Here is a 144,179-nt window from a genome sequence, read left to right as displayed (position 1 = left end):
GGATGGGGCATTTAGTGGATTCCAACAGCGTCGTATTTTACAGTATCCTGTTTGACAACCAACATGTTGGGCCGACATAGAACCATCTCAGGAACAAACTGTTTGGCTGCATTTCAGGATTTGAGACTGAAGTGCTTCTGTAAGCCGAAGTGAAACAGAGACTTGTGAAAGATCACATCTCTCAGAACCCACGATTCACGCAGCAGGATGTCGGCCCTGCTTTCATACCGTTATACAACACCGCGTATGTGTGTGTCTGCACGTGTCCGTGTGTGTAGGCATGCATTTGAGGGTTTAACGAACACACTTCAACTCCCTCGTTCGAGTTCCCTACTGTTCCACTGTCACTCACTCACACACACACACACATACACACAGACCCGCACACACAGCGGTGGGCTCTCAGTATGTGAGTGACCCAGACATTTGGCATCTTTCGCATCAGGGTGCAATCTCTTTCTTTCCTCTCATTCTCCTCATCAAACAGAGGGGAGAGAAGGACGGAGGGAGGAGAGAAGGGGGAGGCAGAAGGTCAGCGTAATGATGATCCAAAATAAAACAAAATAACAAAGACAGAGGACAAGGGGTGAGGGTAGTGGAGGAGCAATGGAGAAAGATGGGAAGGAAAAGATCGAGGGTCTGGCAGGGAGAAATGTGGAAGCAGGTGAAGAGAGTTGAGGAAAGACAGTAAGAGGAGAACTCGAAGTAAACTGAGACAAAGTGGGAGAGAGCATCTCTTCCCTTATGTCCGTCAGGACTGAAGAAACATGGAGAATTCTACTCAAGTAGCAATTTTGTTGTTTGGAATACAAACTGGGATTGATCATGCCATCCTCTACCATCTGCCATACCTCCAGGATATTTTTGTGATTCTGTCGTGAATAAATCTGTCGATAAATTATTATAATAATAACCGTAGTAATAATAATATAACGACATAACAATGCTGTTATATTTTTTAGATGTTTCTGGTGTAACAATTGAATATTTCATTAAAGGAATAGTTCAACATTTTTAGAAATATGCTTGTGTAAAAGACAATTCGTCGAATAATGTGCACACGCAACACATCCGTTGCTGATTTTGTTCTGTTTCTGTACAGGGCCTCAGCTGCATACAAAGAAAGACAGGTACAGTACTTAAAGTATTATCTTGTTAAACTTTTGGGAGCTTGAGGTGTTCACTGTGCAGAAAACACTCGAACATTTTGGGAAATGTGCCATTTTGCTTTCTTGCCAAGACTTTGACGAGAAGATTGATACCACTCTCATATCTTTCAATATGTAGCTAGACCCCAACTGGTTAGCTTAGCATAAATACGCAGCTAGGTTAACTGTATATAAAACGTGTTAATTAGTGACCTTTAGAGGCATGACTTCAATTTCGCCATCTGCCCCAAGTTCGCAGAAGCAGCACAAAATGCTAAAGAAAACAACAACAACCATGATACTATCTATCTTGGAATGACGAGGTATTAAAATATAACTATTCAGTACAGTAGCAGGTGCCACTTTAGCTCAGAATGTGGGAGGAAAGCTTCTGGAACATGTTTTATTATTTTTCAAAGACTCTGGTGAAACCTTTAAAGAGAGAACCTGTTTTGCTTCAGAAGCTATAAGAAGCTGAGGCTACATGATTCCACACAGGAACCACGGTTTAAGAGGACAACAATTTCCAGCTTTGAAGAGAGTTCTTCACAGCTTTCTGACGAGGCAGCACATTTATTTGTGCCTCTTTAGTGTGGGTGATGAAATTTGGACGTTCATTAGAGCCACTTCAAAGACGTTGCAGTCGCACAATCATTTTTTTGAATTTTCTGTCTTTATATCAGAATATGACTACGGTGCCTTGTGGCTGTAAACAGCCCACACTGAGCAAGGAATCAATGCCGAGGTGATGAAGAGGCTGAATTACTGTATATGAAGAGACAGCTGTGGCCATGATCACCTTGACTTTAGCCTTTGCTGTTTGACTGAGTCCTCTCAATAATGTGTTAAGTGTTAACAGCTGCATAGATAGATGGATAGATGGAGGGATGGACGGACGGGAAGGCTCTCTCACACACACAAACAACGGGTGGAAGTTAAATCCGAGGTGACGTGCTGACTAAACCGCTCCCTACTGTTTTCCAGCTACAGATTGTCTAGGTCAGGACATAAACACACACACATACACACACACACCTGATTCCTCCCATTGGCACACAAATACACGCGCACTGACACACACACACACACATTCACAGCTTCAGGTGACAGGGATTAATAGCCTTACTGACTGACAGAGTAACTTCAACTTCCTTTGTGTCACTGTCAGCCCCCGGCTGCATGCGTGTCTCAGTGTGTGTGTGTGTGTGTGTGTGTGAAGCCATTATTAGAAGTATAATTGTAGAGACATTTAAAGTGTTTCCCCTCAAGGGCTCTGCCGGCATCCAATAAAGTTTTCATACCGCAGGAGAGACGGAGAGCGAGTGGAGAGAGAGAGACAGAAAGGACAGAGGGTAGAAGGAGAGAAGAAAAGTGAGGTGCAGGTGAGTGCGGCAAGGCGCAGCAGTTTGCAACAAGCGTGTGATGATCTATTTACAGTCTCGTTTTTTGTTGTTGTTGTTGTTAATCCATGTAACACCACTGTGCATGGAACCAAACATGGAACTGATGAAGTTGAAGTGCAGAAAACACAGTGGCTTAACACCAAAATTACAGGTGTGAAACCTCCATCCGACCAAACAGCCGTACCTCGGTCCGACAAACAGAGGTGGTCTCGGTCCGGATCAAATTTATCCATGGTCCGGTTAATTTCAGGTGTGTTTCAGTATTTTTTGGATGATTCAGACTTACGGACCAGTTAGGGTAAGTTCTGGCAGGCCAGCATCATGTCAAAAGCTGGAGAAAACTATTACTTTCTGAGAGGATGAGAGAGAGGATAGGGCGAGAGGGCGGGAGAACCTATATACAAACCAATCAATTATAAGCATTGGCCGACGCAGCTCAGGTAGGTGATGAGGACCTGTTGCTTAGTGAGCTCACACAACTGCAATGTGAAACCAAAATGTATACAATCTGACAAAATGTGATCATTGGTTTCGGACCATGTTTGGACTTTCAGGTGTGAAAAGGCCCTTAGAGGTCAGAGATGACAGGTTGTGCAGATATTTGTAACTTTTACAACAGCTTATGGGTCATTTATTTTATTCATCAGGTGTCAGTTGGTAGATGGTATTTGGAGAGTTGAGAAAAAAGTATGTCAGTGACAGCTTTGTTTATGTATCTTTCAATGTATCTTTAAGGCAATAATCTCATCATAAACGGCTCAAATAACCTGAAATTTGATGTGCATATATAATATGAGCCGCCGTGCATCTTCACTGCTTGGAGAACACTGAGAGATGGAGACAAAAAGTGAAGGCAGCGGAAGTGAGTGAGGGTGATTACTGGTGCAGCGAATCTCTGAGGATGAAGGTTTATTTTATTAAAAACAGATGAGAACAATGCATGACAACTACTCCCCCCCCCCCCCCCCCCCCCGCCTCTCAGTCTGCCACCCACCTCTGGGATTTACATGTCATATTGTGACTGGATCGACTGTACCTGAGAAGTTTACCTAACTAAACAGCTCAAAGTACAACTTGTCCTCGATGAGAGTTTAACAGACTAACCCCTCCTGTTTGACTCGTCCTCCCCCTCTTCAAGGAGCTTGTGTTGCTATCTTTTGCAGTTGTCCGCCCGTCCGCCCGTCCATTCTTTGGAATTCCTTGAGGGAATCTCTTCAAATTTGGCACAAGCGTCTACTTGCAGTCAAGGATGAAGAGATAAGAATTTGCTGACCTCACAAAACACATGTTGGGCCACAACTGAAGAGTCCATATGCAATTTCGAAGTGATGATAATTTGGACATTGATGAATGTAAACTGCAACATGATGAGGCGGTAAGTTTAGTTCCTTTCAAAGTTGTTTAAAATAGCCCTCTTCAATCCAGAAATCCCCAATTCAGGCAAAAGCAGGCATTGTTTTCACTAGCTTGATGCGTGATGGCAACATTTAAATGTACCTCCCTTTTCTGTTACCGCGTGTTTGTCTACAATGTGTGAGCGTGCAAAAGGAACAACCCACAATGTAGATGTGTTGGGTAATGTCAAGAGCTGTGATGCTAACTTATGTTGGGGCCAAGTGCTTGGCTTCGCCATTTGCTTTGAACAAGGAAAGGACAAAGGGATCTGGGCCTGCCGATTCTGCAGGCAAGGCCCATCCTGATTTTGGGTAGGGGGCATCCAAACCCCCACCAGAAAGGATTTCACACTCACCTGTGAAATCGTCACCCAAACGCAACACTGCGATCCCATTGGCCGAGGCCCACAGACACCCCAGGACCCCCGCGGCTCAGCCCTTATTTCCACAAAACTGTTTTTCACCCCCACCTCTATGCCATTCCAGTCCGACTCACGTCGGAAAAGGAGGCACGCAACGTTGCTGTTTGAAAATAAAATCATAGGTTAAACAGTGTTATATTCGCTGGACTGTTTGTTTCGTTTTTGTTCGCATCCTAGAAGAGGAAGCGGACAATTTTCTTGCAGAAGTGGAGAAACGGATTCTTCAGAGAAAGAGGACAACTTCCATTTCTCCTCAAGTTAATTCATGCCGGTTACAAGCCGAATTGCGCAATGCCGTGAAAGCCACCTGTCAATGACAAGGTATCCACACCTAAAGCATACCCTGCTTTATGGTCTATTTTACTCTAAATGAGACCAAACGAACGCCATGTTGTATGAAGAAGACTTGAAAGTACTGGTTGAGACCATAAACTTATGTTTACAACATTTACTGAACGGAGAAGTAGACTATAGTATAGAATAGACTTTTATACAATCTGACTTATTTTTTAAATCAGAGGAGTCACCCCCTGGTGGTCAGTAGAGACAATGCAAGTTTAAGACACTTTCACATTGGCTTCACTTTTCAGGTTGCGACCTGACTGCAATGAGTAGTCCTGTTGCCGCAGCACTTCGCACTTTACCCTGTGATTCAAATCATGATACGGAGCACCGGTCTGAGTAACAGAGTAATGTTGGCATAATTTAGATCAAGGATAGGACAAACTTTGACTAACAACGTTTACCACCCAGCTGGTTTATTGCCTGTGTGTGCTTTGGAATTTAAGTGATATAATGAACAATTTTTTGAGTCGGTCCTCACAGATATTGCACGAATCAAATCACCAACAAAGGAGATTGTTATGAGTACTAAAACATCACGCTGCCTGGAGGACCCAAATATGGGAGGGTGCTATTACTCCACGAAAATAAATACAATTTGAATTTGTTCTTTTTGGTGATTACCGTTTTGACCAAATGGCACACAGTCCAAAACCATCACTCAATGCAAGTTCGCTCTCTGTGAACTACTGTATGTTTCCTCGAGAATACACATGTAAAGTGTACTCAATGTTCTCGCCAGTAGATCAAGTTTCAATCGGATTTCTTTGTTTCACTGCTGTGTCATCTCATCAAATGTAATCTGCCTCTGTGCAGTCACTCCCTCTCTAACATGTGCTGGGGGGCTGCGTCACGGGAGCACAGAGATCGGATTTCTGCTGCTGCCACGGATCACAGCCTGTCATGTCAGATTAAACAGGAGGAAAATGATGGGTGTCATTTTGTTTATTGAACAATGAAAGGCAGCACAACCCATTACAAAGAAAACACGACCCATCCAACAAAGCTAACTGTTGATAGAACAACAGCAGCAGCAAGAGGATCCCAGCAATACGATCACATTCAGGATGCAGTCAGACTTTTAATAAACCATTAAAGTTTCAACTGTTTCACAATGACCGCAGTGCATATTATAGTTACAAAAAATCTAATGTGGGAGCACCTACACCTGCCAGGTACTGTGCTCTGGCAGGATGATAACAATCACACTGAGAGGAAAAGTAACCTTGGATGCTGAATGGTCTAAGATCCATAAATGCCATATTAAAGTCTTGGGGTGTATTTAAAATGTGCCACAATATACATAAGTATGGAAGTTATTTTAACACACAACAATACTGTATTGAACAATACTGTATTGAACAATACTGTATTGAATGGTTGAAGCTGACAGTTCTTTTCATTTGTAAAATCAAACTGAAAGAACTGACCATTTGCTAAGCCCCTCCCCTGATCAACAATTCCGCTTTGCAAGGCATGGAAGGCCTCTCAAGCTTTGGATTTCTCTACATGTCAACGCTCTAGACTAGAGAGATCCATTTCCAAAACCAAAAACACAAGAGCGAAAGTGTAATAAATAGATTAAACCAAGACCTGATTACGCCCTTCAATACTCAAATATGCCAGAAATCCCCCCCCCCCCCATAAATGTATTGATACAAATATTTGTATATGACCTGCTATGCCACGACAGGGTATTTAGTATTGCAATGTAACTATTTTCTTAAAATATTGTGACAAAAACAAAAGAAGTTGAAAAAAAGTTGACCTACAGGAGAATTTAAATGTGAACGCAGTACAGAATGCCTGAGAGCCTTAGTGCACTCTGTTCTATTTCATTTGTATGTTCTGAATTGTCACTTAAAGCATAAATTGCAGTGGTGTATAAAGTACTCAAAAGCCATACTTGAGTAAAAGTAAAGATACCTTACTGGAAAACTACTCCAGCAAAAGTAAAAAGTCACCTCTTAGAATACTACTTGAGTAAAAGTCTTAAAGTATCTGATATTTATTGTACTTAAGTACAAAAGTACTTAAGTATCAAAAGCAATTTTCTGATATTAAATGTACATCATAACCTGAACATTAAATGAACATCATAACCTGTTCATTGGAAGTAAAAGTACAAGTAAATGCTGTTAATAAAAACGCAAAAGGGTCAGAATTGTGAGAATTATGAAGTTTATTCTTTTAAGTGCTGTGGCACCATGACCAAGGACATGGAGCTGTGTTGAACATAATTGGGTTGGCTGTGATCCATTCAGGAGCAACAATGTTCAACATAATATATTGTACATAAGTATACTTTTGCATCTACTATGAACTTATCATAATTCTCCGAAAAGCATGATGAAGGAGTTGTAACAGTGCGCTTATAAGTCTGCTCATTCTGACTAGAGGATGTAGAGGCCAAATGCATAATATTATGTTCAGCAAAAAATATCCACTTGATGCATCAGGTCAGTGTTTTGAGAAAGGACGCCTGCCTTGTAAACTCCTATGGGCCTGATTTGAACACAATAGACAAAGGTTTTGCTCAAGCTGAATCTGTAATTGGGCGACTGCTACCATCATAACTCCATCTGATCATCCACAACATGACTCAAATATCAAAACATGATCAATACTAAAGCAGCACCGAAAGTAACAACACAGTCATTACTTGAAACTGAAACATGTCCTGTTCATCTTCAAAATAAGTTGGTTTTCAAAATTGCGAGAATTCAGTCTCTCTCTTCTTGGGCTGAAGACTAGTCCTGCGATGCTAAATAGTCTTTCACAGGCCGCTGAGGCAGGTAGAGGTGTGTTCAGCGTCACAGACAGCTTGCACACAGCTGCGAAGGATTTCCCGAATGCTAACGCTAATGCTAATGCTGCGCTCTCTCGGCTCCCATCAATCCTATGGTGTCGTGGCTAGCTATAGCTAACGTTAGCCAACTAGTGCTGCACAACTGTCAACACTTCCTCAGCTCACTAACTCGCTAGCGATCCACTGGTGTTGGTCTTCGTCACCACCGTCGTTTGTTGCGGGAGTAGCAGGTGCTTCCATTGCTGCTTCCATCATGAAATCAGTCATCGTAGAGTGGAATTCTACTCATGTAGTCGCCCGCTAGCTATAGCATGTAGCATCCTGGGCATCACTGGGAATCAAAACACAGCGGCTTTGAGAGCACTTGTTTGCAATTGCGCATTAACGTGATTAACCAATGATTTAACTTGCTGCTAGGACCACTGATTCACCAAACCTGCTTGCTTGCAGTCTGTGTTCCACCACAGTCCCCGACGCTGCTCTCATGATTCATTTTGTTTCTAAAGATAGATTTTATTTTGTAGCGAGGAACGAAGGTTTCAGGGGAAATGTATCGGAGTAAAAGTATCAGTTTTCTTTGCAAAATGTAGTGAAGTAAAAGTAAAAGTAAACAGAAATATAAGTAGTAAAGTAAAGTACAGATACCCAAAAAAACTACTTAAGTACAGTAACGAAGTATTTCTACTTCGTTACTATACACCACTGATAAATTGGTGCATAACATGCGTCCCCATGATGAAACGAAACCCAAACACTGAGTTCATCTACTCTTTAGTAACTCAGTGTTATTTCCAATTAACTGACTAGGTTAGAAAAAAATGGCATTCGCCACATTCACTGTGTAACTGGGAATTAAAAGCTAGACATGAGCGGCATGTGATGTGCGTTAGGGAAACGTTTGCGTCTTTCCGTCTTCACTGACGGCTACCTCAATTTGTCCGCCTCTGTACTCACAGCAGCTGTCTGTCGGCAGCAGCTATGAAATGTTGTGGTCTGTGTTTTGGTTCTTCTCTTTATGTTTTTTAGTCATTCACATTGAGCGTTTCCTGTTTTATTTTGATACTCTCCGCCTCCGTTGCAGAGAACTTCACTTCCTGCCTTGTGTGATTGTTTGGCCTTGATTGTTTCACCTGTCCCTCGTTATCTTCTTTCCTTGTGTATTTCGTCTCTGTGCTTCTCCTTGTGCCAGTTTGGCATTGTTCTTCCTGCCTTGTGTTTACAGTTTCAGTTTCCTAATGTTTGTTGTGCTCACCCGCCTTCTCTTGGACTCTCAAGTTGTCAGACATTTTCAACAATAAGTCATTGAACTTTTCCTGCTACCTCCTCATCAAACATTGTCTTTTTGTAATGTTAAAATAAAAAACATACAGTTTGAGTATTAAGCTTTGCAGCTACACAAAACAAGTCCGAGGGAGACATTAAAAAGTCAGTCAGTGTTTTCAATCAACACATGGAGCTAACATTAGCTCTATTAGCTAGCTGGCTAGCTGCTGTTGTCATTACAGCCGGCAAAATTGGCTGTCGCCGGCTAGAAATGAGAAGCCTGCTTTTGTCTGCAACTGTCTGATAATGACAGTTGTACTGAGTTGGACTGTTTTAAAAAATATTCGTGAGCAGTCATTCCAGGAGCAGCAATTATTTTCTTTATTGGGTGGCGTCACATGTGTCTGAATATATTGTGTTTTTTTTGGGATTGCTTCTGGAGAATGAATATATCTGAATATAAATCTTACTTAGGGAAAATAAATCTCCTTTTCTCCCCTCTTTCATCCTCCTTCAAGTCCCATTCTTTGTAGCCTGTGTGTATCGCTGAATCCTTCTCTCTCTGGTTACCGGGTAATAAATTGGTTGACACCAGACATTTAGGCCGGCGATGGAAATATCACATCCAAGTATCACGTTGACCCTCAGCAGCCCTCTCCATCACCCGCTAGACAATGTCCTCCTTTGTTCTTCACACAAAGAGGACAAGACACGGAATAGGAGGGAGAAGGACAAAAAGGGAGGAGGAAAGAAACATCTAAGAGCGATTCAAAAGAAAGGAAGAGGATACAGGTGGAGACGGAGAGGGAGACAGATGAAGGCAACAGAATCGGACGTCAAAAAGAACAGGTGTTTGATTCTTGTAATTTCCTCCCTCACACTCTCTGAGGGCTCTGTAGCATCATTAAAAGCTAATTTGTTCTTTACCCAAACTCCTCCCCCTCTGCATTGATTAGATGTCTCATTGATGCTCCGGTGATTAAGACCGTGATTTTCATTCGTTGGCATATTGACCTAACCAATCAACGCACTTGTCATGATGAGCAAACTTCACTTTTAAGCGTTCGTGTTGTGTCGCCACAATGCAAGGCGTTGTTTCGTTTTTTTTACCCTAATTCCTGCAGAGTTGGTCCGCTGAGGAAGAGAAAAGGCAATTAGGCTTCATGGAGTAGAGGTTTCTGTTGCTTCTTGTGTTTCTGTGCTTTTGTCCATCAAAAGAAAAGGAAGTTGACATTAGATAATGATTATGTTTCATTAATTACTTTTAAATGACACCTCTCAAAAACTGCTCCTAAGTATCACAAGCGAGGAAACAGGTTCTACAGATTTCAAACTATAAAAAAACGAATGCACTGCTTGAGTAAGTATATGTACAGTTACATTACTATACTACTACTACTGTACTGTCAACTGCATCAGTGAACATCTGTGGTGTCATGCTGCATTCCTCAAAGCAAAATGGGAAATTTTGCGCCTAATTACAGGCTAAACTACACCGTCTGGGACCAAGGAACAACAATAACCGACCACGGCCAATCATCGCTAAGTTTGAACACTACAAACAAAAAGATCAGGTCAGACAACAAGGCAGGCAGCTCAAAGGAACGGATTACGGACTCAACGATCAATATCCAAAAGAAATCATGCAACGACGCAAAGTTTTGTTTCCATCCATCCTTCCATTAGATAGTAACGGTTGGGATGGGGCAGCCCATACACCACCTATCCCTTTCTGCACAGGTGCCATCGCGTATTTGGGAATACATATTTCCCCGAGGCTGTCAGAGCTGTTCACACTCAACTTCACTCCATTACTTAAAACAATAAATGACGACCTCCTCCGCTGGATGAATCTACCATTATCACTCATGGGCAGAATAGCTACAGTTAAAATGACAATACTTCCTAAAATAAATTACCTTTTCACAATGATACCATCTCAACCCACCCACTCCTGGTTCAAGTCGCTTGACTCAATCGTTACTCAATTCTACTGGAAAAATAAAACACCAAGAATTAAACTGGCCACTCTACAAAAACCAAAAACACAAGGACTTGAAGCTCCACATTTTTTTCACTACTCTCTAGCAAATAAACTTCAGTACATTCTTAAATGGATCCAACCCAACCAATCAGACAACACATGGTTAGATATAGAACAGACAGTTTGTAAGGACATTCAGATTTCTGACTTACCATTTTTAAGCCAATCTATCAAACGCCATCCTTGTTTCAATGTACTAACACGAGCAGAAACTCTGACAGCCTGGTGGAAATTCCACAAAATCACTAACATCACTTTTGCACCTTCACATTTTACTCCCATATGGAACAATCCTGATTTTCTAAGTCACAAGACACCTCTAAATCTCCACACATGGTCCGCTAAAGGCATCACTCATCTGAAACACATCTTCAATAATCACACCATGGTTTCATTCCCTCACTTGGTTCAGAAGTACGGCATCAGGAGCAATCCATTTTTGGAATATCTGCAACTCAAATCATCTGTTCAATCCAAACTTAACATTAAGGCCACTAACCTAGAATTACCCCCCTCAACCTCATAATTAATTAATATCCCCTCTTCAAAAAAGTTAATCTCAAAAATATGAAGAGGAATATTTATCAAATATTTTTTTAAGAGTAATATCACAGTCTGACAAAACATCATCCATACCATCAAGAAAATGGGAATCAGACCTATCCATCACTCCTGATGCTGATTTCTGGAACCAAATCTGCAATAACATCTACTTCATGACTAAAAATGCCAATTTACAACTAATACAGTATAAAATACTTCACAGAATTCATTACACCGGGAAAAAAATGTTTCAAATGGGATTCATGTCAGATATCTGTCCACATTGCACTCAAAACAGCCCGGATAGCTATGTTCACGCCACCTGGCACTGCACACCAGTTAATCACTTTTGGGAAGAAATAACTGAGTCACTGTCTGTCTTCCTGGGCTGCCTCGTCCCTTTATCCCCTTCACTGTGCTTACTAGGAGGCATCTCAACAATACATCTGAGTAAAACAAACCGCAAATTACTCCTTGTGGCCCTAACTATCGTCAAGAAAACTATCCTCATGAACTGGAAATCAAGGAATAATACACCGCACACTGGAGGAACTTAATGATAGAATATATTTCAATGGAAAATATAACCTCATCCATCATATACAATACAACAGAACACCATTCCACCTGGTCATCCCTCACTATGTTTCTGCAAACGTGACACCACCCATTCTATTAATATTGAAATATGTATAGTATATATACCGGTATATATATATATTTTTTTTGTGTATTTTTTATTATTGTTGATTTCTGTTTTGTTTTTCTTGCCGGACAACCAATTGAAGCCCACGTACATGCATACATGAACATACTTACTTACCCGTTTTTCATTTTCTTCATTTTCTTTTTCGTTTGTTGTGTTTTTTTTATTTTTATTTTTTATTATTATTATTATTTTTATATGTATTTTTTCCCTCAATCTCAAAAGGCTCAAGGACATTCTCACACACACACACGCACACATACACACACACTGACTATATGATATTTGCTGGCTTTTATCCCATTGTTCTTGTCATCCTCTTGTTGTTATGTCTATGTATTGTCTTAATATTGTCTCATGTCTTTCAATAAAAAAAATTATGAAGATAATGCATTCATTGTTGCTTTCATCTAGAATTACTCTCATCTAAAAAGTCGTTCTAAATGTGAGCTGGCACCTATTTTAACCCTGTACCTCTCCAAAGGTCTCTTCATGTTTCCTTATGGTGGTATTGCTGCTGTGATCATAAGACAGCAGAAGATAGGTGTTGGTGCTTTGTGAAGACAGAATTATTCGTTCATCAGTGAAAAACTTCAGATAACCACATTGCCAGAGTGAATACACTGGATGTCATTTATTTAATCACTGATTGACTGATGGGTTATCTAAAGGGGAAAAAAAGTGTATTGTGATGTAACAGATTGCAATCGTGATTTCATAGAACGGTGCCGAGGAACACTTTTTTTCTCGTTGTCAAGCGAGCAGGCTTTTTTCCGCATTGCTTTGTGTTCCTGCATTTGATATGTTTTGATTCCTTGACAGTTGGTTTGAATCCGATGACAGCGCGGGGCCTGCGATGCTCTGTGTGTGTCTTCTGTAATTGGTAACACTTCATTTTCCTGTTTGAGAGGCAGAAAACCAGAGCAGCAATCTGTCTGTGAACAGGCAAACAGTCAAACCATCAAGGCAAGGTTGTTTTGTTTTTTGAAAGAGCAGAAAGGAGGAATATTGCTACTGATAGATCAAACCTAAAGTCAATGAAGGCAGCGCGAGACAGGAATTCGCTCTCTCTATTACTCTCTCGCACATACACACAAGTACATGGACAAATTAAAGGACTGGAGAATCAGACAGGCAGGTATGCCGATGGGATGAAGGAGACTTTAGACTTCATAAAGGAAGGCGAGCAAATTGACCTCCTGAATGAGGGAACCGTTTCATTACATGTCCCCCGGGTGTGCAGGGTAATAAGGTTAAAGCTGGGGGCACACACAGGATTAGAAGACACAAAGGCAGGATGGGAGTGAAGATAGAGATGAAGACATTGCAGGACTGTAATGACTGTGTTGCTTAAAACACATCCCACACTGCCTCTAGTTTGAATTCAACTCACAAAGAACAGCTGAAATTGAAAAGAATGATGTATTTGTAATTCAATGCAAAGGTTTGCATATTTTTTAGTTGACACAGACGCTGTGTGGGCGGTTTAACGCCATATTGATTTTTTACATCCTAACCATGCCTACTAATATCTGATTGGTCAACTTTTTCTGAGATTTGAGCAATGATTGACTGGAACCAGGCTATAATCACACTAACCTCCGACTGTATTGATGTGCACTTCTATCTACAATGATGGATCCATGCCCTGAGTGTCTCTGTGAGCTCTCAAGTGTAACTATGGGAATATAAAGCCTCATTGAGCTGAATCTGTCATGTGGGGGGCAAAAGTGCAACAGGGGATGGACCCAAATGCAGAGAGACACGGGGAGGAGAAGGACGAATAACAGTGATTTAAATAAAGAAATATCCAAAACAAACAAAACTTACAGAGCAGCGGAGTCCAAAAATTAGTGACTAAAAAATCCAAGAGGCAAAACAACATGAAACAGGAACAGGTAAATTGGACATATGCACAAGCGAGATTAGCAGGATCATAGCAGACAAACCAACGCAGAAACAACGTTGACGACCTATATATACTTGTCATGTTCTCTACTTGAAAACTATTTTGTCCATTGAACAGATCAATAACGACATGTTTGTCACGAGTCAGCATGGTCTCTCCAGGATGCCAGTATCGCTGAGCCAGCAGGCGCTGAGCTTAGCTACGCCTGGCCCCGTACAATTGTCAAACAAATCTACTGACCAGTACCGAAGCTCATTGTTGAACACGTTATCTCTGGGGTTTCATTTGTACAAAAACCAAAGTGACAAGTTGTGTCTTTTATTCCATTTTCTTTTTGTAATTCCTTTATTAGACAGATGACAGAGCAGATGCATACTAGAAATGGATAGAGCTATTCCTATTTCTTTTTTTAAAGTTAAAACCAATATTAAATGATCCCTGTTTTATTCGTACGACAAAGTTGCACTTAAATGATTGACGATGGAAAGCAGAAGTCAGAACTTGTGTTTATTCTCAAAGAAAACACTCCAGTACTGTGTCCCGCTCCAGTATTCTGACCTCCACAATGACGAGATTGGAAACTTTTCATCTGGTCGTTTTGGTTTGTTACGGAGAGATTCATCGTCGAGATCAGCCCAAAATGCACGCCCATCGCTGCAGAGCTTTTTGCACTGATCTGATGGCTCGACTCTATCCAGGGTGCGGTGGTGAAAGAGAATTTTGAATGTGTTTTCTTTGTCAAAGCAAAGGTTACATGAAAAAAAATAAAAATAAAAAAGAGTGAGAGCTTTTTAGTTGGCCGAGGTCATCAGTCAGTCCTGAATCTTTTATAGCACAGCTGAATGACCTATTGCTCTCTCCCCACCACCATCTCACGCACACACTTCCTGAAGAGGGTCCGTCAGACACAGGAAACCAGAAGCGCACACACTTGCCCACACACACACACACTGACTGGAGATGGGCAGTCAATATAAATGGGAGTACACATACAGTAGCCTGCTGTTACCCGCACTCACATGCAGTCCCGGGTTGGATGGGCAATGAGAGTTCACCACACACACACACACACACATAGCATGCGCCCAGAGTGATAGTGCCGGTTTAAAGGGCAGAGGGGCAGAGTTGAGAGGTGACCAGTGTCCAGGTGTGCCTCTCCAATTATCTGCCGCTGCCGACTCTCAAAAGTACGCGCACATACACGCACACACACAGACGCAAGCACACGCAGAAACACACCCTCCCATCTCCAATTCCCCTCTCATCTCTCCCCACCACACAATTAAAGCACCTCCCCGCTCCAGCACCTGGTCTCCCACTGTAGGGAGGCAGGTACAGGAGGAGAGAGATCAATTTGATATCCTGTTTGTATTGCCCCTCTCTCTCTCTTGTCTGCATCTCAGGCTGTCTTTTATTTCGTCTTTATTTGAAGTGAGATGGCAACCATGTGAGAGGCGACCCGCGTTGTCGTATTTGGCATGCCAGGGACTGCTATTTGACTTTGAAAATATGAAATCCGTGAGGAACAGGGGGATACGGCTATGGAGGAGGAGGAGGAGGATGGGGAGGAGCGGAAAGAAAAGAAAAATTGAGAAGGAGGGGTGTGAACACACTGATGGGTTCGTGTGAAGAGGAGAAAGAGTACAGGTGGTGGAAACAATGTGGCGGCGGCAGGAGAGAGAGAGAGAGAGCGAGAGAGAGAGAGAGAGAGAGAGAGAGAGAGCGAGAGAGAGAGCGAGAGAGAGAGAGCAAGAGAGAGAGAGGTGGAGGTGAACGGGAAAAAACTAAAGTGAAACAAACAGAGAAAGTAATGGCGGGAGCTGAACGTCAGAACATTGTGGGGGATGAAAAGAAATGTGGGAACGGGAGCAGATCAAAGCGCAGAAGGGCGAGGCGTGAAATGGTGAGATGAAACAGGAAGCGGAGAAAAGACGGAGTAACAAAACAGGCGAGGCAGCATTTGGGCGGAGGCAGCAAGGAGAGAGGCCGCTTTCCATTCACGGGGTCAGAGGTTAAGATAGCACGCGCGCTTCCTGAGGCCTACTACAAAGCAGGATTTGGGGTTAGCAAGGTTACTTCAGGTTTAACCCTGTGATTTCAGTCCTACGACGGTGGTTCACTTCTTATCGAGGTAAATGGCCGAGGTAAATTGTGCTGCAGACCTAACCTGCTATAACAGATTAAATAGTTCGTTACCTTTTCTAGTTTCAAGTCCTCTTCAATACAGCATGATGTTCATTTAGCAAATTTTGATCCCGTTTAGAGTAAATAATACCTTGTGATTAACAGGTCGCTACCACGGCGTTGTCTGGTCTGGGAGTTGTCCATATTTGAGTCTTACAACTTTAACCCTTCCACAGTGTGTTTTCAGTTCATAAAAGTTCATTGTAAAAAATTTTGCCGCGGACGCTTCAAAAACACCACTTGGCAAAGCTAGTCGGGCAAAACGGGGTGCGTATTCAATGAAGCGACATCAAGCTCTTGCTGTTTCTCTATTGAATGAGGATGAGGGGGAAATGATATAGTTCATCGTATTGACTGTCACTCATATCCATGTCCGTTCCAACCACATCTACTGGCATATAAACAGGAAGTCAGTAGTAAAGCCCGCCTCTTGCTTGATTTGATTGGCTGCCTCGGTCAATTGTGACATTGACGAGCGGTGAGACCCTGTGCCTGGTGCAGAAAATTTGACAATGTTTTAACTTATATGCGCGTCTAGAAACCGACTGAGAGAGGAGCGCACGCCAGGCGTACCACAGGAAAACAACGGTTTATGCGGGTGACGCGTCTTGGTGTGATTGGCCACTTATTCAGCTCCAACCAATCATGTTGGGTTGGACACTTCTGGTTGCAAAAAAAACAAGATGGCGACGGTCAAAATGCATAAACTGAGGCTTTGAAACAGCAGTCCACAAACCAATGGGTGACGACATGGTGACTACGTCCACTTGTTATATACTGAATCCCTTCCAAAGGCAGCATTGTGTGAATGATTGGAACCTTGTATGGCAGCCTCTGCCTTTAGTGTGTGAGTGTGTATGAATGGGTTAATGTTGACATATAGTGTAAGGCGCTCTGAGTGGTTGGAAGACTTGAAAGGCGTTCTTCTTTAAGAGACAGAGAGAGGAGAAGGTGGACTATGGCACACAGTATTTCTGTAAGTCTTTAGCGAGTATAGCGAGTTGATGACAATTAATAATTTCAATGTTACGTTATGAATGAAGCTTCGAACTCTTGAGTAGGCTGCAGCCCTACAGTAAGGGACACAACACTATTTTGAATTTGACAAATGCGGGATTTGGATCTACCGGCTTTTTAAAATGATTTTTTTGTTAAAACAATTTTGACCACTTATTTTCCCATTATTTCAAATGCAGGCTATTATATGGCTATTTCAAACATGTTCGGAAATCTGGTATATTTAAGACTACACCGGCGCACAACTTTTTGGTTATGACTGTCCTGCACGCTTTAACCACAAGGTGGAGCAGCTGACTGAGCAGTTGCAACAAGACAATCTGTAAAAGTCTGTCGTAAATTCCCATTTTACCAATTGCTTAAATTAGCTGTTAATTATATTCTGGCCCGCCATCTAATGGTGAAGGGAAAAAATACTGTCCCGAGGCCTTTCAGACTCCTGCATTAGATGGTTAACAAACATACGTGCTAGCACATTAACATACAAAATGTTAAGCTCCACAACCCTCTCTCTGTTCCTCATATATGCACAGATGGTAGCTGTGGGCATGGCCATTCGTGTAGGTGTCTCTAATGTAGGTGTGATTACAGTGTAAATCAGCCCTCTGATGTGGAGCGGTCCTTGTCACTTTAATTTATAAATAACAGACCTTCATCTTGGTGTCATGAGTGTGTGCATATATTTGTTTTTATTTGTCTGCCATCTGCAGTGTTGCTGAGCATGTACCATGTGTGTGTGTGTGTGTGCGTGCGTGCGTGCGCGTGTGTGTGTGTGTGTGTGTGGCCCCCCGGATGTGCGTAACATCATTAACGATGGAAACGTCCTCTCAGGTAAGTGAAGTGGTCCATCTCTGTCAGCTTAGCTTCTCACCTGCACCCTCCCCCACCACAAGCTGCTACACGCACACACACACACACAAACACACAGGAAAAATGATGGGCACACAGACGAACACACGCAAAGACCCGCTCATACATAAACACAGAGACCCTCAAATGAGAAAGCGGGATTAATTAAATGAGACTATGTGACTGGACAGATGCTGTACTGCCTGGATCTGAAGTTGGCATTGCTCACGTTGGCTGCAGACGTCTAACTGCCCTTCAGTTGCAGATAGCACATTACACACAGTCGTTTCTTGTTCCCAGTGCTAAAGGATGTTGTGGTTTTTTATTTTCTTCTATATTTTCACAGGCATCTGTTGAAAATTAAATTTTCGGCTTTTTCTCCCCTGCAGTTTTTTTTTGTTGTAGCTACAACTATACTGTACATATCATTTTGAAGTGGTGGTAAACTTGATATTAATGCTCCCAAATTTTGATATTGCTCTGCTTAATTGTTGTACCAGCATTTAATCCTTGGCCGTGTCATTGTTTATGAGGTCTATTGTTCATATGTATGTCCCTATTGACAATAGTTGTGGTATTTAGATATATTGATAAATCAAAATATTGATATCATGTTAACTTATTTTAGTCACAATATTCGTGTAGTAAAAATCTGATATTGTATCAGCGCCAAGTGTGATGTGCATTATCTTTATAATATTCATAAGTAAACATTTACCCGCTACCAGTTGTTAAATTAAACTGGTGACGACCGATGATAGGGGCGTCCACCAGTCCGGGGCTCGATGTCCGAACGGCGAACACACCGTTCCCTCCGAAGAGGGACAGCTCGTCGCAGCCTTTGGAGGGCGAGAGAACCGCAACTCCGACCGGTGGTCACAAGGCTACAGCGACAAGCTCTAATATGTCTTGATCGTAGACACATCCTTGTTTATGCTACCATGGTAGCTAACCTGGGTAGCGAGAAGATGAAAAAGTGATATCCAGTGTGAAGCACTGCCTCTGGCGGTCAGTAAGGATGAAATAGAACTGAAGGATGACTTCGTAAGCTCGATAAACATTTTTTTTAAAGCGTCTTGGATCTACTGGAAAATGCGTCGCCACAAAGCAACCAGGCTGTTTTTCTGAGCTTATGAAAAGTTGACTTTTTAGAGCTACGTGGTTCTCGCAAAGCATCGTAAACAATAATATAATGTTGAAGGTTAAACTACCCAACAGTATAATGTAACACAAACATGAATGCTTTGCCATAACCACAATCTTTCTATCCTTAACCGTACCATAGTTGCTTTGCAAGATATTGGAGAAAGCTTGAAGCAAAGATTCTGGGGTTTCTTAGAATCTTCCAGTATAGACTTTTTTTTTTGTTTCTACAATTAAGGTTGTTTGTCGCAACACAGGACATAAAGAGATGTCAGTAAAGCAGTAAAGATGTATTCCTTCATGGATCGAACACATCCTATTAAAGGTAGAACTACATGGAAATCTGCCTGTGAATTACACTTGCAGACAAAGCAATGAATTGCCCAAAAATGTTTCATTGTGTTGTGAAGGTTGAGCAAGGCTGAGACACGATTTGTCGATCTGAATGCACCCTGAACATTCTGGTTATATTGCACAAGTGTGAAACAGATGCTTTGTAACTAAATTAAATCTCCACACAATTCTTTCACCAAAGAAACTTAAATACATATTTGTCTTATAAGAACTTTTTATCATTCATTAATCTGAAATGGACTATTTTGAAATGTCAGAAACATTAATCAGCTCTTTGTAATAGATATCACCTGGTATGTGTTTGAACGTCCTGCAGCAGACACATAATTTAAGGAGTTATATGTCATAAATTCCTAATGCGTAAGGAGAAACCAGACAGTCACAACACACACACACAGCACAGAGCTCTGTAGATCTTTACTTAATGAGCTTCATGCAGCTCCCCCCTACTGCGCTGAATAGGGACAGGAAAGATGGACGCATTAGAGAGGAGATGAGGGAGGAGGAGAGCAAAAGAGGGAGAGAGGGAGGGAGAGGTGGAGACGGGGAAAAGGTGTGGATGAGGAGAATGGAAGGAGAAGGGAGGGGGTAACGTGATGTCTGAAGTGTCTGGATGAGTTGTCACCGAATTTGTTGGTCTTTATTTTGTGTTATTGTGAGTGGTAACAATATCTTTTTCTCCTCTGTGGAATTTGAACGTCTCAGTGAAGGGATCTGAAAGGAAAGTACGTCATGTATTCGAGTTTCTGTCATTTGTGGGGGAAAAAATGCAATTTCACATCTGGCTCCACAGATGTAGATTGAGTCAAATCCAGGTGTGGATGCAGCATTGATTGAATCCTGATTCGTTTCTGATTTTAAACAAATTTGAAGTGTCGTAGTCACGACTATATGTATACCTATGCAGCCACAGTACAACGTTTTTGAGCTTCGGATCTGATGAGTTGGTTAATCATGGCCGGCCTTTCTCGACTGGAGCTCTGTTTTAATGTCTATACGTCTGGTGACACTTTTACCTGTAACACATTGTAACTCACGTTTATGTGAGTGAGCCCCAAAGAGTTTGTCCCGATCCTCTTTAAGTCACCAAGTGTTAAGCTCTGACACTTTGTTTTCCAGTTAACTAGAGCTAAAAGTCTTTCCATCAATTACCAAACCTGCCACTGTGACAGCACTACTGCGTCTTTGCAACACTTTATTTTTCAACTCTGTATTAAAAAATGACACGCCTTGTGTTGCAGTTTGTTTCCATTAACATGTGTTGTAACATAGTACTCCCGCTCCTCTCAGCTCAAGTCTGTTGGCATTGATTGATATAAAATATCACATATGTATTGCACGAACAGTGTGCCAAATGATATGTGTGAAATGATTAGACCTAAAGAATGTTGTATAGAGCCAACATGGATATATATATATATATATATATATATATATATATATATATATGGATGTATATAAACCAGGGGACTTTGCAAAAAAAAACCTTTAACCAAAACAATATTCATTTGTAACATCAACGTGGAGGAAAACCAAAGGTTCTCAAGTTGTACTGGAACAACTTATATATTTTATTTTCTTGAGGCAACTTAATTATATTTTACTGCTGCAAGAAAACAATCTTCCTTTTAATGATAATTATTGCATTATCACAAGAAAACAACATCTTCGAAAATGTACTTGTGAGCTCAAGATAATCGTTAAAATAATGTCTTATTTATTATTGTTATTATTATTATAGAGGCCAAACGGATTCAGTGTTAGATAAATAAACAAACATGAGAATAAAATACAGACAAAGTTTATGATGTGACAATGAAACTGTGAAATAATCCAATTAAACTCGCCTTAATGTTATGAAATTTGATTGGCTGTCAGCCAATCACGTTACTTGACCTATCTTGTTTTCTTGATCTTGATTGACAGAAAAAGACTGTGATTCAAGGAGGTGCTATTTTGAAATAAAACCTGCTGGTATTACTATTACTATCACTTTTTATTGCCGTTTATCAATTCTGCAACAAAGAGAAAACAGGGTGAATGAATTAAATTAATGTTAAAATGTTTTTAATTACAATTCCATGCTTACAATATACGTTTTGTCTGTATGTATTAACATCATTATTTATTCCATAATGTCTTAATTATCTAATATTGGAAAAACTTTGGTCTAAACAAGTTGGAATATTTTTAAAACTATGATAATTAAGAGAAGATTATTGTTGTGGAATATCAGTTCTATAATAAGGGAAGGGGTGTCCGAATGACAATTAATCTTTGATGACGCTTCAGTGCAAAAATGACTCCATCTGCAAGCTGGTGTCATGCAGTCTTGATTTGAACATTCTTGTTGCTGGGGTTTCTTATCCTGCAGACTCGAGTCCGTAGCAGCTGTGTGACGCTTTCTGCCTCTTTCCATTTAACTTCCTTCTCCTGAGCGCTGCAGCACGTTGGCGCACCGTGGCAGCCTTGACATGCTCAAACACACACGTGGTTAGTTTGTGTCACTACCTTTAGTCTCACTTCTACACACACACACGCGCGCGCACACACACACACACACACACACACACACATTTTATGACCCCCCTGTCCCATGTTCTCTCTGCCTGTCCTGGCTCCAGCTCCAATTACCTGGTGGCTACGGCGGCAGGGCCCTAAATGGGTTGTAGCACCGAACAAGCATGTCTGCAATGGATCGCCCAGTGGGAGGGAAGGAAGAGGAGGAGGAGAGAAAAGAGAATGCAGCGCTAGAGAGGAAATGAAGAGTAAAACAACAAAGGGGGATGAAAAAAACTGGAAGGTCAGACCGAGAAAGACGAGAGAAGGTACAGGAGAGAAATGCAAGACAGGAGAAGAGAAGGAAGTCCTTGAGAAGATGCAGAAGCAGGGCGGAGGAGGAGGCGGAGGAGAAATGTGCCTCCTGCCGCTGGCCTGCAGAGGAGAAGAGAAGAGGAGAAGAGACAAGGAGACGAGGAGGGGTACAAGACGAAGGGAAATTCGTCTCAGTTTTGTTTATTCAATGTTTGATACATGAATGCAGGTTTGTAATGGTGTAAATACATGTTAACATATTGATGGTGGTGGATGTGTTGGATTCTCGTTCTCTCAGCTTTCCAACATCTATGTATCATTCCTTATTTTTCCTCCCATCCCACAGTTCCACATTATTAATCTCTTTGAATTTTCCGTCATGTCGCTGCCATTCTGTATGTTTTCCTCGTTGTCTTTTTGCTCTAATGCCTCTTTTCGTGTCTCTTTCCTCTCGTCTCTTTTCAGCGTGTGAGGAGGTAAAGGATGAAGGGAGGAGGAGGAGGAGACAGAGGAGAAGGAAAGCTAGCACAATAAAGGCCAGGAGTGGGTGAGAGTGAAAAGGAGCTGTCATTTCCTTCCCAGCTTAACAAAATGATCTTACTGGGCCCTAATGCAAGAAACTATTTGTGTGATTTGAGGTAAAAGCAAATTTGCTTTATTGGGCTATTTTTGTAACCAAATAACAGAAATGCAACATCAAAGGAACATTATTCTGAAAATAACATTCTTTAATATAAGTGAAGCAAAACATGAAGTCAAAATGGCTTCTGTCATTTAAACTATGTTTTCTAAATGCCTGCTCGTGAATTGGCCGTGGTAAGGCAGCCGTCCTGCCTTTACAGCGTTCGGCATCAAGAACTTCATTAGCTTTAACATCACAAAACACAAGCATTTGTTCTTGTAACAGGAAGTTAGTTTAAAGGTAAATGAGTCTTATTTGTTATTGTTCCACAAAACAAAATTACGCCAATGTGGCAACACTTTACTTTAGTATTCATACTGTCACGGGAGTTCACAGATAGGACCCAAAAGCAAGACCACAGGAGACAGAAGTGAATGTTCAACAGGTTTTATTTATAGACAGGTGGGTGCAGGTGTGGAGCCCGTGGTCCGACACCCGAGTGGCAGATCGACGGTGTGAGTCCCGTGGCTCGACACCGGAGGCCTGGCAGCTTGACGGCGATTGTAGTCCGTTTAACCCCAGGCGGGTAGAGCGACAGATCGACGGTGTGAGTCCCGTGGCTCGACACTGGAGGGCTGGTGAGTTGACGGCGTGAAGTCCTGTGGCTCGATACTGGAGTCGACAGAGTGTAATCCGTAGACCACAACGAGAGCAGAGCGGCGGAGCGCATCCACAAACACAAGGAGGGCAGAGCGGCGGAGTGTAATCCACAGACACAAGGAGGGCAGAGCGGCGGAGTGTAATCCACAGACACAAGGAGGGCAGAGGATGCCACGGGGTTTCAGCCGGTTAAAGACGGTACGACCTGACACTCCCAGACTGCAGGGCCAGAGCTTATATAGTGGCAGGATACTCATTAAGGGGCCCTGAGTCTGGTGTGTCAGGCTGCAGGAGGTGATCAGCTTGAGTGTCCTCAGCCGTGCACGATTAAGGGTGCGGCCCTGGGAGGTGTCTGAAGGCAGAGGACACACAGAGCACATGGTACACCACAACAGACAGGGGAATGACAGGACACATGAGGAGAGGAGATCAGGGGACACACACACCGGGTCAGACAGGGATCCTGGATCCTGACACATACGCTGAACACTGAATACATATTCTCTATAATGCACAGACTTAAGGATATTTTTTAAACTGTTAATTAATATATTAACAATTATTGAATGATTGATAACACTGAATACTGTAAGTCATATCATAAAATATGATTATTCCCAACTAATACAGTTTATAACCACTCACTACTGTTTAAATGTGTCCAAACCAGGCGTGTTGAGCAGTCTAGTTCAGTTTAAAATTCCCAAAACTCAAGGTCCACTGACTGGATCTTTGTGGGCTTTCAGTCAGATGTCAAGGCTTTCATCAGCGGACGGAATATTCTCAGTCATAATGAAAGGTGAAAAAATAATTGCATCGATAGATGAATATATATGATTCAATAATTTCATGACCAAATTCAACAAATGAATATATGCTTCATATTCCACTTCAATGTCAAATAAAAAGATGTTATGTGATTATTATATTGTCAATCATTCATTATCTTTTTCAGATGCTTCAAAAATTGTGCTTTCATTCCTGACGAATAGTAAATATCCTTATAACTATATTACAGTGTGTTATAAACAATATATGAATGGATATTTTCTGCCTATAAACAGACACATGTTGCAGTTGAAACTCTCTGAGTTTGTGTGCTTTCACATTTCAACTGAGGCTAAGTTTCTTTTCTTTCCCAAAAGCACTATCTGTCAGGATCCAGGATTCCCCTGTCTGTTGTGGTGTGCCATGTGCTCTGTTTGTCCTCTGCCTTCAGACACCTCCCAGGGCCGCACCCTTAATCGTGCACGGCTGAGGACACTCAAGCTGATCACCTCCTGCAGCCTGACACACCAGACTCAGGGCCCCTTAATGAGTAGCCTGCCACTATATAAACTCTGGTCCTGCAGTCTGGGAGTGTCAGGTCGTACCGTCTTCTCCCGCTGAAACCCCGTGGCTCCTCTGCCCGCCTTGTGTCTGTGGATTACACTCCGCTCCTCTGCCCTCCTTGTGTCTGTGGATTACACTCCGCCGCTCTGCCCTCCTTGTGTTTGTGGATACGCTCCGCCGGTCTGCTCTCCTTGTGGTCTACGGATTACACTCTGTCGACTCCAGTATCGAGCCACGGGACTTCACGCCGTCAACTCACCAGCCCTCCAGTGTCGAGCCACGGGCCTCACGCTGTCGATCTGCCACTCGGGTGTCGGACCACGGGCTCCACACCTGCACCCACCTGTCTATCAATAAAAGCTGATTAACATTCACTTCTGTCTCCTGTGGTCTTGCTTTTGGGTCCTATCTGTGAACTCCCGTGACAGAACGACCTGACCAGAATGGACCCAGCAACCACAGGAGCAGCTACGCTGGCCGGATATAGCACGCAGCTGGAGGCACACCAGCAGAGGCTCATGGAGATGCGTCAAGCCCTGCAATCCATGGAAGCTGAGGTCTCTGAGGGGGACCCAGCAACCACAGGAGCAGCTGCGCTGTACAGCACTACCAGGCTGCTGGAGGAGACGAGACGTTCCCTGGCGAAGATGAGACGTTTCGCTGCTGAGGTTTCTCGGGTTGGCTGGTGCGGGCAGGAACTAGCCCGGACAGTCAAGTCTCCACCAGTTCCAGCACCCGCACTATTCCCGCCTGTCCTCGCTCCGCCGGTCTGGGAATCCCCCGTGCCGGCTCCGAGTCCCTATGATGGAACACTGGGGAAGTGTCAAGGCTTCCTGGTGCTATGCCAACGGGTGTTTGACCGACAGCCCCTGACTTTCGCCTCAGACAGGTCCAAGGTGTCTTACGTGGTCTGCTTACTGCGGGGAAGGGCTTTGGACTGGGCCATGTACACAGTGAGCAGCGACCAGCCTAATACTGTGGGGTATGTGGACTTTGTGACTGCTCTGATGAGAGTTTTTGACCCTCTGGGGAACTCTGAGTATAGGGTCAAGCACCTTCTCAGCCGGAGACGGAGCCATGCAAGGGTAGCGGAACACTCGGTGGCCCGGTCGACTCCGGCTCCCCGTAGTCAGACTGCATTGCAGCCAGCTCCTGTTCCTGTCACCTCTTCACCACAGCCAGCTCCGGTTCCTACCGCCTCTGCGGCACAGCTTGCGCCAGTCCCGGCCGCCGCCGTCTCCGTACCGCAGCGACCTCCAGTCCCGGCCGCCGCCGTCGCAGTGCAGCAGCGACCCCCAGTTCCCGCCGCTGCCGTCCCGGAGCAGCAGCAACCTCCAGGTCCCGCCGCTGCCGTCTTGGAGCAGCAGCGACCTCCAGTCCCGGCCGCCGCCGTCGCAGTGCAGCAGCGACCTCCAGTCCCGGCCGCCGCCGTCGCAGTGCAGCAGCGACCTCCAGTTCCCGCCGCTGTCATCCCGGAGCAGCAGCAACCTCCAGTTCCCGCCGCTGTCATCCCAGAGCAGCAGCGACCTCCAGTCCCGGCCGTCGCAGTCGCAGTGCAGCAGCGACCTCCAGTTCCCGCCGCCACCGTCCCGGAGCAGCAGCAACCGCCAGGTCCCGCCGCTGCCGTCCCGGAGCAGCAGCGACCTCCAGTTTCCGCCGCTGCCGTCCCGGAGCAGCAGCAACCTCCCGGTCCCGCCGCTGCCGTCGCAGTGCAGCAGCGACCTCCAGTTCCCGCCGCTGTCATCCCGGAGCAGCAGCAACCTCCAGTTCCCGCCGCTGCCGTCCCGGAGCAGCAGCGACCTCCAGTTCCCGCCGCTGCCGTCCCGGAGCAGCAGCGACCTCCAGTTCCCGCCGCTGTCATCCCGGAGCAGCAGCGACCTCCAGGTCCTGCCGCTGCCGTCCCGGAGCAGCAGCGACCTCCAGTCCCAGCTGTGGTCTCGGAGCCGCAGCTATCCCCGGACCTCGCGGCCGCGGAGCCAGAGCCGCTCGCTGGTCCTGCCGCCGCAGCTCCAGTTCCTGCCGCCGCAGCTCCAGTTCCTGCCGCCGCAGCTCCAGTTCCTGCCGCCGCAGGGCCAGCGCCAGTTCCTGCCACCGCAGCTCCAGTTCCTGCCGCCGCAGGGCCAGCTCCAGTTCCTGCCGGCGCAGGGCCAGCTCCAGTTCCTGCCGCAGGGCCAGCTCCAGTTCCTGCCGCCGCAGCTCCAGTTCCTGCCGCCGCAGCTCCAGTTCCTGCCGCCGCAGGGCCAGCTCCAGTTCCTGCCGCCGCAGCGCCAGTTCCTGCCGCCGCAGCTCCAGTTCCTGCCGCCGCAGCTCCAGTTCCTGCCGCCGCAGGGCCAGCTCCAGCTCCAGTTCCTGCCGCGGCCGCCTCTACGCCAGTTCCTGCCGCCGCAGCGCCAGCTCCAGTTGCTGCCGCCTCTACGCCGCAGCCCGCTCCAGTTCCTGCCGCCGCAGCGCCAGCTCTAGTTCCTGCCGCTGCCACCTCTACGCCGCAGCCCGCTTCAGTTCCTGCCGCCTCAGCGCCGCAGCCCGCTCCAGTTCCTGCCGCCTCAGCGCCGCAGTCCGCTCCAGTTCCTGTCGCCGCCTCCGTGCCGCAGCCTCTCCCACACCCGGCCGCCGTCCCAGAGGCGCAACGACCTCCAGTTGCCGTCTCTGAGCGGCAGCGACCTCCAGTGCCCGCTGCCGTCGCGGAGCAGCAGAGACCTCCAGTACCTGCCACTGCGGCACCAGCATCCTATTCTCCAGAGCCCTTCCGCCCGCCCGCCCGCCCGCCCGCCGGAGCACCCGTGGCCGGAGCCCTTCTGCCCTCCCGGCCGTCCGCCGGAGCACCCGTGTCCGGAGCCCTTCTGCCCTCCCGGCCGGCCGCCGGAGCGCCGGGGGCCGACGCTCTTCGGCGGCCCCGTGGCGGGTCAGATCCTGTCACCCCTCCTCCGGACCCCCGCCGCCCACCCTAGTCGGCCTTATAGCTGTGGGGACATCCCTCCTCCGGACCCCCTCCACCCGCCCTGTGTTGGGTCTTGTGTTACGTCTGGAATCCGTGCCTTAAGGGGGGGGTACTGTCAGGATCCAGGATTCCCCTGTCTGTTGTGGTGTGCCATGTGCTCTGTTTGTCCTCTGCCTTCAGACACCTCCCAGGGCCGCACCCTTAATCGTGCACGGCTGAGGACACTCAAGCTGATCACCTCCTGCAGCCTGACACACCAGACTCAGGGCCCCTTAATGAGTAGCCTGCCACTATATAAACTCTGGTCCTGCAGTCTGGGAGTGTCAGGTCGTACCGTCTTCTCCCGCTGAAACCCCGTGGCTCCTCTGCCCGCCTTGTGTCTGTGGATTACACTCCGCTCCTCTGCCCTCCTTGTGTCTGTGGATTACACTCCGCCGCTCTGCCCTCCTTGTGTTTGTGGATACGCTCCGCCGGTCTGCTCTCCTTGTGGTCTACGGATTACACTCTGTCGACTCCAGTATCGAGCCACGGGACTTCACGCCGTCAACTCACCAGCCCTCCAGTGTCGAGCCACAGGCCTCACGCTGTCGATCTGCCACTCGGGTGTCGGACCACGGGCTCCACACCTGCACCCACCTGTCTATCAATAAAAGCTGATTAACATTCACTTCTGTCTCCTGTGGTCTTGCTTTTGGGTCCTATCTGTGAACTCCCGTGACACTATCCCTCCATACAAATCAGTCCACTGGTGCGTAAAACACCATCTGAACAATAAACCGAGCCATACTAAGCGGTTATCAAGCATTCACAGGTTGAAACATCCAGGAGCTCATTATTCACAGTTAAGTGAAACATGAGCTGATGTAGCATCCGGTGTCTCTGAGAGTACTTTGTGTTTCACACTGACAATCAACATTTTACATTTTACTACCTGCCATGTCTTATAAACTGAGGCTTGTTAAATGGTGTGGTGATTTGTCTTCTGTTTCTTTGTTTTCATCCTTCAAACTGTGGTTGTATTTTAACTTTAATTTGAAATCCTTCACATGGGCCATTAAGCTGTGTGTGTGTGTGTGTGTGTGTGTGTGTGTGTGTGTGTGTGTGTGTGTGTGTGTGTGTGTCTGCACACAAAACAATGGTGTTAGAAATATTAGACCTGTGGTGATATTAAAGACAACACAACAGTGAGGACCGGCTGAATATTATGTTGGTGAAGGTCAGCGTGTAATAAATGAATACAAAATAGAATATGTTTGTGAATGTGCATCCACGGTCTCTCTCTCTCTCTCTCTCTGTAGTAAACACATAAGGCAGTATAATGCAACATAGATTCTACATTAAGTGACATTAAAGAGGGCATTATGTGTCATTATTACCACAGCTTTCAACTGATTTTAAAGATGTACAGAAGCTGACAGGTTTAATGGTGGAGAGGAATCAGGAACACCTGAGTCTCTGAAAAGTGTCAAACGCCGTACTGACCGTAATTATGGAATTTCCTTTGTTTCTTAAAGCTACAGTGACTTGGCGGCAAATGTCCGACGTGTAAACAAACGGGCGCTTCATGTCATCATTAGAGGTACGACGGCCCTAATTTCACACTCTTTAGATCATGCAAACATGTATTTACTAAATAACAATTCAGTAAATTCATATCTATGTGGTTATTTGTGACATTTTGTGTTACAAAGTCAAGAAAGCAATGTTTAAAGTCAAGCAGGATGTTGCTTCGCACATAAAAGAATGATTCCAGTCACTTCCACACAGCGAGGATCGGTGCTCTGTATCAGTTGAAACCCAAAGTCCAGGTATCTGTATCGGCTACATTATGTATCACCAGTGGTGGAGGAGGTATTCAAATCTGGTAATTAGGGAACAATAATGATACCACAATGTAAATATACTTAATCATAAGTAAAAGGCATTCATTTAAAAAAGACATTTAATTACACAAGTAGAATTATTTTAAAATATACTCATAGTATCTTGAATAAAAGCACTCGCAATGCCCCTTTTTAATAATATTATACATGTTTTTGGATTGCTTTTAGTATTAAGGAAGTCAGTCCTCGAGAGGTTATCAAATTACTTAATTAAAATTTTAAAAATTGAATTAACCACAGAAAATGTAGTTATATTGTTGGATTAGACTGACTAACCTGCGTAATCTAATTGTATTCACTTTTGAATATGATCAGGCAGGTTTGATCCCTTTACTGTGAACAAATGCACATGCAGCAAGATGTGAATCTGGCTTTTAAGGACACTGAGGTCATGTCTTTGGTATTTGGTCCTGGGATTTATTGGGGGATTTATTGGGGGAGTGTTTTAAGAGTTGATATATTTAGTTTTGACAAATTTAAGGCCAATAAATTACTAATTGTCAAAGTTTTGTAGCTGGTAGTGTTGCGATCGCTTTGAGACAGCATTCAGATCTTTATCCTGGTACAGCCCTGAACTTCAGTCATATAATCTAATTCATTTTCTTCTTCAAAGCTGCTACAATCCATATTTTACTATTCAAGCGAGTTTATTATTCAAGCAAGTGATAGCTTGCAAACAGCAGCTTGTTTCTGCTGCCCCCATGTGGCCAATCAAAACAAAACATCTCAATCAAGATGTTCAGCTTCAGACCCTTTTTTCTCTGCGGTGAAGATCTACCTTATTAAAAGTGAAAAGGAGCAATCAAGTTTAATTCGTTTTTTTCTCACTCATGCCAGAAAAAAAGATCTCCTTGTTTCACCTTCCATCAGTTTACAGTCCACGCTGCCTTCTTACAAATCAGCCAAGAGCAGCATGAACATGAAGTCACATGACTTTTGTCTCATTCCTTGGTCAGTTTCGGTGGCCTCTCATCCTGCGCCGTCAGCGGGGCCCGGAGGTTTTGCACTGGTTGGCCTCATTCATCCTCCTCTCCGTCACCCAATTGATGCTTTTGACTCAGAAGTCTGCCTGTAAATGTTCCCTCTTTCTTCGCTCTGTTGTTTCACCCAGTGTGTGTTTTACCACGTCTCCATATTTTCAGCATGAATCTCTTGTGTTCTTCTTTAGCACGTGTGGGCGGGTGTCTGTCTGTGTGTCTGTGTGTGTGTGTGTGTGCGTGTGTGTGTGTGTGTGTGTGTGTGTGTGTGAGTGAGTGTGTGTGTGTGTGTGTGTGTGTGTGTGTGTGTGTGTGTGTGTGTGTGTGTGTGTGTGTGTGAATGGGTAAGTGACTGTTCGGGTGTGTGTCCAACACCAGTCCCACATTCTGCATCACCATTCATCTCAATTTAACAGTGCTCACTGCGTGACTCGCTGCTGTGCATGTGTGCGTGCGCGCGTGTGTGTGTGTGTGCGCGCGCGCGCGCGGCTATCAGAGCCTGTAGATGTATAAATCATTGGTCGAGATTACGGCTGTTTTATTATTCATGATGCAGGCCTTTTATTGCCAGCGATATTTATCTCTTCGCTATCTCCCATGACCTGCAAGAGAAAGAGGGAGGAGGAGAAAGAGAAAGAGGGAGGAGGAGAAAGAGAAAGAGGGAGGAGGAGAAAGAGAAAGAGGGAGACAGAGGGAGAAAGAGAAAGAGGGAGGAGGAGAAAGAGAAAGAGGGAGAAAGAGGGAGGTGGAGAAAGAGAAAGAGGGAGAAAGAGGGAGGAGGAGAAAGAGAAAGAGGGAGAAGGAGAAAGAGAAAGAGGGAGAAAGAGAAAGAGGGAGAAAGAGAAAGAGGGAGAAAGAGAAAGAGGGAGGAGGAGAAAGAGAGAGGGAGAAAGAGGGAGGAGGAGAAAGAGAAAGAGGGAGGAGGAGAAAGAGAGAGGGAGAAAGAGGGAGGAGGAGAAAGAGAAAGAGGGAGGAGGAGAAAGAGAAAGAGGGAGAAAGAGAAAGAGGGAGGAGGAGAAAGAGAGAGGGAGAAAGAGGGAGGAGGAGAAAGAGAAAGAAGGAGAAAGAGAAAGAGGGAGAAAGAGGGAGGAGGAGAAAGAGAAAGAGGGAGGAGGAGAAAGAGAAAGAGGGAGAAGGAGAAAGAGAAAGAGGGAGGAGGAGAAAGAGAAAGAGGGAGGAGGAGAAAGAGAAAGAGGGAGGGGGAGAAAGAGAAAGAGGGAGGAGGAGGGGAAGTCAGGGTGTTCGGAGGGGGTGGGAGGCTTTAGCTGAGCTGTACATAAATAAATTTGTTAAGTGGGCGGGTGTGGTTGAGTATTTGTGTGAGAGAGCGTGTGTGTGTGTGTGTGTGTGTGTGTGTGTCTTTGTTGTTGTGAGTGTTACCTTCAAATCTCCCACCATGAGGCCGAGAAACCAAACGCAGCAGTCCTGCATGACACATTTTGCTTTTCCCTCGCTTTCCTTCCTCTTCACAGACGCAGTATTCTTTTTGTTTTCTGGATGAATTCATTATGAGTGCATGTGTATTTCCAATGTTGTAAGTGAAAGTGCAGCGTATAATCTGCCTTTGCTGTGATAGAATCACTCATTCCTGCATAATCATTGTATAATATAATGTTATAATCTGTTTCCCGCCTTTCTTTCTTCATTCAGATGCTGTAGAGCAGGGATTCCCAAAGTGGGGTGCGCGAGCTGCCTCTAGGGGGTGCACGAGAGGAAAAGTGTAATGGCGGTCTGATGGTGTAATAATATTAAATATAAAAAAAAAATGTAATTTTAATTTAAAAACTGTCAGGTGGGACATCTGAAGCTATCAGTCGTAAAAGAGGAGAGGGACAGAGAGAGAGAGAGAGAGAGAGGAATCGGAGGCGAGGGGAACGGAGAGGTGCAGCACAGACAAATCGGGAGCACATCGGCCCATCGCGGAGTCAAGGTGAAAAAAGAGGAAACGAGAGTGAGCATCAGACTGGGAAAAAAAGAGGAAATATGATGAAAAGTATGTGTGTCTGGGCTTCACTTGGATTGGCAACGCAGATTCCCCAAAGCCACAGTGCGTGGTGTGCAGTGAGGTTCTGGCTAACAGTCTGAAGCTCTTATTTACGTCGCGACCTGAACACCAAGCATGCCAGTGCAAGTCAAAAGCCCCTTACATTGTTTATATCGAAATTGGAGGAGTTACAAAACAGCCAAAAACAACTGGAGTCTCATTCATGTGTTGGGTCTATAAATGACGCACTACGGGCTTCATATCTGGTTAGAGAATAGCGAGAAAGGGGCTACCGCACACAATCGCCGAAGACGTGAGCTTGCCAGCTGCCAGAGAGATGGTGGAATGTATGATTGGGGAGAAAGAAGCAAAAAAGTTGGACATGATCCCGGTGTCCAACAACACTGTGTCGCGCCGCATCGATGCTTTGTCCGAAGACATCCTGGCTGCATTAGTCTGTCATTAATTGTAAATGAAATGTGATAATCTGCCTCTGAGCCTGTGCGTGTGTGCTCGCATCCGTATTGCTCTTTAAAAGTGACGCCTTGTGTCACTGAAAGTTATTGAAACTTTGTTGCAGTGTTTCAGGGCGTTTTCACACCTTCAGTTCGTTTGCTTTGTTGCAGTTGCTCCTTTGTTCGGTTTGTGTTCACACTGCAACATTTAACAGCGGACTAAATCTTGTAAACAAATGCCACGCGCGAGCAAACTGTTCTCTCATTGGTCCGATTCTTATGCGGCTATGAAGGCTTAAAAGGCTCTGTTGCTTCTTTTTTTTCTTTTTTTTTTATTAAGGGGGGGGGGGGGGGGTGCGCGAACCCGGTCGGGATGTAGAAGGGGGTGCGCGGCCTAAAAAGTTTGGGAACCGCTGCTGTAGATGATGGATCAAGGTTTTACTACCGACCCATTTTCCAGCCCCACGAGTGAGGCCTGAACTGTGGGTAGTTGCTCATTTGTTTGCTCCGTCTATTCAAACCGCTTTGGTCCAGTTTCAGTCTCTGAGAGATGGTGGTGGGACGGTTTCCCTTTTTTTTTTTTTTCTTGTGAGCGGATTTGACCTGAGCTCCAGAGTCAACCAGACATGGCTGAACAACCCGAGTGCGAAACAAGAATCTAAGTATAAGATGATTCTGCAACACGCTGGATTGAGTTCAATGACGTAATAATTCTCGTTGTTGATGCTATCATTAAGGAAAGATCATGTGAATGGCAAATAAACATGTGTTATGTTTAGGCAACTAAAGAATCCTAACTAAGGTCCAGGTGAGTTTTTAATGTCTGCATGCATTCAAAACACAAAAGTGTTAGCAAGGTATGTGAATCAAAACTCACCTGAAAGAAAACATGAATGATTTTAGTCTCATCTAAAATATTGGGTAGTGTGAGGAATTTCAGTTTCAAAGCATTCCTAGTATGTTTAATAGCACCCCTAGTGGTGGATATCTGTCAATATTTACTTATAGAGGTCTTAAACCATAAAGCATAGTCATTGAGTGGATTGAAAGGTGTTGAACCATGAATGTATTAAGTGTTAGGTGAGTGAGGGAATTCCAGGTCACAACCATGCAAGGAAGTGAGTAGAGTCTGTGCCAGCGGGGGATGGACGAGCGCTGGCTGAAGAGGAGTGATTGACCAGGCCAATGGGTCAAAGGTCAGGAGGAGCATATCAGATTTCAGCCAATCACTGAGCTGATCGATGGAGTGAAGAATGTGAAACATGAGACTTTTACTGACTTTCCTGGGGACAATAAAAGAGTCTTTTTCTGAGGACATGTTCAGACTCTCTGCGGGCCATCGGCCAGACACCAGTCTGCCGGGTGGCCCGGATTGGGCCTCTATTTCATGAAATATTATGTTATTAATAGTGGGATTCAGTTTGTAACTGTTTTTGCGTTTGTGGGATAATAAATCCATTTGATTTGAACTTGAACCAGCTGATTTTTGGCACTGCTTTGTTGACGGAAGACGGAGCAGAGCGGTGTGGCGGCCTTCCATCGTCTGCGAGAGTCTGGACCCTAAGAGTAGTGGTGCTCTTCAGCCTCTTGTTGCCGAAATGAGTATTACAACAACAAACACAAATTGCACCAAATCAAACCTTCTTTTTTTCACCTGTTTCGCGGATAATCATTTTTTTTAAATTACATATAAGATTGTCCTGATAAAATCTTTTTTCACATATTCAAGGCGAGAAAACTATTTCAGATCAGACTTCAAAAATGGATCACAAGAATTTGACTTTCCTCACTTGACCTCACAGGGCTTCCGTAGAAAAAAACACCTACTTCCTGAATCATGGTGGAGGGAGCAGCAGCAGCAAATAGCATTGGCATGAGCGTATCAGCTGAGTAATTGTAAGTCAGGTTACAAAAAGAAATTTAAAAAAATCCCAGCATTCGTTATGACTAATCATAGCAGGAACTGGTGTTATTAATAACATCAACAGTGGCGCTCAGTAACTCATGTACAGGGATGTGTCCCAAACCAGCCCCCTTGTTGACTCACTCTCTGCTAGTTGTGTAGCCGAATGTACGCTCAGTACGGTAGTTTCCTCAACAGTTAGCAGTAGGTTAAGATTTGTGACACTCACTATCCATCAGCGTTTTGCTTGAACACCAATATGGCTATAGAGTCACACAACGGCCATTTTCACATCCTTAAAATGCAGCACATTACATTGTTGGATATTTATCAGAAAATAGTCTAAATGTGAGTTTTGAGAGCTCAATATAGTGGACATATTTACGACTAGTCAAGGTAATGCACGTTACAGTAAATAGGGAGAGATTTCAAATGATCTACATGCTAAGAAAAGACGCTCCAAGGCTTCCTTTGTTACGTCCTTTGGCTTAAAGGCTGGATCATAATGCCGTCCCACAATTCCTTGCTGCAGCAACATTAAAAGCGATGCACCAATTGACTGCCTACAACATCTGCTGTTGCTTTTCAATTGTACATTGTGGATGAATTGAGAACATCTTTCTTAGGTGGTGTGATTCTGTTTTGGACAGGAATCCTTACTCCAATCGCGCAAGATTGAGTTTGTCACTGCACTCATTTTCTATGTATTATAAATAAATATGGGGCGACCGTGGCTCACTGGGTTAAGAGGTCGTCTGGGAACCGGAAGGTCAACGGTTCAATCCCCGACTGCGACGTATCACATGTTGAAGTGTACCTGAGCAATACACTGAACCCCCGGGTGCCTGTCATTGGCAGCCCACTGCTCCCTATGTACAGGGATCGGTCAAATGCAGAGACAAATTTCCCCCTTAAAGGGATAAAGATAGTATAAATTCTTCTTCTTCTATTCTAAAGTTTTTTTTAAATCAGACGTTGCATAGTGCAAGTGCAGTCAGATCCTCTGACTTTCTTTTAAAGTCCTTATGAGTTCTCTTTCTCATCTTTCCTTGACTTCATGACATGTTCCATCTAGGACAAAGACGAGTGGTGAGGAAAAGTCATGAGGACGTGACTTTTTGGACTATTCTCCAGCAGCCCAGGACTCTAACACTGAGGCAGCTAAATGGAATTCCGCCATCATTTCGTTTTTTATTATCAACACTTGTGCTTTTCCTGCTGTGATATGTCAAAAGGTCTGCCTTGGGCCTGTAGCTGTGCTGATGACTGGACGTTATTTGTTCGCTGATGGCCAGCCATTTTGTGAGTCATGAATGAAACAAAGGATGCCGATCAGCTCATGCAAGCTCACCTTCGGTGCTCTGCTTGTGCTCCTTTCCATTCCATTTCCAAACAGTGCAGTGGCGTTTTCTATTGGACGTACAAGCACACAGGAGTTAAACAAAGGGGAAGTGTGAAACTTCAATACAAGTAAAAATAGAAGACAGAGAAAATATTCGTATGCAAAATGTAATGCGACCACTATGCCTCATTGCGTGTTTGTGTATGCAGCTTTTTCTGCCAAAGTCTACGACGCAAACACAGCCAGAAGATATCATGTTACCACATCAATCATCAATGAGCTTTTCAATATGCGCTTGAAGCTCCTTATTAAATGTCAGCAAAGCGATGGACAGTTTCCACCACTGGAGAAGTGGCTGCAGCCAAAACAAACTGCTGGAAGCAGGCTGCTTGTGAAACACTTGGAAGTGTTTTGCTCTGCAGGTTTAAATCATACACAAATAAATAATGTTTGTTTTCTCCCGGGCTCTCTTTAATGTTCTTCTCTTGGGCTACATTTACTTTCTGATGGATTTTTAAGCCAGAATTCAAGTAATTAATGAATTAATAACGATCTAAGACCCACTTCTGACTTAACAGGTGCCCTCCTTTGGATATTCAAGCTATCACTGGAAAAATCAGCTTGCGTGGATTCTGCTGGGTTTTGAGGCCATTTGAACGAAGTGGTCCCCAAGATACTGTAGTCTGTCCCCGTCCCTGAGTATCTCTCTCTCTCTCGCTCTCCACCTCTATCACACACACACACACACACACACACACACACACACACACACACACACACACACGCAGTCATGTGGAACTAAAGAGGAGCATGTGTCGCAGGTCAGCCTGAGTTTCACCTCACAGGTGGCAGTCACAGCTGTTCTCGCACACACACAAACACAGTAACTGCATTATGGAGCCCCCTGGTGAAGCACTGATGCAATGGGAGGGTGTTCACTCGGTTTAGACTCCTTCATATTTCCACTGACAACAACAATTTGACATGTATTATGTTGGTAAATGTTTGCTGTGTTGTCCTGTATGCTAAAATTTTGAATCATGATGAGTTAATACACTTTTCCGCCATTCTTTTGTCTGCCTGTCCACAAAATGTAACTGACAAGTGTAATGTCTTCTTCACAGAGCCACTGGCAGAAACAACAACTCTGTGTAGACTGACAGCACCACCCATCACAGGAGAACTGCCAAAAACTACAGTGAAACTAAGCAGCGCGGTACCACGGTGGATATTGCTGTTACCTCCGTCTCGGTTTTTCTCCCTCTCTCACCACATAATACATCACAATGAACTTTAATAACGACAATATTCCTTTGCTGGTGCGTCTGGACCTCAAATAATGAAAAATATTGATTTGAAACATCTTTAAGTCGATATTACTCTCTGTCATCGGGGAGCACGGCTAGAAGAGGGCTCCGCATCGAGTTGCATTCTGAAGGTTGCAGCACCATCTAGTGGCTGCTGACGATGCAGACAGCTTCAGCCACAATTCACCGTCACCTGGTTGCTGTTGCTTTCAGGGCCTGAGCAGCAGTGATGCATATTTCTTTAGCTTCCTGTAGAGAAAGTGTAACCCAGAGATGGGGAATTATTCCAATCTGCCAGTGCAGTAATATGCTGACGCATACATACTGGCAGTAATCGAACTCTGCATATTACTCACGTGGCGGGGCTAAAAGAAGCATACGGAATTTTAATCTAAACATTATCTGCTTCATTGAATGATACTTTTTCATGACAGCCCCCGAGGATGTGAAATTAGCTTTCAAAGAAAGATTATTAGACGACCACTGTCACAGAATGATTGAACCAGGGACAGACAGCTATCTTGGCAATGTATTGATACAAATAGTTTCATCTAATTTCATTATTATTTTCTATACATTTCGCAAGGGATGGAAATTAACCGAAGGTCTTAAAGCTTGACTTTATCATAAAATACTTGCATTGGACGTACATGTGCAGTGCCTGCCACACTCTATGCTGCTTATTGTTACCCTTGGCGTTGTTTCACGAGTGTGAGGATCTTCTCAAAAAGTGCAGACTAGATTTCAAGCCAGCAGGGTCAAATGTTCCCATGGCCCCAAACGTTTCAAGAGCGATGGTAAGGGCGGAACAAGGTGGGTGAGACTTTCTGAGTGGCGGCCTACTGTAAGTGTAGGTGCAGTGGAGATGATGAACTCTGACTGTACTTCGTGGAGGATGTGGTTTTTCAAAGCAACATATTGTTTTTGTTTCAGCCCTTTGTGATATTGTGTACCTGACTGAATAAAACACGTGGGATGGCACTCACCAGCCTGGCAACTGCATGGTTTCACTCGCCCTCCTACCTTTTCTTTAAAGTCAGGGTAAGTAACTTGAGAGTTCAGTACACTCATGGATGATGTCACCACTTTTGTTTTTGCTTCGAACCTGCCGGCCGGCCTTCTGCGTAGAGATGCTCTCCCCGAGTCGGCGTGGGTTGTTCTCCAGCTTCCTACAGTCCAAAGACATGCAGGTTGGATTCATTGTTGACTCTAAATTGCTTGTCGGTGTGAGCGTGAATGGTTTCCATGTGTAAATGGTTTCCTTGTGTCCAGTCCTGTGATAAGGTACCTTGTCACGTTCACGTTCCCATTAAGGCCAGTACAACCAGTACTTGAAGCAAATACAAGGACATTTAATTTTGTGTTGATTTTGGCGTCCCTTGTGGACAAAATCGGTAGTGTTTCCACAAGCATCAACACCACAAAATAAACTTTTAACAAATGCACATACCTTTTCTGATATTTTAATTTGGTAATGCATGTTTGCAAATAATTGAATTAGAAATATATGTGACTGTACGTTTCACAACACATCAACACATACGTAATGGTGGAAAAGTAACTATGTAGGCTACATTTACTCAAGTACTGTACTTATTTGAGTATTCTACTTGACTACAGTATCTCCATTTTCTGCTACTTTATACTTTTACTCAACTACAATCTAGAGGAAAATATTATATCCGTTTTACACAACTGCATTTTTATAATTGTAGTTACTTTCCACATTCCGATTAATGTACACTTTAATACATCAACAATCATAATCCAATGGTATAATATAGGTCTACATTATTCTGAAATGGGCAATTCTGCTAAATGAGTACTTTTACTTTGGTAACTCTTTTGGTATTTGATGCTATTATTGTGTACTTTTACTTACGTCAAATAAAAAAATGCATGACTTCTCTGCACTTTACAGAAAAAATCGGAGTACTTTCACAACTGCAGATAAGGATCTTAGCCGTGCCGCGAGGAGCACAATTGTCGTGTTTTGATGACGCAATCACTGGGACTTTCCGGATACGTCATTCGGGGCTTCCGAGTTAATAAGCTAGCTCTACCTCTGTGTTCATGTCGTTAGACACCGTAAACGTCGCCTCGTTGCTCTGGACTACACACCAAAATATACCATGAAAACACCAAAGGCTCCCAACAGCGCCGAGAGGTTTGAATATTGAAGCGTCGGTGTCGGGAGCGACGGTCAGACTGAGAGGCGGAATGTCAACAACGCGGCCTCTACTCGGAATGAGACGAGTCACCGATCTAACGTGCGCCGAGCAGCCGGCCAGCAGGCTCCCTGCGTCAGCCGGGAGGCTGCAGCTAGAGGGCCCCACTGTGGACGAGTTTACGGTGCTAGAGGAGAAAGAAGATGAGCTGAAGTGTGCCAAGCCTCGAGTGGAGCAGGTTTTTAAAGTAACATTCACCATTATCGGTCTGTTGGACCACACGGGACAGCCGCACGGCAGCAAAACATCACGGCAGATATGGCTGCAGCTCCGAGGGATCAGAGACGACGTGTCTAAGGCAAAGGTGAGGTCCTCCTAAACCGATCGATAAGAGCCCACTGCGACACGGAGTTATTGTTGTTTGTTTGTATTTTATCTAACGATAAGACCAAATAACCACCAGACTGGCAGTACCGCTCAATGTCTGCCTGTTTGTGGCTCATGAACAGGTGTATCAGTGTTCCTTGATTGGCACCTCTCGGCTCTTTAGCCACACATCTCACCAGAATGTTAACTGTTATAACGCCAGAGCTGGGAGATGATGCCGTGTTCAGACTAGGTATGGCGAAGATATCTTCTGTTTTGTTTGGGTTTTGCTGGTCTATACAGGCTGTTGTTGTAGCCCGAGATACAGTTAATCAATGACTACCTTTTTAGACACCACATCCGCAGTACAAACTGTGTTTCCTTGACATAATATCAACCACCCCTTGTTTAGATCAGATATTCACTGACAGCGACAGTAGTCATAACGCTCCCAATGTAAAACCTCACTTTTAACATTGTGGTGTCAGGTCGAAGATGTCATGACATTTTATTTTGTTATCGTCACTGGCCATCAGTTAACAAAGAAGCAATGATGTCATGAGTCACACCCTTGGACATAAATACGTCATTTCAGTTTCAAAATGTTTCTGTTTACGTGTTGCATTTGTTTGTTGTTGTTTGCCTTAAGACTTCTTGCGGTTTGTTACATGCACAGTTTGTTAGCCATTTTGGGGAGATTACAACATATTGTATGATTTTCTTTCTCAGTTGGAATTTCTTTTATTGTGAGCATGTTGATATCAAGGACAGTGTATTGTGCTTGTATCAGTTATACAACCCTAATTTGTAAATGCATACTTTCCACCAAAAAGGTGAACCAAACAACAACAGTCAATTTTAGAAAGGCAGCTGGACCTGCACCGCATTTAGAGATTATACACTACACTTGCATATGCAAAACAGCTGTCGGCATCTGTGGCATTTATTTATCCCTGAGTGACTTCCCATACATCTGTCACACTTCTGCATCTTGTGTCATGGGTCCCCCCCCCCCCCCCAGAACCAGCTGTTCCAAGCTCTGCCAGTCAACCGAGAGTGTGCTGTGGAAATGGTAACTTTGCTGTCAGTCTGTTCAAGTCATGATAAGAATGACACAGGAGTCATAAATGGTTTCCTGCCCAACCATACTAAAGTGGTGCTTCCTCTAGTTGGGAAATCACTGCCATTATTCCCATGACAACCGTTTCTTGTAATGTAGTTTCACCAGTTTGCATCACTTGACCCGTGGGAAAAAAACGCTGCGTGTGATTGAAAAATAGTTCAGTTTTGTTACTTTCTCTTTTAATAATTTGCCACAGTTTGAAGCTGCTTCTCACACACACTGGCGATAAAAAGCTATCTGCTTGAATTTTAGAATGCGCAATACAGTTTGTGACTGGCTGTATTCAGTTTAATTGTAAATTGATCAATGGCTGGCAGCCAAGTGTTTGCTTTTTATTCTTGAATATGTCATGAATTGCTTTATAGTGTTTGTTTTTTTGTTGTTGCTTTGACTAAACAGAGGGAGTTTCTGTACAATTAGTCACTTTGGTTTAACGGTTTGAATTTGAACTTGAATGTTGATTCCTTGAATGTTGATTCCTTGAGGCAAATCTCCAAATACAGCTAACATACAGCCACTCTGTTTCGCCTCCATAGCTGTAAAATGTCTGAACAGAACAGAACTCTCTCTAACTGTCAATAGACAAATGTTAACCTTTTTTTTCCATTCCTTTAGCACTCTGCTTGTAACGGGCAGACGCCTGTCTGTGTGCTGCTGTTTAATACAATTAATGGTGAAAGTTGTACATAAAGCTATAAGGCAAAATAGCATGGCATACATACAGTAATACATGCTGCAGTACTCTTAAACATCTTAAAAAGTACACTGACTTTAACACTGACTTTTGCCTCCAAAAATGTCAACTAAACTAAAAACCATATTTCTATTAATAGTTTTATTTCAGCTACAATATCGCAGCCCATTTGGTGGTTATTGCAGAGGGCCGCACCTCCTCAGAATCCAGACTCATTTCATTGGTTATTCGATTTCAAAAGCCACACTCAAATATTTGTGAGCTGCTCCTCTTTCAAGTCTGACGTCCTTTCTTTCTGCGTCATCGTTGAGTCATTTTACATTCATTCTCAGTAATTTTACACGTTATTGCTAAAGACATGTGACACAGTATCTGTTAGGAAGTAACCGCACCCACCTGCGGATGATTCATCCGTACATTTCCCACAGCCAGGAGATTCCCTGAATCAATGACAGGTGTTAAGTTTCAGCGTGTGTCAGCTCCACTGCTCTACAGCGAGTTGCGTGGGCGTTTGTGTGTGCTCATGAACTGAGAGAGAGCACGTACAAGCAATTTTTCCACTAATCCTGTAAAATAAATGGATATATTTCATTTTGCCTAACGTGCTTTCTTCAGAATTTTGCTGAAATCCCAGATAGATTTTTAGAAGGATGTGTCACTAAAATTCTTGTATCGTAGGAGCCCTGTTTGGCTTCTGTTTGTTCCTTTTATCAGCGAGCGTGTGTGTTTTTTTCAGAGTTTGTTTGTGGAGTTGCAAAAAACAACACAGTCCTATATAATCACAGCATTTTCCTCTCCTTGTCATGCAGGAATATGTTCGAGGACTCTGTGACCCAGAGCTACAGAAAGAAGAGAGGTACCCGGTGGACATGCACTGTATTTTTGCTGGGGCCCGGGGCCTCTTCCTGGAAAGGCTCATACGCGACACAAGTGCCGAAGTCGTGGTGCCTGAGCCGGGCCGCCTGCGGTTGTTGGGCCGGGCTGAACCCGTAGTGATGGCCCAGAGCAGAGTTCAGCAATTCGTAGCACTATTCCAGGTAGGGGTTTCTAATGATCTGTGGTTTTACTATACAGTCGTTCAGTCCAGTTGTGGGACGGACATTTCTTTTAAGTGCACAGAGGACTGTTAATGTACCGTCAATCTAGTGGTGCAGAAGGCTTCACAGCAACTTTCCTAGTCCCATTGAAAATCTGTGTTTGTGCTGTATCCAGGAAAAGCGAAGTCTGCCGAGTGACACAGAGCCCACAGTGAAGCGAGCGTTCAAGTCCTTTGTGGAGGAAAGGGATGACAAGTACACTATGGAGCTTCTTCTGCTGCCCAGTGCCCTCAAGGAAGAGTTACTGGGACTGGCTCATAGCCCCACTACCACAAACACATCCTCCCTGGTTAGTGTATACCTTTTTTTTTCTAATAGGATTTATTACAGTACAGCAATAACCACTGTGTCTAGCTGAAATGCACTAGAGTGTCTTTGGATAACTGTAGAAACTTTAGAAAACAGTGGCTGATTTCCAAATTGCGTACTTTTAAAAAAACTTATCGTACCGTACACACTTCAGCTGCCTTGACAAAGTACGTACTGCTGCTTTTGCTCGTATGTCCGCTTTCATACTGCAAGATGAGACCTCATGTAGTAGAATATGCCAGTATTTTTGTCATTTGACATCCTATGTTTTGGGACAAACTAATAGTGTGGTAGTGGGTATTGGAACATGTACAGTAAAATTCATCGACTGTAATGTTAAACCCTTTGGCACTGTGTGACGTTCTGCCACAGCTCAGTCAAAAATCTACAAATTGTGGGTTGTTGGAGTGTAATTGTAACTTTGCAGCTAAGGTGCAAGGATTCCGTTGGTTTCATTTCACTCAAATACATCAAATCAAGACAATAGCGACGTGCATATCTCACCCCGACTGAAGGGAATTTACTTCCTGCTCTTGCCGGAGAGGTCACCAGTTTATTTGCCGATACAAAGTCTGCATCATCAGTTTGACGTCTGTGTGTGAAAATGTTTGTCAAGTGCCTCGAGGAGTCGAATTTCGTCAATATTCAGATATGGCAATGAAATGAAAAGTGTGTTCGCGTGTAAGTTAGATAATCAACATGTCAAAGTAAATATCCACAGCAAGGTATTGAAAGAACTCCTGGTTGGATGTGCAATAAATGCTAAAAACCCCAAACAAGTGAGAATTTGATTAGTTAAAAGAAGCTAGAACTGCCGATTTGACATCCACCACCACGGCCACAACTCGCGCAAGCCCGTCTTTACCTCCAGCACCTGTTTACTCCTCCAGCGTCTGCAGGGCTGTCATCTCGGGGGAAACCCTGTTGCTGTTCCAAACGGTGGTATGATCAGCTCAACTGGATCAAGTACAGTAAGGAAAAAGATGCAATCTTTTGCAAGGCCTGTAGGCGTTTTCCAGAGTCTCCAACTGAGTTGAGATTTGCAACTCTCGCAACAGACACGCTTCATTGTCGGTTGGGATGCATTTGTAGGTGTAGCTCACTGTCTTAGGTTAACTAAAATCTGGATCTGACCATAAGAAGCTGGTGCTGCTTGGTTGGAGTTTGGAAGCACTGAATGAAATGCTCAGCATAGTCTGCGCACCGATGCTCTCCTGCGGCACATTCAAACCAAAATAATATTTTTTCACAGCAGTGGAAGTGACCTGTGAAACTGACAAAAACACGAGGAAAGTCCTCAGGCATCAAGATCAACATCGCCTTACAACAGACGTGGAATAGTATTCTGAACGGTGCATCTCGGAGGCTGCTCTGTCAAACCCTGTGTTCATGATCTGGTAGTAATAGTGATTTAAAAAAAAAGAAATCTTTGCGTTCAACGAAGTAGATTTGGGATTGCAGGATGATTATGGAAAATGTTGATTTTCAAAAGTGAAACACAAAGATCTCGTGCAGTTTTACAGGCCTGCCCAAATGTTTCTATGCGTCCGCGCTGGCGACAACCGTGGCCGGAGGAGTTATGTGTTCGGGTTGTCCGTCCATCCTGTTATTGCGAACGAGATATCTCAGCAACACCTTGAGCGAATTTCTTTAAATTTGGCAAAAACATTCACGAGGTCTCAAGGTTGAACTGATTAGAATTTGGTGGTCAAAGGTCACAAAACACATCTTCAGCCATAACTCAAGACTTGATATTGTATTATGTCAATTTCACACAAATGTCTACTCGGATAAAATGATTTTGGACGGACATGAGTGGAGGAGAGGCGGTAATTCTAGTGTTTGTCCTTTGCTTCAGAATACCTTTTTACATGAATCAAAGTAAGGCAGGTTGTTACTGTTACTGTTCCTGTTCTACAGGACGTGCATCTCCAAAAACTCAACATGTCTGAGACCAAACAAAGCTTGAGACGTGTTTCTTTGAAAGCTTGACATTGTTCTATCCATGTTTTAACCTAAACTCACTTGTCCAATGAGAACGTTGAGTATTCCTGCTGGTGAGGGTTAGGACGAGCGAGTGTTTGAGGGGAACTTTGTTCTGTCCTTCTTAACCACGGTGATGCGATGCTGTGTTCCCTCTCCCAGATTCAGCTCAACCAGACGCTGCATCCCAGCATGGCCGAGGTCGACCAGGACCGCTCGCAGAGTAGCACTCCCGTGACGGAGCTCTCCAACCGCATACTCGGCACCAGCTTTGAGGAGAAAGGGAGCGGCGCAGCATCTGTCGGAGGAGGAGGAGGTGGTAAAGCAGCAGGAGCGATGGGCTCGGGTCCCGAGGCCATTCTGCTCAACGGCACGCGGCCCTCGCACAAGCGGCGCTCCTCTGAGAGCGAGAATCGCGACACAAAGAGACAATACTCCCTGGAGCGGAGGGACGAGTCGCCGGAGAGGGCGAGAGAGAGGGAGCGACAGAGAGACAGGGAGGGCCGGGGGGGCGGTAGCAGATCCAAAACGCCCTCGGCGTCGTCCTCCCTCTCCTCCTCCTCTTCCTCCTCCTCAGGAAAAGCAAACACAGTAGCCGGTGCGCTCATGTTGGACTCAAGTGAAGGAGTCTCAGATGACGGGGAGGCAGTCAGCCCAGAAACCAACCTCCGATGCTTGGTCAATTTCTTCAGGTAAAGGTCGTAATAGTTTGAGATGTTTGCAAAAACCTATTCAGGGAATTCCTTGTTAACCGGATATGTAGTTGGCGTCAAGTATAACATGGGGATTTTGTATTTACATTCTTTATTTGTGGTTTTGTGTCGGCCTATACGGGGTTCTAGATAACGGTGTGTTTAAAGGAAAGGTTTTCATATTTTAAGTCTGTATTAAAACCGTGCTCATAATCCCATATGTGCATGGAAAGACGGAACTTTTGCTGTTCCTCCTGTCCATACTGGTCATGAAGACATACCTTCGTAATGGAATGGGATTTCAATGTAAGAGGTGGGGCTCAAAACCCCACAGTCCAATTTCTGTGCCGAGTTAGTAAATCAACTGTATTTCCCTGCTGAGCAGCAGTGGTAGGATAGTGACAAAACAAGGCTGTAGCTTTGGAAAGTTCTTTCATATTTCAAATTTTTCAGGGATTTTTTTTCCTGTGGGATTAACTCGGGATTGGAGTCAACTTCCCTATTCATCACGTGACCGGGATAAGACCGGGAAACAAAAATGTCAATAGGAGTGGGCGGGACGGGAATCACAACTACACTAGGTCAGTTTTTATATCTAAAGATGCAGTTCTAATATGAATAAGAACGGGATGAGACGGGGCAGGAGTATCTTCTGTTGGAGTGGGACGGGACCTTTACTGTAGAACTGTGAGGAAGCGTTAGGAAGGCAGCCAGTATGGGCAAGAACAGCTACCATATAACTCTTTCAGTGTGCATATGGGCATGTATGAGTATTACAAATATTAAACCCGTCCTCAACACCTCTCTTCCTGTAAATTAAACAACGTTGAAACTCTTTTTCTTCAGAACCATGGGTTACCAGCAGGAAGTGGTGGAGCGCATCGTCAAGGAGACGGGACAGACGGAAGATACCTTCCTCGTTCTGGAGAAGATCGTTGAGGAAACCAAACGTTGTGAAGAGGGTTCAAACGGAGGGGAAAAAGAAAGACGCTTTAACTCCGTGTGCCCTCCAGACGCTCCCTCCTCATCCTCAGCCTCCTCCTCCTCCTCTCTGGTCTCTCGATTCCGAGAGAAGGAGCGCGAGCTGAGCAGAGCGTTGGTGGACCAGGGCCGGTCTAAAGTAAACATTAAGCCCAACCAGCACGGAGGCAGAAGCAGCGGTCTGGGGCATCGGAGGCAGTGCAGCAGCAGCGAGACCAGCACTCAGCAGGTAACGCCCTTTAAAAAACTGAAAAGAATGTTGCTTCTCAGTTCAACCCCCCCCCCCCCCCCCCATCTGATAAACCACCCAAATTCAAGCGACACCCTTGGACCATGGGGCGAGGGAAAGACCAAATCTCAATTTTTATGTCCCTGACTAGGTGTAAAGGTTTTTTTGCTTCTTTTCATGATACATTTCAGCAAATATAACGTTCTTCACCTCAGTACCTGCTCTCAGCTGTGAAATCCACATTTAATCCACCAGCCCACATCACATTTCCAGCTCTCGTATCTAAACTCCCACAGATTTTTGAAACGCAATGGGCCACATTATAATGCACTCTGTTTCGCTCCCAAATGAACAACAAGCAAACCCTATCCAATCTCATTTCAGGCCATCACCATCAAGAGGAGCTCTAGTGCTCAAGGAGGCGCAGGAAACTACGAGGTTATTACCATCGACGACGACGACGACGACGTGCTCATGAACAGCAGAACAGCGGATAGTCGGACATCCCGGATGATGACAGTGCCACACCTGGACACCCAGTCCGGATCCAGAACAGACTACTTAGCGCGGGGAGGGGGCAGTGCCTCGCACAGGGACTACCTGTCGAGGGGCGGGACTCAGACGTTGGGGGGAGCAGTGAAAGTTGAGACTGTGACGGCGCTGCGCAGCACGCCTCAGTGGTTCACGGGCACCACCACCTCCTTAACACCGACCCCCATTGTAGGTATTACCTTCAAGTCCACTCATGAATGCGTTTGGCTTTTTCGTTACTTCTCTTGGCTGTTTGATCTTCACTGTGCAGAACGATGTGCAGAGTTTCTCTCCTTCAAATGTCTATTTGAGATCAAGATGAGTTCTACAAGAACAACTTGTTTAGAAGCCAATCACGACCCAATCATTTAGTTTCATTTAAATTGAGTGTGATGCGAAAAGTTACAACGCAAACTCACTCAACATTAACCGCACAATTCTAGTATACGGTTAGGGTTAGCTTACATTCCTCATTTCTGGTTGTAGACTAGATGTTTAAAGAACCAGTTTTACTTCTGGATGAAACTGATAAACCATGAAACAAAATAAGACAATAATATTTAATTGTCTTATACAAAGAGGGACAAAAAAACCAGTATGAATCAATGTGTTTTGTCTAACCTGTCTGAATACAGATTTTTATTCCATTGAAATGTGTTTGACCAACCTTGATGCCTCCTTGTCTTTCTGTTATTTTACAAGTCATTTCTTCTGTTTTCCTGCTCAGTCGGCTCAGTCCATCCCCCGGCCCTCGGCCTCTCCCTATCAGACCATCGGCCACATGGGGTTCCACGGGGTCGGAGCCAGGACCCCTCCTGCGAACGACCCCCCCGCGCCCCCGGTGACCGGTTTCGCTCGTTTCAATCAGTCGCTGCGGACTCCCTACGCTCTGAAGTTGCCGAATGAGCCGGGACGTCCGGAGCTCAGGCACATCATCATAGACGGCAGCAACGTGGCTATGGCGTGAGTCTGCACCACACACACAAGCAAATATGAAGCCAGAAACACACTGCGCTGGCATACAGCAGGCTCTGCGCGTGCATTGATACATGAGAAGGACATTTTAAAGGGATGTATTAAATAACAGTGTGTCGTGGAAGCTGCATACCGATTAGAAACCTTCGTGTGTGTGCGTGGGTGCGCAGTGCGTGCGTGCGTGCGTGCGTGCGCAGTGCGTGCGCAGTGCACATAATATTAGTCCAGCTCACAGCATATTGGTGTCACTTCTGGTACGTTAAGACTTTTCTGTCTTGAAGCCCGACATTCTTAAAGTAAAGTAAAAAATACAAGAACATTTAGAACCAGATCTGAAGTAGAATGTTGACGTGAGAAAAATAATAATGTCATGATGTTCATCTTTATTTATGTTACTATTATCTCCGTCGGCTCACTTTTACTGTTTTAGCCGGTGTGTTTGGCTGACGGCTATCGGAACTACCAGTATACGCACATTGTGTGATGAGTCTTATACGACTTTGAGGCGATTGCTTGTTTTAGTTGTTTGACTTTGTGTGTTTCACGATGCACGAGAGGCCTTTTGTGTCGAGGCGGGAGGTTAGCCAATTGTGGGTCGTGTTCATTCAGTCACAAAATACAGCAGCGGTCGTTGCAGACACACCTGGCGGAGATCCTCACTCTACTGAGTGCACATTTCGAGTTGCATTTGTTTATGATGTTCTCGTATATATTTGCACTTCATTACTGTGTGACGTGGATATGAAATAGTTTTAAAATGTTGGGCCAGCTGTTCAAAAAGCACCATCAGAACCTGCATAACAACTTAGATGACAGTTGTAATGCCACACCTGTAGTATGTGCACCACGTTTTTTCCTTTTACACATGAAGCCATCACCCTTCCCATCAACATCGTCATCAGTTAAGGCTACACACCCACGCTCTCAGTCATACTCTGAATCTAAATGAGCCACCTGTTCGGGTGCGTAGGCCGCAGCTACAACCCTTATTGAGTGGGTGCACCAAAACTTAGCCCACGGATTCACACAATGTTGTTACTCATCACCTTTTTGTGTGTGTGTGTGTGTGTGTGTGAACCCGGCAGAGCGAAAGCAGTATCAATATGATTTGATAAGTGTGTGTGGTGGTGGGGGGAGTACTACGGGGTATTTTTGGGAAGAAAGGCTTTTTCTAGTAAAACTCTGTCTGTATTATCCAGAAATTATGCAACAACGGAAGGATTGTTTGTATCACTCTCTGCTGATCATCACAGTCTGTTAACGCCGGGTGACTTCGTCTTGACTTCGTCTTGACTTCGTCTTGACTTCGTCTTGACTTCGTCTTGACTTCGTCTTGACTTCGTCTTGACTTCGTCTTGACTTCGTCTTGACTTCGTCTTGACTTCGTCTTGACTTCGTCTTGACTTCGTCTTGACTTCGTCTTGACTTCGTCTTGACTTCGTCTTGACTTCGTCTTGACTTCGTCTTGACTTCGTCTTGACTTCGTCTTGACTTCGTCTTGACTTCGTCTTGACTTCGTCTTGACTTCGTCTTGACTTCTCTGTTTTGCGACCGCTTCTTTTTGGGCTCAGTTCTGTCTCTCCCACTCTCCCTCCCTCCTCCCTGCAGTCCTCCTGCCTCCTCTCCAGAGGACTGAACATAGCCTGAACAGAAACCTTTGACTTCACATCTGTCATAAGGGATGAGATGATACCATTGTTGTTTTTATGAGGTCATGCAAAGACGGAGGCACGGTTATACGTCTGGTAGCCTGTTAAACCGCAGCACCCAAGACTAGAAAATATTGGAAATGTTTTCACGGATCACATGAAACCAGTTGTTTGTCGTGTTCCGTTTTCTTCCCGTTTTGTTTATTTTTATTGGAAGCAAAAGGCCACAACTGCTTCAAAATGATGTCCCGGCTTCCACGGTGATTTTACTGTCTGCATTATCTCTTCCTGCTCTGGTGTCCTTCATCAATGGAACTTCCCGTGTGTGTGTGTGTGTGTGTGTGTGTGTGTGTGTGTGTGTGTGTGTGTGTGTGTGTGTGTGTGTGTGTGTGTGTGTGTGTGTGTGTGTGTGTGTGTGTGTGTGTGTGTGTGTGTGTGTGTGTGTGTGTGTGTGTGTGTGTGTGTGTGCGTGCGTGCGTGCGTGCGCGCAATGCGATGTCACACAAAATAAGTTTGTAATCTGTTCCGTGCACTGCGACAGTGAGTGGAAAGTACATCTTTGTTTTTGTTTGTGCGACGGTGGCGGACCAACGTCACTTTGCTGGAGACCTGCTAAATATGTTGTGTGTCACAGGCAGCCACACAGACCGTTGGCTGTGCGTCTCTGCTTCACCACAGCTCACGTGAGGCCAGATTGATGATCAAGTTAGTAACCCAGAGCAAAGGGAAGTTACCATAGTGACAGAAATGCACATGACAAAAACAGGGTGAACAGAAGCTCCATTCATAAGGCTCAGTTTGACCTATCGGAACAGTGTTGTAATCATTTCTCTCAGAACGTCAGTTTGCCAAATGCTCCTCCAGCACTACTTTGACTTTTTGGACTCGGGACTTCTTACATCTAGCTGGCCGTTCGGTCTTGAGTCAGATTTAATGCACAGTCAAAAAGAATTCTGTTGCCATGTAGATTTCCCCAATAGCTTGAATGATTATCACTGTCAGAAAGATGGAAGGGTTTTGAGGCAGTCTGTCCTTTAACACACACACACACACCTGAGACCATCAGATAAAGAATAATGTGTGTGTGTATATGTGTGTACGGTTTATATCTATATCTCTTTAAAAACATTTGAAAACAAATCTTTGCAGAGGACGTCACCAATGTTTTGAAGCTGTGGCTTGCCGCAGCCAGCTTCCTGCTCTCAGGGAGTTTCTTATCGCTGTTGGTGTTTGTTGGTTGTGATGTTTTGCGGTTTTCTGTCCTAACGACCCATTTGTTGTATTACAACTGTCTGACGTGAGCGTACAGACCCAAACACACACACACTGCATCTCACACCATCAGCTGACCCAGATTGTTGACGTGCAGTGTGCGTGTGTGTGGCTGCTTATTTGTATTGAGTACAACTAAAACAACTGCCATTATTCCTGTTTGCAGGGGAGACTATTGAAAACCAGTTTGACAGTCAGTGCTGACCTGCTAATATGTTAAATATTCTTCATTTCTTTTACTTGGTCGCATCAATAAGACCTGATATTTGCAGCACTTCCTTACTTTCTTCGTGTTTTTCTTCTTTTATTCAGATTCAACGATGCCCGTAGGTTTTACACATAACTGCAGGCGCTTGAACAATACTTCAGCGGTGACTCGGCTGAGCCACGCTTGGACTTTTTTGTCGCTTTGTCGCTCGTAGTGTGAACGCATCATTAGAACATCATTGACTTGTGAGGATGTAGTATGTAGAGATGGACACTTACAATTCTGGCACCTCAACTCGTACTCTCTGCCAATACGCCAGTGCTCCCTTTTCCCTTTTCGCCCGCATTTCATTTTAATTGAAATGTTATTTTTATAGTGATATAAGGCCAGAGATGTTTGTGGCACCACAAACTGAGGTGGTGGCTCACGGCATCCACATGTTCCTTCATCTCACCGTGTCCCTCTCCTCTTCCTCGGCACCTCTCCAGGCACGGCCTTCACCGCTTCTTCTCCTGTCGAGGAATAGCGCTGGCTGTGGAGACCTTCTGGAGGCTGGGTCACCGGGAGATCACCGTCTTCGTCCCCCAGTGGCGTCAGAAAAGAGACCGATTCACAACAGGTACACATGTCCGTACAGCGCTGTCCTGAAGAAGCAGAAGAGTGATGTGCTTCTCATTGTTTGGGGCTCTAATGAAACCGTGATTAGCAGGTTTAAGTGCCGACTTTGAGCTTTAAGCTGTGTTTAAAAAGTGGTATAGACTTCTTTTTTTTTTTTATACACTTGTGTTCAGTTACACATTCTTTTACATGTTACCGTATCCTGTTAAATGTGGAAATGTAATATCATTTCATACATATTCATTTCAGACCTTGTGAAAGAAACTAGACAATTTTAGACACTTGAAGGTGCCCTTTGCTGTGGGTTAAACCCTTCTAAACAAATTGTCTGTGTTTTCTTCCTTTCCCATTTTTATTATCATGTAATATGAATAGAATTATTGTTATCTTATTACAGAGCAGCATTTTCTAAACCAGCTAGAAGACCTGCGACTGCTCTCCTTCACTCCCTCCAGAGAGGTGTGTGGCCAGAGGATATGCTCACATGACGACAGGTACACACACACACCTACACACACACTTTTCTTAAACCTTTGATGAAATCCAACTTCTTAGAGGAGAGAGTCCACCAATCTTGAGTTCTTTACATCCAGACAGCGACATGTAGACACAGCAGACTCTGGCATTGAACCGCTCCGTTATCTTTCTGTTCCCTTATGAACGTATCTCTTCCTAAGCAGTGAAATGAAGCATTTTAACACCGAGTCCCTTACTCTCACCTCACCCGTCACCAACTACAGTCACACTGTATTTGCATGATAGAGATGAGTAAGCTTATTAACTAGCGGACAGATTCAACAGTCCAAAAGTGGTGTAATATGAGTCAAAATTCTGCAATAACTGCTCTGTAATTGAACCCTGATTGTGAGTTTTGAAAGCCAGATCTCTCAGGACCTTAAAATTGATCAGCACATAGTAGGGGTGTAACGGTTCACAAAATCCACGGTTGGGTTTGGTACAATACAGTGGAGCCACGGTTCGGTACGTTTCGGTACAGTAGAAAACTATAAATGCCAGAGAAATGTACTTTATTTTAAAATATATTTATTCATTACAACTAACATCATGAAGTCATTCTTTGACTTTGAACAATGATGGAACTATACCTGAGTGACCCATCTTCTGGGGTGTCTTCTTAGCAACACATAAGCATAAAAAACAAACTGCTCCTTAATGTTATGTAGTATTGTTACTTACATCTTGTATTGTTACTTACATCTTGCTTACATCTTGTATTGTTACTTACATCTTGCAAAAGAGATTTTTAATCTCAATGGGACTACCTGGTTAAATAAAGGTTTTTAAAAATATATATATATATTTTTATATTTTTATTTTTTTTCAAACGTATTCTGTTCGTCGTGCGTACCGAACCGTGAGCCTCGTACCGAACGGTTCAATAAGAGTACGCATACCGTTACACCCCTAGCAAATATATACATGTTCTCCCAGATATAATGGGTCATTTGTGTTCAGGGTTTGTAAAGATTAACGTAAAAGTCATCCTGACTCAGCAATCCTCCACCGGTGGATTCACCTCTTGTGTGAGCCGTGAACGAGCGTCTGACCTTTGAGCGAAGGGAAAATCCAGAGTGTCTAATCTACACACTCACACACACACACTCTCTCTGTGTTAGGTTCCTGCTCCACCTCGCAGACAAAACAGACGGGATCATCGTAACCAATGACAACCTGAGGGACTTTGTCGACACCTCGGACACCTGGCGCAAGATCATTCAAGAGAGGTGATTGTGTGCTACGTATACACAGCAGCTCCGTCAGTCATTCGCCTCTCCGGGGTACTGGAAAGTCCAGCGAGGCAGACCGCCAGCTGGCTTACAAATGTTAAGGGCGTCGGTTACTATTTACTGGCAGTTTATTTACATTTACTACCATTCCTGTTGCTCTTAAAGGAAGAGCAAACAGAACCCAAAGAGCACATTGACGATGACGTGGGGAACAAGACTTAGAAGGGTTGTTGGACTGATATGTAGACCTAATGCATAGATAGGTTTTTGTTTGAGTCATATGAAATACAAAACATTTAATGAACTGTAATTTTCTGTAATTTCATTTTGATTTAACATTTTAAAAAACATGAGAAATGGATATTATTAGGACAACTGGTTTAAAACGCTCTACAGGTTTAACCTGTGTCCCCCATTCGACGTGATGCTGCCGTCACTGGTTAATTCCTGGTCAGACTAGTCTGACCAGCTCAGGCGGATTAGTTAGACCTGTGCTTGTGAAGCCACGTTGGATAATGTGAAATATGTCCAATAGACTTGGAATTATTCTTCTGTTTCGATAAATTTTTGACCATCAGAAAACTTGCAAGCAGTTTGTGTTATTTCTTGTAAACGTCCACATTAAAAACGGCTCCGAGTTTGCACTAAGGATGAAGATGAAGCAAAGGCTTTCCTTCTGTGCCCTTACCCTCTAAGGCCAACATTTGTATTCGTTTAGACATTAGTCGACAATAGAATCACATTTGTGTAACGGTCATATTTCATTCCTGTTCACTGATAGGTTGCTTCAGTTTACTTTTGTGGAGGACCACTTCATGATCCCTGATGACCCTCTGGGGAAAAACGGACCTCATCTCAACATCTTCCTGCGTAGAGACAACAGGTGTGTTTCAGCTGCAGGTGTTCGTTGGGTTAGAGCCGAGAGGGAACCTGTGACATCGATCCTTTTTATGTTTGTCACGTCATGTAAATACTTTCACTCGTGATACGATGAGCTAATGAATGTTGAATTATTGTTGTGGCAGTGTTTTCTCACCGCTCTCTCGATTCCTCCCTGTCAGGAGGGCTCCAGTCATCCCTCCCCCTCTGAGACCCCCGGACTTCCGGCCGTCCTCCCAGCAGCAGCAGCCGCTTTACGTCCAGGCCCTCCACTCCGCTCCTCGGCCCCCCGCCTCCGCTCCTCGGCTCCCCGCCTCCACGCCGCGGCCCCCTACCTCCCTGACGCCCCACCCCCCCACTGTGCACTGGCCCCACTCCGGTCCCCCCGAATGGCACCTGCCCCGCCACTCCCATTCCCTCTCGCCTTCACCCCCTCCCCAGCGGTCGCCGGGGGAGACGTCGGAGCTGAAGAGGAAGCTGTACGACATCTTCCCCGACCAGAAGCAGCGGATCGACCGCATCCTCAGCGACAACCCGTACATGAGAGACCTGAACGCTCTGTCTGGGCTGCTGCTGGGATAAATATCTGGCTCACGGACAATCGGCAAACACACGCAGTACATATGAACACGTATGCAAGAATACGCACGTGTCGGCATAAAAATAATTTATTTCACCATTTCTTCTAGCCTGGAGGTGATGTGAAGTTTTTGATTTTAATATTATTTTCCGCAATGACCGATTGGCGAAATGTCTTTTTCCGACTGATACTTTTCTCGCCCTGCTCTTTGCTCTCGATTACGGTGAACAACGCCGGCGTCTACAGAGCCAGAATGTTAACACATTGCATCCGATGGTCCTAAATCATTGCATATCCTTGACAGACAGTCCGGAGGTTCCTTGAATGTGGGACCACTGCTGGGAGAAAATGTTTTGGACCAACAGCGGTGAACTGGTCACACTGGTGCCAGTGGCTCCAGCGCCGTACTTGACGGGTTTCCTCTCCTTGTTTACCATCAAACTCCAACACGTCTCTGAATACACACACGCTGAGCTTTTTATGGACATAGACAGGTTTTGCTTATTCTTATGTTTTCAACATATTAGTTCTACACTTGTTATGTTCTTTAACCAAGTTGTTTAACTCGATGTCAGTGAGCAGTTTCAGCATTCGATCAGTGACAGTACTACTTTTTTTTTGGGCAGTGTACTTCTAGGAAGCAAGATGAGATCACTGGCTTTAGCATCATAAAATCACTATTAGTGACAGTTAATGTTGGACAGAAATCCCCAAAAGTCATGTTTGGATATTAGACACAACTTGCCACATTAAAGAAACACCTCTAGGCATGTGTACGGCCAGTATTTTTAAGCTATATAGATGGGCAGTTATGACCGTGTCTAGTCCTCTCATTATCTCTGATTTAGTTCACTATATGTATCTTACATGATGTATAACTACAGGCTGAATTACTCTCACTTAGCAATCCATTTCTCATATTACAGCAGCACTGCCCGTCTCTATCCCTTTGAAACATCCTGGCCTTCGCTCCTCAAATGATTTCCTGACTGAATCCGACATCACCAATTCTTTACCAAATGTCAAAACAATAACAACTAACTTGTAAAAAAAAAAGAGCATCATTCTTCTTTAGTCACACATCTTGAGTTTGATAATTTAATATAATTGAGGATGCTTTACCGTAGAATTTCATTGTTTGGCAGAAATGTGGCTGAATAATCAGACGTGTTTGAGTTTCATCACTATGACATAACCCCCCATCATGTCCTCCATCACCGGAGACGTGTTCCAACTGATCTCTGAAAAGCTGCGGAAGAACTCTGGTGCTGAAACTGAATTTTCTACTCTGGTTAGAGATGTGGCTGACTGTGTCCCCTGCATCAGTTGTTCGAGTTCGATACACTTTAAACTTGTGTTTTCAGGAGGATGCGGCCACTAGTTCTACATCGGCGTTCTCCGTTTGTAAGTCCACCACACTACAGGAGTTTGGATTTATCCTTTATTGATTGAGTTAAAGAATCCACTTTAATTTGAAATCACACACCGTACGTTTGCTCGGCAGAAGAAAAATCTTGCAAAGACTGCCGATATTTTCATCTTCCATTTGTAATTAGTGTTTAATAGCTCAATTGAATGCACTGAAGGTAAGTGATGGTGTAGTGACTAAAGCAAGGTTCCATCGATGAATCGTCGGAGGTCTTGTGTTTTTTTTACCCAGAGAATGCGGGCTGCAGCTTGCATATTTGATGTGCATCTGAGTTTTGTAATATACACACATTTTATCTCCTTGTAAGAGAAAAAGAATCTGCACAACAGTTTTACAAGGTGTCTAAAAGTAAGTTTTGTTTGTACTTGCTATGTTGTACGGATTACTGAAGGATTTTCTGTTTTTGTTGTATCATAATTCTTTTGTGTATCTTGATTTTTGTTTTTTGTAAATAGAAGCATTTTTGGCTACGGTGCACATCTGGTTTTATGTATGTGGAAATAAATAAGGCAGTCCCCATAAAACATTTTTTTGGGAGTGTAGTTTTGTGTTTGTTCATATGTCCACTCATCTACCATGTTTCAAATGTGTGTTCCTTCAATTAATTTTTCAGAGGCAACAATACTGTGATGACAAAAAGTTAAGAATCACACATTCAAAAGAAAGTTTGCGTCATTTTGGGTAAGGCGCTCATGTGCTTTCTTTGAAAGAGTTTTATTAAAAGACTGATATCACTCTTCTGGACAGGAAACGGTCTTGCACATAACCACCAGTGAAGGTGTTCGTACAATAACCCTTTAGAGGTGCTGGTATTATGATTTTAATACCTGTGACCAGAGTCAGGACGGAGGTTTCCCCGCTCCTAGTCTTTATGCTAAGCTATGCTAACTGGCTGCTAGTGGTAGCTCCATATTCATCGTACGGACATGAGTGGTATTGATCTTCCCGTGTAGCAAGAAAGTGAATATAGGTGCATTTCCCAAAATGTTGAACTGTTGCTTCATATTTTTAAATCGTAGTTACAAGTAAATTACATTATGTATATATTATTGAAATACATTGAGCAACATTATTTTTGTACAAATTGGCAGTTTTGAGTTGTTTCCTGAACTCTGATCTATTTTCCTGTTTTTCTAAATATTTTTAGTCGTTGCCTAGTTGGGATTCCATATTCTGTACCAAAGTTATTGACAATCCATGACGATAGTTATTGAGATATGTCAGTCTGGATCGGCTGACGTGACCATCCCGAGAGCCAAGTCGATACAACAAAACATAGTGCAGCTGGCAGATTTTGATGGAAACTTCTAAATCCTTGATCCTTGCAAGCAGTTTCCAGGTCAGGCTGGCCCACAGTGAGCACTCCAAGTTAAAGTTATTTTTTGCCATTAAAAAGTACAATTAAAATGCGATGACATGCATCTGCCCTCACGCTCTCAGCCCTTAAAAACGACATGTAAATTAACTCTTTTGGGCATTTTCCTGAGGGAAGGAATGAGAGGAGTCCCCCATGCTGTTAATACATGATCTCATGTCTTCATTGAGACATCCAAAAACTGTCCACATTTAGGGTCGTCTCAATCAAAATGAATAACTACCCAAAAGAACCGAACATTGATCGGTTTCACTGTCACGAGATGGAGAGCTCTATTTTCGAGAGACAGCGAGATCCTTCTTGTGGCACTGGCACCTCAGCGTCACTCTGTGTCACTCAGCGTCACTCTGCGTCACTCAGCGTCAGTCTGCGTCAGTCAGCGTCAGTCTGTGGCAGTCAGCGTCACTTATTTTCAACAAGACAGCACCCCGTCGTCATTGGGCAGTTGTGTGTGTGAGACGATACACATGTTGAACATCTTTTTTTTCTTTTGGAAAAATGCATTAGAAAAATAAAAAGAAGCGGAAGTTCTCCGCCCTGCTTTCATCAGATTCTGGCTTTATAATGTTTTAAAGGTGCTCACTTTGCCGTCATCTTCTTTGCATGTCTTTGCGCAGTGGTTAGGCCTCCCAGTGAGCATTTTTCAGAGCATTTTTCCAAGAGGTTAAAAGAGTATGCTCGACATTGAAAAGACGTTCAGAATTGGTTCTAAAGTGAACGTTTTTTCGCCGACTATTTGTAGACGTTGAAAAGACGTTCATGCTTAGACCAGATTTAAACGTGATTTGCAATACTATAATTTTTGGTCCTCCACATTGTGCTAATACTAATATATCATGATTTAGAGGCTTACTAAGAAACCACATCCACATTTATCAGTTGAAAGCCAGTATTGGACATCACGTTGATAGCTGGTCTAAACGTGAGCGTTGAATCAACGTCTACAAATAGTCGGCTAAAAACCTTTCACTTTTCACCGTGTTTTAACCGTGTGTTCAACCTCACCGTGTTTTAACCGTGTATTCAACCTCACCGTGTTTTAACCGTTCAACGCCAAAATGCTTACAGTGCTTCTGGGTATATAACACATCAACAGTTTCCAATTACAGGACAAAAGACCAAGTGACACAGCAACAGTTCATTTGTATTTATTAAAGCACAATATCAATATAACAATGTTCTTTATATAAAAACATAATCTCCTTTTCCTTCTTTAAATGTCGTTTTCAAAGCCACACAGGAGCCTGTTTCAGGAGATCTGCCATATTTTCAAGCTGGACATCTGTAAATAAAACAAGTGTTAGAAAAACATATTGACTTAGACCAGTTTTGAACGTCTCTACACCGGAGACCATAGACGTGTCTTCAACGGAACAATGCTGACCTGGATATTACACAATATTGTTTATATATTGCCATAACCCAAACAACAATGTTTTGACCATGATCTATTAACGTTAGTACAGTACATTAACTAACACACATGTCTGCTGTTTACTGTTTAGGTTTACTGTTCGTAACATGCGTTCTGACGCACTTTCACAAGCTTTGCCACAGTGCACTAAAGATACAGACTTTCTCGCTTTATTGCTCTTGCAAAAGGTTTGAAAACACACTCATGTTCATGGCACAGTGTTGCCAGAGTATGAATAAAAAACAATTAACATTATTTGACATTGGTTAACTCTGCATTTGACTTTCTCTCTCACCTCCTCACACAGCTGCTTCAGCATTCAGATGGCTGTCGAGCTGTGGTCATGTGCTTCCACAGCGCAACAGGTCGGAGTCACTTCTGCAGAGTGTTCACTAGGGGGCAGTGTGCACTGAGGTATGGCCGCCGCAGATGCGCTTTCTCTCAGCTCACGTGCAGAGTAGTGCATGATGAAAGAGGACAGACTGCAGAGCCTCCGCGGAGGAAACGGATCAGCATGCCATCGCATCCCAGCAGAGACATGTTCTCCACTGTAAAAAGAAGAAATAAACGCATGGATGGATATTTTCAAACTCTAACTCAAAATGTCTTTCATTTGAGAGTATGTAACATACAACAGTATGTTATTGTTTGGATGGTAAAGGGACACAAGCATCCTGGGTCTGCCACTAAAGAGTTGATCTTAGATCGAGTAGGGTTTTAATTCTCACTCACGTTTGATGGTGATATGGTTTGTGGTGTTTTTATTTGAAATGTGGTTCACAGGTAGAGTACTCGGTGCTGCAGCAGGTGGTTGGCTTCCTGGTACACGCAGCGGTACAACCCACACTGACTGTTGTGGCCTCTTTATAAAGCCCCTGTGTCTCAATACAACTATTAACACCTTTATTTTCTTCTACAAGATACAAATGATTAAAACAGAGTTTTAAAAAAGCCTTAAACTTCAGATCAGATAAAAAAAACCTTTTATTTCAGTTGTGGATGAATTCAAATGTATTCTGCCTCCTCACCAGCGATAGCTGAGGCCAGAGGCATTGTGTTTTTGGGTTGTCTGTCGGTCCAGGTCCATTCTCATGAACAGGGAAACCTGGACGGAATCTATTTGGCCCGAAAGTCCATCTGGACTCGTGGATTAACTGATTTGATTTTGGTCATCAAAGGTCACTGTGACGTCAACAAAAACCCAACACCATAACTCAAGAATTCATACGCTTATTATGACAATTTCACACTAACGCCTGTTAACATGATGAGGTAATGACGTGTTGGACGGACATGCATGTAAACTGCATTGTTGGTGGAGGACATACTACCGCGAGGTGGTTTTATAGTTTTGTTTTTTCCTATTTTGCTTGTGATGATGAGATCCATGATTGTCCACAGGCGTGATTGATGAAGACAGCAGACATGCACTCGAAGTTGGCTTAAGAAAAAACATTTTATATTGCTGTTTGCACTCCATATAAATTATTGATTCAATTGAATTTGAAGTGTTTTGTTTATATCGATTGAAGTATTCAGTTATGCTGGCTGACAGTCCCATACAGTTAAATCTGTGGCTTGGTTTATTGTAAGGAAGGACAGATGTTAGTAATTATGAGGACTGTGGCTTAAATTTCATCTCCAAATCTACAGGCTGCCATCTTTTTGAGCTCTTTTAGCTTCAATTTGAGTTACGACATGGCACATCTCTGTGAGCAATGTTTATAGTGTGGAATTCTATTGAAACAAACTGTTTGCAATAACTGTTTCAGTTGTGGGGGGCTAAGAATAGAGGATGGCTGTTCTTTACAATGCCAAAGCCCCCTCAATAACTGGTTTTAAAGTGTTGCATTCTCTTGTGTGGTTTGTTTTAATGAGAGTTGTGTTTTTGTAGGCAATCGGGATAATCCCTTTAGTCTGGTTTTTTATCATTTTAAACACGGCCTTTAAAACCATTTTTGTCTTTAATCTTTGTCCCAAGCCCGAACAAATGTCCTGATTAGGGCCCTCGTCACCTGTTAAAAAAATACATAATGAATATTATTTTACCAGCCGCAGGAGATGAGACCCAAGCTGTGAAACATTAAATACAATGGATGCTAATATGCTCTCTAGATTCGTGGTGACAGTTTGGCGCCACCAAACCCCAATGATTTACATTTGCATTTCTGTTATTAGACAAACTGGGCCTTCCCTCACTCTCCTGCTCGGTTTGTTAGAGGCAGGACAAAACTTCACCTTTTCGCATTGAGTCGATCAGGAAACGCTCAGCTCCACCCAACTTGAACCTGAGCAGCGGCCTAATGAAAGGCCTTTGACCAACTAGCATCCCCCTCCATTCCACCTCTTATCCAACACATTGCAAAAACACTTTGCTTTAATATGAAATATTTAGCTGGTCAAATTGTGGTAGTATTTTTTACTAGACTGGTTTTATTTAGTTTTTTTAACCTTTTCTAGTCATTTTTAAAACACTTTTAAACACGCATTCAATATCCTTACCAAATAAAAACAGGAATCTGAGGGTTAAAGGTTGTGTTCATGTTTACACAAGGGCTGCCAAAAGGAACTCAATCCTGCTGGACTGAAACCTATCGCTGTACTTCCTGGGAGGATTTTAAAGGGAAGGCTGCAGGTGTTAAGGAGCGCACGCCTTCCAGCCACTTTGCCTCCGTGCAAATGTGTGCGTTCCGTGTTTGAGGCAGATCAGATTCAGACACGTGGACTGAGGTTCAATTATTGTGCCTTTGTTTTTCTTCACCCAGAATAATTCGTTTTTTAAGAACCTCGTTTGAGATCCACATTTTCATACTGTTGCTTATTTTATGAGTTAATTCCTTATCCCTCAGAGCCAAAAGCAACTCTCATGTAGTAACGCAGACCAGGAGCAGCATTACAGAAGCAACATGTGCCTCTTGCAAACGCAAATGCAGGTGGCTTGTGACGCAACGTGTGAACCCAGAGATTATTCCTCGTTTGCAGTAAGAGAAAATAATAAAAATACAGATTATAATCATGCAGGTCTGCCTCAGCCAAAAAATCTGCCCTGGGGGAATCCCCTGGAGGCCAGGTATTCTATTTTGGGACAGATTGGTGGTACTTCTTGTAAGAGGCCTTTGCATGCAGTGTATACCTTTACTGTACAACTTTGAAAGTAACACTGTTTGACTCAGGATTGCAGAAAGAGAAGAACAAGTTTTTTTGTCTCCCTATGAATTTTTAGCATTAAACCCTTAGACTACACCACTCTTAAACAAGTGCTTTTGTATTGAATCGTCTTAGGTTCTATATGACATCCCTAAAGAGTTGGTTCATTCTAAAAAATATTTTAGAAAATATTTTTTTAAATATAAATAATCATAGAATAATAACAATATTTTGTCATTTAAAATGTTTTTAATAGTCCAAATCACTTGAAACCCTTCAAAGGGCAACAGTGGTAAAGGCAGCACTCACACACACACACACACACACACACACTCAGATCCAGGTAAAATTGATGTGGCCTGGGTTTATGCTAAATGTTTTATCTAAATTGGGTTTTGTAATGTCATGACATCTTTTTCTCTGTCAGACACATACAGCAAAAATAGGAGTCTTTGAGGCTTGTGGTCGCAGGATGTGATCGTGCCTCCTTCCACCACTTCTAAGCAGAAAATGGGGAAATACTGGTGCCTATTACAGAGTTGTGGCTTTTGCACACTTAATGAGGCCACTCAAGTCTGTGCCACTGTTTCCCTGTTTCTCTGAGTCAGACCCTCAATTGCCTTTCTTGTTGCTCCGCGGTCCTGTGTGTGTCATACACAGGCCCGTAGTTATGCTTATAAAGACACAGACCATGCTGTCTGTGCTGCACTTGTGCTTTCATCACTGCCCCACAGACCATCATTTAATAGCCAGATTTCATAATCACATAATTACATTAGTCCACCGTAAAGTTACTTGGTGCCCATGAGGACTTTAGACCACACGGCGGGCTGGTCGGAGGAAAACATGACTTAATGTATTGTGGGGCAGAGTTTCTTCAGCCAAAGAAATAACTTCTTCTGTGTGTCACAACTCTCGTGTCCTCATTTTGGGAACCCTCATGCAACATGTCATGTGACACATTTTGGACTTCCGCACATGCCAGACCAGACTCAAGACTGTCACAGAGGAAGGAATGGTTGGACATTTTGGAAAATATGCTTATGCGGAGAGTTAGATGACAACATTGGCATGTCTGTGTGATAAAAAAAATGAAGCTGCGGCTAGTTAGCTTAGCTTAGCTTAGAATAAAGACAGGGAGGAACAGCTAGCTAAGCTTTGACCAAAGGTGATAAAATCAGCCGATCAGCACCTCTTACTAATTGTAATATCATATCTTCGCTATGCTTTTTTGATGCCTTTTTAAAGATCCACCCAGCGGGTTCCCCCTTCTTACCCTCTTTTGACATGCTAGGCTAACTAGCTGCTAGCGGTGTCTTCATAATATTGAGTTTATGAGAGTGTCCTTTTGACAGTTTCACAATACGAGCTGCCACAACAAGCATAATGACGAATAAATATGATAATGTTAGATAAAACATCATATTTTCAGACAAACATATTCCGGGAAAGACGCTCTTGCACCGTGGCACATCAGCAGCATCCAAACAGTAATGCTTCGAAAGCCACACACATTCCCCATCCAATCCGCTGCCAGCCTTAAACTCCGACTCGCAGACAGCATACTTGAGCTGGAGCTTAAAGGACAGGGGTTCAAAGCCAGTCCTGTCAAGGGTTTTAAACAAGAATCTCAGCAGCACACAAGTCCTCAGTGAGAATCCTGAGAAACCCACAGCTGGGAATTTGCATCGGTTTCGGGTAAAGCACTGCCAAACAACTTTATGTCTGGAATTTGGTGATGAATATTTCTGCCTGCTCCTTCTTCCTCTCGCTCATCTCTCCTTTCTGTTCACATATCTTTCTGCTCCACCCTCTGCCTCTGCTCTTCTCACCCTCTCCCTTGCCTCCATCAGGTCCGTCTCCTCACTTCCTTCCTCCCTTTCTCTCAGACTCTCTTCTAGGCCTCCTCTCTCCTCTTCAAACGATCTCCCTTCCCTTCCACATTTTCCCTTTCCTCAAACATCTCTCATTGTCTTCTTCTTATCATTTGGATATGAAAAATAAATAATACAACCTGTATGTTGTTATTTCCGACCATGAATTCAAATTCCAGCAGCATACCATCGCAGCTTAACATTCTCTTGGGTTTAGATCACCCCGCTTCCTCTCCCATCCTTCCCCCAGCCCCTCTCCCACTCCTTGCTGCTCTCTCTGCAGTTTCATTCCTTCTTCGTTTGCTTCATCATCTCATCATTGAAAGAAAGTGGGCTCACTTCATCCACAACTGGACAACTCTCATTCAATGATGCTGACTTTGAAAATGAGACAAATCCTCCCTTTTATAAAGATTAACTTTCTAAGCATTAATTACATTTTTATGATGAATATTTGTTTCAATAGTTGCCTTCTATTTATCTGTCTTCTTTCATTTTTTTCATACCAAGTGCATTGTTTATTATACAGTAAAGCACACTGTGAATTTGGAAAAGTGTCCTGTCATTATTAGAGCAGAGCAGAAGTAATGTAATTTGTAATATGTTGAGGATGCGTGTATGCTGTATTTTTGATATGTGGGGTTGAATTCCATATTTTAAAGGGGAAATATACAGTGGATAACTAAGACTAAGAATATACAGCCATGCAGCTCTTTAACGGTGCTTTGAGATGAATGGCAATAGCACTAAATAGAAAGTTAGGGGGGGGGGGGGCATGGCTGTCCGTACAAAATCCCATGGCAAATGGTCAAATATCACAAATACCACAAATGTCAACCTCTAATAAGTGGTACTAGATAAAAAGTCAAGGGATCACCAAAGGCACTGGGACTAATCCCCTGTGCACCATGAATATATCCAACAAATTGTATAGTCATCCATCCGACAGTTGTCAAGGCATTTCATTAAAAACCATAATGTCATGGTGGCGTTAGAGGAAAAGTCAAGGGATTACCAAAAGCATTAGGCTTCATCCTCTGGAGACCATGAATGTCAGTGCAGAATGTCATGGCAATCCATTTTACAGTTTTTGAGATAGTTCAGTCTGGACAAAAATGGTGGGCCGACCGACATTGCCATCCCTAAAGCCCAGCACGAGCGTGCGTGGCTGGTAAGCAAATATAGCATATTCATGAAGTGGTGTATGCTGGGAAAAAAAAGTATTATTCAACCTATAACTCTTGCAAAATGTGTTTTGTATTATCCATATGTTGGAAAGAATGCACCATTTCCATCCAGAAGAAGTGGCTGTACTCTACAGTGGTCTACTTTGCACTGTTCAGAGAAAGAAGTGGTGTACTCACTACGTGCAGAGGAAAAATGTCTCCCTCTCTGTATGATTACAGTAAGAAGCACAGTCCCTAAGCCATTGTTGATGATCGGATGATTGGTTTAACCCATATTTACAAAAGTCGGTTATTTCTCTCACTTTTCTTGCTGTCTGAGTCCCTCTCGCAATGCGCTCAGGCTGCTGCTAGCCTGCTGGGACAATGCTCTTACATAACCAATCCCCTTCTGTAATCCAGCCTGTGTAGCCCCGCCCACCCCCTCCCCACTCTCTTCCAATCTCTCTGATGGTGGTGGACTGGGACTCCTTTATGTCCAGATTACTATGGAGGAAACAACATGCCCTCTTAATCTAATCTCACCCAGCTACATGTTTAAGTATCAAGACTGAATCTCATGGCTTCCTTCTCAAGTGCTGAGCTACTGGACGTGCTTCAGGTTGTCACCTGGGTGGAATTATTTATGAATTAATCGATTATAATTTATAAGTGAAGATGATCAAAACAATATCAAAGTAGGAAGCTGGGTTTGTGGCACATATGTGTGCTTGTATTTATTTTAAAATTGTTCATTTGAAATTTGGACCAATATGTACAATGTGCGATTTGTACAGAGCGCGCTCCCGCGACAAACTTCAACAACTGTGCGCGCTCTGGAGCGGCTGGTACTTAAAGCCTGGCGTCTCGTCTCTGCTACAGGAGCGCACAGTGTGAATGTGTACACCGAACTCACCAATGAAACACGATTAGGAGGGATCCCGCGTCTTTCACTCATTTAATTGCAGTGAACTGAAGGATATTTCGTCCGAGGTAAGCGGGTGTGCCGTAGCGAGCGAGACGTCGGATTTTGGAGTGGAGTGTGTGTTGGTGGGAAAACAACAGCCCTGCCGTAGCAGACGTTAGCTTCTTCATTAGCGCGGTGCTAATGCTGGCTGGTAGCTAGCTGTGCTTGGGGGAAAAAGCTGGCTAGCCGTTTCGGTAACTCCGCTTGTTTGTTGTCGTGACGCCTTAAAACGCACACCTTTCTGCGGGTTGCAGTCGATTGGCAAGCCTGCTGAGCAAACTGGGTTGCCAGCGTCCTCTGAACGGTGCACGAAAAACGTGACGGTATCGGTCTCTTGGCTTGTTCGCACACTTGCTAAGCTAGCAAGTCACCGATTCAGCTAGCTAGTAAGCTGTGGGCCACTGCTTTACGGTACAAGGCCTTGTGTGTCTGTAACAGTCAACGCTAGCTAGGCTATGCTGTTGTATGCCTTACCAGACAAGGCCATTTAGCTTTCTAAGCAGGTTAGTTCAGGTCAACAGAAACCCACCGTGGCATTGCTTGGCGTAGCCACGTTACTGGCATAACCTGGTTTTGTGACTGCTGTCGAGGAGGTGATGAATAATGTTGACTCAAAGTACCGACTGCGGCTGCTGTCAGAGATCCACCGGGACTGTGTGTGTGTTTGACCTGTCTCAAAGGAGAGGCCGAGTGAATGTCAGCTTTTGGTTGTTGTTGTTCTGATCTACTTTATTACACGCTCATCTCCGAGCAACAGATGAGCAGGTGGCATTAATATCTGCTAACATGGACACCTGTAGATGTGTTGACTATGTTGTCAGCATCAGAACTAACGGTATCTCAGTATTACCTCATGTTTCAGTCAAGTAAGAGAGCCCCGCTAATGATCACTTTTGTTTGTTGTTCTTAAGTTCTCTGCTCAGGGTGAGGTGGGATGGATCCATGCTGGAAATAACGAGAGATCTCCTAATTTAAAGAATTCACAAGAGAGATGAGGTCTAGTTGTCCAGGACAACAAACAGCAGTCTGTAAACTTTTAGATGTGATGTAAGTGACATTATTGTCCTCATCAATGCAACAGCTTCAGATACATAAATGAGGCTACATTTATGTACAGGTTTGTTTGACAGGTTTCACTTTTGGCCTAATAATCTGATGCATTATACAGATATGTAGCTCATGTTCACTGTTGTGAGTGCACCCTGTGGTGATTGCAGATGATTTAATGTTTAAGTCATGTTTTGAGGGCCAGGCAGATGCAGTATGTGGTCTTCACTGACCAAGATAGACTACTCAGCAAGTGCAGCCACATAAGAGTCTTTCTGCGTCTCATCAATGGAAATGACATGAATCGAGCATATTTCACAAACCCATAGAAGCGGTGCATCGTCTACAACAAAGCAGTTTGTCGGAGAACAACTTCAGAGTTAAGACTACTGCAGAGGTAAACTCTGCTGATTTATTTCCCGGGTAAGAGCCTGTGTCATTCTGAGTCACTATTGTCAAACTGTAGATGAAGAACCTTGCTGTCATCCCTATATTGCTGGCACCTTTGCAACTATCAACGGCACACAAATTGTGATTTTATTAATTGACTTACAGCACAGACATCTTATTGAAATGGGTGGGAAAAATTCAGGCATCTATTTTGAATGGACATAAAAAGTCCACTGTCCATCATTTTAAGGTTTGATTTAAAAACAACTCATAAATCTTACCTTTTCATGGCTAATCTTAGACAAACATTCTTTTCAGTCAAAATAATAAGAATTATTGGAATCAGTCCTTGATTGTGTGCGTGAGACACATGTTGTTTTGAGATGAGGTCTGATGAGCTAAAATAAGCAGAAATCACATGTGCAATTCTGAGGAAAAATAAAATAGGCTTGTTGTTTTTTGCTGAGTGTGCGCTGCTCTGTACAGTGTTGGTTGTCTGTAATGCAGCAGCAGAGATGAACCTGCTTTGACCTCAGGGTTCTCTGTAGCTTTCAGAGAGGCTTAGTCGTTTTGTAATGTAGCCACCGGGTCTGTTTTCATATGTGGGTGTATGTTGACAGATGCCAAGATGACAGGGATTTATGTTACGAATAGAAAAGACTCTCATGAAATCATCAAGCTTGGTGAAATACAAAAAAGATAATGGCTTGACGGTTCATATTTTGTTTAGCCCAGACAGATGAAAGATATAGCTCAGTGGTAGTGGCACGTTGTCAGTAACTGGTTGTAACTGTTTGATGCATACAGCAGTACGTGTTCGGGACAGCAGGGGAAACAAAGATTGAAGGGAATGTAAACAGTGACTCCTGGGCCATGTCTTCTGACCAAATAATTCATACAAGGGCTGCAACCAGCAGTTATGAGGCAAAGCACAACTCTTTTGAGCAGACGTACCCACTCAAATACGAAATTAAGTCACAGATAACAAACGTTCTAAGAGCCCAATATGATCAGAATCCTAACGCGACAATTCACTTCCCAACAATGATGTTATCAGAGGAACAGAGCTGAAACAAGTGGTTTAATAGCCACAAATAAAGTCCCTGCACACAAATTTCACTTATTAGAAGATGAGAACAATATAATATTGTGGCCTTTTTTGATTGACATCACTTCAAACTGGAATGAACTGAATTTAAAGCTGCAGGGCAATTCAGTGAAATACTTTATTTTAAGATGCACATTTTCAAAAGCTTTCTGTTTATATAATGTATTCTGTAATCCAGGCCTAATATATTCTTGAAACGAGAGGACATGTATTTATTATTACATTATTTATAATTCATCCAGTTCAATTTGAAATATGACAATAAATATTGTTGAGATATTCAATTTAACTATTTTGTTGGTTGTTGACTACATACAGACGTTGGCTACATCAATATACACGGGACTAAATCATAACGCCAGTTAGAGATTATTGTGCTGTTGCGGACCTTTGCATGAGGACATTCTCTCTCACTGCACCTCGTTAAACAGCTCTGTAGAATATCAGAAACTAGCAAGTCATTTCTGTGCAATTTTCTAAATTCCAATTCCTTTCGAATTGCTTGTTATTACTGACCAACAGTCCCATATTCATATTGACTATCGTATATGACAAAGAAAAGCTGCAAATCCTCACATTTGAGACGTTTAAACGTGGCATTTAACCATAAATCAATTATCAAAATAGTTGGCAAAAAATTGATTCAGCTGTTATTAAATCTCTCAAACATTTGTGAATGATAAGCGAAAAATGATAAACAGACACATGTAGCAACATATGCTAATATATATGTCTTCATTAGATCTCCTCTGTCTGTTTAGAGCCTGGCTATATGGCTATCCCAATATAGGTCATGTTTATTATTATCATATATGCAAAGGCAGTATTCAGTCATTTACTCGCACGTCAATTTGGACCAATTCTCACATGCTTTTGTTGGTACGTGGCCTTTCTGTGAACTATTACAGGTTAGGAACTTTGTGTTTTTGATTTCTCCTCTGCGTTAAATTTAAGTTGCATTGTGAGTTTTGAGGATGATGTGTTTGAGTTTCTCCTCTGCCCTAATATCTCAGCTCTGCGTGGCTTCTCCATGGTAACCAGCTGCACCGTTACTCTGTTAGGGGGCGACCGTGGCTCACTGGGTTAAGAGGGTCGTCTGGGAACCGGAAGGTCAACGGTTCGATCCCCGACTGGGACGTGTCGAAGTGTACCTGAGCAATACACTGAACCCCCGGCTCCCCGGGCGCTGATCACTGGCAGCCCACTGCTCCCTATGTACAGGGATGGGTCAAATGCAGAGATACATTTCGTGTATGTGTAAAAATATATATGACAATAAAAATGGTTTCTTCTTCTTCTTCTGTTGTTTCTCCTGCTCTGGAGAAGATGTGACGGCCAAAGCAGAGTATGCTTCTTCAGTTAAGTCACCCGAGTGGTATATCCGTGTATATTCTGGGCCAGGGCTGAGATAAGAGTACAGTTAGTAGAGAAGTTGTCATTCGACCGGTTCACAAAGTCTGCCCTCAGCAAGCAGGTCTGTTCTTCTGAAGAGGCCTACGAACCGCCAAGAACTAATCTAGAGTTGATCCTTTGCTCCATGAAGAGAAAAACCTGTACCTGGCTCTAAGGACTTGTTCTCGTCTCCGCTTAATGTTAAAGCACTTCATACACAAACATCAAGACCTGAACCAAAATTAATTGTAACTGTACCGAAGACTAAACAAACCTGAATCTAGAAGACGTGAGTAACAATTGGCGCTTCCTGATGCACTGCCTTCTGTTTGTGTGTGAGTGGTTTCCTCCATTACCTCATCTGAGCCCGACAGAACGGGAGTACCTCTCCTTAAAAGTGAATTGACTCCTGAATTGACTCCTGTTGAAAACTTCCATCTGCTCTCTCACACACACACAGTGTAGTCTCACCTTTCTCTGTTGGACCAGTAACATTGACAGTTTAGTAGCGTCAGAGAATGTGGCTCCCGGGAGTCGGGTTGTGGCCGCTAGTTGTTGGGCACTTGTGTCTGCCGGAGATTTCCAGCTCTGTCTCTGAACCTGGGAAAAAAACAGTATTTTTGCTCTTTTGTGCTGATCCTACATCCAAATGTTATGTCCTATAGACGTCGGGTTAACACACACGTGTGTGTGTGTCCCCCCCCCCGCAGGAGTCATTCTGTATTAGGAAAATATGACTTGAGACTGGAAACTAGAATTAGCTGCAGGATGAGCTCAGCGATGGTGAACTGATTGAGACAACGAAAGCTCATCAAGGGTGATGATCAGATCTTCCGGAGCATTGTTAAATGGCACGTGTTTGCCATGTGACATTTCTTTGAAATGCAAATGAAAAAGCCTTAATGCAATCAAAAGAATGCACTTCTGAACGGGTAACAGAAGAGAAGGTATTTCTGCCAGATGAATACATGCCGCGCAGCGGCAGCAGTCACTTCATATGGAAATGTCGGCTCGTGTTGCACTCTGTTCCAGCGCGTTTTACAACATCTCGATCTCGCATGTCATGTTGTGTCTCTTGCTCCCTTAATTTCGGTTCCATAGTGCCATATTTGCATGACAAAAGTTTGTTGAAGATGTAAATAATGTGTGTCTCTCTTCCCCTTTGTGAACCGCTGGCTGTAGGTGATGAAGTGTAAAGGTCTCTGGTGATGAACTGCTGCTCGGCTCCAGATGGCTCATTGTTGCGTCCGCTGCCCCTTCTAATAACACACTCTTGGTGTGTGTGTGTGTGTGTGTGTGTGTGTGTGTGTGTGTGTGTGTGTGTGTGTGTGTGTGGGGGGGGGGGGTTCTCTTTGTGCCCGTATTTTTGTCTGCTGCTGGATGTCTGACTGCATTATGTTTTGTATTGTCTGGTGATAATGTGAACAGATGCAGCGTAACGACGGTGAGGAGAATACAGCCGAGGGGGTGCAGCAGTGTGCCTCCTGTCTTTGGTTTAAGGGATCGTTAGGATTCATGCTGGGCCATGGCTGCAGCCTAAATGTTGTGATAAATTGCTGCTATTACCCGTCTTACCTGTGAGGGTCGCAGCGATCTTCTGGTTTCTCTGTAAGAGCGTCAGTATTTGGTTTTTTTTCTGACGTCGCAGGAAAGGGGTTTGTTATTTGCAAGAATAGTTACAAATCTGTACACGCAACAACAATCCCTCTCAATCATCACTTCTGACCCACTAGGTGTGTGTCTGTATCCGTCTTCTCTTCTTATTTTGCTGTGTTCGGGACTCTTCTGCGTGTCAGCGAAGAGCATTGGAGCAAAGGAGGGGTGAACATTTTGTCCACCTTGAATGATTCTATAAATTAAAAGGTAACATTTTAATCATCGCGATAAATGTTGATTGAAGAAATAGGTTAACATTGTTTCGATCTCTAAATTGTGGCTTTTGGATAATTTTTGCTAATGCCCGAACTCTCTGATAACAAACACACACTACACTCCCACGGTTTTAGAATTCAGCGCTGAGAATTGTGATTGAATGTGATAATTGCACCTATCCGTCCGAGGGGAAGTCAATAGAAGGGCAGAATGAAAAGAAGAGAAAGTGAGGTGTGGTGTCAGTGAGGGCAGCTGCTGGTGCAGCCTCCAGCCAGACTAGGCTGAAATATGACACTCGCCCAACCTCGGAGCCGGGCGGAGGGAGGAATGAGAGACTGTCCACCGTGGAGAAAGAAGAAGAGAAAATCTGCTGGTTCAGGGCAGAGCATGCACACAGGAAAGTGAGGGGCAGACAGAGGAAAAGGAAGAGGCACTGACATGACAGATGAAATGTGGCGGGGCAAAGAAGGAGTACGACTGGAGTCGTGGTCTGTGTGAAGGATATAGGTTGTCGAGAAGAAAGGGGTTGTGTGTTTGGTTGGAGCTGCCAAGAGAGAAAGGGGAAGGCTGCGAGTGAGCATGCTCTGATTGGACTAAACGTTGGATGCTGGCTTAGCTTCTCTCGCCATCTTTGCACAGAAACACACCCAGCAGCAGTGACACCTACCGCACTCCAGGGGACAGAAAGAACATGGCTTGAATAAAAGAAAAAAGTCAGAGGGAGAGTTACTTTGTGTGGGACTTTCCCTCCTTTATCGTCTCTCGCGAGCTACAGCCCTCTCTTCCACCAGAGAGAGAGCAGGGCTTTGTTTTCCAAATCCAGCAACTCTTTTACACCGTACAAGTTTTTCATAGAAACCAGCCCCCTTCTTTTGCCGTGGGAATTGTGCTCCAGTGCTTTAAACAGTGACTTTTGGAAGAGGATGTACTGTTCTGAAGCTGCATTGGCGCAGCGCCAAACGGACACCGACGATCCGGCACCGGGAAAACCAATGCTGGAACTTTTGTAAAAAGGATCGTTGTCCGGTGTCGGAGACGATCTACAGTGACTTGGCTGAACCCCGTCTGATGTTGTCTTTAGTTCCTAGTGGCTGATTGGGAGGGGCCAGGGAGTGGCAGGTTGAACACACACTGGCCTGCTCGGTGTTCCTTCTTATTGTGCCATTCAGATCGGCAGGTCGGACATGGACACTGGTGCTGTGGTGTCCTCCCATTCCCATTATTTTTTTTTCAGGGTATCAAGCATCTCGGCTTATCCTTGTCCGGACACGGCCCTCGTTCTTTTATAGCCGCCTTCTCTGGACCCTCATGAGCTTATGCTTCCTAAATGGGGGAGCGGGGGGGGGGGGAGAAATGTGAGCCTCTGTTTTGTGGTGTGCTCTGGGCTGCGGCAACAGTGCGGTTTCCATGGAAAAGGCCAGAGAAATATGGCGACGAGGGGCTGCGTGAGCGCTCTACCTCTATGTCTCTGGTCCAAGTGAAACCCAAGCCAGCCAGCGTAGCACTGCAAGCTCCACCCTGGAATTCCTGGTTCAGACTCTTCTCATGTGTCGCCACAAGGAGCGTGCACGGGACTAAAGGTGAACAGGCTTTTACAAGGACAATGCACATGAGCGCACTTACTTCTGGGCAAAAATATTGACCCCTTTTCTCCTCGAGGCGTTGTGTACAGCTGTCCTTGTAGCTTCTGCTAAGGTGGTTTTGTAAAATGCCTTTAAAGTGCCGCGCTCAGTCCAGCTGTAGCTCTGTGTCCGGGTGATACATTGATACTTTGTGTAAAACAAGAGTGTGCGTGTGCTGTGACAGAATACATGTTGAATAGCTTGTCTGGGTACAGAAGAAGCTTTAAGCACGCGTGTGTGAATTGTATGAGTGTATGAACACTGTACTTTGTGTGTGAGAGAGCGAGAGACTGAGGAAAGAGGGGGCTGTGAGTTGAGAACAAAGAATGTCATGTTTGTGTTGAAGCCCGGCTTGTTTTGTGCTCGTGCTCCGTTCATCTGTCTGCGGTCTCTTTCTCCTGTCTTCTTTACTGCAGCCGTCTCTTCCATCTGTTTGCTACCCTTACTTCTTTGCTACTTGTTTCTTTATTTTCAGTTCTTTTCTCACTTTTCTTGGCTTCGCTGTAGAATTGGAATCTCAGGATTCTGAACATTTGCCTCTTGTCAAAAAAGTCCTGTGTTTGTAGTGCTGAAGGTGTTTGTATGTGCGGTGTTTTCCGAGCGTGTGAATGTGTTTTTTGTCTTATGTCCAGTTGGCGCTTGCTGCAGGTTTACACTTTAAAGCATTTTGAATTTGTGCTTTGTTTAGATGGACCATAAACTCTCCATGGAGATCTGTCTCTGCTGTGAAAACCACCGATACTTTGCACATCACAAATCACATCTTCTGAGAGATTTGTAGAAAATGGGTTTAGGCTTGTGACAATAACTACTTTTGTTGGTCAACATATTGCCCCAGAAATAATTGTGATAAACGATATTATTGTCATTGGAAAAAAACTGTTAGCGCTGCGCCCTGTTGTTATAATGGAGGGAAACCCTGCTCTTTATTCTGCCGTCATGTTGACATTCTTCTTTAAACAAACATGCACGTTAACACGACGGACGCGAAGTTGATAATGCGATGATCCCGGCGAGCTTAAATTGGATCCTTGTTGGTGCTCGATAAACACAAATGTAAATGCATCAAAACCGATGTCACTTTCCCTCCATGACGGATGCTTCTAAGGCGTGCCGTTCTACATTACAACGACAACAGTGGCTACGTTTGTGTGCACTCGATGATCCAATTCTCCAATTACAATGTGAATGTGTGCGTTTCCGCATGTGGCGTGTGCTTGTAAACCCAGTTTTTTACTCTCTGGAGTCTTTCATCCTGTTGGAAGTGGACGTAAAGAGATCCTTTCCTAATGTGCTTTCAATGTAAGCCGAGGGGTCAAAATCGCAAGAATTAATTCAAAAGTTTATCTGAAGCTCCTCTAAATGATGTAAATCAAGTGCATGTCTTTCAAAGTTAGACATTTATGTGTGTGTTACAGTGTTTCTTCGTTGAGCTGAAGTGGAGAGATAGTAACCAAAGAAATAGTACATTTTGTACGACAAGGATTGTAACGGTGGGAGATATTAATCTGACTCTATTCACTTTAGATATAAGCGTTTGGATACATTATTTCACAGAAAGAGGACTACTTATAGACGTCGTAAATGACAAGATTAGTGGAAGATTCTGACGAGCCGCTCGGCTGCAACAATAACTATTGCACTAGCAGGTCGAATCCATCATTCAGCACCACATGCAGTGTTTGGGGGCAAAACACAGCAGCTGGGTCTCCAGTTCACCGGCCTGGGAGAGTTGGCCGCTACGGTGCTGCGTGCATTGCCGGCGTGGACACATGCAGCCACTGTCCCCAGTTAGTCTCCACTGCAACCGTTCGTTTAGCAGAGAGGTTCTCAGCTGTGCGCCTGCCGTTCTGTTTGTATTGGCTTCAGTGTAGATATGGCTCATGCAAAGGTGTTTCCCCTTGAAAAACATTCCCTTTTCTTTATAGAGCGGCTTTGAACCACAGGGAAGTTTTTGTAGCATTGAGAGTGTTGATGCGAGATGGAAGAGGAGAGAAGCTGTGCCGTCCCACTGCAACATCTTTGGCATGTTTGTCACTTGTGGCGCAGAAAGCAGTGAAGAGTCTGCGTTGGGAGATTGATTGAGCGAGCAAAGAAAGTTGCTGAAATGGAAAGTCTCTGCATATCTTTCCATATTGATGCTTTCTCATGATGTAAAATAAGTGTGCTAACAAAGTGTGTAATGGGCTCCACTTACTTTTATCGCTGGCTCAGTCGCGTCGCCGTTTTTCCAGCAACAAACTGAGTTCTGAACACGTGCAGGTACACGCTGTTTAGGATCTATACTTTGTCTGCTTAAAGTGTTTTAAAACTGTGTTGCGAGTGGAGAATGGAAACTGGCGGCGGTCTGTTGATGGGGTACACACTATCCACATGATTGAATCAGTTTTCATGTCCGAAACCTTGTAACAATGATCTTATACTGTGGACTGGAATATACGTATGCATTTAGAGTCTGGATATTATTGCATCATGATTGTGTTTAAGACTTCAGAAGTGATCTCCTATTCCAATACAGGTGTTTCACGGCTCTGTAACAGCTGTTGAAACAGTTGTTTTTTTTCACATAAAGTAATAACTGTTCATTTATTTGAGTGGAGAACGGCTTCTCTGCAGCCGGTATACTATGGATTCAGTGGCTGCGGAAGCGGTGACTGGCGTCTAAGACATTGCAAATCACCACTGCGTATTTGAAGTGGCTATTTGAACGACGGACATGGAATGGTCAGGACGTCATCTTCTCTGGCTAATGGTTAGCTGTGCGGTCAGAAGTTCTGAAAGTGTATCGTCCAACCGCGAACCAACTGTTCAGTCACTTCTGGAAAGTGACGCATCAGCATTACACGATCCTGACGCAGTAATTAGGAGCCACGAAATGTAACGTACGGATGTAGCTCTGTCTGCTTTATGAAATATGAATTGACGGCGCTGGGAAACCGGTGTGGAGCCAACAGACGGCACAGTGGGGTGATTTTAGAAGTCTAGCCTAATGTGCATTGCATTAGCGGAGCAGTAAGTGGCCTAAATGCCTTTTGAATGAGCTCAGTGTATGGAAGTGCACATGATGGTCTCCTCTAGCCGAGGGGAGCTACCATGAACATCAGACTGTCATCGTGTCAATCACAGCTCTTTCCTAAGTGAACTGATCCCTCTGTGGTAAACTCGCTGTTACTTCATGTTCATTCTAGGCTTACTGTTGCGCTGTTGTTTTTATTTGGTATGATTCCCAGCCAGTATTTTCTAGCTTTGTTACTCATGTTTGTTTACCCTCTTATGTTTCTTCTTCTCTCTCTTTTCAGAGGTCCCCACATTTCAAGAGAAGACGAAAGCCTTATTTGGAAATCTTATGGACGAAGGTTGGTCTTTTTCTTCTCTCCCTGTTGGTGTACAGCTGTGTTTGATGACTCAGCCTTTTCTGTTGACAAACTTCCCAGTTCCTTCTATTTGTGAGGCACCATTTACTCGTCCACCCGCCGCCCCCCTTTTTGTTGAACATGCTGTATGAACAGTCACAACATAGTTGAGGCTCAACCCTTTTCCCCTGTGCTGTTCTGTTGCTGCTTTCTGAACAAAGAGGGCAGCTTGTGTCCGCTCCACTTTCTGTCAGCATCCTTCCCCTCACCTCCTGACACGGAGCAGCGTTGTGCTCGTTGTGCTCGTTGTGCTCCCTCTGGTTAGCTGACTCCCCCCCCCCCCCCCCCCCCCTCCACCACCCTCCCCCCTCCAGACCCTCTGAGCTCATGCTTTCAGTGCCTTCTCTCACACAATGTAGTTCATTTTGTTACCACGGTCCTCTGGAGAAGTATCGTTCCGCAATGTCAACATTGTAGAAACTCCAACCCAGAACCACGTGGACTGTAAATTCAGACTGCCACTTGCTAACAACAGAAGGCTGCTGGGCCATGCGGGTCCTTACTCTTGTCTTTATCTTGGCAGTGTCTCTTCTTACCCCCCCCAATGTGCAACTGAACAAGTGCTTCTCTGTTTATCCCCCCACTGGCTCTCCTTAGCTGGGCCTGCTGCTACTTGTTGTTGCTTTATATGCTGCCAACTAGCTATTGTAGCCGGTGTTAGCCAGGAAACCCGTGTGCCAGCAGTAATGTGTAACCGCCAAGAAAACCATTCAGCGTGTCTGTCTTACAGTGAGTGAAACTTGTCTTTAACGTTCTCATAGCTATTATACCACCCCAAGCTCTGCCAAATCCCAAAGTGTGTGTTTGTGTGTGGCTCAGCCAATCGGAAGCAATGTGTTCATCACATCAATCACAGCCGAGCTGGCTTTTTCAAACCTTTCTGTGCACCAGTGAAAATGAGTAACGGATGATCTCCTTTTTTTAGAATGGCGATCTTAAGTTGACATTCTAACATCATATAGTTGAATTAAAACACTCTCATGTAGGGATTGGGTGTGGCAGCTCAAACGATTCTCAACTCTGAGACTGTAGAACTGCCCCCCCCCCCCACCCTTTTCCTGGCCTCCAGTGTTCTAATTCAGTCGAGTATGTTTAGCCATACAGTTGTTCTGCTGACTGAGCTGCAGTCTGTATTCTTAGACAGCCAGTACAAAGCTACAGCATTGGCTATTCCAATCTCACATGCTAGGCGACTGTGACCGTGGCCTTGGCCGAGCTAAATGTCCGGCGCTAATTTGGTCCCACCGCTCTTAGCACTGCTGCTAGCATGGTAGCCGGCTAAGAAGTTCTATTAATAGCTGCCGAGGCATTATCTGCACCGCAGCAGATGTGTTCACGGTTACAGCTAGCTAATGCTCTCTCTCATCGGGTCCAGTTGGTCCACCTCTGCAGATGCACTTCCAGAAGTGGGACCCGCCTGCTAGCATTGCTGCACCGCTTCCAAGCTAGACGTAACGGGGGAAGCTTATGCAAGTAGTGATGACGTAGATAAAAGCATCGCTTTTGGTTTAAGGGGCGGACCCAAAGCCTTCTGGGGGGAGTCAAAAGTGTCGACATGACGTCATACATCACTGAAATGTGAAGGTTTCCCTCAATAGAGGAGCACTCTGAAGAATGACCTACTCTATGCTGCTGTGTTTGGAAAACTAAAACGGACCCTAACTGTGCTTTTTAAAGATTTTTCATGAAAAGCTAATTGCTAGTCATAGAAGTAGTAATCACTACAAAATGACTTGCAATCACCACACAGACCCTCGCATGCATGCAAAGACCACCTACGATGTTCCTCGACTCTATTTCACACTTGATTTAAAAAAAAAAATAAGGATTGCCAAATTGAGCAGCCATTACCGAAGCGTTGGCAGCATTTTGCCCGTGGGTTTTCATTTCCCAGCTGTGGAACTGTCTGTGTACATATTGCAGCGCCGCCCACTCGCGCTGTCCTCCCTCTCCTCTCCATTCTGTGTCTCCCCGTGCTGCGTCCGTCTGTGGGTTAGGGCTATAAAAAGGATGAACTCTGCCAGGTAGCAGAGTGGGTGGGGACACAGGCATGCACACAGTCATCCCACCCAAACCCTGTACTGCCCAGAAAAGACCTCACAGGTGAAACATCCCCTTATCCACCTGTCCATAGCTTCCTGCCTTTTTTATTGTCTCTACACTGCTGTGGCCACGCTTTGCTTTCCTCTCCTCAATTGTCCCCATGTTGCTGTTAGGTTTTTAGTTATTTCTGTCCTCCACGGCTGTACTAACCCTGTATGACTCTAAACTTGCCTGTCTCGGCCCCCCCCCCCTGCCCTCTTTCCTTGTTTATCATCTCCTTCATCCCTCCTTCCTCTCCAATAGCTCTCCTTCTGCCCTCTTTTCCTCAACACAAACCTATTCTCTCCTGCCCATCATTTTTGCTCTTCTCTCTCCCCCGCTCCACAGGCCACCCCATAGTTAAACACAAACCTGTTACCAAGGCAACTGCTCAGCACGATAGGAAACAGCAGCTCCACACACACACATCTGAGTTCACTTTAGTGTGTGGTGGTTCTTATGTGACCAAGAACGTCTGTGCAGCTCTGACAATAATAGACGTGTTGCACATGGAGGGCTCAGACCACGGAGAGACGGACAGAGAGCCGAAGTGTTCTCTGCTCATTCCTCATATAGTGGCATGGAAAGATTGTTTGCAGGCGCTCCAAATGAAATCCACATGCCTGCAGTTACCAGTGTCTTGACTCCCAAAGGCAACAGTAGAGTTGGTTTAAAGCCCCGTGGTTACAGATATGACGTCGCCTACAGCGGTCTCACACATAGCAAAGTGTGGTAGGTCGACAAGTCCACAGTGGGTAACCACACCGATCGCCTCTGTGAAGCAAGTCTTTGTATCATGTGACGCATTGATTCTACATTTCTACACGTACTGAATCTATGAGGAATGTAGTCGTACCGACAGAAGCCACATTTAATCACAGCTACTGGATGCTTTTATTCTGAAGTGTGTGAGTTTATTGTTGATGGCTGAGCAATGCAGTATGTGGCCAACACACGCAGTGGACTCTGCTTCCATTGCTGCAAGAGCTACTAAGCATGGTGAGTGTCATGGACAAGATGTAAAAAAAAAAAAAAAAAACACCCCGGTATGTTTGGCGTGTACCTGCATGTGATCATGTAAACTGAATAGTGCAACCTATAAATAGTGCTCCTCTACAAGGCCCAATCACTGGGGGCCAAATGAAAACAGTCATCTAGAATAATGGGCTAGTCGACATTTGTACAATACAATATTTACTCACAAAGGTAAAAAAAAAAAGTCAATCAAATCAAGCACACAGGCCGGCTAGGGGAACTCTGTACCACGGTGTCAGTCTCCGCCTTCTTTTCCCGAATCACTTTTTAGTGGACTGCCCCATCAGCTTTGATGTGGAGGTGTCAGTGGGAGTTAGCGGTCATAACTCGTAGATGTGCTGTAAGGAAAGTAAAAAGACAGATCTAGACCCACTTCTCTCTGATCCAAAGACCGTGTATCTCTGATATAATGTGCTGTAACATGGCGCTCTCCCTCTCTTTTTCCTTCTTTTCAGAAATGAGTCGCCAGACTGCCACCGCGCTGCCCACCGGAACCTCAAAGTGCCCCCCCTCCCAGCGAGTGCCCACCCTGTCGGGCACCACCGCCTCCAACAGTGACCTGGCCAGCCTGTTTGAGTGCCCCGTCTGCTTCGACTATGTCCTACCCCCCATCCTGCAGTGCCAGTCTGGGCACCTGGTACGTGCCGTCCGGCCTGGAGACTAACCAGAGCCGGTTGTTGTGTGCAGTAGAGTTTAGATGTCAAAGTGAGCGCCTCACTTGATTTACATTTGAAGTTAAATGGAACTTAAATACAGGTATATTAATGTCCAACAGTTTTGATCACGAGTAAACAAAGCAGTTCAGACTATTCACATTTTTACAGCCGCTCCTCAATGCACTGTGTTCAGCAGCCTGCAGTTCAGTCGAAGCGTTGTGGAGTTTTTGTCACGTGACTTTTGGTGTCAGCCGAGTCAATCGTGGCTTCCTAGTTGCGCTTTATTTGGGACGAGGTTTCTTAATGAGACTTGTAGAATAAAATGTTTTTGATGGGATATCACAATTTTAGGCGTTGTTGCTTTTTCTGACGGAAGCGTTTGTTACGCATGATGTGTTCAGGGACCGTCGGAAAGGCGCAAATCTGGCGGTTTTACAGCATCTGGCTGATAAAACGGTGTGGTATGGGTGGGTTTTTGGGGGTTCAGAGGGGTTAAAGAGAAGAACATCTTGTGGAGGTAAAACCGCTCACTTGTTCCCTGTGTCCCTCCCCAGGTATGCTCCAACTGCCGGCCCAAGCTCACCTGCTGCCCCACCTGCCGAGGCCCCCTGGGCTCCATCAGGAACCTCGCCATGGAGAAGGTGGCCAACTCTGTCCTCTTCCCCTGCAAGTACGCCTCGTCGGGCTGCGAAGTCACCCTGCCCCACACCGACAAGACGGAGCACGAAGAGCTGTGCGAGTTCCGGCCGTACTCCTGCCCCTGCCCCGGCGCCTCCTGCAAGTGGCAGGGCTCCCTGGACGCCGTCATGCCTCACCTGATGCACCAGCACAAGTCCATCACCACACTGCAGGTCAAACATTGTCTCCTCAGCTGCTTTATTGAACTAAGCGTAATCCGGGTATACTGTGACGTCTGTCAAAACAAAGGGGTGTGTGTGTGTGTGTGTGTGTGTGGATGCTCCATGATAAATATGGAAAGTATTTTAAATGCTTGCTTTTGTATATTTGTGATAGCTCATAATGGAAAATGAAAGAAGCCTTCCCTGTGACGGTGAGACTTGTCATACTGTAGCCTTGAGACATGATGGATTAACTTGTGTGTCTAACCAGGGGGAGGACATTGTGTTCCTGGCCACGGACATCAACCTGCCGGGCGCGGTGGACTGGGTGATGATGCAGTCGTGCTTCGGCTTCCACTTCATGCTCGTGCTGGAGAAGCAGGAGAAGTACGACGGCCACCAGCAGTTCTTCGCCATCGTGCAGCTCATCGGGACCCGCAAGCAGGCCGAGAACTTTGCCTACCGGCTGGAGCTCAACGGGCACCGGCGCCGCCTGACCTGGGAGGCCACGCCGCGCTCCATCCACGAGGGCATCGCCACGGCCATCATGAACAGCGACTGCCTGGTGTTCGACACGTCCATCGCACAGCTGTTCGCGGAGAACGGCAACCTGGGCATCAACGTCACCATCTCCATGTGCTGAAGAGCCTCCAAGAGAAGAGGGTCAAAAAAGTTACGGATTGTCAGGGGGCATTTTTTTTTTAAACGGGGTCAAATCGGTTGTGACCACAGTGCCCCCCCTCTTCCCCTCCCCCCCCTCTCGCCTCTCTGCCTCACCCCTTGAGACGTGGAACTGGACTGTCTGATCGGGCAGCCGTGGATGCCCTGGGGGTGGGGATGGATGAATGGAGTGGAGGAATGGATAAACACATGGACATAACTGTGTAGCGACGGCTATAGACTTCGAAACATACACGCACACACACTCACACACATGAACATATATATATATACATGTGAGACTCATGCACGCACATGCGATCTCGCCCTCTCTTGGTCATGAAAACACGGACACAAACTGAAAGGCTGTTCAGACAAACTCGTCTCTTCAAGTGATTTCCCACCGCTCTTATTTTCGTGTCTCTTTCGTCTCGTCCCTCAGTCATCCGCCGACATTTCAGACACTGCTGCTCTGCCCTGAACACACTGGGGAAGCCTCAAGCTATTATTTCAACACAGACTCCCGGTCAGTGCTGGCCCCCCCATTCCCTACGGTTTATAATCCACCTCAGAACCCCTCCGACCTGCGGGATGGACCGGCTGACAACGTGGCTGTGGCTGGGTTTCACCAGGGTGGGTGTCTTCACGTTTAAGCTAGCTCAGACTGGAACCCAGTGCCCATGAAGCGCCTCATCGCAGATTCTGGTGTTTATCGTCACCTGTGACTGACGTGGCTTATCGATGGCTGGGTATGGAACGGCCGCCCACAGACATGGACGGCTGTAGCGCCCTGGAACCACAGACGGCCAGTTCTATCCGGGATGGCAGACTCATCTAGTTTCCTTCCGGTCCACATCGGTCCACCCGAGGCTGAAGATTGAGCATCTTAAAATAGTTGACTGTCGTTGTTGATAGTTCTTAGAACAGACTCTGCTCTCATACTTAGGAAAGCTCTCAGCTACAGCAGCCCTGGATCTTTTTTATTTTTAATTATTATTTTCATGGAGTCTCACACACTATTCATTACAGACAGTGTGTGCAGGTGTAATAGTGGATGAATTGATTGTGTGTCAGAGCATTTTTTCACTGCGTGTTAGGGGGGGGGGGTCTTTTTGTTTTTTTACAACAAGGAGGAAACAAACACTGCATTTCAGTCGAGTCAGTTTTCTTTTGGAGTTTTTTTTTTTTTTTTAAGTCGGTTTCTTTTTCATTATTTTAGTTGTCTTCTTTGTATGCGAGGAGAGAAGAACTCCTGGTGTGTGTGCCTGCGTGCGAGGTGGACATGTGGCAAAAAGCCTGCTCGTTTTCTCACTTCTTTCATTCGCTCTCGGCCTCCGTCTGCCGGCGTCGGCCTCAACCACTGATTGACTGATCACCCAACCAGGAATGAGGGACAGTTTCTACCGTTACAATGTTGCTATTGTTATTATTAAATGGAGATTATCATAATTATCTTATTTTGTAATGACTTTTAAAAACAAAGTAAGAGACAGTTGTAAAACTTGTGGCTAAACTTCGGTGTTTGTAGTTAAAAAGCAAGTTGTGTCGTTCTTCTGAAGGTTTGTGTTTTCCCCGAGTTGGATTGGTTTTCCTCTATTCGTCTCTCTGTCCTCTCGTTTGTGTGGTAAGTCCTTTCTTTTCTTTTTTTTTTTTGTCTACGAGGAGGGAGGGAGGTCAAGCCAACCATCTCTCCCTTGCTCTTCATGTGGGGTCTCAGTAATGTTGCTGCTCTCCCTCGACTCCGTCACTTCTTTTATGTTTTACTTTGTCATTAAATAAATCTATCTTTTTCATACCTGGTGCCTTTTATTTTACTGTGGGCCTCAGACCTCAACACTGGCTACATTTATTTAATGCAATTCTGACGAGTACCAATTATTTGTCTCTATACTTAAAGGAGTTTTTGACTGCTAGTAACTCCATAGGGCATCTTTTTAATATTTGTATTCGACAATTTCCTGACAGTCCCTCTAAGATATTCAGCTCATTGAGGAAAAAGCTATTTTTTATTTATTTTTTTTCTGGCTTGCCATCGAACCACACGAGCCTCCTCAGCAGCTGGAGTTTCCCCGGTTCTCATGGAATTGTAGATGTTTTAAAAAAGACAAAATATTTCCGGGCCTTCTCGCCCATGCTTGCTTTAAATTGAGCTTCAAAGTTCATTTTCATGACCGCTGCCCAATGACATGCCTTCATTTCAAGTTCTCAAAACTGCAATTTGAGTTCTGATTGTTAGAAGCAGGAGAGGGGAGCTAAAATCAATGTGTCTGTAGCAGTACGTACTCTAAATATCCAACGTTCTACCCGTGGAAGGTGAGAAGTGTGCATACCGTGGTTGGTTACAAGAAGCGGCAAACAAAGGAGTAAACCAGTTTGGCCTGAGTAGTATTGTATCAATACAAACTTCTAGGGGGACATGTCCGCCTTTTTTTTTTCTTTTCTTTTTTTTTTTTTAAATAGTCTCTTCTGTTCACAGAACTGTCGACTGTCAGGGTTGGCTTGAGAACAACTCAAAAAGTTGCTAAGAAAAAACCCCGGGGATCATGCCGCCATAGGAATAAGGTGTAGAATGGCATCATGTCTCGTCCTGCAAATTTATATTTTATATTTTCTGGAGGAAATGATTTGTGACCAGGAAGGACCCTAAACTATACTGTTGAGTCCAGGATTGAAGTGGTTCATTTCCCACTGTGCTTCCTCTTGGCACAGTCGGGCCGTGTGTGATTGTGCCTGGCAGCCCACCAGGTGTGAATCGGTGCATCTTTATTACCTCAACAAACAATACAGTCTCAGCAAATATTTGGCTAAATATGTCGACACTGCTAATTCCTACTTCAAGGCTGTTCATCATGGTGCACTTGTTCAGCTTCTTATCAAAGTCAAATAAACTCCTCAATACAGGAAGGTGAAACTATATCAATGCTGTTGAATTGGTCTTTTCGTCTGCTGCATAAAGCGGTCGAGTGTAGTGTAGTAGCCTGAGAGCCGGTGACACTGTCCGCCATGCTTCCCAAGTTTCTCATTGTTTAAGTAGGTCTTTGGATGTAGGGCAGCCTGTGAGGTCAGATAGGTAGATCAGTCAGGCAGCATGGAACACAGTAACCGTGTTGTGCATAAGAGCTCAAGTTTGTTCTGAAGCGATGCGAATACGCGTGCCTTTGACAAGTCTTCTGTCCGCTTGCTGTGATCTCAGCCTCTGGAGGTAAGAGACTGTACCAGAATGATTTGGGGGATTTTGAGAGATTCACTATGTATAGAGTTAAAATTGTTTCATCAAAAAGACATGCAAATATGATTGTTCGCTTTCCGGACGAGGGTTGGAGAAGAAAAAACATACCTCATGTCTTTAGGCCTAAAGGGATTGTTGCTGCGGCCCAGCAAGACCACAAAATAAAAAAAATAATAAAAAAAATTTTCACCAAACATACCTGTCATGCAAGATAACAGGTATGTTTATGCATGGCAGTGGCACTAATAGGCCATCACTCATTTTCGTTTCCACATTTATGTTTAAAATAAAAACAGTTTGAATAGCTTCTATGCATGATTATGCAATTGACAGACCATGTTGATATTGGCATTGGCGTCACATGACTACCGTAGGTATGTTTATAAATGGCAGTGGCACGGACACCCTACTCACTGTACCTTGCACATGTTTCAAATGAAAACATAAATATATGAACCTGTGTATTTGAAAAGCTTAGTATTGAATGCACAATAAAGAGGTATGTTTATACACTAGGCCCATTTAATATAAAACTATTTTATACAATATCGGGGGTCCCTGCTCCATCTATCAGTTTGGGGGTCCTTGGCCTGAAAAACGGTGAAGACTCCTGATCTAGACCTTCAACCTGCCCCTACTGTCGTCAACACCCCCACCAGTGTCGACTCTCCAAAATCTTGACTTTGCACAATTTAATAAATGTATTTGTTCACTGCAAATGAAGTTTCTCCTGATTGAACAACCTTTGCCTTCCTGTATAAGTGTGTCAATTATCTCCCGTTTGTTTCACTTCTCATATTTATTATGTTTTTTGTGATGTCATGTTATTTCAAACTAATTTGCAATCATAACAAAGCGTGGTCTTTGTTGGTGAAATGTTTCTTGTACACAAAGAACATTTACTTACTGTCAAATCTTTTAGGTGTGTTTTCTAGTGTGTTTTCTTATGAAAAAAAGTCGGAAAATAATCTTTGTGTTGATTTTGGAAGTTCGACCAAAATCAAGATCTGAGAGACGATCATGATTTAAGAGTCTGCTTTTGAACAGCAACCTTCTGGCTTCCGTGTAGTATAACTCAACCTATCCACAAACATTGAACTAAACTTTGGAACACCTCACCTCTACTGCAATGAGCTCGGTGCCATTGTGCTCCGCAGCCCCCGGGCTAATTGAACACACACACTTAAGTGTCCTCTGTAACCAGGACACCTTGAGCTCTGCTACAGAAATAAAGTGTGCACAAAACAAGATCAGCTGTGCGTGGAACACTTTAATATCAGTTTGTTAAGTAGATTATGGGTCAAGATAAACTGGAACACTACTAACACTACGACTGACGGCTTCATTTGTTCTCTCCGCCAGTAAGATCATGCGGTCGAGTGAGTGATTGAGTGTGCTCTTCTGTGTCTGTCCACGGCTAATCTCGCATTCTGCTGCCGAAAACTTCATTATGTTTCGGGTGGCCAGTTATGGCTGCATGCTCCGTGACCTCTCGTGGTTACGGTGACTCACGCTTTCTTAAAACACCTTTTATTGCCTGTTTTTTTTCTGCCATTGGCTTTCTGCTGACTCCTCACTCACTGCTCTTAACCTGCAAGTGCATCGCCGACCCCCGGCCCCTACTCTGCGCCCACAGTGGGAGGGATAACAGTTTGCAGTGAACTTACTGTGACACACATGCAGTGTACATAAGCGGTTTGCATCGACTCCAAAGTACACAACTCCATACTTGGCGTACTTGGTATTGGAACAGTATACAAACTTCTCGGCTGTAGTTTTGTAATATATACATATTTGTAAATTCATATTGCTTTGCGGTGTAAGGCAGACATCAGGGCGCTATTAGTGCAAATATGAACTGAATACAAGAAAAAGATGAAGAATTACATAAGATCAAGTAGATGTATATTAACCGTTAATTGCTGTGTACAATATTTAGTTAAACTCAAAATTATAACATAGTCGTGTTTTGATCAATATTTTATGATAACAATTAATCAAGTGATGGCATGTAATATGAAAGAAGTGTCTCATAGCGTTCACTTTCACAGCATCATTTCCGGCAGCAGCAGGAAGCTGTTTTTAGCAGAACGAGCTTGTATGCTAGCTGCCCAGCACCAAATAACAGACAACGTTAGCATCCAGCTGGTAAACACAGTAGAAGCTCAAAAGGCAGATATTTATTTTTTGCCATTGTTGGGGAGAAACAAAGGCTCAAATATTGGACGTTCATCATACTCCAGATAAATGCAACTGTGTCTCCTTATCTGCTGGATATGTAAACAAGCAACTGTTGCTGACAAGTTTGCCATAACAACTTGAAAGTTGATGCCAACGGCACATTGAAGAAGTTTGCCTTCAGGATTTTCTGTCATAAAGGGTTCATTTAACCCAAACCACGATCACCGAACCGAGTAGGTCTGTTGACTAAAGACTTCAGGCAAATAAAAAGCTGTGCGCAAACTTCAAGTGCATGTCAGTGTTGACAGCTTCTTACTGCTGCCCCCAAGTGGCCAGAATCTGTTATTGCAAGTTGGATGTATATTTTGTTTGTTTTGCTACTCATCAACGTAACAAAGAGACAAATACACGTAAGGAGCTGCATGCGATACATTTTCTTTATTTGTTTTATCATTTGACAAATTCACAATACAATCCCCAATTCTTCACATTGCTATAAAATGTCACAGCTGATATTTGCTTATTTTCTTGCAAAAGAGAATATTTCTAGAATTGACACACATATGCTGTGTCCCATCTGTCCCACAGAACTCTTTTGATGCTCTTTGCTCTTATACGTGTCTGTGCAAACTGTTCTGCAGGACCTGCATTACTCATTTCATGGACAGTGCACGCTGGTGTTTCAGATTACATCGCTACAGGGGAGAGAGAAAAATATGACATCTGTGGCACAGAGTTGAAAATACTTTTATTTTTCTGCTTCATATTGAATTCAGCTGGGATACAGCTGAATAAACTACAAATAAGCTACTAATTGTTAGCCAACTACCGGTAGTTATTTTATCCCTCACTGAAGGACGGGAACATACAAAAACCCTTTTGTAACCCTATTTCAAGCATCTTTAATTCAGCTCTTAATTGGTTATTTAGAGGAACAGAAGTGCATCATGGTTAGTATTAAATCAGATCAGTCTTTTCTAAAATTAAAATGACACCACTCATCTTTTATATAACAGCAATAGTTTTTTTTAACCCATTCTTTAGTCAGCACCTCAGTAGGAAACACAATTGTGGTGACAGTCTTCAGCCTGACACTGACCTCTGTGCTGTGTTCTTATCTGCAGGGTATACTGTCTGCACACAGTACTGGGAGTTAGATAGATGATGTAAGATAAAGTCAACAATCTTTGTTTAAAATATTGATGCAACTCACTGTTATTCAGCCCTAAAATCAGTCAAAACAGTAACTAAATACATCAATACATTTATAGTTAAAAGCTTTATCCTTTACCTCCATTCAGTTGATTGAAAAAATACATTTTGCATATCTATATATAAATATATACAAATCTGAATGGCTTGTTGAATCACATTCTGATCCAAGCAGCCCACAAAAAAGTGATTGTGTTGCTTTATTTCACAGTTTGTAGGTTGAAAGGCAATCCAGATACATAAATATAGAAGTGCCCGAGCACCGAAAAGGTACTTTCTTCATGGCGTGGCCGCTTTTCAGGAGTTGAAAAATCAAAAGAACTTATCGTCGTCGACATCGAGGTTAAAGACAAAATAAAAGCAGCTTTTACAAGTCATTTTTAACGAGCAATGTATATCATTGATGTATTCAGTTACGATCAGTCTGACCTTTTGTTTTATGTTAACCCTCGACACACAATGTCTGCTTGGCACACATGATGCACAGGACTCCAGACATTAAATGGGTCTGATTAATTCAGCCAGAAAAAAAAATTTCATTTTGGATTTGCATCAGTCTGGTATCTGATACATTCTGTATTGATCAAACTGGTCTTTCGTTGTTATTTGTTGTAAGATTTCCACAGCTAACATCTTTAAAAATCTGCATTTTCAAGGTAAACACCCACCCAACAGGCCTGCCGCTCTGATCTGAATCATCAGCCGCTCCTGACTCACATCCACCCTGCCTTGTTCTGCCTTGTTCTCTAAGGCGAAAAGCGGGGACATTTAAAATCAGTTCTGTTTATTGAAAAATGTGATTAACAATTTCAAATGGCTCTTATACACATGTACACGTATATACTGTTTTCTTTTTCGACTCGTCTAAGTTTAAACTTCCGTATCAATGTCAGGGAAATTAGTCGCCTGAACACATTTCATCATTTTCCACCATCGCATTCACTAAGTCTAGAAAATGGAAGGCTGAACCCCAAGAGGCACCAACATGACAACACTCTGAATGGCTTCACTGCCAATATGTGATCAACAAAGAGGCCAGACCACTATAAGCTCTCAACAGAGAGATTGTGGCTTCATTTATCTCAAATTATCTTTTCAATTTCAAAAGACATCAGACCCCAAGATGTCCAAGCTGATGACCCATTCTCCTCTGTTATGTCTATTGAGGAACACATCCTTCACTTTACATTGTTACCGTGTGTGTGTGTGTGTGTGTGTTGTCATCGGTGGCCTACAGTTTGCTGGTCAGTTGAGGCTGGGTGTGGCTGCTGGCTATCCCTGGAAACCCTCCATCAAAGGCGGCGTTCAGCACCTCGTCCAGGTTTGCGGCTATGACAAAGTCCAGGTCGGCCGTGACGTTGGCTGGAAGCTCCTCCAGGTCCTTCTGGTTGCGTTTCGGGAGGATGACGCGCTTCACTCCGGCCCGGTGGGCCGCCAGGACCTTGTCCTTAATACCGCCCACCTGAGGAAAACAGACCAATCCAGTCTGTTAAAACTGAATGAAACGTGTGTTATTATTATCAACATGTGTCACTCACCGGCAGCACCAGCCCTCTCAGCGTGATCTCTCCTGTCATGGCAACGTCTGATCTGACCAATCGGCCGCTAAAGAGCGAGGCTAGGCAGGTTACTATGGTAACACCTGCAGAGGGGCCGTCCTTGGTGACGGCTCCAGCTGGGAAGTGGAGGTGGATGTCTGTCCCTTCAAGCGGGTCTGGACCGCCCCCCACTGTTCAAACCCACACAAATGTCGTGTTCAAATGCATGTTAACGAGCCTATTTCACTGTTTCCCTGCCGGCGTGTACAGTTTATATATCTGTGTGAACTCACTGTTGGTGAGCTGGTAGGTTTTAGCGTTCGCTCTGAGCCAGCTGATGGCCAGATGGGCGGATTCTTTCATAACGTCTCCAAGCTGTCCGGTCAGAGTGAGCTGACCTTCTCCCTCCGTCCGACTGGCCTCCACAAACAGAATCTCCCCACCGAGGGGGGTCCAGGCCAGACCCACAGCCACACCTGGCAGGGTGAGCCTCTCAGACACCTTCCAACACACACACACACACACACACACACACACACAAAGCATCTGTGAAGCTGTAGTTGGTGGAATAATCAGAAGAAAAAAACAAAGAATTCAAGGAGAGATTGTAATCTTCATAACATTCGGGAATAAATGTGAAACAAAAGGCCAACATGATGTAATCGCGAAGACGGGAGAGAGCGGGTGAGATGAAAAGGTGTGAAGGAGTGTAGAGGGAGGAGAACAAAGACAAGTGAGAAGACAAATTGAAAAGGAAACTAAGGGGAGAAACAGAACGAAAACACCGACAAGCTGCGTCGTGTTTCACATGATACTGTACGAGGACATCTCAAGTACCTGCTGCATTATTCTGACTTTGTGTACGGCAGCTGCTGTGGAGCTCTGAGACATATTCACAGGTTGCCTTCACATGAATGTGTTCAGACAGCCAGTGAAGAAAGACATAGTAAATTCTGCACAGCTCTCTGTAATAGCGGACCCCTGTCGGTGCGTTGCTTACCTCCATTTCAAACAGAGGAGGACCCAGGATGTCCTTTAGGGCCACGTGGTCGATCACTATGGGCATCTCTGGGGGGGCGGCCTTGTCTGAGCACACATGAAATGAATTGAATCCTTTTGAGAAGAACTGATATTATGTCATACAACCAATTCATGATGCAGCAGAACTAAATCTGATGAAGACAAATTTCCATCACATTTTGGAGCGACAAACACCAGATTAGAAGGAAAAAAAAACAAATCTATGTTTGTGGAAATCAAGTGGCTGCAGAGTGTGAGGAATAATCCCAAAACTAAAATGCATACAAACACACTGCATGCTGGACCTGTCCACACATCTGACATATTGTACAGAGAAACAGAACTATGGGTCAGGCCTCAGAGAGACAGAAGCTGCAACCGTGTTACACACACACACACACACACACACACACGCATGTTTGTACTGCATGTCCCTGACATCAGTTACCTGGCAACACCGAGGGCTTTCTACAAAGCGGTACAAAACGACTTGCCGAAGCTGTTACTCCGTTGCCCCGACAGCCGAGGTACCGAACTAGAGCTCTCCTCATCACTGAGAGTACAGACTGCTTTTTTCTTTATCTATCTGTCCTTTACTCATGAAGGGTAAGATGTTTTCACTGTTTGGTTCCATGTCAAACCAGTTTGAACATTTTCACACCGGTCCAACGCTACCAGTTGGGTGAGGCAGCGTTTTTTATTGATCCAATAAGCTGACATTTCAAAGTACTTACAAAAGTTAATAAACTGTATTTTTTTTGGAAGTATGTACACATGTTAGCAGATTAGTGTATATTATTGCGACTAAAGGATTTGACCCTGTGCCTCCCGCCGATCCAAAACGTCCCGTTGAGACGCAGACAGAAAGGAGAGGCCGGGTTCTTACCCCCCTGCAGCGCCGGACGCTCGGAGGTCGAAGCATCCGCCGCGGTGACTCTGTGACCTTCGGCAATTTTCACGGCCACCGCTCGGCAGATCGCCCCAAACTTCCTCTCCAGGGAGCGCACACCCGCCTCACGGGTGTAACTAAAATAACAAGCGCGCACACACACACACACACACACACACACACACACACACACACACACACACACACACACACACACACACACACACACACACACACACACACACACACACACTGCATTATGAAAGAACAAATCATCAAAGTCTTAAATGCCTGGAGTCCTGACAAAAAATACCATCTCACACTATATGTGAGGACGCTTTTGTTCACTTTGACTTAACCCCAAATCTCATGGAACTCATCTGTTTCTTGTGGTTTCTGAAGATATAAAGCCGGTAAAATTAGGAGCATGCCTCTAAGGATGAGCACCACAGATGCATGCTGTTGGCCGTTTCTATAGTTACCAGCCTGGAGTGATGCGGATGTTGTTCAGAGGCAGCACACTGCCGGCCATCTGAAACCACTGAGAGCCCGTGTATCAGCAGCTCCATGTTTGCCGATATATTTTTGGAACATGCCAGACAGTTTGATCAGGCTGGTGTGTAGGTAGGTTGTAATTATACATATTACTATTAAAGGTTACGATGTGGTTGAGAGATATTCCATCTGATCAAAAGGTCCGATCACTGCTCATCATTCCAAACAAATAGCCGTCAAACCACTCGACATCTTCTGATGACCGCTCATTACACACGGCACCTGTCATGGAGCAGACTGCTGCAATAAAACGAGAGGTTTTCTCATTTTAAAGGGAATCTGGTGCTCAGAAACACTGCCGCTCTCGTCCACAGGGGCCGCCAAAATCAAGATAAAGTGAAAGTTCCTTTAAATTAAGCTAGTTTCCTTTTTTCACTCCGTATGTTTTTTTTACGAATGTTTGCGTGTACCTGCTGATTATGTCCTGTGTGCTGTCCTGTGGTATATGCAGCTGTTGAGGCGTTAACCCGTGCTGCTCCAGCTGGTTTGGGATCAGATGACGGTGAGCGATCTCCACCTTCTCCTCCTGAGTGTAGCCTGAAACACGAGAGCGCACACGTCGATAAAGCCTTCCCTCAAAGCTGGAGCTCATACTATCTAATCACAATAAAAGACAACTTATGCCACAGCGGGATTCGGAATTCCGCAGCCTCAAGCGGAGATGAGGAGCAGGCTTCAGACAGCTTGGAGCCACAAAAGGGTTTATACTCATTTTGAACCCATGCGCAGTACTACTATGATACTTCATTTGCTGAATATTTAATGTGCTCAAATGACCTTTTAAATCAATACTGTTTCCCCTCGAACTACAATCTTGTGCCCGAAGATTTTATCAGATTGAGTTGTCTTTCTACATGCAAACTGCTCCTGCTGTTTTTTGAGGTTTTGTTGTCGTTTGCGTGTTCTGTTTTGTCTATTTAGTTGTTTCTACATTCCTTATTTCTGTGTCATCCCTGTCTTTACACTGTGCATGAAAAATGAACGTATGAACGAATGTACGGTCAAGCTTGGGAGGTGCACATCTATCAGCTAACAGAGACAGTGTGTGACAGTGTGTAATACAGAGTAACAAAAACAATGCAGCATGCATTTCAAAGGAAACATCTGTACCCAACTATAGGTTGTAATGCGAATTATCATCGACAGTTTGTTTGTCTCCTCCCTGACTACACTGCACAAACCTCAATAATACAGATGCACTCAGTTTGGGAATTGCTTTGTCACCACAACAAGAGTTTGGCTTCGATATGAAATTGAGACTCTTTGCACCTGAACTCACCTGGTACCTGCAGCACCTCCATCCTGTCCAGCAGGGCAGGGGGAATGGTCGCCGTGGTGTTTGCAGTGGCAATGAAGAGCACTTGGGAGAGGTCAAAGGCCACATTGAGGTAATGGTCTGTGAAGCTGTGGTTCTGCTCTGGGTCCAGGACCTAAGGGAATATAGAGAGACTGTTTCATTGTGTGTGTTTTTAGTGATTAGTCAAACTTCATTTAATTCATCTCAACTACCTGGTTGGTTCACAGAACAAACAGCGGAACACAAACTTTAAATGAAAAAAAACTGTTTAAAACTTGGTGAAGAAGCAATTTTAGCAAAGGCTAAGGTCTACCGGCAGATTAAGTTGAAAGCATGTAAATATTAAGGCAGGAAGTCCAAAAACAGAGAAGGCATCTGATACTAATGGAAGAGGATCGGGACTCAAATCCACTCCCCTAGATACAACTGCACAGCATCCTGGAAAACAGAGCTGACCTCCAGCAGTGCAGCCGCCGGGTCTCCTTGCAGGCTCTTCCCCAGCTTGTCCACCTCATCCAGCAGGATCACAGGATTATTTACGCCAACCGTCTTCAAACCGTTGACAATGCGGCCGGGCATGCTCCCTACATATGTGCGTCTGGAGAAAAGAAGAATGATTTTGAAACTGCGCTGCTGTAAAACAGAGAACCTTGACATTCATATTTGATCACGCCACATTGACATGCTGACACATGCACGTGTCAGGAACCTGCAAGATGAAAGCGTGAAGTGTGCAATTTCTCGGGTTCAAATAAAGGGTATGAACCAAACAAGCGGAGCGGTCTACCTAAAATAAAACATTCATCCCTTACTCTCCTGCTGGTGGTTAGCAAGACACGCGTTTCTCATCCGGCTCTTAAGAACTCAACTCTGTCCTGTTCTTTAAAACACCAGGACCAGCTCTGCAACCTGAGATGAGTGTGTGTGTGTGTGTGTGTGAGTTTTGATCGAGATAACACTCATTCCGGACTCAGGCTGTAAACAGGCGGATCAAAGGCGAGCTGCGTGATCTGACTTTTGACTGACTCGGGTTACGAAGGATTCTGTGCAAGCGTGAGTCAATCAATAAACTCCAGTCAATCATGATGTAGTTGTTTGTGTTGCAATAAACTTTACTGAATGTATGATGTGATGATTTTGTAAAGCGTAACTTTACGGTTGTCGAATTAAAATTCATTCAATTCCCCAAAGATTAAGACTGTTGTACCTTTCACCGAAACAGACGACGCCCATCTGAGCTTACGGCATCATTGATACGGTAATTGATTGTGTAAAAGAGAACACCAGGGGTGGGCAGTGAGAGAAGGGAGGGCATGCGATGTGACGTGGTGACAACATGAACTGTGGATTGTTGGTTTTTTTTCCTTCATTTGAGTATTTCATTTGAACCTTTTGTTCATCACTGGCAGCAATTTCATGTTGCTGATGCAGCTTTTACTGCAGCATTGCCGTTTATGATTATTTACATTCTATAACGTAAAAATGACTCACTTACTTTGAGACAGTATGTTGCCAGATATGCACACCTTTGAGTGCTTTACAGTAAAAGGAAACATATTGTCTGTTGTATGAGGCCGTCTACTGTTAGTATGCGTTGTGATTGACTATTATACCGCTTGGTTTGAAAGCACGTGCTTGTGTTTTGAAAGAAGGATTTTGAGGATATTGAGTCGGGTCGGCCACGTTTCGATAGAGTTACTGATAGAGAAAGTGTTTTTTGTACTTTGAATAATTGTTGTGTTGGTATTAATGTGGTTTTGAGCAGATAACTCACTATGTTGCTAATTGTCTGATGTCGGTGTGTTGCTGTGTTACGAGTCTAGAAAAAGTAAGCTTGTTAGCAATTCCACCATAAAATATTGCATTACTCCTCTCCAATAGCGTGGTGCAGGGATGACAGATTTTAGCATCCCACAGGTTCCCTCGACGAAAAGCCAATGGGATTTTTCCAAGGCGTGAAGGGTGAATGCTATCTGCAGAGGTAAAAAGCGACGTCAGCTCATAAATAAACTACCCAACGAGGCCGTTAAGGCGGACTAGTCAGCATGATGGAGTTTTGCAGTCTCATTTCGCCACTTATTAGCGATCACCTTTTAAAAAGACAAGTAAAAGCTTTAAAATTCACGAGAGGGGTATCTACTGGTGGATTTTATATTGTAGAGCGAAACATTCAAATCTCTAAAGCTTGTGTTAACCACAGACCACTTCTCAGGCATCTAAAAAACCTTTAGACGAGGGACCCAGCTGTGCAGAAACGCAGACTCATTCCCGGATGTCTGGACTCATTCCTGCACCACTCTATACGAGTCTTTTAAGTAAAATATATATATTTGAAATGTAATCAATAAACTTTAATCATGAGCGCTCATGTTCCACTCAGCAGCAGACAGCGCTGTGCTCCAATACACGTCCACAGAGCCCGTCTAAGCTCACCATCCAAACAACAGCATCATACTGCAGCGGCAAACTGCTGTCGCCAACGTTTCACTGACCGTCTGCTGAAACTAGATTACAGAGTTACACGCTACCTACAGTAAATTCAGCTTTCAGAACATGAATCTCTAAATTCCTGGTTTTGAGACAACTCAGGACTCAATGTCTATTGAATTGACATGTTCATATGTAATCATGCTGGCCTCACCCACACCTGTGTCGTCCACTACTACTGCTGCTATAGACTCTCCAGTAGAGATGATATCTTACGATACCTGTGTCCACGGATGTCAGACTGGTCACAGACGCCTCCCAAAGCGATGCGGTGGAACTCTCTGCCCAGGGTCCTGGCTATGGAGCGTCCCACACTGGTCTTCCCAACTCCTGGGGGCCCCACGAAGCAAAGGATGGGTCCCTGAAGACAAAAGCAGCAGCATGAAATTCACAGATAAATATGGAGGTACATTAAAGAAATCCCTGACTTTTTGTCTTTCTAAGACACACCTTCAAAGAAGCCTTCAGCTGTCTAACAGCCAGGTACTCCAGCACGCGTCTCTTCAGCTTGTCCATGGCATAGTGATCGTTGTCCAATAGAGTGCGAGCAGCTTGGATGTCCAGGCAGTCTGAGGAGTGTGTGTGTGTGTGTGTGTGTGTGTGTGTGTGTGTGTGTGTGTGTGGGTGTGTTGGATGAGATGGATGGATCCCAGAGGGAGGGAGAAAACATTTGCGTCAGTAAAGACAGTGACAAAGACAGTGAGGTGGGAGTAGAGAAAGAGGGATGAGTGTCATTTGAGGAAGAAGAGGAGAGTAGAAACAAGCTTTGTTTTGTTTTGTTCTAAAGGACACACAATCCTCCAAAATTGTTAGATGCAGGACATACTTTAGGTTTTGACTCCTGACCCTGCAAACACATGAACCCTCAATTCTCTACTCATCTGAGGTTATCTGTAATCAAGGCGGTCTCACACGTGCGCTGTTTTGTCAGTTTGTGAAATCCATTTGCAGGGGTGCTGATGTTCTGAGATTGTGGTCGGCCACCACAGATACATTACATCTTTGTGTGGCTTCTGTTGGGGAAATATTATTGCCTTGGACTTTTGATGGAAACAACTTTGGTTTGACATTTTGATAGTACGTCATCTAAAGCTGCATTCAGAAATGATTTGACAAGGAAGGGGCAGCAGAACAAGCTGTAAACGCAACACTGACATTGTATCAGCTTTTAAGTTGGTATGGATCATATGTCAGCAAACAGTTAAACACCCATCAAGATTAGCTTCAGTTGGATTTGTGTTTTTGACAACAACATAAGTTTAATGTTGAGGTATCCACCAATAATGTCCGAGACACGCTACTATCTTGGTATTAAAAAAAATGAAAAAACATCAATCGATGAGTCTATTTAATGTAACTATGTTTGAACAAATACTTGTACAGAGGAGAAGACTGTAGTGCTGGTGTGGACTACAGATGACCTCTGTAGTCTAAACGAACCGTCTCAGCCTGAGGGGCGAGAGCCAACAAAGAAAGAACGTAATGGCGGCATCATAAAGTTTGAGCATATGGCTGACCCTGATATCGTTACATGTATTCCCATGTTGTGTGAAGGGCAAGGGATGACTTTAGATTTAATGTATGTCTTTATATCCTTAAGCAAAGTATAATCATGCGAGTGTCCTTAAAGCATGAGACACAGGAAAATACAATGAGTGCATGTTCTCGAGGTCATAAAGAGGGGGGGGGGCAAGCGATCAGATCACATGTTCCCATTAGACCCCTGTTTGAGTAAAAAAGGGTTAAGGGGGAAGTTGTCGGGACCTTAAAAGTTGACCTGTCGAAAGTAATGAATGCTTCTACTGCTTTGTTGAATGATCGGAGAAGGACCTATTGTCTACCGAATATGGTCTCCTAAAGGTAAGAGTGCTCTTCCCCTGGGAAAGGCTGACAGTAAGAACTTACATTTGACGTAATTCAAATGTTATTACTGTTAAAACATAACGATAAGATAAGGGATGTGATTTACTAACTCAGTTGGATCAGACCGATTTCACAGCTCTGTTATGAAAAATAGATTTTTGTTTTTGTATTTGAGTAGACTTAGACTTCGGAAGAGAGTTGATGTTGAAGCTCTGCTGATGTATCACATGTGATGTTGCAGTGTTGATGATAGTGTTTAAGCGCTAGCGGTTGTGTATTGAGAAGCAATAGGGATTTAGATTGGTACTTATTATTAAAGGGGTGTTAGGGCCAGGGTCCTGAAGCCGCCCTAAATTAAATAAAAACCAAGTGAGGTTCCCAAACACACAGGGTTCCTCCTCCAGGGGTGACCCAAGAGAGCGGGTCCACCCTGGAGTACTTCCAGTCCTCCCACACGCACTCGCACACCTAAACCCGTTGATATCCGGCTGTCGGAGAGGCCGACGTTTTCAGTCTGAAATAAGACATACGACGGGGGCTAGTGGTATTAAGTTATCCTGGTTGTAGCTCCTCTAAGCAGACCTGGACGGTCTTGCATGTAGATTTTGGGGGGTGCGTTTGATTACCACGGTCAGAGGTTATTGAACAAGCCGTCTCCCAGTGCTCCGTGCGGCGGGCGAGAGGGTATTGGTTACGCAGCGAGGCTGTACACCTTTTCATTAATATTCCCTCTCCTTTCACTTCTGGTTTGCTCTCCACCAGCTGACTCTTTACGTGATAAATGCCACACTGTGTTCACCAGCGAGTTGTCTTTGACTTTCTCTCTCTCTCTGCTGTTTGGTGCTAAGCAGGCGACCTGCAGTGAGTTAATCACAGTATTTTTGACTGAAAACAGCTGTGGATGGAAACTGAGATTGGATGAGAGTGGTGCGACTGAGCCTAAACAGTAAAAGTCGTGAGCCGGTAAACCTAAACAAATGAGCTGCAACGCTCCTTCGGCTGCTTTCACACTGAATCAGGGTTTGCGGTGTCAGCCAGTCCTCCCATTCAGTTGAATGTGGCTAGTGAGTGGGGACAGCTGGGGATGGCAAAAAAACGAAATAAACTGAAAAGATGAGACAGAATCAACCTTTGGAGAAACGTAAAGTGATGTCACGCTGCAGCAGCCAATCCCGTAACCGGCCATTAAACCAGAAGACGAGCTGAGCTGAACTACAGAGTCTAGTGACAACTTCCTGTGGGTTCATCACAAGAGACATCTTTCACATTACGCCTCGTCAGAATACAAATATTGATGAGTTTCAGTACAGATGACTACACTGTGGATATATATCGGAGTAATCCGAGTTAAGGGTATGAATGATTATGAGAGGCAACCTCAGTAACGAATGTGACAAAACGGTTTCATCCTTTCTTTCAGCTGACTGGCCGTGAAATTAAATTATTTGATCATAATAATTGGCGTTTAATATTTAAATCTGTAAAAATCGAATTCCGTAATTTGGTCAGTCCAAAGACGACAGAGAGCTCCAGCAGACACGCTTCAAAGCAAAAGCAGCGAACCAGGAAAATGCAAGACTGAGTGCATTACTTAGACATGAGGCTGGCTATGTGTTCATCTGAGGCATGTGACATTATGTGGCTTGTGGACCTGGACTCCGCTTAGGGTCGCCTTCAGCTTTGTTTACCTTTGGTGCTTTTGCTCCACGGCAACTCGACCATCAAATCCAAGTAGTTTCTGGTCAGAAAGAATTCAGGCATGGACTGAGGCATCTTCTTCAATCTGAAAACAGAATGAGATGAATGAGATTTTGGACTATTTTGCTTCCAAAACATGTTTTCTCTCAGGCAAATGGAAAGAACAAAAAAACCAAAGAAGACATTTAGGTGTTTATCTAGGTCTTTGTCTATTTGCGTCTGAAGATTTCTCCTAAATTCAACAAAAGTTAGCATAGATAGATAGCAAGTTAATGCCTCATTTGCATATTTAAACATAACATTTTGGACTAATCACCTGACGCATCTCCCCTTAAAACGTTGGATTCTTAGTAAAACAAAATAATTCAGCTTTTTTTCTTTTGAAATCTAGTCATTGGTACATGATCTTGGTTCACCATCAACATGTGCCATTACTTTTACCAAAAATATTAGCTTTTTTTAAACCAAGAAAGCAGCCACGGCAAATAAAGGAACATTTTAAACTGCAGATGTTAAATAATCACATTTCATGATGACAGATGATTAGGACTGAGAGAACACAAATGACAGGGTTTATCCGGGCGAGTTCACCTCTTGAGCTCTTTGAGGCAAACTCTGAGAGCGGCTTCAGGCATCTTGGCCGCGTGGACCTTCTTTTCCAAGACTGCAGTGTCATCGCCATCCTCATCCTCAGCTTCCTCTTCCAGGTTGAACCGCCGGTCTGGGAGCGCTCCACCTTTACGCACCGATAACACCTGAACGGATGAGACACGGAGAGGTGTGAACAGGCATATAAATACAGACAATGGTTGAAAGGAAAAGGATAAATGCAAACGTTTGTTACCCTCTTCTCCTTTTCAGGATTTATTTTCCTGGTTTTCTGCAGCAGTGTTAGTCCCTCTATCTGTCTGGTCAACATGGGCAGCGCTTTCTTAAATCGCTCCTCCAAGGTCAGCGCATCCAGGACCTTTCCAGCACACATGGAGATTCAAAAACCTCATTTCAAAATGCATTCACCTCAGGGAAAATATTTACATTAATAAGCCCACTCTGATGTATCTAGTATTTGACGTTTTTTCTCACTGGCACCATTCGGTAGTCGCGCTAAAAAAAAAGACTGTGGCAGATATTCCAATACTCCCCTCCCCCCCTACAGATCCAACCCAGCCACACCAAGGGGCCAATTCAGAGAGAACCATCTCAAGGTCCGATTCACAAACAAAACTGTGCTGATAATATTACAGTGCCCATACAGTTTTGCAGCTGATGCAATTTGATCGTTTTCTCCAACATTTTTTCTTTGCCACATGGATAATTGCAAACGTCTGTTGAGCATCAAGAACACAGCAGGCAGAACAACGGCCCAGGTCCTAACCGACGAGGGGCAGAGGCCCTCCTCAAAGATTCAGGCAAGGAATTTAAATTGACAGAGAAACCCTATTTTAGATTTCATATCCCAGTCTGTCTGTCAGCGCTTTCCAAATTACAACATAAGACTGTAAAAGAACAAGATTTGAAGCAAAAGAAAGGAAAAGGAGGGAAAAAAGACAAAAGATAGCATTCAATGCTGCCGCGATCGCTAGAAAGTCTGTGCCCGACAAACCGTATGAATGCACTTCAGTTACCACAAACTTTCTGAAGACGCCAATAATTACACCGTCACTATTCGAGCTGATCTTTGTGAATTGGACTGTTTTTGTTATGAGGCTCATTTGCATAGAAAAATGGCCAATTTTGCGCCAAATGTATGCATATCACTTAATTGAAATACATGCAAATGGCAGCTGCAAAATCGGGGGTGCAATCCCTTTGTAAACTCTATTACAAGTGGCACATTGCACACATTTTCACTGTGAATAGTACAACATAAACAGTTACAAATATATTCCATCCGAGTAAGATGCTGTAATCACATTATAAACATTAAATAAATAAATAAATAATATAAATAATTGGCTTTTTCAACCGTATGCCACATCCTGTTTCTTCTTTTATTTTAAAGTAATTAGTTTAAACGTTGGGTGACACAGACCCAACAGTTCATCTCACCTGTAGTTTTTCCTTGTTTGAGGTGCGGATCATGGAGGCTACCACATCAGGTAGAGTTTCCCTGGGCAGACTGTCCAGCAGACGCCTGAACTTCGCCACCACTGGAACTGACATGTCCAACAAACCCAACAACTACACACACACACACACACACACACACACACACACACACACAATTTGAAATTGTGAATAACTGTCAGGATCCAGGATCCCTGTCTGACCCGGTGTGTGTGTCCCCTGATCTCCTCTCCTCATGTGTCCTGTCATTCCCCTGTCTGTTGTGGTGTACCATGTGCTCTGTTTGTCCTCTGCCTTCAGACACCTCCCAGGGCCGCACCCTTAATCGTGCACGGCTGAGGACACTCAAGCTGATCACCTCCTGCAGCCTGACACACCAGACTCAGGGCCCCTTAATGAGTATCCTGCCACTATATAAGCTCTGGCCCTGCAGTCTGGGGGTGTCAGGTCGTACCGTCTTCTCCCGCTGAAACCCCGTGGCTCCTCTGCCCGCCTTGTGTCTGTGGATTACACTCCGCCGCTCTGCCCTCCTTGTGTTTGTGGATACGCTCCGCCGGTCTGCTCTCCTTGTGGTCTACGGATTACACTCTGTCGACTCCAGTATCGAGCCACGGGACTTCACGCCGTCAACTCACCAGCCCTCCAGTGTCGAGCCACGGGCCTCACGCTGTCGCTCTACCCGCCTGGGGTTAAACGGACTACAATCGCCGTCAAGCTGCCAGGCCTCCGGTGTCGAGCCACGGGACTCACACCGTCGATCTGCCACTCGGGTGTCGGACCACGGGCTCCACACCTGCACCCACCTGTCTATCAATAAAAGCTGATTAACATTCACTTCTGTCTCCTGTGGTCTTGCTTTTGGGTCCTATCTGTGAACTCCCGTGACAGAACGACCTGACCATAATGGACCCAGCAACCACAGGAGCAGCTACGCTGGCCGGACATAGCACGCAGCTGGAGGCACCCCAGCAGATGCTCATGGAGATGCGTCAAGCCCTGCAATCCATGGCAGGTGAGGTCTCTGGAGTTGGCCGCATCTTGCAGGGACTGGTTCGGACAGGCCAGCTTCAGCCGGCTCCAGCACCGGACCCATCACCTGCACTCCCCTCTCCAGTCCTCGCCCCGCCGGTTCGGGAGTCCCCCGTGCCACCTCCAGGTCCCTATGATGGAACACTGGGGAAGTGTCAGGGCTTCCTGTTGCTATGCCAACGGGTGTTTGACCGACAGCCCCTGACTTTCGCCTCAGACAGGTCCAAGGTGTCTTACGTGGTCTGCTTACTGCGGGGAAGGGCTTTGGACTGGGCCATGTACACAGTGAGCAGCGACCAGCCTAATACTGTGGGGTATGTGGACTTTGTGACTGCTCTGATGAGAGTTTTTGACCCTCTGGGGAACTCTGAGTATATGGTCAAGCGCCTTCTCAGCCGGAGACTGAGCCATGCAAGGGTAGCGGAACACTCAGTGGCCCGGTCGACTCCGGCTCCCCGTAGTCAGACTGCATTGCAGCCGGCTCCTGTTCCTGTCACCTCTTCGCCGCAGCTAGCTCCGGTTCCTACCGCCTCTGCGGCACAGCTTTCGCCAGTCCCGGCCGCCGCCGTCTCCGTACCGCGGCGACCTCCAGTCCCGGCCGCCGCTGTCTCCATACCGTGGCGACCTCCAGTCCCGGCCGCCGCAGTCGCAGTGCAGCAGCGACCTCCAGTTCCCGCCGCTGCCGTCCCGGAGCAGCAGCAACCTCCAGGTCCCGCCGCTGCCGTCGCAGTGCAGCAGCGACCTCCAGCTCCCGCGGCTGCCGTCCCAGAGCAGCAGCGACCTCCAGTTCCCGCCGCTGCCGTCCCAGATCAGCAGCGACCTCCAGCTCCCGCTGCTGCCGTCCCGGAGCAGCAGCGACCTCCAGTTCCCGCCGCTGCCGTCCCGGAGCAGCAGCGACCTCCAGTTCCCGCCGCTGTCATCCCGGAGCAGCAGCGACCTCCAGTTCCCGCCGCTGTCATCCCGGAGCAGCAGCGACCTCCAGTCCCAGCTGTGGTCTCGGAGCCGCAGCTATCCCCGGACCTCGCGGCCGCGGAGCCAGAGCCGCTCTCTGGTCCTGCCGCCGCAGGGCCAGCTCCGGTTCCTGCCGCCGCAGGGCCAGCTCCGGTTCCTGCCGCCGCAGGGCCAGCTCCAGTTCCTGCCGCCGCAGCTCCAGTTCCTGCCGCCGCAGCTCCAGTTCCTGCCGCCGCAGCTCCAGTTCCTGCCGCCGCAGGGCCAGCTCCAGTTCCTGCCGCCGCAGCTCCAGTTCCTGCCGCCGCAGGGCCAGCGCCAGTTCCTGCCGCCGCAGCTCCAGTTCCTGCCGCCGCAGCTCCAGTTCCTGCCGCCGCAGCTCCAGTTCCTGCCGCCGCAGCTCCAGTTCCTGCCGCCGCAGCTCCAGTTCCTGCCGCCGCAGCTCCAGTTCCTGCCGCCGCAGGGCCAGCTCCAGTTCCTGCCGCCGCAGCGCCAGTTCCTGCCGCCGCAGCTCCAGTTCCTACCGCCTCTACGCCAGTTCCTGCCGCCGCAGCGCCAGCTCCAGTTCCTGCCGCTGCCGCCTCTACGCCAGTTCCTGCTGCTGCCGCCTCTACGCCGCAGCCCGCTTCAGTTCCTGCCGCCTCAGCGCCGCAGCCCGCTCCAGGTCCTGCCGCCTCAGCACCGCAGTCCACTCCAGTTCCTGTCGCCGCCTCAGCGCCGCAGCTATCCCCGGACCTGGCCGCCGCCGCCTCCGTGCCGCAGGCTCTCCCAGACCCGGCCGCCGTCCCAGAGGCGCAACGACCTCCAGTTGCCGTCCCTGAGCGGCAGCAACCTCCAGTGCCCGCTGCCGTCTCTGAGCAGCAGCGACCTCCAGTGCCCGCTGCCGTCTCGGAGCAGCAGCGACCTCCAGTGCCCGCTGCCGTCTCGGAGCAGCAGCGACCTCCAGTGCCCGCTGCCGTCGCGGAGCAGCAGAGACCTCCAGTACCTGCCACTGCTGCACCAGCATCCTATTCTCCAGAACCCTTTCGCCCGCCCGGCCGTCCGCCGGAGCACCCGTGTCCGGAGCCCTTCTGCCCTCCCGGCCGTCCGCCGGAGCACCGGTGGCCGACGCTCTTCGGCGGTCCCGTGGCCGGTCAGATCCTGTCACCCCTCCTCCGGACCCCCGCCGCCCACCCTAGTCGGCCTTGTAGCTGTGGGGACATCCCTCCTCCGGACCCCCTCCACCCGCCCTGTGTGGTGTCTTGTGTTACGTCTGGAATCCGTTCCTTAAGGGGGGGGTACTGTCAGGATCCAGGATCCCTGTCTGACCCGGTGTGTGTGTCCCCTGATCTCCTCTCCTCATGTGTCCTGTCATTCCCCTGTCTGTTGTGGTGTACCATGTGCTCTGTTTGTCCTCTGCCTTCAGACACCTCCCAGGGCCGCACCCTTAATCGTGCACGGCTGAGGACACTCAAGCTGATCACCTCCTGCAGCCTGACACACCAGACTCAGGGCCCCTTAATGAGTATCCTGCCACTATATAAGCTCTGGCCCTGCAGTCTGGGGGTGTCAGGTCGTACCGTCTTCTCCCGCTGAAACCCCGTGGCTCCTCTGCCCGCCTTGTGTCTGTGGATTACACTCCGCCGCTCTGCCCTCCTTGTGTTTGTGGATACGCTCCGCCGGTCTGCTCCTTGTGGTCTACGGATTACACTCTGTCGACTCCAGTATCGAGCCACGGGACTTCACGCCGTCAACTCACCAGCCCTCCAGTGTCGAGCCACGGGCCTCACGCTGTCGCTCTACCCGCCTGGGGTTAAACGGACTACAATCGCCGTCAAGCTGCCAGGCCTCCGGTGTCGAGCCACGGGACTCACACCGTCGATCTGCCACTCGGGTGTCGGACCACGGGCTCCACACCTGCACCCACCTGTCTATCAATAAAAGCTGATTAACATTCACTTCTGTCTCCTGTGGTCTTGCTTTTGGGTCCTATCTGTGAACTCCCGTGACAATAACACTGAATGTAAACATAACTTTTCTTTCTCTTTAAGAAACTCCACAGGACAACTTTAAAAAAAGAGCCATATTTAACATTCTGAACATTACTATAGCAGCAAACCACTATTTGCTATGTAAAGATACAGTGGAGTAATGTATACCCGGGGTTGTAAATCACTGTGTTATCATTAGCGGCCCCAGTTAAGAGTAGTTAGTGAGGAGTAGGCAGGCAGCCAATGGCAGAATAAAACAGGCAATAAAAAGGTGTTTTAAGAAGGTGTGAAACACTGTAACCAGGAGAGGGCCTTCAAGCACGCAGCCATAACTGGCCACCCAAAATATTGTGCAGTTTGCTGCAGCAGAATGAGAGATAAGCCGTGGACAGACACAGACCTGCACACTCACTCACGGACGTGCACGTACACACACTCAAATACAAACACGGATGCGAGCACACACACACACACACACACACCAATCTCATGATCTTCCTGGCGGAGATAACAACTAATCCTTTCAAGTTGTTTCTGTGGTAATGCTGGAGGGAAGAGGCTCAATTAGTCGCGGATGTAAGTCAGGAACAAGAACAACTTCACGACCATTAAGTGTGCGAGCAGCACTATCAGTCAAGCTCTGACACAAAATATCCACGGCTTGTTGAACTTAACGCCTCAAACGGCCGGCTGACAACTAAATGTATGTTTTATTATGTGTTCAGTAATGTCGACAACAAATGACAAAAAGCACTATGGTCACTGGGTGTTCGAATACAAGTGGAGAGGAAATATTCGCTGTACATGCAAACAAGCTTTTCATGTTCTCGCATATGCGACTGCAGAAGCTGGATGTGGAATCAACCCGAATTCTTTCACATTCTCTTAATAAATGTCACACTGCGGTGAGTTCTCGGAAGGACAAACCTTCCAGTGGTCTTTTATATCTAGGACCATTGCTAAACCCACATGGGATCTGAACAGAAACCATCATTTCTGGGTTGAGGAATCTCATCTGGAAAAAAAGACTCTGTAGAAAGTACCTCTGTAACTGGTTTGTTCAACAGGCAAAGCTGTGGAACCGGTAATATAAATTCTGTGTATGAACTATGAATGACAACACGCTCCTTCTCTTCGTGTCATTTATTCTGTTTCATTTTTTATGTAATTGTCATAACATGTTATTGAATTATTTCACATTGCTTACCTCTGGTATGCCAAAAAAAACAAGGTAAATAAAAATAACACGATAAAGAAGATATTGTTTTGTAAGTCCAGGACAACAAGCAGTAAATTGGGACATGTTTGTGGGACATTGTGTGGTCCTTCAACCATGATTGAGCCAAATCCTTTAACTTAGTCAAGTAATCTGGAGATTTTTTTTTTTCTCGTTTACAACCTCTCTTTCTCTTACACACACACACACACACACACACACACACCTGTACAGCAGCCTGGTAGAACTTGTGGGACAGCTCCCCCAGCTCTCCACCTTTGGCCGTGGCACCCTCTGTTACTGGGGTCGTGTAGTGCTCCAGTTTATCCAACTGCTCCACCTGAAATTCATTTTCCAATTAGAGAGGCACACTTTGACATCATGCACGCCACATCTGCATGTGTTAAATACTGAGTGACAGGTGTGTTGGTCCTATCCTGGAAAATAAAAATAAAGCTACGAGTAAGGACGCCCCCCAGTCAGGAATGCACCTTTTGTCACGGTTTCATTGGAAATAGCAATATCAGTAGATTAAAGGTACCTTTTGAACACAGGTGCTGCTGTGGAGTATTGTTTTTTTTACAAAATGGGTCCCCGCTTTGGTTGTATTGTGCAATCGCACAAAGACGCGTACACGTGCATAAAAGGGGGTGACACGACGCACTGCTGCTGGCTTCACACCATTCTGCCGATGGACAGTCGGCAGCGGTACTGCCCAAAGAAAACACTAAATGTAAACATTAACTGTTTTTGCTCGCACAAAAACTCCACAGGGCACCTTTAAGTACTGGCTAACACAAGTTGCACTGGTCAGTTTATTATAGGTTCCCTGTTGGGTTAGAGACCTCAAGTACCACTGTGGACCAACTTCTCTATGAATGGGTCCCTGTCTTGTTTCTCTCATACATTTGCACAAGGACCCCCCACAGGGCAGTTTCAATCATTTACCGTGAGACGTCACAAGAATGATGATGAGGTTGTTGATTAAATTAACTCTTGTCCGATTTTGAATAAAGGTTACCTCTGCCAGGACAAAGGGTCGCTCCTTCAGCAGAGTTGACACGCTAAAGCGGCACAATCCAGTGATGAGGAGGGTGTAGTGGGGCTTTGGCCAGTTGCTGCCCACCACCTGCACTGCTATCCCTGCTGTACCAATTCTACAGAGAGACAGAGAAAGTGAGAGTGAGACAGAGGAGGTGGGTGATGACAGACAACTCACCGGAGGAGGCCTGTCCAGAGCTTTAACTCAAAATCAACAATAATCGACCATGATCGTTTCAAGTTTGTTCGGATTCAGTCTTCACCCTGTGGATCTGATCAGGACCTCTCGACGACTTCCTGCTTCGGATCAAACAACTTTATTATAATCAGCAGGTGTGCTGTAGTATGTGGTAGCCTGAGATGTGAGATCCCCACAATTTACTGACACAAAATTGAGAAATCTATTAGTGTGACAGCTCCAATGGTTTCTTCAATGCTCAGCAGCTTAAAATATGACTGTGAGTGAGCAGGTGCAGCAGGACATTGTGCTACTTCTAGCTACGCATCCATTCACCGATCAGCAGCTTATGGCGATGGTGCCTGACTCAACAACCCCCTTCCACACACATATAAGAAGTGTTTCTGATCATGGGCTTGCCGTGGCTGGGACATAAATTCCTGGATTGTATGTAAGGTGGGAGCCACCAGAGTAGAAGCGTTTCTAGCGCTTAAAGGGAAAAGACGATTGGATAACCAGCATTATATCTCTCTTTCCCCCTAACATATATGCCACATTGCTGTGGTTTACCACAACAACTCAAGGAACAGGGGCCATCAGATTGTCTCCGTTCCTTTCGTTTATAAGTTCCACCTTCTGCATCCTGGAGCCTTTAATCGATTAAAAGCCATTTAGGAGCAGTGGGAGGCCACAGTGCAGTGCTAAAATACCAAAGTTGGGTGCCAAACCCAAAGTTTAGCACACTTTTCCAGTAGCTGTGGTTGAAAGCGAGACAAACTGTCCAGAGACAAACAATTGCTGCTTGGTAACCAGACTGACCTGGCAGACAGCTGGTTAAAGTCCACCTCTCTGCACTTGGCTGCAGGGCCACTGCTAAACTGTAGACTTTCCTTTTTTTTTGCGATCACATTTTAGCTCTTCAACACTGGAGGTTAGTTGTGTACAGCAGAAAATCATCAGCCGCTACAAATATATGTAATACTGGACATGGCTAATTTTTAAATAACTATATCAACATGACATTTGTGTTTATCCACTTATGATATTCATAAACTCCCCGACAAAGGACTATTATTTGCCCAGTCTTTAAAAATGACAGACAGCCAGATAAGAATACATACAAATGTATTTTACGTGCTTTTATACCCTCATTATTGATGATATGGGAAAGAGTATGAATTTAGACATTGAGGGGAAAACCAGAGCTTTGTGCTCTAAAAAAAAAAAGCAACTTGTTTTGGAAAATTGGCACCTGTATGCCATTTCACATCTCAATTTCCCAATTTGTCAGACTGCTGCCATGCTAAAATAGAGTGAGCCAATCGCAAGCATTTCCAGGAAAACAATGTCCTCATTATAATGAGGACATTGTTTTCCTGGAAATGCTTGCGAGACAAACCACACGAAACTAACTTCATCCAATTTGTGAGGAGTCACTGTGGACCTTTCGAGGACAAATCACACACTGCAACTTCTGTCGAAGAATATGAACCGCGCATAACACAAACATACCTATTCGATTAAATATGACATGAAATTACTTTTAGAAACATAAAAAAGTCTGCCATGCCACTGAAAGGCCAGCTAAAGACATAACCTTATGAAACTAGGCTACATGTAGCCTACTTTGAACTGGGACACATTGTTACATCATGGTTATAAAATATAAAATACTTTTGGGGAGCCAAACTATGTCTCCCTCTTGTCCCCTAAGCCTTAGGTATGTCTACGTGGAGGGGTCCTGACCCCCAGGTTGGAGATCCTGTACACCAGGGGTGTCCAAACTACGGCCCGCGGGCCAAGTATCCATTTTTAATTGGCCCGCAGCAACTTCTAAAAATATAATGTAATATGGCCCACACTTGAAACTTGCGCTTGACTGTATTGTACTTCTTAGTTTCACCACTAGGTGGAGATACTGTGTTGAACAAGGCAGCTTCTCCAGAAAATAAGAGCAATCAAAGAAACGTTTAGCCCCGGATGATGACACGTCCTACACTGGTGCCGAGCGAGAACAGAAAGTTAAATGGCAGTTAGCTCACTAAGAGTATTTTTTTTCCGTGCAAACAAAACACAAGAAAAAGTCACAATAGCAGCCACGAGGTAGCTCAACTCATTGCCCGCCACGGGAAACCTTTCTCAGATGGTGACTTCATAAAACAGTGCCTCACTAAAGTCGCAAGTGCCCGGAATAAATGCAGGAATTCAACAACGTTAGCGTGTCCAGAAACACAGTTGTGCGGCGAATCGAAGACTTGTCAGCTAACCTAAACCATCAAGTGTCAGATAAAGCTCGTGCTTTTGCTTTTTACTCCATTGCATATGATGAGAGCACAGATGCAATAGACACCGCACAGCTGTTCATTTGTTTGCGGGGAGTTGACGATCATTTCTGCATTCGGAGCTGCTTGATTTTAGGAGTCTAAAGAGCACAACAACAGGTAAGGACATGTTTGAAGCTGTGTCAGATGCAATTGACATGATGGGACAAGCTGTGTGGAGTTACAACAGATAGGGCTCCAGCTATGAAAGGCGAGCGCAAGAGAGCGGAGGTGAGGCTGTTAAAATGCAGCGTATCACCCACCAAGAAGCCCTCTGTGCTCAGACAGTCCAGCTCGGCGATGTGATGAACACGGTTGTGAAAACTGTCAACATAATTCGAGCACGAGGGCACTCTACGCAACTTCAATGTTGCGCACTTCCCCACACAGTCCGAAGTCAAATGTGCTTTTCCAAAGGCCAACCTTTCTGCTAAAAGGGGGAAATACGTGTCCGTGATAACGTCTCTCATGACAGAACTCAGTCAGTGCTTAGTGGCGGCTGGTCAATAGAGGGCGATAGGGCGCCGCCCCACCTTGAGCCACAACAAATAAAATAAAATTAATAATAACAATAATAAACGATACAAATTGTCAATATTCGTGTTTTTGAAATATGGAATCACCCAGTAATATGTGTAAAATATGATATCTGCGGTAAATATATGCTTTTCCTGCATGTCCTCTCTGCGTGTGCAGGTCTCAGCAGCGCTGGAGAAACTGCCCAAAAGAGCAGTGAAGCAGTTTAGCCAATTGCTGATTAAAGATATAAATGTGTGACATACAATTTAGCCAATCAGCGCCCTCAAATAGATTCAGCTTGGAGCAGAATCGATTCTGCCCCAAGCTGCGCGTTCCCGTCCGGACGAGTCTCTACAGGCGGGCGCGAGCTCCAGCGCGAGCACTACTCCTCCAAGACCCGTTTGAGAGGAGAACTTTGAGGAGAAACTGCAGTGCTGATATCAGATCAGCCTGACCTCACAATCAGACAGCAGACTGGCAGGAAAGGGAAGCAGTACATGAAGCTACTAGCTGTAAATAAGATGTCCTGACGTGTTTGTCAAAGTGTTATTTTCTGCTTTTTTTCATGTTGGAATAAATGTTAAATATTTAACTGCAAAGTAGCAATACGTGTTTGATACCTTCATTTATTTAGCATTAAATCATACTGGGATGTTTGCTGAAATTGATTGGATGTGGCACAGCCCTACCTAGAACATGTTCCACCAGCTGCCATGGCTTTCAATATGTTTCTCTCATTGAGAGACATCGAGCTGTTCTCAACTCCCTTCTATTTGAATAATGAGTCTGTTCGGCTCAACATACGTGAGCAAACATCTCTGTTAAATCTGAACAAAAGCACATTGAGAACCAAATTTGATTGATTTTGCTCACTTTAACACACTAGGGGTGAGGCGATCGGACCTGAGTGGCCCAGCCCTTGGTATATTTTTCTGTATGTGGCCCTCAGTGAAAAAAGTTTGGACACCCCTGCTGTACACAGTCACCTGGTATGTTTCTCACCTACAAAACATCAGCACCCATTTGAATACCTTATTTAGCGAACGTTAAATGTGTATTACTTGTGCAAGTTGGGTAGGTCGTCGGTGTCGTGTCCTGGGTCTCTGGTGTTGGGGATTACTCCTATGATTGTGCTTTTCAGAGAAGTCCCCTTCAACAGCCGCTGGCTGACCAGGTGCATGTTCCGCGGAGAGTCCACGGTGAACCTAACGGTGGAGCCCGGGAGGAGCACCCCTTCATGGCTCAGCAGCAGCGGGAGACGGCTCGGTATCTGAATTCCGTCGCCGGATGCCATTGTCCGTTGTTTGTTGAAACCAGGTCACTGTATATGACACAACTCCTGCAAACAGATACGCACGACTGTCAAATGGACCGGACATGAGTAAACACAAGACTTCCGAGTCGTGATTTCAAAATAAAATGCTCACTGACGAGCCGAACACATAAGTAAGCTAACCACAAGTGTAAACGAACCACGGGGTTTGGGATATTGTTTCTGAAATTATATTGTTTTGTCATTTGTTCATTTTCGCACCGTTCTTTGCCCTGAAATGGAATATTTAGGATTTTTTCCGCTCTTACTCTGGCCCCATTTTACTTCTGGTGTGTTCTGGATAGGCTACGGCAAGCACACATGGACAAACTGTACTTTATCGCTGCAAAATAAATTGTGATCGATTCCAATGAGCACCGCTTTTTGATCTTTTTACTATCGTTTGTATAGCCTGCAAAGTTAATGTTGATCTGTTTCAAGTGATGAGAAACTTGCTACTTTACAGATTCAAATAAAATACCAATTCATAAAATGTGATTTATTGCTATAGCTTTAACTTATCTGCCAACAGTATATCCAATCGTTAAATTAGCTCCACCCAACCAGATTCACCATTACAATGTTACTTACATGTTAATACAGCAATAATAATAATACAATAATATAATCTCACAGGGTCCAATATGCTGCATAATGAGTACTTTTACGACAAGTACATTTCACAGATGATAATTGTTTTTACTTAAGTAATGGGTCAACGTCAGGCACGTGCACAGATAGACCCCTAGTGGTGCTCAAGCACCTGCCCTTTTGCCCTGGATGAGAAAAGTGCCCTTTCTGCTGGTGCCCAATTTTTTATAAATATAATAAAATAAAAATTACTTTTTCTGTCATCAATTTCCCCCAAATGTGTTTCGATATCTCACGGGGCATTTATTTGAGTTCTTGTGAGAATTTCGCCCCGACATGCACCGCGGCGCCCACAAGCCTCCCACGCGCCCCTCCCTCCCTCCTCCTCCTTCACTTACTGCCTACTGCGCGTGCAGTGCTGAGCGTCAGGCTAAACGGCTGAAGCCAACTTCTTCTCTGACCCGGAGCATCAGACAGACAGGTAATGACAGTGCAATACCCCGACGTTGTTTGGTGATAAATTAACAACAACAATTAGCGCCGCTGAAAACATTACGTCGCAACTGGTCCGACGTTTGCTAAAAAACAAACAAAAAAAACCCTCACGAAATCCATGATTTAAAAGCCTTGCCCAGTTGTTTACTGACGTTTGTCATGTTTAATGAAGAGAGAGGGGAGAGAGGCAGGCAGACATTAATTATTTTAATTATTAAAAAGAAAGGTAGGTCTTAAGTTGAGCTACATGACAGTCTGGTGAGGTATTGTGGTAGGCTATAGGGTATTATTAGTGTAATGCTGCTTATGCTTCAACTGTCAGAAAACAGTAAAAACATGGGTGTGTACTGTGTTGTCAGCTTTAGAGAGATATGTCATGTCTTGATTATTATGCACAACATTGATTTATGTCATTTAAAAAAAATTGCAGCATATTGCCAAGAAAAGAGAGACTACAAAAACAGAAGGACAGGGAAAAGCAGCAAGCAGCTCAGGGTAGCAGCTCTCTTTTATCTTGGATCAGGCCATCAACTATTAAAACAAATGAGGGAGAATCAGAAACCCTACCTGGTCCAGATGAGCCCACCACAGATGAGGAAGGACAGACAGAGTGTAGGACTGAGTTATGTTCAGGGGCAGCAACAGAAACAGTTTTGCCTGAGGAGATGAGTGAAGAAGAGGGTGAAGTGACCGCAGCTCCCTTTACATCACAGCAAGGGCATATGGAGGAAAGAGCGGTTGATGAAAGTGAGAATGCAATTTCAAAAATAGCCACCATGCCATATCCTACAGATCCGTCCCATGTTGAAGCATTTCACATCAGGTGCAATGAGAGTTACATTGCTATGTGCTGCAGTGTAGGGCCCTGTCTACCAGAAATGTTTTTTCCCAAAAATGCTGAGGGGCAGTCATTCCAAAAGCATTGGTTTTCTGGAAATGTGTGGCTGGAGTATTCCCCAAGTGCTGATTCAATGCATTGTTTCAGTTGTCGGCTTTTTCTACCTGAAGATAGATATAAAAGCAGAAAGGAATGGAGAAATGGGATCAGAAAATGGAATACTGCTCTTGAAAAAATTAAGCACCACTCTGTCACAGAGGTCCACATGACAAGCATGGTGAGGTGGACCCATTACAAACAAAAGGCACTCCAGACTTCATTTGAAGTATCAGATGTAAAGGGAGTGGAAGCCAGAGAGCGAGAGAGGCAAACAAACAGAGAGATACTGACCAGGTTAATAGATCTGACAGTGTATCTCGCAAGGCAGGGGCTAGCATTTCGAGGTGATAATGAAAGTAACTCAAGTCACAACCGTGGTAACTTTCTGGAACTCGTTCATCTTTTTTCCCGCTATGACAGTGTGCTGAAGGTGCATACAGAAAATCTTGAAAGAGTGAAAGTCACCAAGAAAAGGCCCCAGGTATCAATGCTGTCAAACAGAAGCCAAAATGACCTGATCACAGCACTGGGTACCTACATCAGGAGGGAGATCCAAAGAGAAATCCAAGAGGCTGAAATGTACTCGATTCTCGTGGATGAGACCACTGATGTTTCCCACAAAGAACAGGTGTCATTTGTAGTGCGATATGTACATAAGCAAATAAAGGAAAGGTTTCTTGAAGTTTGCAACGTTGATACAACAACAGGCCAGGAGTTGGAGAATACTGTAGTCTCCCTTCTACAGAGGAATGGTCTGGAGCTCAAAAATATGTATGGCCAGGGCTACGATGGAGCAGCCAACATGAGTGGCATGTACAAAGGCCTTCAAGCCAGAATACGCACACTCAATGAGAAGGCCCTCTATGTGCACTGCAAAGCACACTGCCTAAACTTGGTCCTGGTTGAAGCCTCCAAATCGAATAAGCACTTTGTGACCTTCTTCAGCCTTGTGGAGAAGCTGTATGCCTTTTGCAGTGGCTCCTCAAAACGCCATGCTGCTTTAGTTAGATTGCAGCAATCACTGCATCCAGAGGGACACATTGTGGAGCTGAAGAGGCTGTCAGATACCCGTTGGGCTTGCAGGGAACAAGCACTGAAGGCCCTTCAGAGAAATCTGGAAGCTATAATGATGCTCCTCAATGAGATCTGCGAAAGACATCCACCTGACCTGGCCCTAGGGGATGCAAAAATGTACAAAAATGCGATTAACTTCGCATTCATTCTCTGCATGGAAATCACCACCCCAGCATTTGAAGTCACTGCTCTTGCATCAAATGCTCTGCAAGAAGAAAGCCTGGACCACTCCACAGCCTACAACCTAATTGATGGTGTAATTCACACAATACAAGCATTGAGGTCTGAGGAGAAGTTTGCCGAGATATTTCAAGGTGCATCAGAGAAGGCAGAGGCTCTCAACATTCCTTTACCTACTGTTGTGCCTGGTCAGGAGAGGAAACGGAAAGTGCCAGTGCGTTTCCAACACAGCACAACTGCATCGCAAGTGAGTGATGAGATTGACTCTGTGGAGTCATACTACAGGTTGAATGTGTACTACACATTTATTGATACCCTGACTGCAGAGCTCAACAGGAGATTCCATGGGAGCATCACTGGAAGTCCAACTGGTACAATCATACGGTCCTTCCACTCTCTAACAGTGTGTGCCAACTGGACAAGCACCCCAAACCCAGAGGCAGAGGAAGCTTTCCATGTTCTTTGTGACTTCTATGAGGAAAATGAGGACCAGCTGAAGACAGAGCTAAAGGTGTTCCACTCCATCTTTCCCTCGAAGAACCTGCAAAAAATCCTTGCCATTGTTGAAGAGAACACTGGCCAGCTCATCTTTCCAACATTTGTGAAGATGGTAAGGAGCTATGCAACACTGCCAGTGACAACAGCTTCAGTGGAAAGATCCTTTTCAAAACTGAAGATAATAAAGACCAGGCTCAGGAGTCTCTGTGGGGAAGAAAGACTCTCCGACCTTCTCCTGCTTGCCATTGAGCAAGACATTGAAATAAATCACAGTGAAGTAATACAAATCTTCCAAGAGATGGCACCAAGGAGGATGCTCCTGTGAAGATCCTTTAATTTATTCAGAGCAGAGTTTTAAGTTAGAATATTTTTTTTATTATTTAACATATTATTTGGTTATACAATATGGCCTTGAATGAATGAACCTTTACCAAGTCACAAGTACCAGCGAAATTGTAGCCATCAGCCCGTCTTTGTTTTGTCTTTGTTTTTGTCTGTCCTTGTTTTTGCCTATTATTCATTTATTTATTCAATTTGATAATTTGAGTTAGTATTGGTTGCGTTAACAAAAATAAATATATACGTTGAAAATATCCAACTGTGTTATTCATTTATTTATCATTATTTTAATTTCATGTATAATTTTGGCGATGGGTGCCCTTTTTTTTGCTTGAGCACCTGCCCCCCAAAATATCTGTGCACGTGCCTGGTCAACATACATATACCGTATGTAGGTTTGAGAGAAATAATTTGACCAACACAAGATTTAAAGACCTGCATTTTATTATGCAAAACAATTGGACACATTGAAATAATAATGTCAGCGTATTTAAGGACTATCACTTTAATAATCACTGGACACTACACACAGGGTTGATAAAAATAGCTATTTAATATTTCTTTATTTCATTATAGTATTGTCACATAGCATAATACATTCAAACAAAATAAATAAATTCAATATCTTGTGTATAAAAAAACCACAGACAACAACCATCCATGTGTTTGCATTTATCATGTTGTTGCAGTCAGCTTTGGGAAATAGCCCTTTATGTTCACAATAAGGGATTTTTGAATACACCTCTTATGTTTACAAACAGACAACCATACAGTTATATGTGATTAAATACAATAAAAACACATTGGCTGCATTTAGAGCAATATACCAATAAGTAGCATTAATTTACATAATTAAAGCTGTTCTCATTAAAGTTCCTTTCAGACCCGACTCAAGCAATTGCTGTGTAACATAATCAGTAAACATTCTCCCCCTGAAGAGTGACACAAAGAGCCTTGGAAGACTTTCGATGCAACAAATACCTGAAGATTATAAGTGAAACACCACTTTACTTATTTAAATTGTGTAGTGTAGGTGCCATTTCATGTAATGCAAATTACAATTGTTGTTACTTTGTATATTTCATTTGTGGTTAACACCAAAATCTTACAGCATAGTAGTTACCGTAAATGGAATTTCTGAGCAGTTTTCCGAACAGAAGTGCTTGCCATCCAAACGAAAATCTAATTTTAAGAATTTAAGATCCCAAATCACATCATGAATTTTCTATGGTGTTAAAGTTCTTGTCGTCTTAATAGTATTTTGGAGGGATTTTAGACCATTTTTATGTAGTTACTATGTCACTTCATTTCTTAACACAGAAATAATGAGTGCGAGTGTACTCTTTAATGTTGAAAGAGAAAATAAAATCAAATTGCACAGGATTTTAAATAAGTGTGTTTTTGAAAACAACGATGGTAACAACTGCTTTGGAAATATATATCACAATAAACACATTTGGCCCAAAGTAATGAAGGGATAATGAATTGGTACACTATAAACTGACTAAACCAGCAAGTCAGGATTTGCAGGCATTGAACCAGACTTAAACGAAAGTATGATCTATATATGTATGAATATATTGTATTCCTCAAAACCTGACAATTTAATACATTTCATTTAATAGCAACAAGATGGCCTCGAGTGGAAAGAAATAAAACAGTAAAGCCGACACAACCTGAGAGGCAATCTCATACAGAAAACAAAGACGGAAGAAACTGATTTGAGTTGAAGTAAAATCTTTTAGTTGGAAGTGTAAAAGATTTGGATGTTGAGTTTCAGGTTGCACTTTAACAGCTTTCTTTTCTAGCATGTTCAGAGCTGAAATTCTGAAAGGAGCAACTGAAAATCCTTCAAACCATCCTTGGATGCCAATTTAGTTTTCTGTGGCAAAATGTAACAAACATCGAACTGTACTTATTTTTTTCTCGATTATTTAACTATTTAAGACAAATGTATTTATTAAGAGAATAACTGTATTTAGAGAATAAATAGATTTGGGGCCTGAGTATAAACTACAAAGAAGTGGGACTGTGAGGACGCTTCATATTTGAAATGCTGTTGGTCATCCTTTAAGATTTGAACGGTAAGTATAAAAATGCATGACTTGGACGGAGAGAGATGCATGAAATGGGGCAAACATGAACCAACTTGTTTTGACAGCTTTTGGATGTATGCAATTTGGGCCAACAGCACAGATCTAGATAATGATGCTTTAACTGTAAGCTGCAGGTAAGAAATGCATTGTCAACAACTGAAGAGGGAAGAGAAAACAGTAGTGGCTAAGGGACTGAAAACCTTTCCACAATGCAAAACAACAACAAATTTCAAAATAGACTGCCCGGTATACCTTCTGCAATACACACACCCCACACCCTGGGATCGGACCTTTGCTTTTACTTTTACACTGCACCCAATGCATGTTTTAATCCTGCCATGTCACCCAATGTATGTTTGGTCTCACATGCCTTGTCTTGTTTCACTGAATAATTAAACAGTAGTAAAAGTATGCCTGTAGGTTTGAAGTTCAGTCCATGTACATTGCTTTAGCTAAAAGAGGCGTCTGGCTATGGTACAAGTCAGCACAGGTTTCTCAATATAATAGCACTACAATGTGTAGTCTTCTCTTCCTGCTTCTTGTTGGTTTCTGAGGTGAACCTCACTGGTCCAACGGAGCACATCGCAGGCTTTTTGGGCAGAGATTTGGCAAAGCCACAGTGATCAGCGTCGTCTATACATGTGAACACAAACAAATCTCTTCCAAAACGTGAAACCCAAGTATCAAAGCATCAAGCTGGACTGCCATCAAGAAAAAAATACTTAAGGCTTCCTTTGAGACAGAGGATTGGAAGGTTCATGAAATCGCCATTAATATCGTTGCTGGACATACAATATCAGTCTGCTTTGTCTGATGGAGAGTGTTTGTGTCTTCATCATATTAGATAGATTTGGCAAAGACTTGTTGATGTCCACAAATCAGACCTGAATGTTCTTGTTTCCGTGTGGATTGTCCTTTTACCCCTCTCAAGGGATATGATGATACCAATCCCCCATCATCAGTATCAACGGTGAGAACTTCACACAGCTGGCCTCTTCTCAGCTTTTGGTGTGCAAGTCCGTCTATCTGCCTTTCCTCCAATGGGAAACACTGCAGTCTGAAAAGTAGACAAGAAGGGAAACTTGAGTCACTCTAATAAATATTCCTTTTTATTTCGGCATATGTTTAACGGGCAATTTTTATGGATATTAACCTGGGGCAACTCAGAGCTACTCAACTTAAGTTCAAATTCATTGTCAGGTTTTAAATTGTTGAGGAGTTACAGTGAAAGTAGTTGCAGCTGTGCTTGATAAACTACACAATATTGGTGGTGTTCACAAGATGGTGCCTAAACCACAGAGACTCGGACCACTGTAGCATGTTATTATATGGTTTAATTTCCAAAACATACACAGACGCCCTACTTTTTTATGTGCAAGCAAAGTACACATAAAAATACCACCAGCAGACAAAGGAACAACTTTTTCCCGAGGCCATAAGACTAAATAAATAACGAACACAAACACACATGCAATCTAACACCTGTGCAAAATGAAACCTCTTTATTGTTGTTTTCTAAGACGAATATTTGTATTGCTTCTGCTTTCATTTGGTTGTATTTATCTTGAATATTTGGCCACTGCATATACCCATCACTTATTATTTACAGTAGATTACTTCACATATTGCTGGGTAACTATAGTGAACCAACCAAGAAAGCTGTATTGATATAATAACATCCTAATATACATATTGATTGCATTTTGTATTAATCTGAATTTGCAAAGTAACAAAAACTGTTAGATGAATGCATTGGAGTAAAATGTACAATATTTGCCACTGAGAGTAGTGGAGTAGAGCTACAAAGTAGCAGAAAATAGAAAGACTCAAGTAGGTGAAGTCAGGTAATTTCGGACAAATAAAGTTCTACATCTTGAGCTTGCTGAGAGCAAAGGTGGACACATACTCAACATCCTCCATAGTTAGGCTAATAGTATTCTTCAACCAGCCATGGCCCTGCTGACACCTACTACGATCTTCATGATTAACATTATTAATCCTATTACCGACACCATTAATGCACAGTACTGATTTTGTCTCTTCCCCGGAGTCCTTGTGCTTCCTCTCCTCACAGGTTTCCATGGAGCATGGTTTCATCTGGACCCTGGTCCTTCTTCCTACCATGGCCCTGCTGACTCCAACTGCTAATATCACTTTTATTATTACTCACATTACTATTTCATATTACCGATACCATTAATGCACATTATTGACCTGCTTCTTCACCAGAGTCTGTGCTTTCTCGCCTCACAGGTTCCTGTGTATCCGGGTTTACCTGGACCAGGTGTTGCCTCCTGTCGTGGTTGTGTCATACATTGAATGTGCTGTAATTACATTGAATGTGTTGTAATTCACTATCCTGTTCCACACATGACATCATTGCACTTCTGTCCATCCTGGGAGAGGGATCCCTCCTCTATTGCTCTCCCACAGGTTTCTTCCTCTTTCCTCCCCGTTAAAGGGGTTTTTTGGGGAGTTTTTCCTGTTCTGATGTGAGGGTCCCGGGACAAGAGGATGTCAAATGTGTACATATTGTAAAGCCCTCTGAGGCTAATTTGTGATTTTGGGCTATACAAAAATGAATTGAATTGAATTGAATATTCTGTTTTTGTCAAATCTAATCTCACACTACATTTGGTTGTGGCATGTGGCATGCAGAAATGACACCCACTACAACATGTTTGCTCCACACAGTGTCTTGGCCAATGGCTGACCCAACATTGAGATGAAAAACAAATGTTGATGGACCCTTTGACATCAGGACTCCAACATACTAGAATGTCCTGCCAGGGGAGTTTAGAATTGCTATTCTTTGCTTTAAATTGTTCTTTACACAGCCTGCACTGCTGGTGTGTTAGTCTCTGTTATTATAGTACGTTTTCTATTCTAAATCTTAAGTTATAGCCTGCAGTTTCACCAGAGGGTTTCCTTTGTTATACTCACAGTCCCGCGGTGCTTCTGTGCTGGCAAAGCACTCGCTGAAGAGGCAGTGCATGGTGTGGCAGAAGTTATCCAGGAGAGACTTTGGTGAAGCAAATCGCCAGCTGGACTCTGGCACTCTGTCAGGCTCTTCTGTTAAATGATCCCAAGTGTCCTGGATAGTCTCTGGAAGCTCCTGCTGGAACACCTGGAAACATACGAAAAACACACACAGAAAAACGAACGAGTGAGAGGCGGCCGAGTAAGCTAAATCCATGATCCATGAGGCGCCTTGCATCTATAAATGTCAATATCTCAGAGGAAATGAATCAACAGCAGCGTGAAAAAAACATTCACTGTGAGCCTTTCAAAATGTGATAAGTATGGTGGTTCATTGATGGGAAATAGAAGAAAAAGCACAAAAACTTAACTGAGCTGCGAATCACTTTTTTTCTCCATCTTACAACCATTTACAAATCCATAATATTTGAAAGTGTAACTTGTGACTTCTTTAGCCTTAGTCTGTCCCTTCAGGCTGTGGGTGCTCACAACGTGCATTCAACCAAGCAGGACCTAAATCATATGACATGTGAGTTCACAACATTGTGGATATTTGGTTGTTCTTATGTATGCTCTTATTTGGTCGCATAGTCATCTTAATCGTCAATATGGTGACAGTGTCCAACTGTTAAATTCGCCAAAACAGGCCGGTCCATGTCTGACAATCAAAGTGAGTATGTTAAGTAAAGGCGGTCATGAAGTGTGACGTCATTCATTGAAGCTAACTCCACTGCTTCTCTTATCTAAAAATGATTTCAATTCCTTGAAGTGAAACCCCCATTTCTGAGCCTAATACAAAGCAAACTTAACAGCTAAACTGTACACGAAAATATGTTTTCTGAAAACATTTGAAGTGAGAAATAGACCACACAGCAACACAACTGTGATTCACATTTGATTAGCATTGATAGTTTCACAGTTTGATCTGAGTTCATTGAAAATCAATAGAATCCGCCAACTTAACATTCTACAACTTATTAAGCTAATGAGGCGAATACACAAAAGTTTTGTCAATCGCGTATCGTGTTGAAATATTTCAACTCCAGCGAGAAATTTGTGTGACACTGTGCTGTGAAAGCAAGATTCTCCTCCTGCCGTCACTTCCATCCTGACTTTGTTGAATCAGAAAATAAATTGTAGCCGTCTGTGGGCACCCAGAGCTCGAGCACCTCATCTTTGTACATAAAAACTCTGTGTGCTGTGGGACAAAAAGAAATGTCACTGCCGTATTTATTCATTTTTGCCGTTTGAGTATCGATGGAGCAGTTGCAATGTTAGTATAGTGTAGCGTTATTGCTTGTAGCAGTTTTGATAAATAATAACTAATAAAAAAATCATTAATAAATCAGTTATAATATTATAATATAGGTAGTTTGTTGAAATCACATTCTTCCATCTCTCGATCTGGGCAGTTGGTTCGGCTTTCTCTTAAATCTTCGGACTTGGTTGTCTTCTTCGGGGAGGTTTGACTTGAACCATTTTTCCTCGTCTCCATCTTTCTCTCTCATGTCATTATGGCATGTTTGCCAGTTTCAAAATGTCTTTCATTTCACAGTCTTTTCTTTTAAAGTCTCTTCCTCTCAATAGTTGTTGGAACAAATCTTCAGCACGTTGGTGCATCGCAGGTTGGAGCAGCAAGGCTAAATCATAGAAAAGAAGAGGCTCCTTCAGGTTCTGGATGTCCTCTCATGTGGAGATATTTTGGCTCTTAGTGGGCCTTCGAGCCTGCAGACGGTAAGAACTGCTCTCTCTCCCCACATTCCTGGCCAGCAGGAGTTCAGCATCAACGAGAAGGAGAGCGTTTTGTCTTACTTCTTCTTGCTTTTATCTTCTTGAGAAAGGGGCGTAGGGTTTGTTGTTAAAAAATATTTTTGTGGAGAAGTTCACTTAGATATAAACTACATTTGTGAATCCTTCTGTCTGCATTCAATAATATTGAGACTGAAGTAAGAACAAACCAGACAAATATCACAACTTTTGATCTGGCTGTGATCTGTCCAGACTTGCTGTCTGCTGACTTTAGACTCACAGTCTACTTCAACAGCAGCCACAGGGCTCTGTGGGGAGGATGGGTCAACGGTATAGTGATCTAGAACAGTGGTTCCCAAACGTTTTCATGTCAAGGACTTCTAAACTGACACAAATTAGATCACAGACCCCAATTTGATAATAGTTTGTCCCAAGGCCCCCCTATGTTTTGCTTTTAGTTGTGTTATTCCAGAAAGTGTATGGAATCCATGGCCAAAATAGAGACATTCTGTCATTGTTTTACTTATGGATGGAATTATAGCGAAAATCATTTTTGCTGGGGACCCCCTGGAACCCTTTCAAAGATCCCTGGGATTCCCGGACCCCACTTTGGGAACTATTGGCCTATAAAGTGTTTTTTTTTTTATTTTAATCGCTGCTACAATTGGGCCAACAATATATCACACAGGTCGACGAGGACACATGTTACAACTGAATACACTGGACCGGAATATCAGGTTTGTGATAAAATTCCAGCACAGATTAAATAAATGTTATCAAACTGTCACAGCTCTGCCACTACTGTCCAGTTTTTTCCACCGCTCACTCACCTAATCAATTCATTCAGTGGACCTGCTAGTCACACTCACCTCATCAGCTCATTACTCTCACCTGCTCACTCTGCCTCCTCCACTATTTAAACCCCTGCCTCACACACACTCACTGCCACATCGATTGCTGTGTCCATGCAAGACTTTCCGGCGTACCCCCTTGGACTGATTCCCCGGTACCGACCCTGCCTGTTTTGGACTACCGTGCCTCACTCAGCCTTCTGTCCCTGACCACGAGAACCTGCCGCTGGTTTCCTGTAAATATTCTCCCTGTTGTGTGTGTCGAAGAAAATAAAGTTTTGAGTCGAACTATCCATGGTGTTCGTTGTACTGCTCCTGGGTCCTTACAACACCCGTTACACAAACTGCCAAAGTACTCAATACCCTGCTAAATATTCCTCATATGCACATCACTAAATCACTGAGTGTACCAAATTCCCCTTCAATGAAATCTTGTTGGAGCTTAACTAGAAGCCACATTTAATTGTATAATCATAAGGACATTCATTCCCTATGTTGATAAATGTGACATCCATCTCCCATCCTCTGACCCCTACAGTCAGAGGGAAATTCACTGACTAACTGAATTACTTCATTTGAAGAGGATCTAAATACAGCTGTGGTACAGATACGTTAACTTAAGCTTACCTCAGCGGGATGGGACTGTACAAAGACACCCTCTGCATCCCTGAAGCGTCTTTCCACCTCAGTGGTGTATGGACGTGAAGGATGTCTCTCTGGCATAACCCGGATGATCTGAAATTTCAATATATCTTTAGTTTAAGACAAAAAGATGCTCTCAAACGTAAAGACCGCAGACAACACGCTCAACTATCTTCTCCATTCAGATCTTTGACTCCTTGAACATAGACAACACAGCATGTGTTAGTAAAACATCAGTGAAAGGATTGGAATTCAATTCACAATTCATATTTGCGCAAGGAAAGTATTTAAATCCTACAAAATTCTAAACGAATAGAACGTGCATAGTACAAAAAGAAGTAGTAAAAAAGAGCCGTCCTCGAATTAGCCACTGACGTGACACACCTGAGAGGAGGTAGCGTTTGTTATATTCTTTTGGAATGTTTTACAAGTGGAATCTGTACCTTCACTTTCAAATATATATATATATATATATATATATATATATATATATATATATATATATATATATATATATATATATACACACACACACACATATATACACATATATACACACATATATACACATATATACACACACATATATACACATATATACACAGACAGACAGACAGACGTATATATATATGTGTATATGTATATATATATATATATATATATATATATATATATATATGTATCTTTGTATGTATGTATGTCTAGATATATATATATATCCTAAACTGATGGCCAAAGCCAGAAGCGATCTACTACCCGGACCCGCTACCACCTCCACCTGCCTCGTAGGAGCTGTTGCCCAGCAGGCAAAATGTAAGCACAGTTGTCAAATCTCCTAAAAGGCCAACCTAGTAATTAACTGAGGTCATGTCACTCATGCAAATTGGTGGCTCTTCACTCAAGATCAGAATTTTAATCCAAATTCATCTAAAATATGATCAACATTTTAAGATGCAGGACAAATAAGTGAGAAACAAAAAATTACCTAAAATGAAATGGAATTGTACGGCGCGTTTCTAGTCTTCCGACCACTCAAAGCGCTATAACACTGCATGTCATCATTCACACCCATTCATACACTGATGACAGGGGCCGCCATGCAAGGTGCCACCTGCCCACCAGGACTATCTATCATTCATACTACATTCACACACGTAGACACAGCTACAGGAGCAATTTTTGGGGTTAAGTGTCTTGCCCAAGGACACAGCGACATGGACTAGTGGAGCCGGGGATCAAACTACCGATGCTCTGATTGAAGGACGACCCTGAGTCACAGTCGCCCACAATTGGTATCATTGTACTGACAACATGAGATGAATCTGATGAAATCCACTTTTTTGTTGATTAATGTTCGGCAAACCACCTCCATTGCCATCAACTGCTATACTGGTGTGACGCAGTAGACTGTGATGGATTGAGTGACTTACTTAGCTTTGATTACCGCTCAGTATTAGGTTAAGTGTGATTGAAGTGTGGCTTAAGGCTGTTGCCATTTTTGTAAGTGGTACTCACTTACATGTGAAAGCACACTTACTGCCAGTGTTCATGGCTGCAAGTTGGGACAAAGCCGCAGAGAGAGAGAGAACCCAACAGAACAAGAGTAGGCGAGAGAGACCAACACCAAACACAGCTAAACCAACTCCTTTGGTGCTTATTTGCAGTCAGTTCCCACTTAATTCTAAGGATTACATAGGTTCAAGCCCCATGGCCCTTTTGGAGACACCAACAACAGAGTGGAGAGAGCAGAAGGACCTCATCCCACTAATTCAACCTGTCTGACTTTGTCAGCAGCTCAGGTGAGCGGCACTATTGTGCCTGAAGGCAAAATGTGTGGGTGCTGAAGCAGTACTTGAAACTCCTGGCCCTGGATAGCATGTGCCTGTTCCCTTAATCAGTCGATTACTGACATGCGATTTTAAAATTATGATCTTTATTGACTGATTGTCGAAGGTTTAGCCTTATGATTCAACTCAAAACTGCATTGTACCTCAGTGTGGAAAAAGTACAAGGACACAAGTCAAGAAATTAGTTGTGACTGAACAACTGTGGACCTTTTTCTAACCGAACAGTGTGTCATTTGTGCCGTGAAGCATTATGGCCATGCTTCAACTGTTAGCATTTTATGACCATCAACCAATTTAATTAAATAAACTTTTTTATAGCACACTAAATAGAAGAAACATCTGCCATTGACAACACATATGTTTTGTTTTAAAATAATGAATGACCACACTTAATATAAACTGCAGTGTGAAATCATTTTTGACAGCTCAGGGTTGTTCAGGCTGTTTGGAGAGAAGGAAAAGAGCACTGATTTTTAATAAATTACATAAACTGTTTACACATGGGACAAAAATCTGTGTTTTTGGACCAAATAGTTTTTACAATATTCCTACCTTTTTTAACACGCCTTGGTTGACCTGGAACCACAACCTCTGGAGAACCAGCTCATCCAACCCCTTCACCTGTAACCTCTGATGTGTTGAGCAGAGGAGAGAAATGTCATCAATAGGTTTATCAGATTATGTGAATCTGCGACAAAAAGAAGAATGTTAAAGAACACATTTTTACAATTTATTTAGATTTTGTTTTATCAGCATTTAGCACTAAACTGTGTATATATAGAAAGGGAAGACACAAGTAAATTATGGTTATGCCATATTATATATTACCGTATATATATTGTCATATATTTACCATTCTGTTGATGTCTGACAGTTTAAAGATTTCCTTATGATGAACCCTAATGGTGTAGTTGATGGGGAAGTTGTGCTTCTGTAATGCAAAAAGAGAGAGAGAGAAAATTATATACATTTCATAACTCAGATAGTTTTAAACCTTGTTTGTCTTTCATGAATTGACTATGACATTTACTATCAAAAATAGCACATTTAAACAACTTCTCACGAAATCACACACAAATAAAAACCGTTGAATCAGCGTAATAAGCCAAACATGTGCCATGTTCTATTAATAACCAAGTCATTACATTACAGTCATTTAGCAGACGCTTTTATCCAAAGCGACTTACAATAAGTGTATTCAACATCGGTTTTTGATTAATCACAATAATGACCCATCTGGGCCAATCACTAATGGGTTCCACATGAATTAATATGACACCAACATACTATAATGCAATGTTTCTTGTCTCACATGCTCCACATACAAGTCAGTTTAATAAACAGCATCCAAGATATTGTGCATGATGGATAAAGGTAAAGTACAGATCCATTGTGTGCCCCGGTTTAATTGTTTAGGACAATTATCAACCTGAAATGACAATTTAAAGCGCCACTCTACCAATTTTCCACAACAAGGTCAGTTTCTTTATACTACTCTCTGAAAACGTTTCTATACTGTCTTCTGCCACTCTGGTGGAGCAACTGATATCATAGTGATGTCATCCGGGTCATCAAATTGGGCTTGTGGACTACAAACTACAGAAGTGGGAGTTTACCAGGTAGAGAGGGTAGACAAAATACACAACACTGTCGAGTTGCATTATGGGAACTGTAGGAATAAGTGTTTATGGCGCCTGTCCTAAATTCCTGAACTAAAAGTCAGGAATTTACGGAATTTTACTGAATTGATGAGAGTGCCCCTTTAAGTTTCATTGGTACAGAAAACAAGGTTTAAATTTTTATTTTGTGGAGAATTTCTTGCTGTTTATTTCTTTTCTTATTATTGTTGTCTCCTCCATATGTCCAGTTGGCTGGAGTCCGTCAAAAGTCATTTTGGGAAAGGCGGGAAATCCCCAACTTCAGTAGAAGTGGACAAAGCTTCTAAAAATGACCCAAGAATACACAAGCTTCATACCCAGATGGCGATATTTAGAATGTGTTTATTTAAGGGTGACATTTGCTTGCTTGCTTCCAAAACGATTGAGACATACTTGCAACCATGCCATTGTTCTCTCACCATGTACCGTCGCCTGTGGCCGAGGCTGTTGTTTAGCGTCCTCAAGGGTGTGCACATGCTGGCTGGTGTCGGGGCCATCAGAACAGGTGATAGCAGAAACAGGCCTACAGAAACCAGAAAACAGAAGATGAGATGTCCCGATTGTCCCGGTTGGTTAAAAAATACAGTCAAAGTATAAAGTCTGCCAGAAACGAGGGAAGGAAGCACACTACCTGTTGTCTGCCTCATTATTCCCTTGTTCTTTCATGAACAGAATTATGATCTGACTAATTCCCTCAACCCTCTGCAACACTCTGTCCTCTTCTCTAAGGTTTAAATAACCTAACACTACTTCTGCCTTTGCTATTGTACATAAACACAAGTTTTCTTAACAAACAGCCATTGCCTTTATTTTTCGAGACATTATTAACAGGAGGTTGCTTGTTTTGATAAAAATGACAAATGCTCATGTTTCCAATGAAGACATTCATACCCGCTGTCTTTTAGCTTCTATCAAAATGTCCAAGTAAAAGATACAGTGTGTCAAACCGCCATTGTTATTGACTCAACCAGCAAATCAATCAACCAAGTGATTATTTTGAACTGTCATTTTTGTGTCAATCTAACAAAGACAAAGAGTAACATCTTGCATTACTTCAATTAGGTAGACCAGGCTACTGACACACCAATTTAGAATTGAATAGAAAGTTGTGATTTTGAGTAATTCTTTGTGAAACATGTCTGTGGGCCTTTGAGAGGCTAGTGTATCCAGTCTCTTTCCATCCTGCTGTAGAAAATGTTCTCTTGCTCTTTCTTCTTTTGTGTTTGTTTGTGGAATATGCTATTATTATACCTCTTAGAACTACTTTTGCTTCTCAGAGTGCTTTTGCTTATGTCAGCGGTGCTGTTGGTTTCTAGGAAGGATACACATTCCTTTTCGAAATACTGTATGAAATCCAAGTGCCATCTGGGTACGGTGTGTGGGTGAATTCCTGTTAGTAAGGGTGAAAGTGATATGGTCAGAAATAATGAAACAGGGGATGATGGATTCTGTGGCTCTATGCATAAGAGGGGGATGTTTTGTGGTATGAGGAGTAGTAAGAAATGTCTCGATTGTCTGGGTTGTGTAGTCTCCAGTTATCTTTCAGTCCACATTCTGACATATTGTCTAGTTGTAGATGAGGAGAGGCTTATGGGAGGTTTAAATGGAGGAGCGATTCATGTCTGGGTTTAATTCAAAGTACCTTTTAATATGGGAATTTGGGAAGTTGGCTAATTCTTAAAAGTGTGAAAGAAAATACAGAAATGTCTTTATTAGAATGACATAGGTACTGTTACACTGTCTTTTTCAATGCTGCTGTTGATGGTAATGAAACTCCCATCCGGATTAGTTACAGTTGATTTGTGAGAGTGTGATGTGTTTTTGCTTAGCAGGATAAAAGCATCTCGTGTTTTGGAATTATAAGTGTAATGATAGGTCTGGCCAATCCATCGGGGCCTCTGTGAGATGGGTTTCTTGTAAAAGAAGAAATCTGATTACAGTTTGTGTAGATGTTTCAATATTTTGGCCCTTTTAGCACGCAGACGGATGGACAATAAGACAGACAGACAGACATATAGGCTCTTTTCATACAGAGATTTTGCCATTCCGCCGTGCCGGAATAACTCAGGCCCCCAATTTCGGCTCCATACCTTTCATATAGAACAGGCTGTCTGAAAGGGACTATTGACAGACAGACAGATCAAACAAGGTGAGTGTAGATATTCAAGTAGATAGACACATTCTGAAGTCCTACATGAAATAATTGAATCGGTTCATTTGGATTTGAGTCATTTTTGTACGGCTTCACTCTTGTAAAAAGCCATAAATCATTGACTCTTTGTGTAACAAGACTGCCAGGATACACTGACCCTAACACTTCACACATTGATGACATGTGTGCCATTAAGAGATGTCAGTTGTCTTCTGCAACCCATCTTTCTTCATTGTCTCTACAGAAGACCATTCTTCAGCCAGAGCTTATTGTTTAGATTTTCTGACACAAGTTTAAAAAGGAAGAGCAGAACAAAGTCATGCATGTATAGGTATAATAGATCCTCCAACCATCCAGACAGCTTCCAAGTATAAGATAAATTTGCAAGGATTCAAACTGGAGATAATCTGTCCCACTTAACAGCTCGTCACATATTCTTTCTGATCAATTTGCCTACAGTGTATATACCAGTGGTGGGCCGTCAGGGCCAGCAAGGCCTTCTCTGCTGGCCTAGAAAGAATCACAAAGTTATAGCTATTTTATAATTTTTCATAAATACACTACATGTATTATAAAAACTTTTCCCCATTATATTATTTTCTCATTGCACAGCTACTGTTTTCCTCAGTTGCTCTGCTTCCAGTGCAGCTTGTTTTAAGTAGAGATTTTATCCAATCAGATTTCACCTCTGTGTCTCTGGGTAAGAACAGAGGCCCGAGGCCTGCAGACTCACAAGTGAATCCATGTGCAGTTTAAGTGAATGGGGACGATATTGTTGATTGTCATAGTCTTCAACCAATCAGATCTTTAGTTTGAAATGTTGGGCGTATTGTTTGACGTGCCAGAGCCTGCTAGCTGGCCTAGCCATACGTGATTGGTCAGTGGGCTAGCGTGACATGTTGGGCGGTGACAATCCCAATATCTGCTGCCTCTGCCGAGCGGACATTTTCAGCCCTCAAACGCATTAAAACGTATTCAAGAAATACAACTGGGGAGGCTCGACTGTCTTCACTGAGTTGAGAAGGACTTCTTACTGAAACTAGAACACACGGATGTACTGAACAACCGTGGGATTAAACTATATCTGTTTCATATCGCCCTTTGCTGCAGGTTTTTGGACATTAAAACCGAACATAATAATGTGGCGTACAAAAAAACCTAAAAAGGTCAACATTATAGAGGAAAAGCCAGCAGCTAATGTTTCTGATAATTAGGACGGATGCCTTTCTTTGGATACAATGATTTGTTAAAGATGAATTGAGAGAGTTATTTAATCTTTCCAGTGTTTATTTTGTTGATTCATATCCATCTATATCAATGCAGCTACTGTATCTATGTCCCCATGTATTTAGCCAGACCGCCCAGAAAATAATTGGTCAAAGTTTTATTTATTCACGTACCAATCCCAGGTTTTACTTACAGTAGCTGCTTGAGCCATTATGCAACACTTTCAATATTATTTTAGTGTGGAAAAAGTTGCTAGTTCTCTGTACAACTTTCAGCAACTTTACATGTGACTGGTAAAGAAAGTCAATAATTTAGCAAGACAGAGGATTATCAATTTCAACTGTGACCAGATAATTGAATTATTTGTAATTTAAGCAAATTAGTGCCAATTTATAGAAACAGTTAGTGCTTGTTTCTTTGAAAAAGGAAACACCACTTCTTATTATGAAAATATAAGACCAGACTATGTAGTTTTTCTCCAAGTCTAGCCAGCTGATTGCATTATGGTCAGTGGGTTGCACACTTTCCATTTTTACTCAGTTTATTGATACTGTATAAAGGAAATTATCGCTGAACAGAAACACGGGCTGAAGGATAAACTCACCTCCTGTCCACAGCATTCTCAGCATCTATTCAGGTACAAATGCACCTTTTTACATCCTGAAACTCAAATCCTCCCACCCCTGACATCTAACAGTGTGCAGCCTGTTAGCTAGGCATAAATGTAGCACAAGTTATGCCTTTCAAAACAGAAACGTAGTAGTGTGGAGGTAGTCTAAGTCTTTGGCCCCTGGGATATGACTACATGTGGCACACGGGGTGGGTGATCAAACAGCAAGAGATTGACACACTGATGTTGTGGAACTGAGTTCTTTGACTTGTGTCCTTTGAGTCACAGGAGTTGAAATTAAGTTGCTCTCTCCTTAAACAGAGTTGGGTCTTAAATCAACCACATTCTCACAAAAATATTAACACGAAACAATTCCACCTCCAACTCAAGAACTGCATCATACACCTGAAGCTTTGGAAGGAAGTTCAGCTCTATGTTCTCATTCGTTCAGTCTTTCACTGAAACACACACACAGCAGTAAACTTGCATCTATAATATGTCAGATCAGACAGTGAGTACACTTAATGTTCACCAAGCTGCATGTCACTCTACATTGCAAAGGAGATGCTGAAAGTAGAAAGACCACTGTAGTGGCCATTTGTCGGCTAAATCAAACTTAAAAAAGAATAATCAAACGCCACTGATGCACCGTGGTCGGTATCCTTACGCAGCCAGAAGAGAGTGAAATATCCAAGCAGGATTCCATTTTTGTGAATTTATTAAATAAAGCAAACAAACTAATTAATAAAACTCCTGTCGTGCTGTCTCTCCTGTCCTGTGCAGTGCCCACAGTAATTACCCAAAAAATAATATTACTAAACAAATTACTATTAAAGAGAAAAATAATCTCAATATATGAAACATCTACAATAATTAAACAATACTACTTATAAATTACATAACAAACTACAATATCAAATAAATAGCTCCAACAACCACATTTTTTTAAATGTAGAGAAACCCGTAATCCAATTATAGTGGGGTTTAAAGCATCGGTTACCACAATTGCGCAACAGTCCTTCACAAAATATGTCTTTTCCCAGACATGTGGTTCAACAGTGTAAACATTGTATGTGTGATGGAGAACATATATACTGTGCCACACTGTTAAAGTTGTATGTCTTTTATCACTGCATTACACAAAATATCTTCCATGGGATCAGCTGCAGTGAAAATATGCTGACAAGAGTTATGACCTCTTTGGAACCTCTGCAGTATATCAACACTACTGAGGCTGTTGTAGGTGAGGGGTTGGTGACTGCCTTGTTTGGCATATTCCAAAATCAGACAGCAGAGCCAGTTACCCAGTCTATCCATGAACACACCCTATAACTCTTTACTCTTTCTTCCCCTACATTTACCTTAGCACCTATAATATGTGTGGCATTTTTTTATTCAGGCTAAATATGAAGGTGTATTTGTGTCTTTATTACGCAAACAAAAAAAAGAGTTTTAAAAGCAAAAAAAAGTTTTAAAAGCAAAAAAAAAGTTTTAAAACCAAATATATTAACTGAGAATAATTTATTTGTTAGTTTTGCTTATTTGTTAGTTTTGCTTATGGAACCAAAAGTTTTGAAACCAAAGCTTTGAAGCCAAAAGCTTTGGAACCAAAAGTTTTGAAGCCAAAAGCTGAGTTGGGTGTAGTGGGCGGGGCATACGTTGCTGAATGTATCAGGAGTTTCTATTGGTCGGTTTGACTTGTCTCTCGGTATCTGCTTCATCGAACGTAACGATGGCCTGCCTCGGTCGGCGCTAGCTGCTATTGGCCTGTCTCGAACGATTCCGTCGTGACGCCCTTTCCGGTCATTACGCTGTCATTTTCTTCGGCGATCGCCAACCAAACGTAAATAATATTAATTCATACATATCAAATAATCTATGTGTCAAATTTCATGAATATATATGGACGTTTATATGTCTAAATACTATAGGAAAGTGACTTTGATGAGAGAAAGCAGAAAGAACGCTCGGGCGACGCTAAAACAGCTCAAACGGAAATTAAGGAGCTTTTATTGCATCATTTGGAGTTGTTGAAGCGTGATATCTTATTGTGAAGGACAGAACTACGGTCCCGGATGTGTTGACAGCATTGATGGTCATTTTTGCGACCCTGGAACAAGCGAATATCCCCGAAAAACCAGCAGCAGCCAGTGTTTACAACGAGGATAGAAGTCCGTACGGATTAGGCCAATAGCAGTGCACGGCTAATTCACCGGTGTTAGCATCGTTTTAACGACTCTGGTAAAGGCAAACCTAACTGTAATAATTACAACAATATTTCGTTTGAAAGGTACAAAGTTTAACTTCAGTTTAACACCATTAAATCACCTGAAAACATTACACGATCATTTTTATCAACATTGTAAGTGAATTGTATTGAAACATTAGCTAAAAACTGTCCGGTTTGGGGTACAACTCCGTTAAACACAGACGGGAGGTTACGGTGACATGGAGGTAAGTTGACGTTATACTGCTCTGTTCTGTCAAAATTATTGTAAATGTAGCAGCAGTTCACTTTGTTTTCATGTTGTTAGTGTCTCTTTTTTTAAGGAACGACATGGAGGGCTGCTGTGTTGACATGAAGCTCCGCTTTCTCAGTCAGCTAGCATTAGCTGACAAGCTAGCTAACATTAGCTGACAAGCGAACATAGCCATGTCTCAGGCAAAGTGCACGTAACGTTAGCCCACATGCTCATATTTTTTATAACTAAGCAACCGGCAACCAGTTTACTTTCTGCTTACACCGTCACCCGCATGCCCAGTGTACGTGAATAGTCATGTGAAAACGATCTTGAATGTATTGGTTTGAATGTGATATTGTCTCCCCAAATGTCTCTCACCCTTATTGGAATCTATCGTCCACCCACTGCCAAAAGCATTTTCTTTGAGCAAATTCAATCTATGCTAAAAGGATGTAATCTCGAAAAGGAGGTCATAATAATGGGTGATTTCAACATCAACTGGGAGAACAAATCCGTCAGGAAACCCTTAAAGCAGGTTGTTGATGCTTTTGATTTAACTCAGCTGATCAAAGGCCCTACTAGGATCACCTCCACAACCCAGTCACAGATTGATCTTGTATTCAGTAATAAACCAGAAAGGATCACTAAATCATTCAACATGGTGACAGGTCTCTCTGATCACAATCTGACACTCATAGCCCGGAAACTCACTAAACACCGTTTTAATTTTACCACAAACAGAAAGCCACAACGTCCCAGAATACCTAGGGGTAACATCACTGAATTTGAGAACACTATCAAAGAGATTAATTGGATATATAATCTGAAAAATCTTAATGTTGAGGAAGACAGTCAGGTCATGATCTCCACCATCCAGTCCATAAAAGGTAGATTCCAGAAGGTCTCAAAACCAAAACATGGGCAAAAAACATCTCTGCCATGGATAAAGGGTGACATCTGGAAGATCATGAAAGAACGGGATAGGGCACTTAAATCAGCCCTCAGTTCCAAACTAACTGTTGATAGACACAGATTTGTTATGCTTAGAAACAAGGTCACAAAAGAAATCAGGAAGGCAAAAGCTAACTTTTTTATCCAAATATTAACTGAAGCAAAGGGCAACCCTAAAATAATTTGGAAAAATATTAAGCTGCTGGCAGGGAAAACTGGTGACAACTCAGAAGATCAAATCCAGGTTAACTTAAATGGCAACTTAACACGTGACCAGCAGGAGATCGCCACCGCCTTTAATTCTTACTTTGTAGATACCGTTAAGTCTCTCACACAGAATGCAAACAATGGGCCCACCATTCTCCCCTCCACAGACTTTACTCAACCAGTCTTCAGCCTAAGACCCATTTCTGAAACTGATGTGCTGAAGGTGATAGATTCACTTAGAAACTCTAAAGCCTTAGATGTATTCGGACTAGACACCATGTTTCTTAAGAATATGAAGGAGTCACTGTTATATCCCATCACTAAATTAGTTAATCTGTCTTTTGAACAGAATGCTTTCCCTAGGGTCTGGAAGCCAGCTATAATTACACCCATCTTTAAGGCAGGTGATAGAACCCATGTAAATAACTACAGGCCAATAAGCATTCTCCCCGCTTTCTCTAAGGTAGCCGAGAGGTGTGTAGCACAACAAGTAATTGCTCACCTCAATAGCAGTCCCTTCAGACTCCACCCCATGCAGTTTGGCTTTAGAGCCCAGCATTCTACTGCAACAGCCAACTGCTTCTTTACAGAACAGGTTAAAGCCAAGCTAGATAAAGGGGGAGTGGTGGGAGCAGTGTTTCTAGACCTAAAGAAAGCCTTCGATACAGTAAATCATTCCATATTAATTACAAAATTGGCCAAATTTAATTTTTCTCCTGACACCCTATGCTGGTTCAAATCCTACCTGGACAATAGAACGCAGTGTGTACAGATCAACGGTGTTTCATCCCCCATCCTCAATTACAGTGTCGGTGTTCCACAGGGCTCTGTGCTTGGTCCTCTTCTTTTCAGCATGTACATTAATGATCTGCCATCAGTATGTGCACGGGTGGATATACAGATGTACGCTGACGACACAGTCATTTTTGTACATGCACCCAACATCAAACAGGCAGCAGACAAACTCACTGAAGAAATGGTCCATGTCACTAAGTGGCTGTCAGACTCTTGCTTACATCTCAATGTGAAAAAAACAGTCTGCATGTTTTTCTCAAAGAGGGTGAATAATATTACAACAGAGCATCCTGTGTACATATCTGGTGAACAGCTTCAGGTGGTCCCTAACTACAAATATCTGGGGATCATTCTTGACTCCACACTCACATACAAAAAACAAGTGAAGCATGTAATGGCAAAAGTCAAGTTTAGTCTACATAATTTCAGATACATACGCAACAACCTCACAACTGAAGCTGCTAAACTGTACTTTCATGCAATGATCCTCCCTCATATCACTTACTGTCTAACCACCTGGTCACACACTCACAACACAACCCTGAAGCCCCTACAGTCCGTCTATAAGCAGGCTATCAAGGTACTTGACATCAAGCCCAGACACTACCACATTTGCAACATCTTGCCCAAATACCATCTTCTGTGTTGGGATAGTCTTGTCAAATTCCATAACAGCTGCTTAACCTTTAAAATTCTTAATGGCCTTGCACCTCCCCCGTTGAGCACTTTCATAACACAAAAGACCAATAGCAGACTAACCAGAGCAACAGCTCGCGGGGACCTAGTGGTCCCAGGCAGGAGAAGCAAGTTCAGCCAGCTATCATACTCTGTCACAGCTTCCGTCACCTGGAACACTCTCCCATCACACATAAGACAGAGCACCACATACAGGTTCTTCACACACAACCTCAAAGCCTGGCTCATTAACAACCAGGTGTGTCAGCACTAACAGTCTCATGCCTGCCATGTCCGTATGTAGCCTGCCTGTCTGCCTGTCTGCCTGTCTGCCTGTCTGCCTGTCTGCCTGTCTGCCTGTCTGCCTGTCTGCCTGTCTGTCTGTCTGTCTATCTGTCTGTCTGCCTGCCTGCTTGTCTGTCATGTTTGATCCTGTGTCTGCAGGATTGTATTGCACAGCTCTGTTTGCTTGTTTTTGTGTTGTTGTCTTTTTAAACAGTTTTTAAATGTTTAAATGTTTTTAGCGGCTTCTAACACCGTGCCCAGGGACAACGGTTGAAAATTAGCTTTTTTAGCTAACACTGTCACATTTACAGTCATGTTTTTATTAATGTGTGCTGTCGATTAATGTGAACTGTCCCTGTACAAATAAAATCTTAATGGAATATTTGTTTTCAGGCTTGCTGGTATGGACGGAAATCATTTCGAAAACGATGCTGAAACGGCCGTGTGGGTGGAGATCGTTTTCGTTTTAAAACTCCAGTTTTAAAGGGAAACATATTAGTGTGGATGTAGCCTTAGTCTAGTGAATTGTCACGAGGGGAGCCCAGCCTAGTGGGAAGCATTAACTTACATGAGAACTGAATTTCCACAATCTCAGCCGGCCCACATTTGCCTTTACAGTTGCAACTTATTTAAAGATGGACATCATGTGACTCAAGTCATATTGAAGTGTTCATTGACTTATCCAGAAATGCCCAGAAGTATCAATGCCAATAAATATATAAATAAATAATAAACTGGACAATACGATGATGAGGGAGTATCTTCTAGTCTTTTCAGTCGTCCCTCTTTTTTTTACTATCCCTCTGCAATGGCTCAGCAAGCAAACACAGTCCATCGAAGAACAAAGTTGATTTGAATAACACAGACTATTGAAGAATCATCTTCGCCTCAACTGAACTTTGGATTTAGTTGTACCTTTCAGATTCACACTGACCTTCTAGCTGTCTGCAAATTATGGTCACACTCAGACATACAATTTCGTTTTTTATACTAGGACACAAACTCAAAAAAATCAGCTCAGCACCAATTGCAGTGGCAAGGGCCGCTACACACACACACACACAAACACGTGCGGATGTTTCTTACCCAAAAGGCCTCCCAGCAGGTAGACTGAGGTGGACAGTTGGACCATACTCTTGAGCTTCAGTCCTTGACTCCACAGTGTGTAAACACACACACGGGGCCGGACACACACACACAACACTGATATCTGCAACTCTTCAGTGTGTGTGTTCGGTGGGACACACATGAGTTATTGTGTTACCAGGTCATCATTGCACTGTTGAGCATCTCTGGAACATTCCAGCAGAGACAAATCCTGGATTTCAAGGCTCTTGTACTTCGGGCTCCCTGTTGCTGAGAGTCTGAAAACAAGAAACAAAAACCAGTCAGGGAGCCAGATAAGGAAATATGTAAACAGTCAAATGAAAAAAAAAATGGCAGTCAATTCCACTGATGAGTTCAAGCCTGTAAAGCAGGGGTGTCAAACTCATTTCCACTCTGGGCCACATCAGCATCACGGTCGCCCTGAAAGGGCCGGTTGTAACTGTAAGACTGTATAACTAACTTCTCCCTAACATATTGTTAAATAACTCTCTGCATTTGATTATTGTTTATTCAAGTGTAAAAATATTGTACATGCAGTTATATAAATGAAAAATTATATTTAAACACATTTCTGTTATTATACCATAAATCATTTTAATTGAGGGTTAATAAACCCACATGACTCTATCAAAGATCAAACTATTAAAGAAAATAACAAAGACAAATATCAAACACAAGTTATTACATTAACTTTGTTCAAAGCTGTTTGTGTCACCTCTCTGCATCACTAATGTTCCTCCCTGTCGTCGTCCTGCATGGCAGCTACATCCAAGAGCTGCTCACTGAGAGTCAGGTCTGATGAACATGGATAGATGCTCTGTATCCGTGTTGTCTGTGCTTTCATCAACAGCTCATTAGAAACACAAGTACCTGCTCGTCTCTTAGCTAGCTGTGTTGTTAGATTGCTGCTAGTTCATGAACTCGGTCTGCGATGGTGTTTCTTCACAAACTGACATTTGTAAAAGTCTGTATCTGGTCGGAGCACTGCTCACATACCTTTAGCATGCACTGGGCTGTAGCTGTGTAAATATATTCAGCTGTGATTGCAGTCTGCCTTTTAATTCTTGGACAGTTTGATGTTTTTCTTGGAGACTAAATTTAGCTCCGTGTTTGGTGTCAAAATGCCGACGTGAATTGTATCCTTCATCACCGACACGCCTCATAACACAGAAGACAGACCAGTGTTTCTCCTTGAAGCACAAACATGTATTCGCTTTCCCATCTTTCATTATATTTTCTTCCCTCTGCATCAATTTTTCTCTTCATGGACATTTTGGGATTATTTGTCGATCTTTTTCAATTGTTGGAAAACCACTTTACGGGCTGTTGCCTCTCCTGTCCACCTGTTGTGATAGTCGGTACACAGACAACATGCTATCTCATAATTTCAACTTTCTATCTCATAATTTCGACCATGGGGATACCTTTATTATCAAGTCTAACTTTTAATTATTTTTCCAAAAAATAAAAAATCTTTTTTTTATTAAAATTGTTTTTTGCTGGCGGATTCGCGGGCCACATAAAATGACGTGGCGGGCCGGATTCGAGTTTGACACATGTGATCTAAAGGTTACAACGAGGAGCTTACTTTGTGTTGATTGTGGCGGTCCCTTTAGCAAAACCCTCATTTTACTGCAGCAGGCTCTGACAGTCTGGCCCACTTAGTTCTGGTTCTGCCGTGTCTCCCTTCCCTGGTGGGCAATTATTTTTCCCAAGGGGCCACATGAGAAACAGGGACTGTTGTGGAGGGCTGGACCAATAGACTGAACTCAATCCTGCTCAATACTATTCCACCTCTTTAATGAAAGCAGTATGTTGTCTGGTTTTTATAAACTGCGAATGGTAAGAGTAAATGTTATGATCAGTGGTGGAATGTAACTAAGTATATTTGCTTAAGTATTGTACTTATATACAAATTACGGGCGTTCCGAATGTTCCCGGTGTTCCGAACGTTCCCGGCGTTCCGAATGTTCCCGGTGTTCCGAACATTCCCGGCGTTCCGAACATTCCCGGCGTTCCGAACATTCCCGGCGTTCTGAACGTTCCCGGCATTCTGAACGTTCCCTGCCTTCCAAACATTCATTGCGTTCCGAACATTCCAGGCGTTCCGAACACTCCCGGCGTTCCGAATGTTCCGAACATTTAGAACGTTCCCGGCATTCCGAACATTCCCGGCTTTCCGAACGTTCCGAACATTTAGAACGTTCCGGGCGTTCCCGGTGTTCCGAACATTCCCAGCGCTCCGAACATTCGGGGCATTCCGAACATTCCCGGCGTTCCGAACGTTCCGAACGTTCCGAACGTTCCGGGCGTTCCGAACGTTCCGTGCCTTCCGAACGTTCCCTGCCTTCCGAACGTTCCCGGCCTTCCGAACATTCATGGCGTTCCGAACATTCCGAACATTCCGGGCATTCCGAACGTTCCGAACATTTACAACGTTCCCAGCGTTCCGAACGTTCCCGGCGTTCCGAACGTTCCCGGCGTTCCGAAAGTTCCCGTTCGGCGTTCCGAACATTCCCGGCGTTCCGAACATTCCGAACATTTAGAACGTTCCCGGCGTTCCGAACATTCCCGGTGTTCCGAACATTCCGAACATTTAGAACGTTCCCGGCGTTCCGAACATTCCGGGTGTTCCGAATGTTCCCGGCATTCCGAACATTCCCGGTGTTCCGAACATTCCCAGCGCTCCGAACATTTGTGGCGTTCCGAACATTCCCGGCATTCCGAACGTTCCGGGAGTTCCGAACGTTCCGGGCGTTCCGTACGTTCCCTGCCTTCCGAACGTTCCCGGCCTTCCGAACATTCATGGCGTTCCGAACATTCCGGGCGTTCCGAGAATTCCGAACATTCCGAACATTTAGAACGTTACCGGCGTTCCGAACATTCCCGGTGTTCCGAACATTCCCGGTGTTCTGAATGTTCCGAACATTTTGAACGTTCCCGGCATACCGAACGTTCCCGGCATTCCGAACGTTCCCGGCGTTCCCGACGTTCCGAATGTTCCCGTTCGGCATTCCGAACATTCCCGGCATTCCCGGCCTTCCGAACATTCATGGCGTTCCGAACATTCCGAACATTCCGGGCGTTCCGAACATTCCCGGCGTTCCGAACGTTCCGGGCGTTCCGAACATTCCGGGCGTTCCGAACGTTCCCGTTCGGCGTTCCGAACATTCCCGGCGTTCCGAACATTCCCGGCATTCCGAACATTCATGGTGTTCTGAACATTCCGAACATTCCGGGCGTTCCGAACATTCCCGGCGTTCCGAACGTTCCCGGCGTTCCGAACGTTCCCGTTCGGCGTTCCGAACATTCCCGGCGTTCCGAACATTCCCGTCGTTCCGAACATTCCGAACATCTTGAATGTTCCCGGCGTTCCGAACGTTCCGGGTGTTCCGAACGTTCCGGGCGTTCCGAACGTTCCTGGTGTTCCGAACGTTCCCGGCATTCCGAACATTCCCGGTGTTCCGAACATTCCCTGCGCTCCGAACATTCGGGGCGTTCCGAACATTCACGGTGTTCTGAATGTTCCGAACATTTTGAACGTTCCGGGCGTTCCGAACGTTCCGGGCATTCCGAACGTTCCGGGCGTTCCGAATGTTCCGGGCGTTCCGAACGTTCCCGGCATTCCGAACGTTCCCGGCGTTCCGAACGTTCCCGGCGTTCCGAATGTTCCCGGTGTTCCGGGCGTTCCGAACATTCCCGGCGTTCCGAACGGTCCGAACATTTAGAACGTTCCCGGCATTCCGAACATTCCCGGTGTTCCGAACATTCCGAACATTTAGAACGTTCCCGGCCTTCCGAACATTCATGGCGTTCCGAACATTCTGAACATTCTGGGCGTTCCGAACATTCCCGGCGTTCCGAACGT

At 44.0% G+C, this 144,179-nt stretch overlaps 4 protein-coding genes across 4 annotated transcripts; 2 read left to right on the top strand and 2 right to left on the bottom strand.

Annotated features, from left to right (window-relative positions):
* Positions 1–39,955: 39,955 nt before the first annotated feature.
* n4bp1 (nedd4 binding protein 1) lies at positions 39,956–57,806 on the top strand. The gene is made up of 12 exons (XM_079266868.1): positions 39,956–40,279; positions 42,908–43,135; positions 43,311–43,484; positions 45,650–46,179; positions 47,026–47,389; positions 47,774–48,109; positions 48,648–48,883; positions 52,513–52,643; positions 53,040–53,136; positions 54,280–54,387; positions 55,172–55,273; positions 55,452–57,806. The coding sequence occupies exons 1-12, from the start codon at positions 39,968–39,970 to the stop codon at positions 55,849–55,851; spliced, it is 3,018 nt and encodes a 1,005-aa protein (XP_079122994.1). The 5' UTR covers positions 39,956–39,967; the 3' UTR covers positions 55,852–57,806.
* Positions 57,807–67,140: 9,334 nt separating this feature from the next.
* siah1 (siah E3 ubiquitin protein ligase 1) lies at positions 67,141–85,127 on the top strand. Its single transcript, XM_079267576.1, has 5 exons — positions 67,141–67,244; positions 77,949–78,005; positions 81,635–81,816; positions 82,390–82,686; positions 82,946–85,127. Exons 2-5 carry the CDS (start codon positions 77,996–77,998, stop codon positions 83,315–83,317), a joined length of 861 nt encoding a protein of 286 aa, XP_079123702.1. The 5' UTR covers positions 67,141–67,244; positions 77,949–77,995; the 3' UTR covers positions 83,318–85,127.
* A 4,048-nt stretch (positions 85,128–89,175) lies between these two features.
* On the bottom strand, positions 89,176–113,927 carry lonp2 (lon peptidase 2, peroxisomal). The gene is made up of 17 exons (XM_079269768.1): positions 113,654–113,927; positions 109,555–109,690; positions 108,760–108,873; positions 103,353–103,484; positions 102,148–102,270; positions 101,895–102,058; positions 101,294–101,388; positions 98,193–98,311; positions 97,964–98,103; positions 95,712–95,853; positions 95,238–95,388; positions 94,369–94,495; positions 93,401–93,540; positions 92,495–92,580; positions 91,788–91,995; positions 91,495–91,685; positions 89,176–91,418 (listed from the first exon to the last, which is right to left on the bottom strand). Exons 1-17 carry the CDS (start codon positions 113,884–113,886, stop codon positions 91,188–91,190), a joined length of 2,532 nt encoding a protein of 843 aa, XP_079125894.1. The 5' UTR covers positions 113,887–113,927; the 3' UTR covers positions 89,176–91,187.
* A 9,080-nt stretch (positions 113,928–123,007) lies between these two features.
* il34 (interleukin 34) lies at positions 123,008–140,350 on the bottom strand (the record flags this gene model as incomplete). Its single annotated transcript, XM_079279146.1, has 6 exons — positions 140,291–140,350; positions 130,260–130,363; positions 129,036–129,113; positions 128,735–128,812; positions 126,321–126,428; positions 123,008–123,241 (listed from the first exon to the last, which is right to left on the bottom strand). The coding sequence occupies exons 1-6, from the start codon at positions 140,334–140,336 to the stop codon at positions 123,008–123,010; spliced, it is 648 nt and encodes a 215-aa protein (XP_079135272.1). The 5' UTR covers positions 140,337–140,350.
* Positions 140,351–144,179: the final 3,829 nt, after the last annotated feature.

Source organism: Melanostigma gelatinosum (genome assembly GCF_949748355.1).
Source record: "Melanostigma gelatinosum genome assembly, chromosome: 1".
Lineage (NCBI taxonomy): Eukaryota > Metazoa > Chordata > Actinopteri > Perciformes > Zoarcidae > Melanostigma > Melanostigma gelatinosum.
This window is presented reverse-complemented; position numbering and strand designations above follow the sequence as displayed.

Coding starts and splice junctions, on each gene's coding strand:
- n4bp1 (XM_079266868.1), top strand. CDS start 39,968: ATGTCAACAACGCGGCCTCTACTCGGAATGAGACGAGTCACCGATCTA. Junction 47,390..47,773: donor GCGAGACCAGCACTCAGCAG/GTAACGCCCTTT, acceptor ATCTCATTTCAG/GCCATCACCATCAAGAGGAG. Junction 48,884..52,512: donor GGCAGCAACGTGGCTATGGC/GTGAGTCTGCAC, acceptor GCACCTCTCCAG/GCACGGCCTTCACCGCTTCT.
- lonp2 (XM_079269768.1), bottom strand. CDS start 113,886: ATGGCATCCGGCGACGGAATTCAGATACCGAGCCGTCTCCCGCTGCTG. Junction 95,389..95,711: donor CGGCGGCTGCACTGCTGGAG/GTCAGCTCTGTT, acceptor ATATTCCCTTAG/GTCCTGGACCCAGAGCAGAA. Junction 91,686..91,787: donor AACCTACCAGCTCACCAACA/GTGAGTTCACAC, acceptor GGGTTTGAACAG/TGGGGGGCGGTCCAGACCCG.
- siah1 (XM_079267576.1), top strand. Junction 81,817..82,389: donor AGTGCCAGTCTGGGCACCTG/GTACGTGCCGTC, acceptor GTCCCTCCCCAG/GTATGCTCCAACTGCCGGCC. Junction 82,687..82,945: donor AGTCCATCACCACACTGCAG/GTCAAACATTGT, acceptor GTGTCTAACCAG/GGGGAGGACATTGTGTTCCT.